The 105,763-nt window shown below is 45.1% G+C and overlaps 1 protein-coding gene across 1 annotated transcript; it reads right to left on the bottom strand.

Annotated features, from left to right (window-relative positions):
- Positions 1-224: 224 nt before the first annotated feature.
- On the bottom strand, positions 225-91,852 carry PPHLN1 (periphilin 1). The gene is made up of 9 exons (XM_068269488.1): positions 91,743-91,852; positions 60,618-60,696; positions 43,441-43,499; positions 39,495-39,817; positions 38,164-38,213; positions 37,593-38,042; positions 18,997-19,161; positions 3,505-3,654; positions 225-1,001 (listed from the first exon to the last, which is right to left on the bottom strand). Exons 2-9 carry the CDS (start codon positions 60,669-60,671, stop codon positions 792-794), a joined length of 1,461 nt encoding a protein of 486 aa, XP_068125589.1. The 5' UTR covers positions 60,672-60,696; positions 91,743-91,852; the 3' UTR covers positions 225-791.
- Between the last annotated feature and the right edge of the window lie 13,911 nt (positions 91,853-105,763).

Genomic DNA, 105,763 nt, shown 5'->3' with positions numbered 1-105,763 from the left:
TAATGAAAGATCTATGCATTCCTACTATTCTCATAGGCTTGCCCATACCCATGTCTGTACTAATCTCCCCCACTGTAACCCATCCTACAACCTGTGCAATGCCCAACAGGCATCATTTATCTAGTGATTACTCTAAGTATTATTTGGGCCTCTTGGTTAACATGTCATTATGCTGTACACTTTCAATTTTCAATACTAATAAAGAATTTGCAAAACAAATGTCCTTCAGTTCATGTTATTTAATAATTTCTACTTTATTGATCTGCGATTAGTACAGCTCCCCAGGGTATTGCATTAGGCTAGGGTACTCTATTTAAATCGCATTTCCTTTTCAGTAGTAAAAACATAGAAAACTCCATGCAGATAGTATTGGGGCCACAGCTGAGCCAGGGACTGTAATGCTGTAAGGAGAGGATGCTAAGCACTTTGCCACTGTGCTGCCCTGATTAGTTAGCCAAGAAATCAGTCCCACAGTATTTTGCTCTGCAGTAAATATGGCCATGGGTTCCATTGCATATATGTATTTATGAATACGTCAGATATAATTGGTATATGGCTTTTATTCTACTCTATGTACACTTATGAAAAAAATGTTTTTTTGATTTCATATTGAAATTATTACAATTTTGAAAAGAACAAGCTGTTGAATACAAAAAGTCTTCACTGTGGCAACATCAGGCACTTTGGTGAAGCTTGCAGGTAACATCCTAAAAGTCCCATAAAACGGTGTCATGTGACTGAAATGTGTCTACAAGGAGAGAGCGGCCATCCTCCGCATGTCTATCAGTTCCTCATGGGTCTGACTTGGGCCGTCTGTTTGTATTGGGGTTAAGAACATGATCATAGTGGTCTATGAAGCTGGTTAGTTCCTGCACACAATGACTGGCAACATCTTGCAAACAAGACCGGAGGGCATTTGTCACGGCTGCTTCCATGGACGGGTCTTTCTTCAGTAATGTGCTGGCAACAAAAGCAAAGGTCCTGCAATCTCTACTAAAGGCCTGCAAAACAGAAAGGAAATTTTTTTTTGCATGATACATTCATCTATCTAATGATATTATCCATGGAACACCCAAACCTGCAGTCAAACACATTAATGAATCTAGAGGTCAATAGACTGTCCTGTACAGCTGCAAATGTATTGACAATGTCATACACTGTCCCTCCCTCAGCATTCTTCAGATAACAAAAAAAAAAAAAACAACTAAACTATATTCTGGGGTTCCAAGACCACAGTCGGGTGATCTCAGTTCAGAAAACGTCTATGTAGTAGTGTTCTCTTAAAGGGAACCCAAAGCAGCATAGAATTAAGAGATAATAATAAGATACTTACCTAAGAGAGAGGCTTCTCATGTCCTCCAGACCACCAACGTCGCTGCCTGAGCCCCCCCCCCCCCCCTCATGAACATTGTGTCTGCGCTCCTCTTCATGCATGAGTGTGGCCTTACTGTGCCTAAGCAAAGATGGCTGCGCCTGCGCACTAAGTCGAAGTCTCTTATACATGGCCATATTGACACACACCAACATATACGATAAGCTCTTGTGTATATGATCCAGGGACCACGAGCGGCAGCAGTGGGGGACAGGACGACATGGGAAGCCTGTGTTGGCTCCAGAGGTTTCCCTCTTATAATTGTATTTTTTTTTATACCGCCTTGGGTTTACTTTGAGGAAAACAACGCTCTAAGCCTGCACTCAGCAGAGACAATATGGCAATCCGGATCTCTCAGTGAGAACCATCTACCATGTGTACAAAGCCTACATCCAGATCAGATTGGCCAATTTTACCACCTCCATGTAGTATGAGGTCAACAGATATTGAATACTATCAGCAGATTGTGTAGGCAAACTATTATACTACATGGAAGTGGTAAAATTGGTGAGTGATTGACCAATCAAAATTGCATGTGTGTATGCATCCTTACTCTTTCCACCTCTCAACTGACTTCTCTTTTTTGCAGAAGCATATCACACACCTAGGAGATAAGCGGCACAGAAAGCTGCATATAGAAGAACATTTTTAGAGGTGAATCTAGCTGAGCATTCCTCTGACCTGATATTTTATAAAGGACCAGATTTTTTCTATGTCCTTGTGCCGCTCTGACACAGCCACTGTCTCAAGACGCCACTAGATGGTATCAGACATATGAGACACAAGTGACTGAGTCAGAGCAGCAAGGGGATCCCCAAGCACTGCACTGGACTCTGCTGCTGTCTTGGCTCCATCACGGCCATCATTGCTGAGGGGGAAAAGGTCAGTGCACCGATTGCAGTGCTCTGATTGGTATATTGGAAAGGGAAGGGGGGGAGGACACGGCCGGAGTATGAATCTGCAGGGGAGACATCACATACCATTAACATTAGAATCCTGCAGGAGCTATACCGCTCCAATCCTCATATCCTCGAGACATAGACCGCATATACACTTTGTTAATGAGCAGTCTGTTACAATGTGCTGTGACTCACAAGCTGAGGGGGTGACTTTTCAGAACACTTTTTGTGCTTCAATTATATGTACATAATGTAGATCTTTGTAGCCCAAAACAATCTTCTGTTATTGCTATGGGCATCTCACTGAAAGGGATGCAATAGAAGTTTGCTGAATACATTCAATAAGATCAATTACAGAAAAGGCAACTTTGGATGCCAGTAGACGCCTGTAAGCAGTGGTGCTCAGCAAGATTTTGGATATTCGAACTACCCAGATAATCAGAACTTTTTCCACTATCTGAACTTTGAATACCAAGTCGGATTTTTTAAAATCCGAATAGGCTGTCCGAGAAAACTCGGATCTCCCATCTGAAATCTGGGTGGATAGTTTCTTCAGATATCCGAGCAGAAGCCAAAATCGCTTTGAATGGCTAAAAATCCCTTTCGGAGAGAGGGAGAGAGAGGGGGGGGGGGGGGGGGGGGGAGAGAGAGAGAGAGAGAGAGAGAGAGAGAGAGAGAGAGAGAGAGAGAGAGAAACACCACCGAAAGTGGTTTTTGACATTTGAAGAGACTTTTGGATGCATTTTAGGCCATTTTCAGGTCACTTCCGGTTTTCTATCCGGATATCTGAATCTGGCCGGATATCCAGGATATTGGGTTCGGATATCCGAGTTTACTTAGATACCAAACAGTTCGAGGTTGGATATCTGGGTATCCGGATCCGAATCAATTCGGATTTTAATAAGGGGTATCCGAGCACCCCTGCCTGTAAGGGATATTGCCCTTTACAATGGCAAACCCAGCAAAGTCATTCTAACTAGTAATATGGAAACGTCTCCAAACATAAAAATCTCCCCTGACCTAGGAAGGGAATGAAAATGAGCCAATCGAAGACAACAGCCCCCAATCAATCAAATGGTTAATTAAACTGTGTCAGGAAGCACCAGGGGGTACAATTTTAATTCCCTCCTTTGGTCAGTTAAGAATTGCTAGCAAGAAGGAATTTTGATCACCATTAATTGTCACATGGCTTTACTAAAGAGTTCTGTCTAAATTTAGTCAAGGCAAACTTACCAGCTCAATCTCATCTTTTCTAGCCAGTATGAATGCCTTTCGCAGCTGTTGTGCCGTGTCGGGTGTAGCACTGTTCTCAGCGGTGTCTGTCTGCACCTGTGTACTGGAGCCGGCTGTCTCTGCTTCTGAGGGCATATCTGTCCACCCATCCTGTGAGCAGAGAAGATAAAACTATTAGGCAAACTCATCCGCTGGTTATTTTATTATGTGAAAATAGTTTGTAGTGGCGCATAGAGGAAACAGTGAATCTATATGGGCACAGAGCCAGATTGCCTGATTTCATGCCTCACTACAGTCATTCATAGTAATACATAGGCAAGGGGATTAGTAGACAAAATCTACCTATGGCAAAATTATCTGAAAAATGTTTATTTCTAATAGAACATGGGTGGAAGTTGGAACGGAAATTCAAGATTAGGTATAGGTAAAGAAGAAAGCATTCAGAAGCTCCAAGGGGGTCTCAAAGACTTTCTCCATGCATCAGGCACACACACACCCCTATTATGAAGCTTGTGTTGCCATCAGTAAAGAGGCCTGCACACTGGAGATAAAACAGAATACAGATCTATGCTTAATATGTGTCAGGTTGATAAAAATATCCCAAACTGTCTCACTGCTGTAATCAAATGTGTTTCTGTTTCTTGCATACTTCATACACAGTCTCTCTCTTTCTTATGTGAGTTAGTACATTCCTTCCACTAAGCATCTGCTGTAAATTCACACAGATTTATAGCTATACGATCAGATACAGTATATCTATGCATCAGACAATTTACACACAGACGTGACTAAGGAAACCCATGAACAAACAGAGCAGAAACCCATGAACAAAGAGCAGATATGAGGCAGAAGAGCTTGGTCCAGGACTTTCATCGTGTAGAGCAGGGGTGCTCAAAGTCCAGCCAAACGGTACCCACTGAGTATTTTCCAGTGGCCCCCAAAGCTTGTGTGATTTTAATTGCATGTGGCACCATATGTATCAATGTTTAGGGCCAACCTCTGTCACCACTCTGCCTACCACTCCATTCTCCTAAAGGAATTAGTATAGAACTACAAACAAATGGCCGCCAGAATGTATACTCAATATATACTGTACTGGAAAATGTCAGCCATTTTTTGTAGTCCTACAGTGATTGCTATGGGACTAAGGAAAATGGCTGGAGAAGTCCTGTCGGGCAAGGAGGAAGAATAGAGACACGGGCCTGGACTTGAGCAAGGGGTAGCCAATCATTAGGTGCCACCGTTTAGCAGAGGTCACTGCACACTGAAGGGGACATGATGACGGAGGATATAATCGGTATTTGGTGTGACAGTGCTGCGTAATTTGTTGGCGCTTTATAAATACAAAAAATAAATAAAATTAGCCAATATGTGTGGAGAAACTATAGCCACATAAATTTTGCTGAGAACATACAGACAAAACATTAATATAAAATACAGACAAAAAATTGATGGAAAAATAGACGTTAGCTGAACATTATAGCAGTATAGATGAAATGTTAATAGAAAATACAGATGAGAAGTTGATGGGAAAACATAGCTAAAAATTATAGCAGCAAAATATAGCCGATATTTGTGTGGGGAAAATATAGCCGAAAAATTTGGATTAGAACACAGACGAAATGTTAATAGAAAATACAAACAAAAAGTTGATAGGAAAATACAGCTGAACATTTTGGTTGAAAAGGACTAGAGGACATGATCTGCGCATGGAGGAAAAACGTTTTAGCTATTTATTTAGGAAAGGGTCCTTTACAGTAAGAGTGATTAAGATGTGGAATGCATTGCCACAGGAAGCAAACTCTATACCTGCATTTAAAGGGGGCTTAGATGCTTTCCTTGGGTTGAATGACATCCATGGCTACAATTACTAGGTAATGCCTAATGATGTTGATCCAGGGATTTTATCTGATTGCCATCTGGAGTCAGGAAGGAATTTTTCCCTTTTGGGGCCAATTGGACCATGCCTTGTAAGGGTTTTTCGCCTTCCTCTGGATCAACAGGGATATGTGAGGGAGCAGGCTGGTGTTGTACTTTGTACTGGTTGAACTCGATGGACGCATGTCTTTTTTCAACCAAAATAACTACCGGTATGTAACTATGTAAAAATATATAGCTGCATGTGTCTATAGCGGGGAAAATAGTGGGCGCCTAAATACAGCCAATATAAAATAACGGGTGCGCTTTTCACCACTTATAGCCGCTAATCACAGTAAATAACATTGAAGTCTATGGCGGCACCATTTTTACAAAGGTGGCTCTGGTGCCCTTTTCAACTGATACCTTGAGTGAATGAGGTTAGGCACCCCTGGGGGGGTAGTGGAGGGGGGGTTGCGGCTGGTCTAGTGGTCTTAGGTTTAAGCACTGCAAGGGGGTGCTTAGGTATCCCCAGGAGGGTCTTAAGGTTAGGTACCACCAGGAGGGTCATAGACATAGGCACCTCCGGAGGTGTCTTGTGTGAGAGTAACTAGAAGTCATAGTAATCACTTTTCTCAGCTATATCCGGCGCCCTTTTATAGCTGAAATCACTTTTCTCTGCTATATCTGACACCCTTTTATAACCAAAATCGCTTTTCTTGGCTAGATCATACCCTTTGATAAACAAACTAAATTTATTTAGCCTATATCTGGCACCCCATCACTTTTCTCGGCTATATCCGGTGCCTTTATTATGACTGAAAGTACTTTTCTCCGCTATATCCAGTGGCTTTTTGCAACCAAATTTACGTTTCTTAGCTACATCAGGAGCCCCTTTCAAATGAATGCTCAATGAAGATGTGGCCACTAGGCCACATCCATGCTTTACCGTAGATAGTGTTCTGAATGGCAAGCTGCAATGCCTTTCTTGCAAATATGCCATATGCTGTTGAGGCAAAAAAAAAAAAAAACAACAACAAAACTTTAAACCCTTCAAGACCAGTGCTGCAATTGTAACGAGAGGGATATGGAGGTTGCCATATTTATTTTCTTTTAAACAATACCAGTTACATGGCTGTTGATTTTCTGCTTCTAATACTCTTAAGCCATAGACCCTGAAATAGCCTGCAGCATATCAGGTGTTTATGACACTATTGTCTGCATGCTTGTCTCAGGTGTGATTCAGACACTACTGCACCCAAATAGATCTGCAGGATAGCCAGACAACTGGTATTGTTTAAAAGGAAATAAATATGTCTGCCTTCACATCCCTCTTGTTACAGTTGTGATAAAAAAAAAAAAAAAAAAAAAAAAAAAAAATGTAGGCTACCTGATCCAGAGGGTGGAACAGATCAGGTAGCCCCAAAATCTGCTGCTCCCCGCTGCTCCTGTGGGCCACACTGATCTACTTTCTGGGTCACGACACTGGAATAAGCGACTGTCTCTCATTCACAGAGTGCAGGGAGGCGGGGGAGCGGCAGGGAGCGTGGCCAGGGAGAGAGAAACTGGAAACCCTGCAGGAAAGCCCCTGACAGGCAATTTAAACAGGGAATCCCCCTATGTTTACCTTCGAAAGAACAACAAATATTTGCTAATCTCGGGGGGCTATAGCGCAGTGGTGGGGGGCAGAGAGTGGCAGTGTGGAGACACAAAGGCATGTCATGAGGCAGAGAACAGGCCTCTGTGTCCCATCTGCCCCCCATGGAACTGCCTCGGGTTCTCTTTAAAGAGACTCTGAAGTCTCAAAAGTATTTTTAAAGGGACTCAGAGCTCAAATTAAAATAGAAAATGGTACTCACCTGGGGCTTTCTGCAGCCCAGTGTAGGTCGGGACATCCCACGCCGGCGTCCTGGCTCTTCTCCCATCACCTCCTCAGAAATGGCTGGGCGGCGGAAGCCGGGCGACACTGGCCCCAAGCGTCGGGCTCCTCTTCCTCAAACGTCATGGCTGACGTCACCACGCCGGCCGCCTCGCGTCATCATGGCAGCCGGCATTACAGTACGGAGCATGCGCATGATTAAATCGCGCATACGCCGTACTGTCACGCCGGCCACCGTGATGACGCAAGGCGGCCGGCGTGGTGACGTCAGCCATGACGTTTGAGGAAGAGGAGCCCGACACTCGGGGCCAGTGTCGCCCGGCTACTGCCGCCCAGCCATTTCTGAGGAGGTGATGGGAGAAGAGCCAGGACGCCGGCATGGGACGTCCCGACCTACACTGGGCTGCAGAAAGCCCCAGGTGAGTACCATTTTCTATTTTAATTTGAGCTCTGAGTCCCTTTAACAAATATGTTTAATACTTTAGCCCTAACTAAACCGCCGCATTCCCGCCGCTGTACGCTATCTAAATACCCCCTAACTCCCCGGTGTGCAATCCGGGCAGCGCTTCCGTGTGAGGCAGGGCTATGAGCAGCAGCTCTGCCTCACACGCGTCTGTCAGCCCGGATTGCCGCCTCTCCCCCGCCCCTCTCAGTCTTCCTTAACCACTTGCCGACCGCACGCTTATACCGTGCGTCGGCAAAGTGGCAGCTGCAGGACCAGCGACGCAGTACTGCGTCGCCAGCTGCAGGCTGATTAATCAGGAAGCTCGCGCGAGCGGCTGCTTCCTGTCAAATCACGGCGGGGGGCTCCGTGAATAGCCTGCGGGCCGCCGATGGCGGCTCGCAGGCTAAATGTAAACACAAGCGGAAATAATCCGCTTTGTTTACATTTGTATGGCGCTGCTGCGCAGCAGTGCCGTAAGGCAGATCGGCGATCCCCGGCCAATCAGCGGCCGGGGATCGCCGCCATGTGACAGGGGACGTCCTGTCACTGGCTGCACAGGACGGATAGCGTCCTGTGCAGCCCGGATCACCGGGGAGGGGACAGGTAGGAGAGGGAGGGGGGAATTTTGCCGCGGAGGGGGGCTTTGAGGTGCCCCCCCCCCGCCAGCCACACGCAGGCAGAAGAGATCAGACCCCCCCTGCACATCATCCCCATAGGGGGGAAAAAAGGGGGGCAATCTGATCTCTCTGCCTGCACCCTGATCTGTGCTGGGGGCTGTAGAGCCCACCCAGCACAGATCACTAATAACCACGCTGGTCCTTAAGGGGGGGTAAAGGGTGGGTCATCAAGTGGTTAACTGAGAGGGGCGGGGAGAGACGGAGATCCACCGCTGACAGACACGTAGACTAGAGGGCAGCAAAATCCACGACCAAGAAAGTCATGGATTTTGCAGGGGAGAGTGAGGGCGATTTAGGGGGGGGGGGGGATTTAGTTTATAGCAGCGGGAATGCGGCGGTTTAGTTAGGGCTAAAGTATTGAACATATTTGTTAAATAAAAAAGCCATTTTTTTTTTTGAGACTTCAGTTTCTCTAAGAGCCAGAGAATTTTTCCTATTTTTGCACAGTGTCTGTTTGACCATTCAGTTTGGGAGATTTGGTTGGTTTCATTAACCTTTTGGGGACCACGGACGTTAAATCAACTTCCAGCAGGTGGTGCTACCGTTCTGACCGGACGTTGATTCAAAGTCCGTGCTAAAGAACCGTCCCGACGCGATCGTGCGCACCCGAGAGGGGAGATTAAGCAGTCATATGACAGCTGACATCTCCCCTCAGTGATCAGCAGCCATCGCGTATGGCTGCTGATCACGTGATCACTTTGACAGCGGCAACGGCAGGAGGGAAAAGAAGAGGATCCACTCACCTCCCTGCTGTTTCAGCAACGATTGGTGCCCCCCTCTGCTCTGGCCGGCTTCTCTGCTCCGTCTGAGGCCAGCGCCGGGTCCCGGCTTGATGACGTAATCAAGCCGAGACCCAACCTGAGCGTCATTTGGAGCGGAGATGCCGGCTGGAGAAGAAGCGGGCTACTGCGGCTCATCGCTGGCGCCTGGAAGGTGAGTGATGGCTGCTGGCGTAAGGGGGGACACTTGCCACCATGGGGGTGGGGGGTGGTTACACACTGCCCAGCCAGCCACAGACGGGATCCGGCTGCCCGACCCCCCCCAAATGCGCGCACCCCCCTCCACCGCAAAATGCCTGGTCCTTAAGGGGGGGGGGGGGGGGGGGGTTAGGCGGCCGGTCCAGAAGTGGTTAAGAGCGCCAGAAGAAACAACTACCTTCCAACTCTAAGCTGTGCTGCTAGGGCTTGATTAGATCTTTAAATCATTCTTTATGAATTTCCTGCTTTGGGGGGCGTGGCTAGGCACGCAATGAGAATGGATGCCTGAGAGCTGAGCTCCGGACCCAGAGCTGCTCTAAACGACCGGGACGAACATCTAAAGCAACAAATCTTTACCCGGGCATGCAGACCCGCATCAAGACCAACAACAGGTCGCAGAGGGACAAGCATACCCCGGCAGGGAAAACGGTTCCTGAGCTTTATAAATCCCAACAAGCGCGGAGACAGAGCAACGCAGCAGACAAGATGGCGCAGACGCGAAGTGACACAGTGGCCTCTTCCCCTGCTCCCTCGGAAGACTCTCCGGATAAAAGTAAGAGACCCCCTACATCCAAGCCAAACCCTAAAGCAGACTATCCTACCATGGCGGATATGAGAGCTTTTGCGGACGACATCAAAACCTCCATAAAAGCAGACATAGCGGAGGTGAGGGAGGAGGTGGCGGCCATTAACAAGAGGATAACCGACATAGAGCAAGCGGGAAGGAAGAGAGACATAAAGCTAAAGTGGCTTCATAATGCAACGACAACACATAATCGCAGGCTGATAGACCACAACAGACACTTAGAGGACTTAAATAACAGGGGGAAAAGATCGAACATCAGGGTGAAGGGCCTACCGGAATCGGTTACATCAGACACCCTCACTGCAGCTCTTACAGCGATCTTTAATGAACTCCTTGAAAGACAAGACAAATAACATTTATTTTGCGCTTTTCTCCTTGCGGACTCAAAGCGCCAAAGCAGAGCAGCAGCCACTAGGGCGCGCTCTATTGGCAGTAGCAGTGTAAGGGAGACTTGCCAAAGGTCTCTTACTGAATTAGTGCTGGCTTACTGAACAGGCAGAGCCGAGATTCGAACCCTGGTCTCCTGTGTCAGAGGCAGAGCCCTTAACCATTACACCATCAGCCAACTGAAAGAGAGAAAGACACTCCAATAGAGCTCATCAGAGCACACAGAGCCCTTAAGCCACGAAGCTCAGAAGGAGATCCTCCGAGAGATGTAGTGTGCTGCCTAGCTTCTTTTCAGCTGAAGGAAGAAATAATGATAGCGGCCAGAGCCCAGGACGAAATCATCTTCAATGATACGGCAATATCTTTATACCAAGACCTCTCTATCATCACTCTTACTAACCGCAGGGCACTGAAACCCTTAACAAAAATATTAAAAGATAAAGGCTTCCAATACAGATGGCGCTTTCCCTTCGCGCTAACAGTGCTACATAAAGGGCGCACAGCGATCCTGAGGACACCGCAGGACCTGTCGGGATTCCTAAAGATGCTGGGCCTTCCTAAAGTCGCCCTCCCTGAATGGTATGAGGAATTCAGCCTGCAGGAATTCCAGGAATACAAATACTGGAGGCACTGAACCTAATGATAAAACACCCCTTCGCAGACAGCAAGACAGGGGATCGCCTCAAAGAAATGCTGCCAGTTCCTCAGGCTCTGAAGAAGAGGACACTATCTAGAAAGACTCCAGCCTCCACGACCTGCAACTTCACAGACCGCATAAGAGGCTTTCAGTTGTAAGCCTCCGAGGTAAAATAGACGGCTGCAGCTGTTGATGACTGTAATAAACTGCACACCAGCCATTAACATTACCGGCTACGGCTACATTAGAACTTGACCGCATGGGAGCCTGTTCCCCTGTGGGAACACGGTAACTCTTGCTTACTTTGTGCACACCCCTCGAGAACCCCAGGAGGGGGAAAAGTCTCGGTAGACATATCCTGTGGCGATGACGAGGGTCTTTCTACAACATGGTATGCAGAAACTTGGGATGTGACTTACGCAATTCTAGGAGGGGAGGGAGGGTGGAAATATAGCATACAAGATGGGGCTTATAACTTCAATTATAATGTTTCAATCTAGAAGCAGCAGAGCAATGCTTACGCAAGCCTGTTTATAAACCCGCCCACTAACACTCAGAGAGGATGGTGACGTCCATTACACATAAGAAGCCCGTTCCCCCGATACACCTGATAGGGTAGAACAGGCAAATAAGATAAGAAACGACTCCACATCTGGTAAGGGGGGGGAACAGGAGCCTGCTTTCTCCTTCGGCCTTACATAAGAATTGTTTAACCACTTGAGGACCCACCCTTTACTCCCCCTTAAGGACCAGCGCTGTTTTAGCTGATCTGTGCTGGGTGGGCTGTGCAGCCCCCAGCACAGATCAGGGTGCAGGCAGAGCGACCAGATCGCCCCCCTTTTTTCCCCACTAGGGGGATGATGTGCTGGGGGGGGTCTGATCGCTCCTGCCTGCCTGGGTGTTGCGGGGGGGGGGGGGGGAACCTTAAAGCCCCCCCTCCCTCTCCTCCCTCCCTTACCTGGAGATCCGAGGCTGCACAGGAACAGATCTGTCCTGTGCAGCCTCTAACAGGCTCCTGCCTGTCATGTGACAGCGATCCCCGGCCGCTGATTGGCCAGGGATCGCTGATCTGGTACAACGCTGCTACTGTTAGCAGCGTTGTACGAATGTAAACAAAGCGGATTATTTCCGCTTGTGTTTACATTTAGCCTGCGAGCCGCGATCGGCAGCCCGCAGGCTATTCACGGAGCCCCCCGCCGTGAATTGACAGGAAACAGCCGCTCGCGCGAGCGGCTGCTTCCTGATTAATTAGTCCTGCAGCTGCCACTTTGCCTCCCCGATGCCTCCCCCCTTTCCTTCCCACGCTCTGTAATCAACCTGGCAGCAATACACGCTCCCTCAAGGGATCTACGCCAGGGTAAAAGTCCATTAGACAACAGTCCCCACCATTCCTAATCCAAATGGGGTCCAATAGTTTAAGTTCTCATAGATAAAACATCGTTATTTGTTTGTATTGATAGAGCTAACCACCACTACCCCACATCAGAGACATTGAACTCAAGAATCTCTGACACTAACCCCATTTGATTTTGAGTGGGTACTTAGGGGTTGGTCTTAGAGACTTCCCCCGAACTACCTCTCAAAGGGGATCTAACTCTTTTATCCACCTCAGCGGCTCTAGGCTAGACGGTCATTCTCTGTGGCAGCGCATCCACATAGACAGGGGATATCACATTACTAAACACATAGACCCAGCTCACCAGGCCACGGGCAACAGACAGAATCACCCGCCCAGTCAGTTAAGGAGAAAATGAGAAACAAGGGGACAGAACGAACGGAGGAGAGAAAGGCGATATGGAAAGTGACCTCCTGGAATGTAAACGGCCTCAACACCCCAGAGAAAAGCTCCTCTATCCTTAGACTACTACAAAAACAAAAAACATCAATAGCTATTCTCCAAAAAAAACCCACTTTAAAGAAAACAGAATCCCCTTTTTAAGGGATAGAAATTTTACTAAATGCTATCATGCCCCTTCAAAAGAAGGCAAAAACAAAGGGGTCTCGATTTTAGTGCATAAAAACTGCACTCTCGCCATTACTGAGTGTAAAAAGGACCCAGAGGGAAGATATCTATTTATCAAGGGGAATTCAGGGAATAGGGTAATCACCATTGCTGCAATTTACGCCCCAAATGAAAAACAGGAAGCTTTCCTAAACAGAACTATTAATAGTTTACATGACTTTACATGACTTCGCACAGGGCATGATAGTGGTGGGGGGAGACCTGAACATCCCACTACATCCCAGCCTAGACGCCTCTACCGGCAAATCCTCAATACCTTTCAAATCCATCAAAAATATCAAACAGAATCTGTTGTCACTAAGACTAATGGATATTTGGAGACTCCAACACCCACAAACCAAAGACTACACACACTACCCGGACCCCCATTCCAAATACTCCAGAATAGACTACATATTCTTAACTCAAGCTGATTTGGAATGGGTGATCAAAACTGAAATTGGGCAGAGAGTCATTTCAGACCACGCACCAGTCCACCTGACTTTACAATTCCCATCAGTTAGATCAAACCAATTTATTTGGAGACTTAACCCAGATCTGATAGAGACCCAAACTACTATTGATCGCATAAACAACTCCATTCTGGACTACCTAAAAAACAATGCAACACCAAACACTTCCCCCCCCCCCCCCTCCTGATCTGGGAAGCCCACAAACCGGTAGTTAGGGGAGAGTTCATCAGGGTAGGAAAAGAACACAAGAGAGAGAGGGAGGCAAAACTAAACTCTTTGCTAGCAAGGCTCCAACAGCTAGAAAGGAAACACAAACAGATACACGCTAAAGAAATACTCACAGAGCTCAACAATACCAGAGATGAAATTAAAAATCTACTACACAACGCGGCAAAAAAACGTATTCTCAGAGCGGAAAAAGCGATCTATGAATGGTCAAATAAAGCTGGAGCCTTCCTGGCCAGGAGAATGAGAAAAAAAACAGGCCCATCAACAAATAGACTCAATCACAGATAAAGCAGGGAAAAAACATACCATCTCCAAACACATTCTAGAAACATTCAGGCAATATTTTGAAAGCTTATACATTATCGGAGATAAAAATTTAACACCTCAACAATTAAGCTCTAGACAAAACAGAATCCAAAGCTTTCTAGCCAAATTCGGTCCCAGCCCCTTAGATAAGCTTATCGCTAACCAACTAGATACTCCAATCTCCAAGGAAGAATTCTTCAACACCATCAACAAGCTTAAAGCAGGTAAAAGCCCAGGACGAGACGGCCTTACAGACATATACTACAAAACTTTTGCATCCACCCTAACTGATTCATTCCTGGCAGCCTTTAACACAATAGGACCCAACCCCAATCCATCTCCACAACTCCTAGAAGCCCACATTACAATCATCCATAAATCAGGCAAAGACCCATCCAATTGCGCCAGTTATAGACCTATTTCCCTACTCAACAATGATTTAAAAATTTTTACAAAAATATTAGCCAACAGAATATCCCCCTTACTCCCTAGCTTAATTGATCAGGATCAGGCTGGTTTCATTCCGGGAAGGGAGAACACCACTAAAGCAATCAACATCCATAACTGGCTTACTAAGCGTGCCGTGGAGGGCTGCTTTGTCTCCACGGATGCCGAAAAAGCTTTCGACAGAGTGGCATGGGACTATATCTCTGAAACAATTAAACACTTAAAATTCGGGCCTAATATGACTAACTGGATTAACCTCCTGTACTCCCAGCCCAAAGCACGCATCAAGGTGAATTTCTTGTTGTCCGACCCCTTCCCTCTCTCCAACGGAACGAGACAGTGCTGCCCTCTCTCCCCCATCATCTATATACTGACCCTGGAACCCTTACTTAACCAAATACGACAGAGCCACAACATAAAAGGGGTCACAATTCAACACAAGGAGCATAAAATCGCTGCTTTCGCAGACGATATGCTCTTTTTTATTACACAACCTCTAACATTCATCCCCAGCTTAATTAAATGCTTAGAAGACTTTGGGGGATTATCGAACCTGAAGATAAACTTCGCTAAATCTAGCGCTCTAAATGTCTCCTTATCCCAATCAACACTGCGGCAATGCCAAAGCACCTTCCCCCTGAGATGGGAAACATCAGATATTACATACCTAGGAATTAAAATCCCTACAGATCTGCAAAGAATATTCACGTTAAATTTTACCCCGTTAGAAACAAAAATAACATCTGACCTCACTGCATGGGGGAAAATACTAGGAATCTCTTGGTTTGGCAAGATGTCAATAGTGAAAATGAATATCCTACCTAGATTCCTATACTTATTTCAAAATCTCCCAATAGCATTCCCTAAGCATATCTAATGAGCATGCAAAGGAAAATAGCACAATTCATTTGGAACAGGCAAAGGCCTAGATTGAGGTTCAACTTACTCACAAGGTCCAAATTGACTGGAGGAATGGGTCTCCCAGACTTACAAAAATATTACTTGGCTGCACACCTAGTCAGGGTGCTGGGATGGGCAAACCCAAACTCAAAAAAGGACTGGGTACAAATAGAGAATGCCAGTGTTCAACCCTATTCGCTAACCACTCAAAACCTACTATGGGATCACTCGACACAACACTCCAAAACCATACACCACCATCCACTAATAGCCCCGACCCTGAAAGCGTTCCGAGCCTGTAACAAAAAACACAACATAATAAGAAAGGGAAACTTACTTACTCCCCTAATAAAGAATAAGGAATTTCTCCCAGGCTTGGAAAAAGACTTTCTCACGGGATGGGAAAAAAGCCCGACCCCTAGAATCATAGATTTCGTGAACAAAGGAGAGGTCCTAGCATACCTGCAAATTAAGGATTTTACGCAACCCCAAAACATTTCTAAATGGCAATATTTTCAATTAAGGCACTATATAAACTCACTAAAAGCTAAAAACATTAAATTACTCAACCTCGGTCTTTGAGGAAAAAATCCTTTGCAGAAAGCCACAAAGACACTTACTAGCATGGGCCTACTCCCTTTTAAACAACAGCAAACCAGATGAAATGCTACACTATCAGGAAAAATGGAACCTTACCCTGAAAAAAAAAACACCCCACCAGAACAATGGGAAAAGATTGCACTAAATACACACAAATCCTCTAGAAATGCCTGGGCACAGGAGCAGAGCTTTAAATTTCAATCCTTATGGTACAAAACCCCCGAGATTATTCATAGATTCGCCCCTGAATCCCCAAATAAATGCTGGAGATGTGAAACCAATGATGGTTCCTTTTTGCACATTACTTGGACATTCCCCCTCCTTAAATCCTACTGGACCACAGTACATGACCTCACACAAAAAATACTTGGCTCCCTCATTCCGTTTGAACCAGATTCGTCTTTCTGCTGCACAATTCCCCATCCAGCCATAAAGAGTACAAAAACTCAATTTTACCACATCTCATCAATGCAGCTAGGTCACAGATCCCAGCCCTTTGGAAACAAAAAACCATTCCCTCTATCCAAAGCTGGCTACAAAAAGTGAACAAAATCCAAAATCTGGAGGAGCCGATTCACAGCTCACAATACACCATGGACAAATACCATCTAATATTGGATGGATGGAGGGCTTTTAAAAGAGCCAATGTCGATTGGACGGCCAGCCCATTTACTGACTAAAAAGATACACAACCACTGAAAGGGTAGAGAGGGTCACAGCACCATCCTGTCGATACACCCCCTTACCTCGACAGCCCCTAGGAACCTCCAGCACGCGACTCGAAACCGATCCCCCTCCCTTGCCGCCCCCCCCCCCCCCCCCGAGAGGCAGCGGAGAGGCATCTGGCAAAAACAAGGAGTGGAATGGCCTGTGCTGACCGCCCCCATGAGGGGAACCAAAGATGGGAACGCTGACACAGAGAACCCATTACATCATAAATCCGTCTTTCCTATTCGAAATTGGTAACAGGTGGAAAGATGGCTAATGTAACACGCTGATGTGTGAAACACGTCTAACAGAAAGAAAGTAAATAAAGATTCATAAAATACGTTTAAACGCTGCTTTATGACTCTACGGAGTCAATTTACATTATAGATTCCACTAGTTATTCCACTAATTATTCAGTACACAAAGTTTGACAGTAGATTACACATACTGACAGCATTGCTTGAAAACAGAGGTGCTCATTCCAAAAAGGCATAACAACATTCTATAACCCGCAATTAGCTACCTTAATTAAAAATGCCATAGGAATTATCTGAAGATCACCAATCAACGGAATGAATCTGCAATCGAGCAAGGAATGTATCTGCAATCTAGTCAATTGTTATTATGCATGCTTTCAAGTTTCATGTTTTTCTTGTTTACATGCTGTTTCAAGGATATGTTTGCACTGATCCTTATGCTTAATAAACAATATTGAAACAGAATTTCCTGCTTTGTGCCAGTCCACTAGCTTGTCCTCAAGATCCTTTGAGGGCTAGTTCACACCTGCGCTAGTTTTGCGATTGCCCGCGATCGCATTCAGGTCCGCAATTGCGATTCACGGGCAAAATCTCGCAATTCACGTTGGCAATTCCCGTTCAATAGAATGAGAATCACAGCGCAATCGCCTCCAACGTTGCATGCAACGCAAATGTATTCATAGGGATAAATTGGCAGCAGCGCTTTGCTGATCGCCAGTGATCAGCAAAGCGGTGAAAGTGTGAACCAGCCCTGACAGTGCTTTTACCTATAACTGACTCTTTGCTTTTAGTTGCACTACCACTGCTGGAAAGCTTCAATAGGAGTTTCATGCTAAATTAATCAAAATGACACTGCACTGCATGTTGTGAATAGCAATCTTGCTATTAATATAATAATATTTGCATGGAGTTTCTATGTTCTTCTCATGTTTTGTGGGTTCCTGCAGATACTCTGGTTTGGCCCCACAACTCAGGTTCTTTGGTTCCTCCCGAAATTGGCCTCAGACTATCTGTTAGGGACATTAGACTAGGACTATGGTAGGGATTGTGAGGTCTTCTGAGGGACAGTTAGTGACAGGACTATTGACTCTGCAAAGCACTGCAGAAGGTTTCATATAAATATACTGGAATGGATTACAGATGGAAGACAGTTAGCTTGGTGTGCAACGCAGAAGGTGATTAGTTCCACCTGAGTTTAGGGCTGGTTCACACTAGGATTTAAAAAGCTCCTGCTAATGTAATGCTATGTGTGTGTTCTCACTTGAGTGATACGATTTAAAAAAAAATAAAAAAAATAAAAAAAAATCACACAACACTACATTAGCAAGCGCTTTTCAAGTCACTGGCACTTAGCAAATTACTCATAGTGTGAATCAACCCTTTAAAGTACTTTTTATCATGTGGTAATGCTTTATCCATCTTCATTTTTTCAGGCTGCAAAGCAACAACATTTGAAGATTCTGAAATGAGTTTTCTTACATGGTGTTAGGGCCTGGGGCCCACTGACAGTGCTTGCTGGCGCTGCAACAGTGGATCTTGTGGGTGGTTCCACTTGCAGCGCTGCAATCGTGGAGCAATTCGCACAGCACTGCATGCATATCTGTTATAGATTAATTATATACCTTCAAATTCACTAACTGTATTATTATTATTTAGTATTTGTATAGTGCTGTCATCTTCCACAGTGCTGTACAGATTGTATAACAAATGATTCTGTGAGAGTGCACATGACAGGCAAACAGATATTTTGGGTATAAGCATAGCATTATTGTCTTCTATAGGATGGACAAACAGCATGACCCAAGGGATGCATTACATGTGAGGTTTCACATGATAGAACCAACAGTATAGCGTCTGTTTATGGTGCTTCTTCAATGGTGTATTTGTAATTTGACGTCACATGAGGAAATGAACATCATAGAGCTACATTGTGTGTGAAGGGTATAAATGTGGTTGTGTTTCTGTGTTTAGCTAATAAAATCTTGGTTAACAATTCGGTTACCTGATGTTTTATTCTCAGCGCTGATTAGGGACCTCATATATGCACGACGATTATGGGATAGGTATGAATAGGGATAGACCCTTTTCAATATCTATGAAAAAGCTATAACGGAAGTGGTCATTACCAGCAGCGGGATCTCCACAGGTTTGTTGCTGTAGAAATGGTCATCATGGCTTTTGCGAGCTCTCTTTTCAAAAAACGTGTCTTCTGGTTCTGTCTTAATACAGAAATCTTCATTCTCCATTTGAATCCTTTTTCCTGTAACAAAGGCTGATGAGGTCTCCTCTTCCTTAAAATAATAATAAAAAAAGCTTTTAGTCCACGTCATTTACATACTTTTTTTTTAATTTTTAAAGTACAAACTGAAGTTTAAAAACTTTTTTTTAGTTGAGAGAAAAAAAAAACTGGTATGAACAGCTAAAGGGCCACCAAAAGCTGTAAAATGTAAAATACATGTGTATACATACATATATATTTTCCCAAAGCAAAATGCACTGTAAAAAACATATTTCCTATGCAGCAGTCACTCACAGTAAGGATTCATCCAATCAGCGACCAAGATTATGATTCCCTTTAAATAATAATAATAATAAAAAGGCGGGAAGCTTTTCAAATGGTAAATCGCATGGCAAATGGCATAGCATAACACTTACAGGCACTAAGTTTACAAACAGGTTCAAAACTTAAAGAGAAACTCCAACCAACTTTATCCCAATCAGTAGCTGATACCCCCTTTTACATGAGAAATCGATTGCTTTTCACAAACAGACAATCAGGGGGCTCTGTATGACTGATATTGTGGTGAAACCCCCCCCCCACAAGAAGCTCTGAGGACCACGGTACTTTTGACAGTTTGAAACTATGTAACAAGGTTCACAGACAGGAAATAGCTGTTTACAGCTGTCTCCAACGGCCAAAACAGCTAGCAGCAACTACATAACCTGCCCACAGTAAAACTGTCACCATGTAATAAATGTCAGAATGTAAATCGGGGAGACTAACATTTTTACAATGGGCAAACACTGACTAAATCATTTATACATAATTATTGTAAAAATGAAGCACTTTTTTAAATTACATTATTTTCACTGGAGTTCCTCTTTAACTATGTTAATAAAATCCTTTATTACTATGTTAATGAAAATCGGATAGAAATGCATGCAGTGTGGTAGGGCCCTTTTTGTATGTAGGGCAACATCTTTTCCATCATCTGCTCGGTTTACAAGTAACAGGAAAATGTGTTGCACTGTTTAATTTTACACTATAATTCTGTTACATTCCCTGCATTACAAAAGCATGTCTTGCCTAACAGAGCCCCTCCCTTTATACTGCATCCGTTGTTTTTCAGTTCTAACTGAAAGGACAAGTGATGAGCAAGTTAATGTCTATGTTACCCTAAGGCCTCTTTCACGCTGCACACTGAAAAACAAACTTTTTCACAGCCAGGAAAGCCCCTATTTTGAAAAAAATTGAGTGTGCAGACCACAACCGCACTGGTGGTGACATCGTTAGTTCTGCCAGTTGATCGGTACAAAATTTACGTAACAGTGTCTATTCACTGAAGGAAATATTGCTTTCTTAGCAGTTGGAAAAAGCTATTATTTACTTCAATGTAATGAGGTTCATAGACAGCAAACTATGCAGACCATGGCATCACACTGTGGGAGGAGTTACATCACAATATTAGCCACACAGACCCCCCTGATGATCTATTTGAGAAAAGGTAAAGATTTGTCGTGGGAAAGGGAGTATTCTGCTAAAACCAGCTCGCTCTTGTGTGCACCAGCGCATTGAAATACATTACCCAAGCCTTTCCTCATCTGCAAGCGTTCCTAAAAACGCAACCGAACTGCTCTGGTGTGCACTAGGCCTTTCTGACAATATTGTCAGAACTGACAAGAATAGCTGCATGCTTGTTTCTGGTGTAATTCAGTTCACTAATGCAGCCAAATAGATCAGTAGGACTGCCAGGCAACTAGTATTGTTTAAAAGGAAATAAATATGGCAGCCTCCATATCACTCTCACCTCGGGTTCACTTTATTGTGATGCTACTCAGGAAATACGTAGCATGCATTTACATGCAGTATGAAAGGACAACTCATACTGATGTCCTGCTTAGTAGAGGTTATGGATGCATATAGTAGAGATGCTTAGAGTAAAATACTGGACACCCAAACCATAAGCTTTAGGGCTCATTCACACTATGTGCTGCGCTGTCAGTTTTGACGCAACGCAGATTGTGTACCATCCATATGGCAAAATGAAAGTCCATAGACTTCCATGTTACCATTCACACTATAGGTGTGCGTTCCCATGCGATCTGGGAACATTTTATCGCACAACGCATGTTTCCCCGATGGGTACAGCTGCCCTAGTCTATGCTTTAGCACATCACAACGTGCATTCCGTGCAATGACTGTGTGAGTCCACTAACTCATTTGTGTCCGCTTTTCAGCATTTGTAACATTGGTGTGTTGCAGGAAAGCGGACATGCATGCTTTAGTGGGCTTAGGCCCTTAGTGTGGGCAGAGGCATGCTGCGGTGGTTGTAGTGTGCGCTATGCGTGCAATTCTTTTGAGAATTGGGAGTATCCAAGTTACATAATGGTATGAACCTGAGAAAAGTAAGTGAAAGAGTTGTTGCGAATTATTACAGCAGAAACGCGCCTTGCCTGACCAACAACAAACAAGCAAATGAGACATTTTTGTTTCATCAAAAATAAACAAAAACTGAGGAGCTACATGTGTGAGCTTTTCTTCATTGTATATATCTCCCTGCAGTTGTATCTGGAGCTCCCATGGATGCAAGTTCCATGTGTGACCATTTAGCACTTGTGATGTGTGCAAATTAATCATGCTGCTCCCTTTGGGGCCTCTCCTCTTAGTTTCTGTCTTTTCTCCTCAGCATGACATAATTACACAAGTCTGAATTCTGTGCTGGGCTCCCATCATGCAATTGGAGCATTCTTTTTTTCAGGGCTGTGGAGTCGGAGTCGGGCAATTTTGGGTGCCTGGAGTCGGAGTCGGGAAAAAATGCACCGACTCCGACTCCTAATGAATTTGTAACTAATTAAAATAGAAAATATAATAAAATGTTCTATTTCTCAGATAATAGTCATTAAAAAGAATGTATATATACACTATATATACAGTAATAGCTGTGCTTAGTCCACAAAAATGAAATAAACCAATCAAAATTAGTTACTTGTGCTGCTTCAATAAACCAGTCCCCGTATTTTTAGGGTCAGATATACATATCTGATTGTGACTGTATATATGACGTGTACACAGGAATCTCATATATACACTACATAACATCTATGCTGTAAGAATAAAGCCTGATGTGTAGCTGTGTCACTAATAGAGATGGTCAATGAGATGGAAATAATTCTGCACTGATGCTAATTTATGCAAATGTATGCACTCCCTTTGCTGATGAAATCAAATAATTTGATATGTTGTTAAAATTTGGTTTGGTGACTACAAATTAAAGGGTAACTGAGACGGATGAAAAGTAAAGTTTTATACATACCTGGGGCTTCCTCCAGCCCCCTTCAGGATAATCAGTCCCTCGCTGTCCTCCACCACCCGGATCTTCTGCTATGAGTCCTGGTAATTCAGCCAGTCAGCGCTGTCCGGCTGCATGCCGCTCCCACAGCCAGGAACATTCTGCACCTGCGCAATAGTGCTGCACAGGTGTAGTATGCTCCTGGCGGCGGAGTGTGTGCATGCGCACTACGCCCGACTGGCTCAAGTACCTGGACTCATAGCAGAAGATCCAGGTGGTGGAGGAGGACAACGAGGGACTGATTATCCTGAAGGCGGCTGGAGGAAGCCCCAGGTATGTATAAAACTTTAATTTCATCTGTCTCAGGTTTACTTTGTTACACAGTAGTACTATACTCTACATATGCACGCCCCACAGAGCTGCAGGGAATCCACTGAGAATGCTGTGCACATTGAACACAGAGGTGTTGTCTGTTTACAATCTCCTCATTCCCCTGCAGAGTACCTGCACATCATTCTTACATGTACCCCCACTTACATTGCCTAGGGCCTGATAGATGTTCTTTGTTCCGGTTTGTACCTTTTACAAGTACTCTTACCAAGGATTAGTTTTAGTCTAAAGGGAATAAATATAGTAGTCTACATATCCTTCTCACTTCAGTTGTCTTGTAAAATTCCTAAGCGTTGGCAGTTAAGAGACGAATTTCATGTTACATACTTTTAATCAACAGAATTGTAATATGCAAATTAGAGGAGTCGGCGGAAGTGACGTCAGCCACTAGAGCGAGAAGGCGGCGATGGAACGCAAGGAAGAAGGTATGTATCCTGCCGCCGCTGCTGCTCGCTGCCCACACAGGTTCACTAGCTGGAGGGGAGCGCAGAGGGGAGAGCCCCGAGGTGAGGGAGAGGGGGGGAACTTCCCCTCTCCCCGCCGACTGTGGGCAAGGCTTTCCCCTCATGCTGCCACCCCTCCAGCCCCCAAAAAACGGCCCCAAGCGGGCCCCAGGGGGGGGGGGGGGCCGGGCCCCCCGCGGGCGCAGGCGCTGCAGGGCCTATTGTTACGCCCCTGATACCCGGGACAAATGGGCAAATAAAATGTGTGGAATTTTTATGGTAACGTGGCATTTTAAACTATAATGGCCGAAAACTGAGAAATAATTATTTTTTTCAATTTTTTCTTAATTATTCCCATTAAAATGCATTTAGAAAAAATAATTCTTAACATAATGTACCACCCAAAGAAAGCCTAATTGGTGGTGGAAAAAACAAAATATAGATCATTTCTTTGTGATAAGTAGTGATAAAGTTATTGGGGAATAAACGGGAGGAGCGCTGAAATGGGAAAATTCCTCTCGTCCATAAGGTGAAAAATACCCGCGGGCTGAAATGGTTAATATATACTCCCAAGCAATTTCCCCATCATTTTTTTTCATTATGGGAAAAAAATTGAACACGTTTGTGGTACGTTGCTCACATTTTTTCAATGTTACAAAGAGAAAAAATTATTGTAATCCTTAAATTTAAAATAAATTTAAACAATTGTATAGTGTGTGGCCACCTTTAGGGGCCTTTCACACTGGTGCGGCATTTTATTGCAGCCTAACGGTAGGGCAATAATAGCCAATGGGTCATATCACATTACACTAATCTAACACGAGCGCATACCTACGTTAATGTGCGACTCCTGTGGCAGACCGAAAGTCGTGTAAGTCAATGGCAACTTCTTTTTTGGTTTTTAAATGACTGCTGCAGGTTTTGTGTCGCGCATGCGCAGAGCTGTATTTTAGCAATGCGCTACTGCGCACATCATCTATTTAGGCACAGGAAGTGAGCCTCTCTTGCTTGGCCTGCTGCCAGACTAGGATTACCGCGTACTAACGAAAAGGCCTGGTTTTGGCGGTGCGCCTGCTACCGCCAATATGCAGTGTGAAAACTGCTTTAGGGCCCGTTTCCACTACATGCGGTGCGATGCAGCTACACAGACGTATCACACCTGTAGTGAAATCAATGCACGGCAAGGAAACAGCTTCCATTGTGTGCTGGTTATGCGGAGCGATAAGAGAATCTGCAGCATGCCGCTGATTCTCGCACGGCCACATCCACCCGCCATCTCCTCCTATACACTTCCGCATCGCATCCCTTCTGCCAGTGGAAAAGGGCCCTAAGGCTCTGTACACACATCAAATTTTCTACAGATGACTGGACAATTTTATCACTGCTATGCAGTATGAAGGCCAACAGATATTGAACACTATGAACAGACTGTGAAGGTATGTTGTCATACTACATGAAAGTAGTAATATTGGCCAATGGCCAGTCATCTGCAGATGTGTGTAGGGACCTTGCCACATGGGGGACTAATTAAGCAGTCTGCAGATGTGGGAGGAAACGAGCCCCTGGAGGAAACCCATGCAGACATAGGGAGAACATACAAACTCCACGCTTACAGACACCCAAAAAAAAAAAAAAGTTTATGTAAGTTTGGCAAGTCTGCCTCCATATTTATATTATGCAAGGTCAGTCCTTCTTTGAACATTATTATGTATTTATATAGCACCGATATATTCCGCAGCACTTTACAAAGTGTGTTATTTATCCTATTCTAGAAATAAGGCCCCTGCCCCACATTTGCAGCTGTGGGAAATGCTAGTGTCACAACACAATAGCTTACTGTCTGGCTGTGAGTCTGTGACAAATAAACTGCTCACCCTCAGCCACTCCATTCCTCCTCATTCAGGAAAGCAGTGCCACCACCTCCCTTCTGCTGTGCAAGTCAAATGAAACGCTGCTACTCTCTTGCCTCTTCCCTCCTCACTCACTGTCAGACTCCTCTCACAGCACAAGCTGCTTTTCCCCAATGATGACCTCTTCATCTCGTTCTCCTCTCGCTTCCCCTCCTACGCTGACTGCATGCTGTTAGTGTAAACACAGTACAAACATAGTGTGAACACAGTACAAACATACTGCCCCTGTAATCCCTCCGCCTGATGAAAATGTTTCACCTTGCTTCATGAGACAACCTGCCCTGCGTGATTGCATGTAATTTACTGCTCAATCTTTTGGATTAAGGGCAACTGAAGTGAGAAGAATATGCAGGCTGCCATGTTTATTTCCTTTTAAACTATACCAGGTGTCTGGCAGTCCTGCTGACCTATTTGGCTGCAGTAGTGCCTAAATCACACCAGAAACAAGCAGACAGCTAATTTTGTCAGATTTGACCATGTCAGAAACAACTGATCTGCATATGTATGTTCAGGATCTATGGCTAAAAGTATAAGAGGCGGAGTATCAGCAGGACTGGTAGGCAACTGGTATTGCTTAAAAAGAAATACTGGTAAATATGGCAGCCTCCATATCCCTCTTGCTTCTGTCTTGCATTTATTTTAAAGGACAACTGAAGTCAATGACTGTCCTTTCTTCTTACTCGTCATTTGCAAGTCTTGCCCTGTAGGCCTCAGCAAACCTCTGCTAATCCAAATAGACAGGGCCGGTTTAACCACCAATGGGGCCTCGGGGCAAAGGTAAGCTGGGGCCTCCATCCCCCCAGAAATATTTTACCTAGCTGGCTGCCGCCCCCCACGGGAACCCCAACCTCCCCCCTAATTGATCTGTTTTGTCATCCAATATACCTGCTAGCGGGACCCAGCACGATAACAGTATTTGTATTTTACCTGGCTGTCCCGGCTGCTGTGCTGGAGCTGCTTGCTACCCGTCTTCATTCCACTTCCTGTGTGATCCGATGCCTCACATCATGTGTAACATGCGCCGGGTCACACAGGAAGTGGAATAAAGACGGGCGGCAAGCAACTCCAGCACAGCCAGATAAAACACAAATGCTGCTGTTGCGCTGCGGCCCTGCTAGCAGGTGTATTGGTCTAACAAAATGGATCAATCAGGGTTTTGGCAGCAAGGGGGGGGCGGGCGGGCCCCACCACCATAAACCGTGATGTTGAGGTGGAGGTTGGGGGCCCTATCAGTGCTCAGGGCCCTGGGGCAATGGCCCCCTTTGCCTTGGTGAGAGGAAGTCATTGTTACAGCCACCTTTGCCTCACCCACGCTGACTGACTTGTAGGAATTGTATGGTGGTGCCGTTTATTTCTACTGCCACGGACTTTAACCAATTAATCTGTAGGTTTTTGGGCTATGGGGGGAAACCAGAGAATCCATAGAGAATCCACACAAACAGAGAAAATACAATGTCCATGCAAATAGGGTCCATGGTTTACAAAGAAAGGTTGATGACTTTATACGCTTGTTGACTTGACTTTTTTGTATTTATTAAATTGATCATATTGTATAATTGAGTTAACTGTTTTGGCGATATCTATATTTTCTTTAGTTTTGGGGGCGTTTTGATTTGTAAATCCCCCCTGGGCAAGCACACCATTTACATTTAAACTTGCTCTCCCTGCCTTGTGATTATTGCAGAGTTCCTTGAAAAAAAAAATTAGACTTTTGGCTAAAGTCAAATTTTCAGAGAGGAAGAGGCAGGCTTGCTGTGATGTTCTCTATTCTCCTCGCCCCATTCACATGGAGGAGATGGGAGGGTGATAAGAGGGAACATCACAGCAACCTGCCTCTTCCTATCCGAAAATCTGACTTCAGCTATAAGTCATATTCATTGTAAAGGAATGATTACAGGAGCCAGGGGGCATGAGGAGACTGCAACAACTGGCTCAGCCGATAAGGCATGCAACAACAGGCTCAGCTGATAATTCACCTGGAGGATTGACTCGCCCCCCTGTGGCGACCAACTTCATTGTTCACGCTGATCCCCCACCCGCTGCATGACATTAAGCACACGCCACTCCTGTCATCCCTCAGCACACTTGCATAGCAATACTGTGCGTCGTCCACTACACAGAGGCGCTCAAACCTTTTGCTTGACCCAGAGTTGTGCTCCCATTTTTGCCTGAAGAAGCGGGGTCATGCCCACGAAACGCGTCGCATTTGTGGAGTTGAATAAATTATGTGTCAATTCTGTTTTATCGAGACTCAAGTGAGCTTTTTGTAAGAGGGAGGTATGTCCAAAGAGGGAGGTACGTCCACCCTAACATCCCCCTCTGCTTTTAAGCGTTTTTTAAAACGTTTTACTCTACTCTGGCACCTCTGTATACCGAGCTTTTGCTGATCTTCTAGTCCACCCTGGGTAGAGGGGTGCATCCCCATCTACTATCTACAGAGAGCGGCTTCTTAACCTGATTGGGGTCAGGTCCTAATGCTCCCCACCTTCATTTAAAGTGGTTGGCTATGGGTAACCCGTGTTTGTGAGTATATACACATAAAATTGCATTGAACTCTTCATTTTACCTGACAATACTGCACCATATTGAGCTCTCTATTCTCTTCTTGTTTTTAAGCGCTACACAGCAGACACGCGTCTGTACATCTGAGCCCAGCGATGTCGCCCCAGGGGATTGGGCTCTGATCCTCGATGGGCGACATCAGTAGTTTGGTGTGTATGCACCTTTACAGCTAAAATAAATGACAATAATAGAACAAACACAAGTCTATCAAAAGTAGATGCTGTTCTACTTGAAGTGTTTTTTTGTCTCCTCTTATACAATTTTGGAAGCATATACAGTTTCTGGTTCTTTTTCCAATGTTCAGAGGGGCAGTTTCGGGTTTCCACACTCTGTTTTGTGGACTTTACCAGTGATGACTTATTTACAAAGTTAAAGATTGACCAAACAGCCTCTTACACATGAATAAACAGATACACTGCTCTTATGCTTGAGCAAACTGCTCTGGCTCTGAACAAACATTGTTCTCTGCTAGAAAGGGCACAGTGACCAGTTTAAAGAGTAACTGTCAGGCTGCAAAAGCTAATTTAAACCTCTATTCTCTTGTGTTAAACAGTTTAGAAGGAAGCCAAAAAGGCAATACTATAGTTAAAAATCTCTCGTACTATGATGTTTGCTGAACAGCAAGCCTCTATATTCCCAAGCTCCTAAGGAGGCCGTCAGGCCGCATAACAGATACTGCAAAGCATTCTGGGGCTGCTTCTTCTCCCCACTGCACTCCCTTGGTCCTCCCCTTCATTTCCCTATCCCGCCCTAAGCCTGCTTTCACAGTGAGAAGTTACAGGCTCATGTTACAGAAGCTTGTATCTTGCAGTCCAGCTCACAACACTGAAAAAGCAATGTGCTGTTCACAAGGCACATGTTCAGTTAGAGTATACTGCATGAGTCCGCTATTGTTCCTAGCCACATGGCTAATTAATATTCACTGCACAGTAGTGTTGTCCAGATCATGAACCATTAGGATCTTTGATCCTGATCTTTTTTGTGAGTCGAATCATCAGGAAGCAGGGTAAGGGAGGATATTACATCACAATTGGCTTCATACAAGACAGACAAACATGGAACCTGCCATGAGCTGTCAAGAGCATCAATCTCTGCAAATACTATATACAAATTCTGTGAAATCCAAATGTGGACAGTGAAATGCATATGTAATGTAAGTACAGCCAATATTTAGCTACTGATATACAGGTCCTTCTAAAAAAATTAGCATATTGTGATAAAGTTCATTATTTTCTGTAATGTACTGATAAACATTAGACTTTCATATATTTTAGATTCATTACACACAACTGAAGTAGTTCAAGCCTTTTATTGTTTTAATATTGATAATTTTGGCATATAGCTCATGGAAATCCAAAAATTCCTATCTCAAAAAATTAGCATATTTCATCCAACCAATAAAAGAAAAGTGTTTTTAAAACAAAAAAAGTCAACCTTCAAATAATTATGTTCAGTTATGCACTCAATACTTGGTCGGGAATCCTTTTGCAGAAATTACTGCTTCAATGCGGCGTGGCATGGAGGCAATCAGCCTGTGGCACTGCTCAGGTGTTATAGAGGCCCAGGATGCTTTGATAGTGGCCTTAAGCTCATCCAGAGCACTGGATCTTGCGTCTCTCAACTTTCTCTTCACAATATCCCACAGATTCTCTATGGGGTTCAGGTCAGGAGAGTTGGCAGGCCAATAGCTAGCTGCATTGACCCTGCCCCTGATAAAACACAGTGGACCAACACCAGCAGGTAACATGGCACCCCAGACCATCACTGACTGTGGGTACTTGACACTGTACTTCAGGCATTTTGGCATTTCCCTCTCCCTAGTCTTCCTCCAGACTCTGGTATCTTGATTTCCGAATGACATGCAAAAGTTGCTTTCATCCGAAAAAAAGTACTTTGGACCACTGAGCAACAGTCCAGTGCTGCTTCTCTGTAGCCCAGGTCAAGTGCTTCTGCCGCTGTTTCAAAAGTGGCTTGACCTGGGGAATGGGGCACCTGTAGCCCATTTCCTGCACACGGTGGCTCTGGATGTTTCTACTCCAGACTTAGTCCACTGCTTCCGCAGGTCCCCCAAGGTCTGGAATCGGTCCTTCTCCACAATCTTCCTCAGGGTCCGGTCACCTCTTCTCGTTGTGCAGCGTTTTCTGCCACACTTTTTCCTTCCCACAGACTTCCCACTGAGGTGCCTTGATACAGCACTCTGGGAACAGCCTATTCGTTCAGAAACCCTCTTGCTTGAGGGTGTCAATGATGACCTTCTGGACAGCAGTCAGGTCGGCAGTCTTACCCATGATTGCGGTTTTGATTAATGAACCAGGCTGGGAGTTTTTAAAAGCCTCAGGAATCTTTTGCAGGTGTTTAGAGTTAATTCAGATGATTAGGTTAATAGCTCGTTTAGAGAACCTTTTCATGATATGCTAATTTTTTGATGTAATTGCCTTCTTAAAACAGAAGGAAATTTGCAATAATTCAGTAATAAATGAACATTTGTGGTTACCCACAATGCACTACTACTAAATATGCAAATTATCCCTTTTCGCCCTTGTTAAGCCAAGCAAGCATCCAGAACCGCTGGTATATAACAAGCCTATAGCTTTAAAGTTTTACACAGCCATATCAAACCCACATGTAGACAGCCTGTTTCGGACTTTTGGTCCTCATCAGTACATGGCAGGGATTGAGAAGGCTGTATGAAATAGGGCTTGGACGAGTACAACAGAGTAACCAAGCAGCTCAGGGTGACCCAAACTACTAGGAATGTGTAGGGGGATAAAAGGGACCAAAAAGCCCTCTTACTAAAAAAAGCAAAGCTTGGTGTAATTGCCTTCTTAAAACAGAAGGAAATTTGCAAATTTCCTTCTGTTTTAAAGAGGATCTGTATCAAAAGATCCCCTGGGGGGTACTCACCTCGGGTGGGGGAAGCCTCCGGATCCTAATGAGGCTTCCCACGCCGTCCTCTGTCCCACGGGGGTCTCGCTGCAGCCCTCCGTACAAGATGACGTCATTATTTACCTTCCCGGCTCCTGCGCAGGCGCTCTGACGGCTGTCGGCTCAGAACTACACGGAAATACCCGATCGCCGTCGGGTCTGCTCTACTGCGCAGGCGCAAGTTTCCGGCGCCTGCGCAGTAGAGCGGACCCGACTGAGATCGGGTATTTCCGTGTAGTTCGGAGCGGAAAGCATCCACAGCGCCCCCGCTGGAGCCTGCAAAGGTAAATATTGAACTGACAGTCGGCTCTGTCGCCGGCTGTTCGGAGGGATGCAGCGAGACCCCCGTGGGACAGAGGATGGCGTGGGAAGCCTCATTAGGATCCGGAGGCTTCCCCCACCCGAGGTGAGTACCCCCCAGGGGATCTTTTTGACGTTACAGAGTCTCTTTAAGAAGGCAATTACACCAAGCTTTGCTTTTTTAGTAAGAGGGCTTTTTGGTCCCTTTTATCCCCTACACATTCCTAGTAGTTTGGGTCACACTGAGCTGCTTGGTTACTGTAATTTTTTGAGATAGGAATTTGGGGTTTTCATGAGCTGTATACCAAAATCATCAATATTAAAACAATAAAAGGCTTGAACTACTTCAGTTGTGTGTAATGAATCTAAAATATATAGAAGTCTAATGTTTATCAGTACATTACAGAAAATAATGAACTTTATCACAATATGCTAATTTTTTTAGAAGGACCTGTATGTTTTTTTTCTCTGAGACCCTATACCTAACAGCTCCTCTTTAAGGAGGATACAATATACTGTAGTTTTGAAGAAAATGTCAATTTTTCATTCTCAAGTGAACACACCAGCAATGTCAGTTACAATTCACAAAACTGTCTGCAATCATTGCCACTTTACTATATGCCTCAGTGATGGGTTCAAGCTTATCACGCCTAATACCATGCACGTGCAGGGGAGGGGGGCTCTCGGTGCCCAAGCACCCCCATTTTTAAATTCCCATAAAGAGGCCCCTTTGGCTGCGAAAAGGAAGCCCCGCCCCCAGACACAATAAGCTCCACCCATTACTAGCAGGAAGCCTCATCCACCCCTGCAGGCAGCTCCTCCCCATCTGGGACACTTTGGATTAAAGAGGTGCCAAAAAGGAAACCTAGTGTAACCATCCCTGCAGCTGTGTGGAAGCAGGTAAGATGGTGTCTCCCTAACAGCAGTAACCTCTCCCTTCCCCAGCATCCACAGTGACCTCTGCCTCCACCTTGCACCCACAGTGACCTCTGCCTCCAACTAGGACCCATACTGACCTCTCCCTCCCTAGCATTAGCACTGCAGTGATCTTAAAATAAAATCAAAAAAAGAAAAGATGTTGCTCTCCTCCTCACAGTATATGAAAAAGTCTTTAACCACCCTGGCGTTCTGATTAAATCGCCAGGGTGGCTGCGGGAGGGTTTTTTTTAAATAAAAAAAAAACTATTTCATGCAGCCAACTGAAAGTTGGCTGCATGAAAGCCCACTAGAGGGCGCTCCGGAGGCGATCTTCCGATCGCCTCCGGCGCCCAGAATAAACAAGGAAGGCCGCAATGAGCGGCCTTCCTTGTTTTGCTTATATCGTCGCCATAGCGACGAGCGGAGTGACGTCATCGACGTCAGCCGACGTCCTGACGTCAGCCGCCTCCGATCCAGCCCTTAGCGCTGGCCGGAACTTTTTGTTCCGGCTACGCTGGGCTCAGGCGGCTGGGGGGACCCTCTTTCGCCGCTGCTCGCGGCGAATCGCCGCAGAGCGGCGGCGATCAGGCAGCACACGCGGCTGGCAAAGTGCCGGCTGCGTGTGCTGCTTTTTATTTCATTAAAATCGGCCCAGCAGGGCCTGAGCGGCAGCCGCTGGCGGTGTTGGACGAGCTGAGCTCGTCCAGACCGCTCAGCTGGTTAAAGAGACTCCGTAACAAAAATTGCATCCTGTTTTTTATCATCCTACAAGTTCCAAAAGCTATTCTAATGTGTTCTGGCTTACTGCAGCACTTTCCACTATCACAGTCTCTGTAATAAATCAATGTATCTTTCCCCTGTCAGACTTGTCAGCCTGTGTCTGGGAGGCTGCCAAGTTTTTCAGTGTTGTGGTTCTGCTATGAACTCCCCCTTCCAGGCCCCTCTATGCACACTGCCTGTGTATTATTTAGATTAGGGCAGCTTCTCTCTTCTCTTTTACAAGCTGGATAATTCGTCCTCTGAGCTGGCTGGGCTTTCACATACTGAGGAATTACAGACAAGGGCAAAGCTGTTTGCAGGAAGAAACGAGCAGCCTGAAACTTCAGTGCATGAGAGCTGAAGGGGGAAAGAAACACACAAATGATCTTTTGAGATTCAAAAGGAAGGGTGTATACAGCCTGCTTGTGTATGGATGTATTTTCTATGTGTGGACATACTGTACATCAACCTACTTCCTGTTTTGGTGGCCATTTTGTTTGTTTATAAACAATCTTTTTAAAACTGTTTTTAACCACTTTTAATGCGGCGGGGAGCGGCGAAATTGTGTCAGAGGGTAATAGGAGATGTCCCCTAACGCACTGGTATGTTTACTTTTGTGCGATTTTAACAATACAGATTCTCTTTAATACCGGTTCGCAGACACCAAACAGTCTCCTCATATAATACTTCCCAAGGTGTATGCGCTCTTAACAGTATCCTCAGGCAATGCCCGATATAATGCAAATCCAGTTCAGTCCTCAATCAGATAATCCACACTGGTTTGAAGTGCTCTTCAGGGAAGACATGTAAAGGATTAATAATAATAATAGTGTTGTATCTCTCAACTAGATTGTACCTCCACCTTCAAGTGCAAACATATGCATTAGGTAAGCACCCACAGGCTTGTTGTACAATGTGCTCACCAGAACAAAATGCTGCTCAATGACAAAACGGCATAAAGGCATAAGTCGTCCACCAAAACGATCAATGTCCAGAGATATTCATCTAACCTCTCCTCAGTGCTGGGTCACACAGAGTGCAGGTGTCTTCACGGTGAGGTGGAACGTCCAACCGGGATTGGAAAATACTACACTATTATCACCTTTGCTTGTTTTTTTTGAGGAAAGCGGATACCCTTGACTAAGGAGAGGTTGGATGAATATCTCTGGACATTGATCGTTTTGGTGGACGACTTATGCCTTTATGCCGTTTGTCATTGAGCAGCATTTTGTTCTGGTGAGCGCATTGTACAACAAGCCTGTGGGTGCTAACCTAATGCATATGTTTGCACTTGAAGGTGGAGGTACAATATAGTTGAGAGATACTACACTTATTTTTCCTTTACATACCTTCCCTGAGGAGCAGTTCAAACCAGTGTGGCTTATCCGATTGAGGACTGAACTGGATTTGCATTATATAGGACATTGCCTCAGGACACTGTTAAGAGCGCATACACCTTGGGAATGATTACTGCAGTGATCTTGCCTCCCCCAACGCCTACACTGACCTCTCACTCCCCCAGGACCCACATTGAGCTTTCCCTCCCCCAGTGGTACCCTTCATGTGTCTAGAAGCACCCACCACCGCACCCCCAGTGACCTCTTCCAGAACTCCCAATGACATCCCCTTCCTGCAGCACCCACACTGACCTCTACTTCTCCCAGCATCCACCCACACCCCTTCCCCCCCATAGCGGGCACCCAATACTCACACGACATCAAGTACCTGCACCCAGGCCTAACATTGCAACCTGTACTCACACCTGCACACAGCCTCCACATAGTAACCGCTATCTGCACCAAGCACCCACTTAACCAGTACCCACACCCAAAGTACCTGCATTTAAAAATCCACGTGACACCTGACACCCAATGCCCACCCACAGCCAGCACAGGCATGGCAACAAGTATTCATATTCATGTCACATCCAGTACATGCAACCAGATCTCACATGGCACTAAGTACCTGCAATCAATACCCACCATAGCCAGAACCCACATGACACCCTGCACATGCACCCACATGACAACCAATACACCCCTAGCCATAAAAAAAGGGGGGGGGGCGGGACTGCGCAGCCCCCAGTGACCGGTCCTACTGACTCCACACCATTGAATCTGGAGCGGAGGGGCTCAGGGGGATGGTTTGGTACAGTTGGTGAGGCGGGGAGGGGGGGGGGGGGGGAATTCACATGTTTCTGCAGGGCAAGGGGGTTTGGGGGAAGGACCCCACCACTTGTAGGTACTACTGTACATTTTGGGGGGCTTTTTAAAATTGGAGCAACCTCCACTTAAGGACCCTCTGCACGGTTTGCAGTACCTAATTATCTCCAGCCCAGGAAAACCTCCGTAAATGAATGCTGACCAATTATTCTTACTATTATCTTCATGGAGGAACTGTAGGTACATTTTACCATGAACTAACCAATTGCATGGGTATATATTATGCCATAAAATGTTACTGCAACCAGGCATACTCAGGACTAGGGGTGGTGTCAATGAGCTGCTAGGAATTCAAAGTTGATGGCAATTGTATGTAAATTAGTGCATCCATCCATACTCTGGACATTTTGCTACGAAACGTGATATGAACATGTTTTCCTTTTCTCAAACGAATCATCAGGGAGCACTGTGTGGCTGATATTGTGGTGAAATCCCTCCCACAGTGTGATGTCAGGACCATGGTGCTGTCATCACACTGTGGGAGCCTTGTTGCCTTGTGGGAAATAACAGCTGTTTCCAACTGCCAAAAAAGCAAGTAGCAGCTATTTCCACTGACATCACCTGCCAGCAGTAAAAATGTCGCCATATGATAAATGTCAGACTGTAAATCCGGGAGAGGAAAACATTTTACAATGGGCAAACACTGACTAAATCATTTATACATAATTGTCAAAATTAAGCATTCATTACGTTATTTTCACCGGAGTTCCTCTTTTAATATACCACCTGAAACACTTAGTAAGCAGAGACCTGAGATATTTCCTTTTTGTGCCAAACTAGGCTTGTGAAGCTAAACGTTTGGTCATGTGACCATCAGGGCACTGGTTAAGCTTTGGGAAGAATGCTGCTATAAAGGCCTGTGCTACAGGAATAGGTGGATGTAGGTGCTCCTGACCAAGAGCTTTATAAGGGATTTATTTATTTGGCATTAGCTTAGCATAGAACTAATAGTGAGAGCTCTGAAGAAGAAAGCCGTCAGCTTTAGAAACATGTTAGTACTGGAGGAATAGAGGTGAGGTCACCACCTATTATGTATCAGAGGCCGGATTTCCTGTCCCATGGAATACAGTGTCTTACTAACAAGAAGGACTAGAAGCCGGGTCAGCTGGCCCAGCCTCTGGAACTTTACCAACTCAGTACATCAAGTCTCTCCTGGTCTAAGCTTCCGGCCGGGGCTTCTTACTGCATACCCAGGACGAAGTCATCAGCGCGGTGTGGTCAGCCCTGCATGGACGATATACCTCAGCACAGCTTGTGCACGGCTGTCATTTGCTGAACTTTCAACCTGTGTTATCAGCTCCACTGAGAGCAGATTGTGAGTTGAATCATTGCTTCATTGGAACCCAGCCTATTGAACACCACTCTGTAGTGCCTCATTAACTATTGAGCGACTTGATACATGTCATGGGATAAGTGCAATAGTATTTTTTCCTGTTATAGTTTTGATCCATTAAGGATACAGTTCACCCCTTGTTGCACTGTATTGACTCCAATGCAATACATACAGATCTCAGCTCCCATCTTTTTGCAAGTGTACACCCATTTTTTTCTCTCACTACAGGGGAGTGATTGTATTATTTAGTGTGTATGTTCTATTAAACAGGTTTTACATATTCTATCAATTCTCATTTTTAGTAATAATTGCAATACTTCATAAACATGTTCACATTTTTGAATAGCACATTCCAGATTATCCTGTAATTGCATTTGTATTTATGTAGTGTGGGGATTAACTACACTCTGCTTTGCTGCTGAAACCATTCACACTACACCAATTCCTTGTGCAACACTGTACTTTAAAGTTTACCTTAGTCCTGAAAATCATGCGGACGCGCTTTACGGCTCTTTACGACGGGGAATACGTAAGAAGAGGACGCTTTGCCCGAGGACGACTGGCAGTCGTCCGAAAACGAAACTTAGCCGCGGAGGGAGACCGGAGGGCACAGGACGGCTGCAGGAGGCTTGGGAAAGCCCCCAGGTAAGTGAATTTTTTTTCCCCGCCAGTTAAGGTTCCCTTTAAGCTTGTTTAATAGACCTAGTGCCTATGCAAAACAAAAAAATTATTTTTACTTCGTGTTAGGGCTCGTCTCCACTAGTGCGGCGTGCGTCTCGCAGACGCACGCCGGCACTGAGCGGGTGGGCGGGATCGCAGGCGAATCCCATGAGCCGTGCCATGCACGGCTATGGGATTCGCAGCCTCTGCTGCAAATTCTGCGGGGGTGGGGGTTCCGGCCGAAACGCTCCTGCAAGCGGTTCCGCCGTGGCCCCCTATGGCAGAGTTTCCTCGTGCGAATCATGTGCGGGGAAATTCTGCAGAATTGCCCGCGGAATCGCCGTAGTGGAAACGGGCCCTTAGACTTAAAGTGACCCCAGGTTTACACTTACACATTATAATCTGATCACAAGGTTATATGATAATAAATAAGATGATCAGAGGCAGTCCACAGTGAAAGCTGCATGCCAACATTTGTATTACCTTCAAGAACTGGACCTGGAAAAGAGGAGCTAAAAATAAAAGAGGGCTGATGCTCTTCTGCTTCCCTATTGGTCAGCGGGATCAATCAACATAAAGGGGCCAAAAACTCCGCCCGACACAGCAGCAGTAATCATAGTCTTAGTTATAGCTCTGCATCAGAGGAAAAATAATTTTGTAATACAGTATTGATTTCAATACAGGTCATCTCTGATCATGTACAATATCATCATATGTTCAGTTTACATTGCTCAGGTCACTTTAGGCATTTACATGGATTCACATCTTTTCTGTAACACAAACATGTTACCTGTTTGATATCTGCAATGGCCATTCTGTTGCCAGAAGGCTGTGCTTTCTTCCGCTCTGTTGTGTCTTGATCTGGGGCACATATTGAATGCACACGGTCTTTAATAAAGTCTATCTTTACTTCTTCTTGTTCAGTTTTCACTTCCTTTGTGGCAATTTTTGCCTCTTCACCTGAGGTCTTCATACCTCCTAGAAGTTGTTCACTCTCCTCTAGACCTTCTGTGTCCTCCTCTGAAGGCTGTGCACTCTCCGGATCATAGTTTACTTTGTCCTTTGATGGAATTTCACTATTCTCTACAGGCCTTGTGTCATCTTGTTTAAGCTGTTTGTTATCCTCTTCAGGTTTTGTACTATCATGCATAGTATGCTTTGCACTGTCCTGTGTACGGTTTGCAACATTCCGTTCAAGACTCTTGTCCTTTAAAGGTATGCTCTTCGTTTCATTCCGATGCTGTTGAAAAATTAAACAAACACACATAACAACATCACAATCAATACAACATCGGACATCACATGGTATAACATAGTAAAACACATCATAGTATATTATACCAGGAACTGAAAAGTCTCACCTCGGGGCTGCCACATACAGTTACAATACTGCGACCCGGATTATGGATTACTAGGGGAAGAGAAAAAACAAACATACATAAAAATGCAAAGCAGAAAAGGCTTTTATTTATTTATTTATTTTTATAAAACGTATAGCAACTGATTTAGTGGAACTTATTTCAATCTATTTCTTCAGTGGATGGATTAATCGGTGTCTAAGCTGTCTATGTACATTATTCCACATTATTTTGGCAAACTATGAATCTTCAGCATTATTGCAATGGCACACCAATAAGAGTTCTGGTAACCTGACATAGCCGTTAACAACTGCACTGAATAACATTGCCGTCACAAACAGGCTTTGTGAATTGAATTTGTTAACTGGGCCCCTGCAATTCACTAAGGTTTAAAAGAAATCAAGCTGAAGTATTCTTTCACTGTACCGGCCCATGCAATCGTTCAGCATTTGTGCAGACACCTGACAATTACATCACGTTGGAAGACGCATGACAGCGGTGAGAAACGGAGTGGCTCTGTTTCCAAACCAGGAAGTCCACAAAAACTCCCAGGATTCACCATGGAATTATTTCCATCTCATTAACCAACTCTATTCAAAACACGACAAAGCAAAGGAATTCAGCACTTTCCAATTCTACTTCTCTTCTGCACTGCCTAGTCCTGGATACATGGTAAATGGAACTCTATTTATGTGGTTCAAGGGCTACCTTGACTAGAAACTAGCATGTACAGGTGTCCAGCATGGTCATATAAATATCTGACACACCAGTAAAACCGATGAACATTGTTCCCCTCTTTACTACGCCCGCCAAAACTACTCCGTTTTACACTTCACCATGCTGTTATCGCTCCTTCCCTCAACAGAACAACAACGTGTCAGTACATGCTCATACCCAAATATATGGCCGATAGGTATGGGCGATAGTGGCTGACAACGTATTTGCGAATATCCATTAAAGAGCAATTTATTATTTATTAAATGTAACATTCTATGGATCCTCTTCTAATGTAAAGTTATAATTACCTGCCAGGTCTTTTACATCTGAAACACTCCTGCAGTCCTGTGTCAGCTGTTTTCTGGGAGTAGCCCCACCTCCTTCCAAATACAAAAAATGCCCTGTGTCACTTTTCTGCAAGGAGTGGGGCCACGGGCTGGAAGCCGCCGGATACCAGGCTGCAGGAGTGATACAGAAGAAAAACACCCCGTCGGTGATTATAACTTTATATAAGAAGAGGATCCATAGAATGTTAAATGAAGACTGAATTTGTTCTTTAATAATTCTGCTGTAATTTTTTTAACTTATGCCATCTACCAATCCCTGGAGGTCCTTACCTGTATGTACAGGTTTTGGTGAACTATCCTTAATTTTCACATCAGTTTCTTTCCTGAAGGATTTGGGATGTTTATAAGGATATTGCTTAGGTTGAGGTTCTATAGGTTTGTTATATTTGCCTATTTTGCCACGTCCTTGCCAGTATCCACCTCGGTAGTCCTGATAGCCACTGTCATGGTGTCCTCCCCTATGATAACCTTGTTCTCTGTATTCATGGTATGGTGAGTGTTCTTCATGGTAAGAAGACGCTTCATAATGTTCGTCGTAGTTTCTGTCCTCACGTGGATTATGGTCATAATATTGGCCATAACCATCATGCTCTCTGTAAAAATTAAGAATGACAATGTGAAAACCTGAATGCACGTCCAGATTGATTGACCAAAGTGAACTTGATTCTTAAGAAAAATAAATAGCATCTCAATATGCTTGGTAAGACCAGCAACCTAATAGTTATGGTCTCTAAAGTTATGACCCTGTACAGGCTATACATAATATCATAGCTTGACAAAAGTGGTTATAAAAAAAAAACAAAAAAAAAAAAAGTCTAACAGTGATTTTATAATTGCAGACGGCTAGGCACCAGGAAACATTCATTACACAGATGGAAGATCATTAGATAGAAGTAAATGCACATGGCCTGCAGCTGGATATCACAGTGTAATAACTATGGACTTTGGCCTCGATTCATCAACACTTAGCAAATTTGTTAACAACAGTTTGGTAAAATACCGAATTTGTTAACTTCATTTCAGGATTCATCAAAGTTATCTACAGCTGTTAGCGAACATTCGGTAACGATTCGCTAAAACGGAAGAAAGTGCAATTCATGAAAAAGAAAGTGGGCGTGGTTTAGCGTTACATTTAGGATTAGTTATCTCCTTCACTGCTCTGTCGTTATTCCTGTCAGATCATTGCTGACAGAGAAGATGGAGCCATTTGAAGTGGTTATGTATCAGCTGAGAGTGATTCAAAGGCGCAGAAGGGCAAGAATAAGGTCTGCAACCATATAAATTTGTAAGAGAATAGATTTATTTGCTATAACACGACATCTGCATTTCTCTTGAATCATCTTGTAAGAGAACACAGGCAGTGTCAGGGTTAACTAATTTGCTAGCTGCACTATAATTTTTTAGAAAAGGCTCCTATCAAATTGTGGGATTGTCCCAAGCCACTTACAGAATCCTGGTCCAGGTGTAAAGCCCTATTCAGAATGTTGCTACGTAGTGCTCAAAGGACTGCCTTTTACCCACAATTCCATGGGAATCTTATGGCCTTGTGTTAAAGTACCACTGTAAAATGGAAATATCGACACGTTACCGAATTGTTATCGAATTCACACCGAATGAGAAAAAACCTTGATGAATACAACTAGAAATCGCTAAACTTCGAATTCGGTAATTTAACAAACTGGAAAAAGTTATCTCAAAGAGAATGATGAATCAAGGCCTATATGGACTAAATTGAGAGGTGGCGTTCAAAGGAAAGAGAAAAAGCCCCTGTAGGCAAATAATGCCCATCACTCCAACCCCCACCCTTCCCAATGGCACACTCTGGCACAAACTTCCCCGTGGGGTGGTTAATTTTATATTTTTTAATGTACAGATGCTTAGGTCTTTTTAATAAGTTAACCATTAAGTATGATGTTTAAATAAACTTGTATTTTCAAAAACAAGGGAATCCATTAAGGAACATAATATACCCCACATTTAAATGCACAACAGTATACTTAATTACATCAATGTATTTCAACTTGCTGTAAGGCTAACAAAAAAACAAAAAACACAGCACATGCACACATGGCATTAGCTTTGAATAAAAGTGGTTGTATTTCCTCCGCCAGCATACTGCATGGTTAATCATGTATGTAGAATCAACTACTCAAAAAGTACTCGGGGAAATATATCATAAACACTTGTTCCAAAAAGGAAAGGCCCCTAACGCACTATTAAAACATAAGTTTTAATGTTATCATATAAATGTGAAATTGACTGGGGGGGGGGGGGGGGGAGACGACAAAAGACGTCTTTTACATATAGTAGCAAAGAAATGTGGATGCCAGAAACAACAGCGTTTGGTCACAACCATACCTAAGACACCCGAGGTCTGACTTGGGCTACATATGCTGACAGTTTGTGCAGAAGAGCCGACTGGCGCGACTGAGCCAGATTACCGAGACCGATGCAAGGAGAACAGAGGCACTCTGGAGGATAGCAAGAAACGCATCGGTGCTGATGGGGCTGGAGGAAGCCCTAAGTAGCAAATCTCTTAGTAAGCCCATCTCAGCTACACTTTAAACAAAACAAAAAAATTATATGTGCATGCGTGTCCATCCAATAACGTATCTACGTGTGACAAAAATACATTAATTCCTAGGATTATCACACAATTAGAAGTTGAAATCCAAATCTGGAGCTTTCAATATGTGGGATGGTAAACAACTGTAAGTGAAAGACCCAGTATATAAAAAAATACTGGATTCAGCAAAGCCTGATCACACATACAATACATCTGTAGATGAGTATCATAGCTGAAGTAAAGGAGGCGTCTGAGGACCTCAGAAAAAAAGATGATGTCCATCAAGCTTTATTCAGCAAAACAAATTGAAGAAGTAGGCTTTGGTAAACGCATATGGATAAATAAAATCACTAGGCTAATTCTAACAGGAGAGCACGAAGTGGGAACTGCAAGGGATTGCACTGCATGCTCCGTCTGTAGATAGCAGGAAAAAGTAACATTTGGCCCATTAAATCATCAAAGGTATAAAAAAAAAAATGTATTATCAGGCATGATATGGGGCAAAGTTTTAGTGGTTTCAGCAACCTTTCTAGCTCACAGAACTGGACATAGGACAGTAGAAATCTGGCCAGCATTCCCTACAGCAGTCTATATGAAGGCCATTGGTTAAGCCTAATATCAGATGCTCTAGCTGCATTCCAGACTGTAATCAAGGTCCTCATTAATGAAGTGATTTCAGATGGAGATAGGACCCCTAAAACCTAAACTTTTAGGGCCCGTTTCCACTAGACGCGTTGCGATGTGGAGCGGGTTCCGCATTGCAACGAAAGGAATTTGCAACCAATTCACGTCAATGGAGTAGTTTCCATTGAAGCTAATTTACCTACGCGATCCGGCGCGATGCGACGCGGGGGAAAATTATGGATAGCATGCTGCAGTTTTCCGCAGCACGCATCCGATCTCCATAGCCGGCGACGGGAAGCCGCATAACGCAGCATCCGGTTGTCCGGAAGACAACCGGAAGTACCTGTGAAGGGATGCGAGGCGATGTGGCGATCGCCTCTCATCCTAATTGCCAGTGGAAACTAGGCCCTTAAGTTGCTCAAGCCTAGCAGCTTCCAGATCCACAGCCAGATTTTAAGTATTCTCTGTGAACCATCACCAAATGGTGACCATAAAATATGGTCTCCACTGAAAATATTTTGAAATGAGCAGTATAAACGTTATCAGAAGTATAAGGTACTTAGCATTATATGGGGAGTCCAGCTTTTCCAAATGAAACTGAGGATTAAGTCCACTTTGGCACTATTTTTTTTGAAGGAAGCCACACAAGAGAGGGCTAAAAGACCTAAAAAGAATTTGGAAGGAGTCCCATTTTAATAAGGTTTGCCCTACTAACTGTGGTTATTGTAACTGGTCCTTTGCATGTGCCGTCACATTCCTCTTCAGGATAACCAACATCCACTGCCTGGTGCCCAAACATACTCTTCGCTAAGCTACACTCTACCCACTCACTGGGTGCACTACTACCCACCTTTTATGAAACTGGAAAAAAAAATTAAACAATGAAGACAGAATCAATTTTGTATATCTGTTGTTACGGGAACAGTTAGCATTTATTTTTCCTTCATCTCTAGCAAGTGCAGTTATACAAAATAATCAAGCACTTTATACATTTGAACATAAAGAAAATGCAAAGGAATTTGTTACCTAGCGTTATGGTAGCCGCCCCTGTACATCCGGGAGTCATGGTTTCTTGGTGGCTGAACCTAAGGGGGGGGGGGGGGGGGGAAGGAAAATCATGGGTTTAAATGCTAAAGTGTACTTGCCAATAACACCACTATGAAAACTGAAAATTATTTCATTAATACAGGCATATATTCTATAGTGTTCTGTAAATATGGCGAGCAAACCAGGCTGATTGGAAAGCCTGTCAGTCACTCTCTCAGGCAGTAAAATGACAAAGTAATTTCAGCCATCAGAAGGAAAATAACTATGACCATAATGCACCACAGCAAAAGTTGCTGAAAAGTGAGGCTGACAAGAAAATGCTCAGCAGATTAGTTATACAGTGGGATGCGAAAGTTTGGGCAACCTTGTTAATCGTCATGATTTTCCAGTATAAATCGTTGGTTGTTACAATAAAAAAATGTCAGTTAACCTCCCTGGCGGTTAATTTTTTTTGCCAAATTGGCAAAAATCCTTTTTTTTTAATTTATTTATTTTTTTGTTTCATGTAAAGCTACCAGAGTGGTAGCTACATGAAACACCACTAGAGGGCGCATGTGTCCCTCTAGTGCGATCGTCGCCGGCATCTATAGCAAACAGGGGAACGCGTATATAACGCGTTCCCGTTTGGCTTCTCCTGTCGCCATGGCGACGATCGGGATGACGTCATGGACGTCAGCCGACGTCAGACACCTCCGATCCAGCCCATAGCGCTGCCCGGAACTCATTGGTCCGGGCAGCGCAGGGCTCTGGCGGGGGGGGGCCTCTTTCGCCGCTGCGTGCGGGCGATCGCCGCAGAGCGGCGGCGATCAAGCTGTGCGCGCGGCTAGCAAAGTGCTGGCTGCGCGCACAGCAATTTATAGTGTAAAAATCGCCCCACCAGGGGCTGAGATCTCCCCCTGCGCGGCATAGCCCGAGCTCAGCTCGGGCTTACCGCCAGGGAGGTTAAATATATTGTATCAAAGACGCACACAGTGATATTTGAAAAGTGAAATGAAGTTTATTCGATTTACAGAAAGTGCGCAATAATGGTTTAAACAAAATTAAGCAGGTGCATAAATTTGGGCATTTTATTGATTCCAAAACCTTTAGAACTAATTATTGGATCTCAATCTTGCTTGGTAAGCTCAGTGATCCCCTGACCTACATACACAGGTGAATCCAATTATGAGAAAAAGAGTATTTAAGGGGGTCAATTGTAAATTCCCTTCCTCTTAATTTTCTCAAAACAACTCTCAAATGACCTGAAGACAAAGATTGTTCACCATCAAGGTTTAGGGGAACAATACAGAAAGCTGTCTCAGAGATTTCAGCTGTCCGTTTCCACAGTTAGGAACATATTGAGGAAATGGAAGACCACAGGCTCAGTTCAAGTTAAGGCTTAAAGTGGCAGACCAAGAAAAATCTCAGACAGAAGCGATGAATAGTGAGGAAAACAGAGGCGCCAACAGAATAAAATATATCTAAAAACTTTAAAATTCCTCGGGAGGTGGTGGTGGACTCATCTCCCCGAAGCAGACATGATACTGCCGGTTTTAGTACAAACAAATTTATTTATATACTCCAACATACAGCGCAACGCGTTTCACGGGTATATTCCCGCTTCTTCAGGCAATAACGAACAGGAGTACACACAATGCAGTCTTAAGGTCACGATAAGCGCTTGAGATATGCTAAAACACATTTGGACAAGCCAACTTGAAGCGGATCCAAGATGAAAAACTAACTATAGCAAGTAACTTGTCTATATATCATATATAAAGTTTAGGTTTACACAGCAAATCTAGCTGCAAACATCTTTAACCTTCCTGGCGGTAAGCCCGAGCTGAGCTCGGGCTATGCCGCGCAGGATTTTTCAGGCCCTGCTGGGCCGATTTGGATACTTTTTTTTTTTTGCAACACGCAGCTAGCACTGAAGGGAAGCCCTTCAGGAAATCCCGATCAAAGATCGCCGGAGGCGATCGAAGCGGGCGGGGGGATGCCGCTGTACAGCGGCCATCATGTAGCGAGCCCTAGGCTCGCTACATGATTTAAAAAAACAAATTAAAAAATAGTGCTGCGCTGCCCCCTGGCGGTTTCTAATAGACCGCCAAGGAAGGTTAATAGAAAATTATTATTTCTTCCTGCGATACAATGACAGTGACATGTTGTTTGTAAACATTACACAGAGGCAGGCTTATCTGCACCATCAGCACTCAGACTGTGAAAAAAACCTAATTCCCCCCTCCTCCCCTCTGCCTCTGAAATCAATGGCTAGTAACACCTCCTCCTTCTCCTCCTCCTGCCCAGACTGAGCTCCCATGAGCCCTTGCTACTGCCAAGGCTCTCTGAAAACCTGTGGGCGTGGTTTATTTAGTTTATAGGGAATCATGCAATGAGTAAAAGTTGACCTCGGATCCACTTTAATTTTGGAATACAGTGCTGTGGAGTGATGAAACTAAAATTGAGTTATTTGGGCATAACAAGGGGAGGCATGCATGGAGGAAAAAGAACAAAGCATTCCAAGTAAAACACCTGCTACCTACAGTAAAATATGGTGGTGGTTCCATCATGCTGTGGGGCTGTGTGGCCAGTGCAGGGACTGGGAATCTTGTCAAAATTGAGGGAAGCATGGATTCCACTCAGTATCAGCAGACTCTGGAGACCAATGTCCAGGAATCAGTGACAAAGCTGAAGCTGTACCTGGGCTGGATCTTTCAACAAGACAACAACCCTAAACACTGCTCAACACATACTAAGGCATTCATGCAGAGGAACAAGTACAACATTCTGGAATTGCCATTTCAGTCCCCAGACCTGAATATAATTGAAAATCTGTGGTGTGAGTTAAAGAGAGCTGTCCATGCTCGGAAGCCATCAATCCTGATTGAACTAGAGATGTTTTGTAAAGAGGAATGGTCAAAAATACCTTCAAGCAGAACCCAGACTCATTGGAATCTACAGAAAGCGTTTAGTGGCTGTAATTTCTGCAAAAGGAGGATCTACTAAATATTGATTTAATTTCTTTTTTGTGGTGCCCAAATTTATGCACCTGCCCAATTTTGTTTAAACAGTTATTGCACACTTTCTGTAAATCCAATAAACTTCATTTCACTTCTCAAATATCACTGTGTGCGCCTCCTATATGATATATTTAACTGACATTTTTCATCGTAACAATCAACGATTTATACAGGAAAATCACGACGATTAACAAGGTTGCCCAAACTTTCGCATCCCACTGTATATTGGAGCTAGTAAGGTAATGTCCTGCAGTAAGGTAATGTCCTGCAGTAACTTCCCGGCAGTGTATACAAAATACAGTGTTTCCCACAGTGCGCACTTTTCAGGGTTATTACCTGAAACTTCATTTCCTAGTTGATGTAGGTTTCTCGCTAAACCAATGACAAAGAAATGAGCATTCTGAGTAGAGTGTACATAAAATAATGGGGGCTGATTCACAAAAAGAACCTTTTTTCATGAATAAGCTTGCCTTATATATTTTTTTCATGTTATCTATATAAATCCTTTTATACATCCAACAAGCAAAAAAAAATAATAAAAAAAAAAATAGTTAACATGAACAGCTTCCTTCTAGAGATTTTTTTTTCCCTTGGAATCTGCTGAAATGAAAAAACGCACCAAAAGGTAAGGAGAGATATCTAAATAAAGGCTGATACACAAGCGATGTGTCTGTACAGCACTCGGCCCTTAACTGTCCCATCAAGGGACCAGGTCCCAATGCCTGCAGGCGTCAACTGGTCCAACAAGTTTTAGGATATATGGAGGTCATGGAAATCTCCATTACAACCATACAATGAGACATTTTTCCATAAGATATAAAGGGCCTGATGCACAAAGGTTTGGTACATTTTACTTGTACTAAAGCTATAGGAGCAACACCCATTACGCTATCAGCGCCGTGTGCATTACCCTAGCAACATGCATGTTACCACAGTAACACATGAGGGGCTTATAGGGATACGAGTAGTAAGTAAAAGGACATGCTCACCTTGTATATTCAGATGCAAAAAAGTCTGTATTAAAAGTGCTGACAAGACATACAAAAAAAGACATGTAAAGTCCATGAAAATCAGTGTAAAGAACGAACACCGCTGTATTTGGGTAATACAGCGGTGTTCGTTCTTTACACTGTGATTTTCATGGACTTTTGTTGCGTCACATGTTCCTGTATATTACTTCAGTGTTGTTCAGCCAGTGCATGGTGCTGTTTTCATTCCTTTGATGCACCAGTTAGTAGCATGGTGCTATAGCACAGAGGTTCTCAACGTGTGGTACGCGTACCCCAGGGGGTACTTCTGATGGTTTCAGGGGGTACTCGGGCTTCATATACTTAACCAAGAATAACCTATTTAGAGTTTTAGAAAATTATACATCTTATTTAAACAACACCAAATTAGTATTTAAGTTAATTAAAAGCATTAGTAAATGCTTGGAAATTGTTTCAAACCAATTATCATGTACTACGATTAAATATATATTTGTCAAGGGGTACTTGTGATAATTTCTACTATACTAGGGGGTACTTGGTGAGTACAGGGTTACAAAAGGGGTACTTACCAATGAAATGTTGAGAAACACTGCTATAGCATATATGTTGCATTACTGTACTTGGATGTATATCATGCATTTGGCTGTGCACTAATGTTACTATAGCTTGCACAGATCACTTTACATGTCTTTTTGTATGTCTTGTCAGCACTTTCAATACAGACTTTTTTGCCTCTGAATATACAAGGTGTGCATGTCCTTTTACTTACTACTAGTATTGTCTTTTAGACATAGCACCCAAATGAATTACAATTTAAGTTGAATTTTGTCTATTCTTAGGTGTGCATCCTCAAATTGTCTTTTTATGCTTATAGGGATACGGGCACTGCTAACCTAACTTTAGTACTTGTTTAAATTGCTGTGCGCTGCCTGTGCATTCCTGCATTAGGCCCAATGTCTTAGAACCAAGGAATTTCTAACAGCCAAATTTAACCATACCTTGGTATTTGGTACTGTTTGGGAGGGCCTTTTCCAGCTATAGTGCCCCAGTCTTGCTTTAATACACATTGATTGGTCAAGCTAGTAGACCTTTACTCCCCTCTTGCCTTTTATTCTCCCTTTTCTTTCCTTTATTTCTTTTCTTCACCAGTTTTACTTTTTGTTATTTCTCACTGCTTTAGCTCTCATCTATCCAACACTCAAAGGCCCCACCTGACACCACCCAACAAGGCCAAAAAGATTTTTTTTTTCTTTTAGGCCTCTTTCACAGTGGGACGTTGCGTTTGATGCGACGTTAAAGTCGCACAACGTGCACCTAAAGCAGCACATGTAGTTTATAAAATTGGACGTTATTTTGCATAGCGTTGTGTCTCTTGGTGCGCCGTTTTCGGCGCATACTCAGAATGAAAAAGGTGCATGCGTTACATTAAAAAAATAAATAAAAATTACTGAGCATGTGCAACACATAACGCAGCAAATGTATTGCTAAAGGCACAGCATGCAGCACTCTCTAAATATTGCTACACGTTACACACAACGCAACGTGTGCACTGTAAATGTCGCACAGACTTTGTATTGCTGTGCGTTAGTCTGCGTTGGAACATTTTCTAACGTGCGACTTTAACGTCGCACTGTGAAAGAGGCCTAAAGATAATAAGAGCATGCCGTACTTGATAACTGAGAAGAGAGCCTCTTACACTCATGATTGGTATGTATTTTTTGCTCATAAAGTTGCATATTCGGTGGGCAGATGACAGAGTGAAAATTACCGTACTTTCCCCATGTCTTCATTTAGTGAAAGCAGTTATTTTCTTTGTATTAATATAGTAGTAATAATAAGATTAATGTAATTACAGCTTTTACCATTATTCTTTTGTTTTGTATATTTAACCACTTGAGGACCCACCCTTTACCCCCCCTTAAGGACCAGCGTTGAATTCTGTGATCTGTGCTGGGTGGGCTCTACAGCCCCCAGCACAGATCAAACACCAGGCAGAAAGATCAGATCACCCCCCTTTTTTCCCCACTAGGGGGATGATGTGCTGGGGGGGTCCGATCTCTCCTGCCTGCGTGTGGCTGGCGGGGGGCACCTCAAACCCCCCTCCGCGGCGAAATTCCGCTTCCCCCTCTCCTACCTGGCCCCCTGGTGATCGGGGCTGCAGAGGACGCTATCCGTCCTGTGCAGCCTGTGACAGGACGTCCCCTGTCACATGGCGGCGATCCCGGCCGCTGATCGCCGATCGCAGCAGCGCCGTACAATGTAAACAAAGCGGATTATTTCCGCTTGTGTTTACATTTAGCCTGAGAGCCGCGATCGGCGGCCCGCCGTGAATTGACAGGCAGCAGCAGCTGCTCGCGCGAGCGGCTGCTTCCTGATTAATTAGCCTGCAGCCGGCGACGCAGAACTGCGTCGCTGGTCCTGCAGCTGCCACTTTGCCGGCGCGCGGTAGGAGTGCGCGGTCGGCAAGTGGTTAAGGTTTTTATCTATCACTCTCTGATGTTATTTCCATCAGATAAAATGGTGTGCAGATGTATGAAAACTGGGAGAAGTGAATTATGAAAAAAAAATGAAAAAAAAATGTTAACTCACACTTTTATACTATATTGGTTGAAGCTGAAAACGAAGCTTGTATAAGAAAAGACTCCTATTAGACCTACCGGTAATGGAGTTTCTGATTGTCATCCGGGACAACCTGAGATCCGGCCCCGCCCAGGATCTGTGGAAAACACAATCCAAGAAGATTAAAAGCCCCCGCCCACCCTCCATCCTCAGTGCGTCTGAAAGTATATAAGACTAGAAACACCAAGATGAAGGAAAACATTAAACACCAAAAGGTGAATGTACTAGATCCCTGTGATCTTAACTGAAAAAAAGAAAGGTGCGCAGTCGAGATAGGGAAAGGGTTATAATGTTTGTCCCGGATGACAATCAAACTCCATTACCGGTAGGTCTAATAGGAGTCTTTCTCTAATTGTCATCCGGGACAACCTGAGAGATAAACAAGAAAGTCTTTATAACCAGAAAAGACTAACCTAGGGAGGGACCACCGCCTGGAGCACCTTTCTGCCAAACGATTGATCTTGCTGAGACAGTACATCCACTCTGTAGTGCTTGATAAAAGTTGATGCACTTGCCCATGTTGCCGCTTGACAAATCTGTTGAATGGTGGCTCCTGCTCTTTCCGCCCAGGATGTTGACAGAGAACGGGTTGAATGAGCCTTATTATTATTAGGTGGTAAGGGACAATTACTACCTTCATATGATATAGATATGGTCTGCCTAATCCATCTAGCAATAGTTTGTCTGGATGCCTGCTGCCCCTTATTTTTACCCGAAAATAAGACAAATAGGCTGCTTGACTTCCTAAATTCTCTTGATCTCGAAAGATATACTAGCAGAGATCTCCTTACATCCAAACAGTGGAACTCTTCCTCCCTACGTCCAGAAGGGTTAACACAAAAAGAAGGAAGAATAATCTCCTGAGACCTATGAAACTCAGAGACTACTTTAGGAAGATAGGTTGGATCTATTCTGAGCCTGACACTATCAGGGCAAATGATTAGAAAAGGATCTTTGATAGATAATGCCTGTAAATCACTTATACGTCTAGCTGATGTAATTGCGATAAGAAATGACAATTTCAAGGTAAGAAATTTCATCTCAATCTCCTCAATGGGTTCAAAGGGCGCCTTTGTTAGACTCTTGAGAACCAAGGACAAATCCCACTGCGGAAATACTTTCTGTCTTACTGGTGTAGACCTCTGTAATGCTTTGAAGAAATTTTTTACCAACTCTTCCTGCGCTAGATGCCTATCCAATAGTATCGAAAGTGCTGAACATTGAACCTTAAGGGTACTAAGTGCCAACTTCATGTCTGACCCTTCCTGAAGAAACTCTAAAACTGAACTAGTCAGATTCTGATTTCTAGTTCTAGTTCCACACCAGGCTAGATAAACTTTCCAAACCTTTCGGTATATCTTCTGAGTTACCGGCTTTCTACATTTCATTACAGTGTCAATTACCTTCTCTGAAAGACCCTTATTCCTCAAGATTACCCTTTCAGGATCCAGGCGGCCAGTTTGAATAACTGTGGCCTGGGGTGGATGAGAGGACCCTGGATTAGCAGATCCGGCCGAGCTGGCAGAAGAAAAGGTGGACCCACTGACCACCTCCGCAGGGTCGCATACCATGGCCGTTTTGGCAATAGTGGAGCTATCAGGATCATGTTCCCCCCCTCCCTTTGAAATTTCCCCAACACCTGAGGCAGCAGCACTGTTGGAGGAAATGCATAGGAAAGGTTGAAGTCCCAAGGGAGGCTGAGGGCGTCCAACCCCAGAGATCTCTGGCACTTGTGCAGGGAGAAAAATTGTTCCGCCTTTGCATTCGTTGGGGATGCAAAGAGATCTACCTCTGGGATACTGAATTTGTCTGTCACCATCTGGAAAACCTCCGGATGAAGTTCCCATTCTGACTGATTCACCTGATGACGACTTAAAAAAATCTGCCTCTACATTGAGAGTCCCCTTTATGTGGATAGCAGACAAAGATAGAACCTGAGGTTCTATCCAGTCCAGAGTCTCCGAGCATAGGCGCCTGAGTTCGACTGATCTCGTGCCTCCCTGCTTCGAAAGATAAGCCACCGTCGTGATGTTGTCGGAAAAAACTAACACGTGCTTTCCTTCTATCAGGGATTGAAAAGATAGAAGTGCTTCCTGCACTGCCAGTAACTCTCTGAAGTTGGACGATTTATTTGCAATTTGCTGTGTCCAATGCCCCTGAGCATGATGGCCCAACACTGTTGCGCCCCATCCCCAAGAGCTTGCGTCTGTAAAAAATTTTATTGGTTCTTCCTGTCTCCAAAGACGTCCCTTGGTTAGATTCTGAGAGTCCAACCACCAGACCAGCCTGGACCTCACTTCCTCTGGGATAGATATCTGTAAGTCCAGGGAATGTTTGGACCTGTCCCAATTCGCTAAAAGCAGAGACTGGAGATCTCTGCCGTGGTGTTGGGCCCAGGTGACTGCCGGAATGGATGCAGAGAACAACCCTAGAACTCGCATGATCTGGCGGAGGGAACGCCTCTGCTGACTGCATAACAGATCTACTTCCCTTTGGATCTTTACAATTTTCTCGGGTGGTAAGTAGATCTTCCTCTCTATAGAATTTATCCTGTACCCCAAAAATACAATCTCCTATACTGGGTTCAAGGCTGATTTCTCGTAATTTATTATCCATCCCACCTGGGATAAAAGAGAAATCACTGTATCTCTGTGAGCTCTGGTCAGAGCCTCTGTTTCTGCAAACACCAGGAGATCGTCCAGGTACGGGACGATCGCTATTCCCTGCAATCTCAAAATCTTCATGACCTCCGCTAATACCTTTGTGAATATTCGGGGTGCTGAAACTATCCCAAAGGGAAGGGCCTGAAATTGAAAATGTCGAATCTGGCAATGAGACCTGATTGCGAACCTCAAAAATCTTTGATGGCTGGAAAAAATGGGAATGTGCAGATATGCGTCGCAAAGATCTATTGACACAAAATATTCCATGCCCTGTAATAGAGCTCTCACTGAATAAATGCTTTCCATCCTGAACCTCTTGTATGTCAGGAATGGGTTGAGAGACTTCAGATTCAGAATGAATCTGAATTCTCCATTCGCTTTCTTTACTAGAAAGACATGGGAATAGTAACCCTGGAATACTTCTTCCTGGGGTACTGGAATTATAACTTTCTTCTCTAAAAGTTTCAGAATTTCTATCTCCAGACCTCTGGCCTTTTCTGGGTCTTTTGGAATAGGATTCACAAATTTTCTTTGTGGAGGGGGGCTTGAAAACTGAAGACGATAACCTATCTTGATAATCTGAAAAACAAAAGGATCGGGATCTAACTTTTCCCATTCGGCCCGAAAATAAAATTAGCCTCCCTCCTACCAGTAAATCGTCATTTACTCGGTTTGGTGGGCTCCGTCTTCCCGAGTGTGAACCCCCCTTTACCTTTCCCCCTGGGAAAGGACCATTTCCTCTGCACATTCCTATTTTTTGGAAGGTTAGAGTCCTGTTTCTTGGGGACAAAGGGTCTTTTCCCCTTAAAACTCTTCTTTTTGTTAGGAAATTGTTTCCCTTTTTCCGCTGAACGGGATAACACTTCCTCCAGACCAGACCCAAACAAGAGATTACCCTCAAAAGGAATAGAACATAATCTGTTCTTTGAGGTCTGGTCCCCTTCCCAGGTCTTCAGCCACACTGCCCTCCTAGCCGAGTTAACGAGAGCCGTAGTACGCGCCGACACCCGAATCAGTTCCGTAACTGCATCTGCTAAAAAAGCGACGGCTTTAAGAACCACCGGCAAGGAAGCCGCATAATCCTTAATTGGAACACCCTTAGAAATCTGATCAATAAGATTATCCATCCAAATTCTAAGGTTTCGGGAAATGCAGGTGGCTGAAATACCTGGGATGAAACCAAAGGCAGCCGATTCCCAAGCTTTTTTGAGAAGCGCATCAATTTTCTTATCCATAACATCCTTGAGGACACCTGCGTCCTCAAAGGATAGATCCGAGTCCTTCGAATATTGAGACAGGGATGCGTCTAGTTTAGGACATTTAGTCCATTTGTCTATTTCTGACTGAGAAAAGGGATACTTTCTTTTTGCTGACTTGGGAATAAACAGCTGCCTTTCAGGACTTTGCCACTGGGAAGTAATAATATCCTGTAAAGTCTTGTGGATAGGAAAAACTCTGCCCGAGGACTGACCCAATCCAAGATACACCTGATCCTGAGGGGTAATTTCCGGAACCGATTCTTTGATCTGTTCCGTGGTATATACTGCCTTAAGTAACTCCGAAGATTCATCGGGGGAAAACAAAAATCTAGGAGTTCTTATCTTATCCTCCCCCTCTGAACCCCCTGACTGAGGCTGCTCTCCCTCCTCCTGGGATACTGACACCTCCTCCCCTTCCTCTTCTCCCTCCTCCTCCTCGTCAGCTCCAAAAATATCAGAAAAGGAGTGATGTGAAGGAGCACCGGAAGAGGGTCCTGGCAGAGAATCATTAATTGGCTGCACAAAGGACTCCTTAAATTTCTCTAACGTTTCCTGCATATTCTTGTTAACCGTGTCCATGACTTCCTTTAGGATATTGGGAGTCTGGGAGGCCACAATAGCATCTATACAAGCCTGACATAAATTTCTTGGAGCTTCTAAGGCTATTTTACTATTTCATAAGCTACATCTTTTGTATTTAGGCTGGTTGGATGTAGTAGTAGTAGTTTTAGGCTCAGATCTTGTCTGTAAATACAAAAGGAACAAAAGACAGGGTACTGAGATGCCATCCTATACATTCAATGCCAAATGTGGTAGTAGGAAAAAACCGTATCCTCCAACTGGAGGCTTACCCCACTGGCCCCTGATGGCAGGACCTGCGAAGAGGATCTGGGAGCAGAGCCCGCCGCCTCCGCTTCACGCTGCTGCTGAGGCTGCTCTCCCCTCTGAGACTGCGACATCTCACCGCCGTGCCGCTTGCAGGTCTGATCGGAGATGCCAGGAGCACGCTGTTTTACTTCCTGGCTCTCCAAAGTTCCTCCTCCACGCCCACGTCAGACGCCACGCGACGTCTGACCTCACGCCGGCGTCTAATCAGCTGCTCGGATGCGCCTTGCAGAGCCGGCGTCTGATGGAGGAGGCGCGGCGTAACGGCTATACACCACACGGAAGCCGAACACCGCTCCAGGAGGTCTGCAGTCCGCGTTGCCTCCTGCTGTCCGCTAAGAGCTGCCCAAACCTCCTGCGTAATCACGCTCACCCTCCGGTGAGTCCACAGAAAAACGGGAGCTTTGCTTCCTAGGTGTTTCCGTGGCGGAAACACAGATGAACTGAGGATGGAGGGTGGGCGGGGGCTTTTAATCTTCTTGGATTTGTGTTTCCACAGATCCTGGGCGGGGCCAGATCTCAGGTTGTCCCGGATGACAATTAGAGAAAACAATATTACGTTACGTAACATCTTAAACTTTATGCCGTTTCTGAAGACCTCCAATGTCTTCCCTTATCACAAGAAAAGGGACTATCAGGTCCGTTGCAGTCAGATCATTACAGAAGTCATTTAAACATATTGGGCTCTATTCACAAAAATTCTCATAAATGACTTATTTATCACCTAATTGATAAAAATACCGTTTCAGCACATTTACAAGCAAAACAATTACTCTTATTAAGTTGTTCCTGATAAACTTCTGTAACGATTGGTGTCAGCACACAAAGAGAATCTGATTATTGGTGATCTGCAGTATCACCAACAATACAGATATATACCCGATTATTGATGATCTGCAGAATCATCAATAATGCAAGTATGACTAACCTCTGGACACCTGATAAAGTATAAGTGTTTTGGTGCAACAGTAGGCCATCTCCCGTGGGGCGGGAGACGCCGATAACAATGAGTATGGACCACCTGAGGAGCAGGTGGCCCTTGGCGGTGTGAACTATCTCCTAGGAAAGGGGATAAAGATAACCTGCGAGCCAGTGATTCCCTGCAATACTGGGAATCAGACTACACTGCAGCCAAAGGACTCCTAAGGGATAGAGCCCCTGACTGGACTGCAGAGAGGCCTCTCTGAGGAACAGGAGGTCTCTGCAGCTACCTGACACTTGGCGGGGTAGTGTCACAGGTAGTACAGACAGACTGAACACTCAAGGTATGAGTGACAGCCAGAAGGGTCGGCAACACACGAGCAAATAAGGTACAGAGACAGAAGGCTGATTCGATAACCAGGTACAGGCAGGGATTGGCAACAGGTAGACAGATATGCGTAGGTACCGAATCAGAAAGCAGGAGAGAGGTCGAGAGAGCAATTGGTCATAACAGATAAAGCAGAGGCCTAGTCTAGAATGTGAGGTCCGTGGTCTCAACAACCAGGAACTAGTCTAAAGTATAACACAGCAATGACACAGTATTCCTAAGCTTAGGTGTGAGGTCCTTGGTCACAACACCCTGGAACTGGTCTAAAGTATAACACAGTAATAACATAAGCGTAATCTGGCTAAGTGTGAATTCCCAGGTCCACCTGGTTCTAACACACTGTGGGATCTGACTATGGTCTGAGTGCTCACACGTATGTATTCGCAACGGCAGACAACCTAAGACTGACCAGCGAGATCTATATATAGTGCAGCGCCACCCAGCGCTACTCAGCCAATGACAGTCAGCGCTGGGATCAGCTGACGAACCTGATCAGCTGATCCCTCTCCTCCTGGCATAAAGGTCCTGCCTCCCCGCGCGCGCGTAGCTCTCCAACGCATGCTGCTGTGTGGAAACCGCCGGTCTGAACGCGGAGACAGCCGCCCCCGCCGCCAGACCGCGCGGCGGCATCTCCGCAATCCTTTACAACTTCATTTCAATATTACTTTTCTTACCTGAATTATATAAATATTTTTGCTATTTGTGAGCTTAAAATGTAACAAAGATAAGGTGAAAACTGAGGAAAACAGGTGAAAAAGCTTTGTGAATTATGCCCATTGCATTTAATGATGGCTCCTTCAGAAATGATTCATGTTATACGTTGACCTTGAAGTGTATTCAAAGGAAAATCTTCGGGACCATAAGCTTTTTGGCATTTACCACTGTTACAGTGGTTTGCAAAAGTATTCGGCCCCTTTAAAGTTTTCCACATTTTGTCATATTACTGCCACAAACATCAATCAATTTTATTGGAATTCCATGTGATAGACCAATACAAAGTGGTGTACATGTGAGAAGTGGAACGAAAATCATACATGATTCCAAACAGTTTTTTACAAATAACTGCAAAGTGGGGTTTGCATAATTATTCAGCCCCCTTTGGTCTGAGTGCAGTCAGTTGCCCATACACATTGCCTGATAAGTGCTAATGACTAAATAGAGTGCACCTGTGTGTAATCTCATGTCAGTACAAATACAGCTGCTCTGTGACGGCCTCAGACATTGTCTAAGAGAATATTGGGAGCAACAACACCATGAAGTTCAAAGAACACACCAGACAGGTCAGGGATAAAGTTATTAAGAAATTTAAAGCAGGCTTAGGCTACAAAAAGATTTCCAAAGCCTTGAACATCCCACGGAGCACTGTTCAAGTGATCATTCAGAAATGGAAGGAGTATGGCACAACTGTAAACCTACCAAGACAAGGCCGTCCACCTAAACTCACAGGCCGAACAAGGAGAGCGCTGATCAGAAATGCAGTCAAGAGGCCCATGGTGACTCTGGACGAACTGCAGAGATCTACAGCTCAGGTGGCGGATTCTGTCCATAAGACAACTATTAGTCGTGCACTGCACAAAGTTGGCTTTTATGGAAAAGTGGCAAGAAGAAAGCCATTGTTAACAGAAAAGCATAAGAAGTCCTGTTTGCAAGTGGCAAGGATTTCAGTCTCTAGATGGGCAAAACGGTAGAGACATACCCTAAAAGACTGGCAGCTGTAATTGTAGCAAAAGGTGGTTCTAAAAAGTATTGACTCAGGGGGCTGAATAATTACGCACACCCCACTTTGCAGTTTTTTTGTTTTTTTAAATGTTTGGAATCATGTAAGATTTTCGTTGCACTTCTCACGTGTACACCACTTTGTATTGGTCTGGAATTCCAATAATATTGATTCATGGTTGTGTTAGTAACATGACAAAATGTGGAAAACTTCAAGAGGGCCAAATACTTTTGCAAACCACTGTAGATGTAAAACTGGTTGAAAGACTCACACTATCAAAGTTCATGGCAAATAGATTAAAGAAAATTCATATAAGCCGACACCCCAACTTTTACCCCCAAAACTGGGAAAAATAATTGACCCAAATATAAGCTGAGGGTACAAAATGCAGTGGCCTCATGGCATAGAACAAAGTCAAACACTAATAGAATGCATTATGATGACAGTAGTAAATTCACCTAATGCTCCATAAACAAATAAACAGCAGCTCAAACGTGTACCTAGGAGCACAACTTAATATATGAGTAATGCATTTGTAAACCTTCCCTATAAAGTGCAATGTGCTTTAGCAGCATACATGTAGATGCATAAGATGAGAGGCCGATCTCAAACAACAAACAACACATAAGAGGCAGTGATAGAAAACAAGGTTAAAATGCCAGACCAGAAAAAAAACCCAGTGGTGAAGTTATAGTATAGTTAAGTGCAGCCATACCTTTAATGTGCCCTCTGTGTCCATAAGAAGAGAGTCCAAGTGTAAGTAAGGAGGCAGCGTGAGCTTCCAAAGCAGGGGGGGGGGGGGGGGGCGCGCGACTCCATCACCATGGTGACTCACCGCTAAGGAACGGCTTCTTCCCTGCCAGTATATGCAGAGCGAGCGTCCGAAGGAGAGAGTGGGGGGAAGCGCGACTCCTCCATAACCATGGTAACTTGCAGCTAACGAGCGGCTTCTTCCCCGCCGGTATATGCAGAGCGAAGGTGCGCGCGTATAACTTGCCGGTCTACTTCCTACTTCCTGTCTATGACACAGTCCAGTGCGCCACTAGAGAGCGTAATTACAAGGAGCGTGCAACTGGCCAACAGAGACATCAATACGCAGACCGGCAAGTGATATGCGCACACCCTCGCTCTGCATATCCCAAAGGGGAAGAAGCCACTCGTTAGCACCGAGTCACCCTGGTAACAGAGGAGTTGCGGGTTGCGAGTAACGTAGGTACCTTTATAATGACTCGCATACAAGCCGAGACCCCCACTTTTTGGGGGTCAAAAATTCGGCTTGTATGCGAGTATATACGGTAATTACTCTTTGCATTTCAGATCAACTCTATATTTTTATTAGATCCAAGGGTGAACAATCTATTCGACTGCTTGGACTGCATTCTGACATAACCAAGAGACTTAGCTCTAAGGGCCTGTTGCCACTACGCGCAGAATGGATGAAGAAAAACTGAATCCAATGAATGCCTTCATTCATTGGAGTCAGTTTTTCTGCATCCAATCTGCATGTAGTGGAAATAGGCCCTTACTGTTTAGCGAGTCTGGGTGGATTTACTTGGGTAGTGTTTTTCTGGTTAATTGTTGTCAGATTGTGCTCTTGCATACTTTCAGAACAAAACTGTTCCCCCATTTGTGAAGGCCTGAGGAGGCAGATTAGGGAACTTGGGTGCCGGCTACACCAGGCATCCACATAGACCATAAAGTAAGTTAACAATTATAGGGGGACAGGTACTTCATTTGCATGCTGGTAATCAGCTATACCAGGCACTGCCATAAACCGCAATATACATTTGTGGCTATGGTGTGCCAGCATTATTTAAACATTAGCAAGGAAGCGATTGAAAGCAGGATTCAACTATATGTAGCCAAGCTCAAACCTTGGTGGAAGTAAGCAGCTGATGGCAGCAGGGTTCGGCCATCAGTAGCCGAGCATCGGAGATTGCTGGAAGCAAGAGGCGAACGGCAGCATTCTTCAGGAATCCGTAGCCAGCGCTCAAATCATAAGTGGAAGCAGGCAGCGGGGCTCAGCTATTACTAGCTGAGCTCTGGATATTGGTAAAAGTGAGCAGCAAGCAACAGCAGGGTTCGGCTCTCAGAAGCAGAATGCCAAACATTAGCAGAAGCAAGTGGCTGGGCTCTGAACTCCGACACATATGGTTAGAGTTAAGGGATATTTTAGGAGTAGGTTAGAAGTAGAAGAGATAGCTAGGGAGAGGATTTTATTTTTAGGTGTATGTAGGAAGGTTAGTGAAGGTAGAGAGATTAGTGCTATGCATTAGTAGGGGAAGGGGTTAGTGTTAGGCATTAGTAGGGGTTAGTTTTAGTCGCCGGTAGTTAGGAAGCCAACAGCAGAAGATTAGTAATAAAATATTACCAATATTTTGACTATCTGCATCACCCGATGCCCCAACTTAACAAGTGATGTCTCAATAAGTATTTTGATGAGACACTTGAACAGTGCCATATTGTTCCTTTTCACCTGACGATTGTTAATGTAAAAAATGCAGCAAATATACAAGGTACATTTCTGATGCTTTTTAGACTGGGTGGCAGCATCTGTATGATCACTTCTACATTCTTCACAGCAGGAAATCTCTTACATTCTCTACTCCTTCCCTGTCCTCAGTACAGTCCACAGTAATAGATACTATTATTTCTTTCCACATGCACAAAATATTTGTTTCTGACGTCAACAGCCATGTAGTAGTAGAGTACTCACATCTCTCTCATGGTGTCCACGATGCCACCCTGGGTCTCCTCCACGGTGATACATTTCTTACTAACCAGGCCAGCTTGTCCTGAAATTCAAGAGTAGTAAGATGACCTATTTATTATGGTTTAAAACAACTAATTCATGTATGGCACACCGGTGCATCTCGATGAATTACAATCTCATCAAAAAGTTGATTTAATACAGTAATTAAATCCCCTTGATATATTTCCTAGCAGCACAGTTGCAACACCTGGTGTGCTGGAAGCAAGAAGCACTAGTGATGAGCAACGGATGAATGTCTGTTTACATAGTGATGAGCAACGGATGAATTCCGAATGGGTTTTATTTGGCAGTCATCCATGTAATTAGCACACCTGAGCGGAAGGGGGGGGGGGGGGGGGGTACTTAGGATAAAGCTTACCCAGGAGCCATCTGCTTAATCCATCCCACACTGCATTCCAATTCAAGTTTCGGGTTGAAGGATGTGCTAATTACCTGGATGAAGTCCGAATAAAACCTATTCGGAATACATCCATTACTGATCACTAGAAAGCACTACTGGAATCCTCCCGTAGTTTACTTAAAGAGTAACTGTCAGGCTGCAGAAGCTAATTTAAACCTCTATTCTCCTGTGTTAAACAGTTTAGAAGGAAGCCCAAAAGCAATTAGTGAAGATAAAAATCTCAGTTACCTTTGATGTGTGCTTATCAGCAAGTCTGTTATTCTTAAGAAGACGCAAGCCGCATACCATACTGCAAAGCATTCTGGGGCTCTCCCCTCGGCTGCTAATGAGACGTTACAGCAGCTTGTAATCGCGTAGCACTGATAAATCTCGGGCAGAGTACACTGCAGGAGTCAGCTATTGTTCCTAGCCACATGGCTCATTAATATTCACTGCACACTGTGTTATTCAAGTACAAGCTTATCTGTGATCAGGAAGCAGGCAGGACATGACGACACATTTGACAGAAAAACATGGAGCCTGCCATGAGCTGTCAGGAGCATCATTCTCTGCATATACTATATACAAATTCTGTGAAATCCAAACGTGGACAGTGAAATGCATATGTAATGTAAGTACAGCCAATCTTTAGCTACTGATATATGTGTTTATTTTCTCTGAGACCTTATACCTAACAGCTCCTCTTTAAAGGAATTATCAGGCCGAAAAAACTGGCTTCTGCCAGCCCCATGCAGCCACCCTGTGCCCTCGTAGTCACGCACTGCTGCTGCAGTGCCCCTCCGCCAGCTAGTTTTGTTTTTGCCGACCTTGGGGTCGGCGGGCTGCATTGCGTACATTTTTACCCATTCCCGCTGGTACAGGAACATTAACACATATGGTTTTACGCGTTACTGGTTCAACACGTAAATTTTTACGCGTTGAACCAGTAACGCATGAAAACGTATGTGTTAATGTTAATGTTCCTGCACCTGCGGGAATGCGTAAAAAGTCTTCTCAGTCTGCCGACAGCCTGTACTCACGTGCAACTGTCAGCAGAACCAACCCGCGGAAGGGTCTGACGGACCCGTCGTTTGCAAAAGTACAGCGTGTGTACGCACCAACTATCTGCCAAACTTGTCTGTAATGCTAGGAATAGACGTGCGTTTCTGCGGCTGAATCAAGCCATTAGATCGCTCGATTGATAATTTCCGACGTGTCCGGTCACCCGCCGGATCGATACCGTGCTCGATACCGCGGGTGGGACAATGGAAAAAACGAGCAGAAGATAAGAAAAGCACCCGCAGGAATCGATCCAGACGCCCGCAGGGATGAGCGGGAATCGGGACGAGCGGGGACGCGCGGGAATCGATCTGGCGGCATAATCGAGCCGCAGAAAGGCAACGTCTATTCCCAGCATTAAGCCCCATTCACACGCTCAACAGCGGTCTTTTATGCAGCACAATTGTCAAACAGCTTTCGTTGTGAAACAAGTTGAAACAACTAAAAAAAAAAAAAAAAAAAAAAAAAAAAAAAGGATTTTGCTTATTGTTCAAAATGCTGATTAGACCGATAAGAAGTCAAGCCAACAGTTGGATTGACTTCTTATCAGCTTATTATTATTATTAATGGGACTTATAGCTAATGAAAACCAACAATTCAGTATCTCAGAAAATTAGAGCATGGTGAAAAAGATCAATACTGTAGACTGGCATCTCACGCCACTAAGCTTTTTAACCCAAAACACCGGCAAAGGTGTTTTTGACTATAAGATGGTCCCTTATGGCTCACACCACAAGGCCACAAAATTATGGGGAAGGCATTTGATAGCTGTCCAGAAGACAGTCATTGACACCCTCCATAAGGAGAGTAAGTCATCCCTGAAAAAGCAGTCTGTTCAGAGTGCTTTATCCAGGCATATTAATGGAAGATTGAGAGGAAGGTAAAAATGTGGCAGAAAGAGGTGCTAAGCAAAAGGGATAACCACAGCCTTGAAAGGATTGGGAAACACGGCCCATTCCTGAATTCGGGGGGAAATTCAAAAGGAATGGACTGGGAGTCAGTGCTACAAGAGCCAACACACAAGCGAATCCAGGACACGGGTTATAACATTCCTTGTGTCAAGACACCATTGGAAGCGTGCTTCCCTGTTACTCATTGGCCTGTGTTTTATCCAGGGCTATGGAGTCGGTACAAAAATCATCTGACTCCTCAGTTAATGAAACCACCGACTCCAGGTACCGTAAAATTGTTCGGACTCCACAGCCCTGGTTCCATCAAGTCTGAAGTCAGTGCAGCTGTCTCCCAGTAAACTCTAAAGCACTTCCTATTGCAGACAAGCTTTATTGAGATGCGGATTTAATTGTACATGACTGCCCAGCAAACTTGCTTGACCTAAGCCCCATAGAACATCGATGACGTATTGTAGATAGACGAGACACAAAATATTTATATTGTGCTTTTCTCCTGGCAGACTCAAAGTGCCAGAGCTGCAGCCACTAGGGAATGCTCAGTAGGCAGTAGCATTGTTAGGGAGTCTTGCCCAAGGTCTCCTTCCCAAATGTAAAGAAATAAAATGAGATATGCCAGACCCAAAAATGCTGACCAGCTGAAAGCAGCTGTTCAAGCATCCTATTGGACCAACTGAAGCCTGCCAAGGTGGAATCAAATTAAATTGGCCCTTTTTCAAGCTTCATACAGTTGCATACAACTTTTGCATAATCATGGATCAACTCTGAAATATTTGCATGTCACTGACGTTATCTAGTCCCAACATCAAAACAATTCTGGAGCCTCCCATGCTGACAGTGCAGTTTGGGGGCATGTGTTAAAACTCCTGGACAAGAAAGTTTTGGGAACTTTTGTATAAGATGGAGTAAAATGTTCTCATCAAAGGAGCATTGTACTTACACTGCTCAACGCGTACGTGCAATAAGTATGCCAAGGAAAATTGGACGCAGGGAAACTGCTGATATTCTACTATTTAAAGTGTTCATTTTCGATAGTAAAATACAGTGGTGTGAAAAACTATTTGCCCCTTCCTGATTTCTTATTCTTTTGCACGTTTGTCACACTTAAATGTTTCTGCTCATCCAAAACCGTTAACTATTAGTCAAAGATAACATAATTGAACACAAAATGCAGTTTTAAATGATGGTTTTTATTATTTAGTGAGAAAAAAAACCTCAAAACCTACATGGCCCTGTGTGAAAAAGAAATTGCCCCCTGAACCTAATAACTGGTTGGGCCACCCTTAGCAGCAATAACTGCAATCAAGCGTTTGCGATAACTTGCAATGAGTCTTTTACAGCGCTCTGGAGGAATTTTGGCCCACTCATCTTTGCAGAATTGTTGTAATTCAGCTTTATTTGAGGGTTTTCTAGCATGAACCGCCTTTTTAAGGTCATGCCACAACATCTCAATAGGATTCAGGTCAGGACTTTGACTAGGCCACTCCAAAGTCTTCATTTTGTTTTTCTTCAGCCATTCAGAGGTGGATTTGCTGGTGTGTTTTGGGTCATTGTCCTGCTGCAGCACCCAAGATCGCTTCAGCTTGAGTTGACGAACAGATGGCCGGACATTCTCCTTCAGGATTATTTGGTAGACAGAAGAATTCATGGTTCCATCTATCACAGCAAGCCTTCCAGGTCCTGAAGCAGCAAAACAACCCCAGACCATCACACTACCACTTCCATATTTTACTGTTGGTATGATGTTCTTTTGCTGAAATGCTGTGTTACTTCTACGCCAGATGTAACTGGACACGCACCTTCCAAAAAGTTCAACTTTTGTTTCGTCGGTCCACAAGGTATTTTCCTAAAAGTCTTGGCAATCATTGAGATTTTTTTTTTAGCAAAATTGAGACGAGCCTTTATGTTCTTTTTGCTTAAAAGAGGTTTGCGCCTTGGATATCTGCCACGCAGGCCGTTTTTTCCCAGTCTCTTTCTTATGGTGGAGTCGTGAACACTGACCTTAATTGAGGCAAGTGAGGCCTGCAGTTCTTTAGATGTTGTCCTGGGGTCTTTTGTGGCCTCTCGGATGAGTTTTCTCTGCACTCTTGGGGTAATTTTGGTCGGCCGGCCACTCCTGGGAAGGTTCATTACTGTTCCATGTTTTTGCCATTTGTGGATAATGGCTCTCACTGTGGTTCGTTGGAGTCCCAAAGCTTTAGAAATGACTTTATAACCTTTCCCAGACTGATAGATCTCAATTACGTTTGTTCTCGTTTGTTCCTGAATTTCTTTGGATCTTGGCATGATGTCTAGCTTTTGAGGTGCTTTTGGTCTACTTCTCTGTGTCAGATAGCTCCTATTTAAGTGATTTCTTGATTGAAACAGCTGTGGCAGTAATCAGGCCTGGGAGTGACGACAGAAATTGAACTCAGGTGTGATGAACCACAGTTAAGTTATTTTTTAACAAGGGGGCAATCACTTTTTCACACAGGGCCATGTAGATTTGGAGTTTTTTTGGTACTTATCCGTTAGCCGGGCGCATCCGGCAGGTGGCGCTGTTGATCTTAATTCCAATCATAATTACTTCACGTAACCCTGTGAATGTAAACGCCGGATGCGCCCGGCTTAACAGATCAAGCCGCCGGCTTGCTTCGTGTCTCGCTCTTCTCCCCCTCTTGCCCTCTCTCCTATAGAACACTGGGGAGAGGACATGCGTGTCCCCCCAGAGACGTTCGTCGCAATGCCACGACGAACGACTCTGGGGGGGACACGCATGTCCCCTCCCCAAGGCTCATACGAGAGAGGGCAAGAGGGGGAGGAGAGCGAGACACTCACGAAGCAAGCCGGCGGCTTGATCTGTTTAAGCCGGGCGCATCCAGCGTTTACATTCACAGGGTTACGTGAAGTAATTATGATTGGAATTAACATCAACAGCGCCACCATTTTTTTTCCTCACTAAATAATAAAAACCATCATTTAAAACTGCATTTTGTGTTCAATTATGTTATCTTTGACTAATAGTTAACGGTTTGTGTGACAAACATGCAAAAGAATAAAATTGGGAAGGGGGCAAATAGTTTTTCACATCACTGTATTGGTAAAGGTTACCAATATTTTAGTATAGCTAAACCTAACCCTACTCTCACATAAAACACTCCCCCATTGCCTACCACTAACTGCCCCCCCCTCCCTACCCCCCCCCCCCACAAACACCCTGATGTCTAACCCTAACCACCCCCACACCAACACCCTTCTTGATGCCTCATCCTCGCAAAAAAAGATAATTATTGTGCGTTGCCAGAACTCTGCCTCAAAAAATAGACCCCACTCTCAAAAAAAAAAAAAAATACCCCCTATAATTTCCCGTTTACTGCGGGCTTGATGATATTTTCAATGAGCGTCACTGACGGCATCCGATTTGTCCAGGAGCCACATGCGCCTGAATTCTCTGATATCCTGAAATGCTGGGCATTGTGAGCGACAGCGACATAGGAAAGAGGGAATTTATAATGTATTATATATTAGGAGAAAAGTATGTTTTCTAGAGTCATTGTGTAACACAACAAAATTATTTTTCATGACAGCCGCACGGTGCATACAGAGAATATAGTGTAGTAACAAAGGTAGAGATAGAGGTATTATACAAGTATGCCAGGTATTACAAATAGTATAGATGTCTGTTAACATTTAACATTTTTTTCATGATAGTTATCCTTCAAGTTTGGCAAGAATGACGGTGTTCCCACAGCAGCATTGCAATTTGTTTAAAAATCGCAAACACTGCATTTTCACTTCGAAAGAATGTGCAAAAAACAGGGCTGCAGAGTCGGTACAAAAAAAAAAAAATCATCTGACTTCTCAGTTTATGAGTAAGTCGACGCAGACTCCTCTACTTTGCATATCCTAGTCTTCCTTTGAAATAAGAAGACACCGTGACCGCTTGTGTGCCATACTAGGCTCCAGTCTAGGAATCCGGTAGCCACACGAGGCAAACAGAGCACGGTGCTGCTCCAGCACAATGTCTTCAATAGCCCGCATGTCCCCACTGTGTGCCGGAATCCACCATACAGCTTCCCCCGATCAGGTAACACGCTGGGCCCTTACTTACCCAGGTCATTCCCAATCTGGGGAATAACAAAGGTAACATTTCTGTGACCAGTCCCTAAAAAGGGACAGGAAAGCACTAAGGGTTCATGCATGGGAGGGGTCTTTTTAAACATTTGGAAGGAGGATCTTCTCTCTGGTATCTCCGTTGTGGAGAATGAATGGAAATAGAACATTATCATATTTTCTATTTTAATTACAGTTTTAATTTATTAGGAGTCGTAATTGGTGCATTTCTTCCCTACTCTGACTCTAGATACCCAAAGATTACTCCAAATCCACAGCCCTGGCAAAAATAGATATTCCTTCGTAAGCACTTGGAAACCCCCTTTGCAAAATATCAATTGCTTAGGGCTCATTCACACTGTGCGAGTTGCAGTGAGTTTTGACTCACTGACCATGTGCATTTAACATCAGAACATGAAAATCTATTGACTTTCATTTTATCCTCATATACAAGAGTGAGTTGCTGTGTAGTGCATTTCAACTCATCCCGAGTTAAAACTCATGGAAATGCATGGAGATCCATGGAAATGCACAGCAACTCATAAACCCATTCATGAGTTTTAATTCATGCATTTCAACTCACTCACTAGTGTGAATGAGCCCTAAGCAGTTGTGATTAGCATGTGTGAACCAGACTTGTTATTAAGCAGCTGTTCAGCTATTTTCATGAGAGAAACAGGTGACTTACTAAAAAGGTAAGCAAGCAAACATTTAACTTACAGATTATATAGAAAAAAACTCAGATGAGAGACAAGCTGATTGTTCAGGAGTAGATTCTTCACCTTTATAATAAAGTGCATGGATAGTTGTCAGGTTTTTTTTTTTTTTGCACACTTCTCCCGCTGCCATACCGAAATAATGTAAACAGACCATATTTTAGAAAAGGAAAAATTAAGTAGAAAAATCTTGCATGATCTCACCACACATCTCAGCTAAAAGTAGGGGTGGCCAGAATTATACAATTCTGCACAACAAAGCCCTAGTGACTGCTAAATTATACTGAGGAGTAATCAAACGCAGGTGAGGAGGAAAAAATACACTGGCTAAATAAGAAGACAATCTAAAAATGTATTCTCATGGCTTGCTGCAAAAATAAGCTACAGAGAACAAGAATCATCCTCACCAAGCAGGAGGACAGAATTGTGTTTATCACTGCTCCATCTACTGACAATTATACATCAGTACTGAAAGACTTATCAGACAACAGTGATGAGAACAACACGAACTATTCAGACAAGAGGCAGCACAGGGTGAATCTATAACTGTAGTTCTGTGACCATGTCCAAAATGAGGCAAGAAAAATCACAAGACGACAGAGTGTTTATACAGCAGTCTGCATTAAAAATTCAGGACGTTAGAAATACTGCTCCTAATAACAATAAGGCTATCCAGATTGCAGCTAGGCATATGAAAAGAAATACTGGGTTATTATGTCTGGAGATACACTGCAGATGATCAGTTTTAAAGCAGCATGCCCCCTCCCCCCCTTTCCCAACAGACACTGATTTACCAACAGGTACAGACTAACCAGCAAGTTCATGGTGACCCAGAACTCATTGGAGTGTGTAAGGGACTACAATGGTCCTAAAAGCCCCCTTACTAAGATGTTAAGAAAAACAAAAAAAATTAAAAAAAAAATTAAAAAAATAAAAATAATAAAAAAAATTAATAAAAATTAATACCTCTCGGTTTACAAGCCCTACTCCATAGAGCCAAATTAATCCATGCCATGCACTGATGAGGATCAAACAATCCGAAACAGTCTGTATGCATGTTGGATTATTATGGCTCTGTACACATTAACAAGCTGACACATCATTGCATTCCAGCGGTTCTGGAGGTGTGTTTAGCTTCTAAGGGTACAATGGTTAATTTGCATATATTCAGCAGTGGTGCCTGGGAGACATCTCAAGCTCACTCCAACCTGAATTATCGCAAATTCTTTCTGTTTTAAGAAAGCAATTTTTTTTTTTTTTTTTTTTTTTTTTTTTTTTTGATTTACCAACAGACACTGCAGTTGTGTGCCTAGAGGCTACTGATACTAAGATAAGAGTGACTATGACCAGATCCCTTCAACTGCTTTCTGGCCTCCTAATTGATAATTTTTATAAATGAAGCATATAATGATTCTCTCCTGTTACTGCATATGTGATCGCTTTAGTATAGCACTGTTATCACTTATTTCAGCACAGTTTTTTCAGTGTTCAGCAGAATAAAGAGGGCACATCTGGGGATTGAAGGTGTTAGGTCTTTGTCTATAAGCTATTGTACATCCTTTCAAGTTACTCAATTGGTTTTAGGAAATCTGTTGATCAAACGCGAGGTCAGATATGTCAGAAAACTTCCATGCGAGCGGGCGGAGGGAGTGATTAGCAGAGATGTGTGGGATATTGATGGCCTCATAGCATTGCACTGAGCATCATAATTACAGCACCCAGAGCAATACCATTATCCGTAAAGGGAACCTAAACTGAGAGGGATATTGAGGTTTCCTTTTAAACAATACCAGTTGCTTGTCAGCCCTGCTGATCTCTTTAGCTACAGAAGTGGGTGAATTACACACCTGAAACAAGCATGCAGCTATTCCAGTATGACTTCAGTCAGAGCACCTGATCTGCATGCTTGTTCAGGGGTTGTGGCTGAAAGCAATAGAGACACAGGATCAGCAGGAGAGTCAGGCAACTGGTATTATTTTATAAGGAAAAATCCATATTCTTCTCAATTTAGGTTCCCTTTAAAAATATTAGATTGACTGGGGCTGCCTAGCATATGGTACTGTTAATACACAAGCAGGAAAGTTAAACTCAAGATTCTCTTTATACAAGTCTGTCTGTTCTGTGTTTTGGATTGGGCGGGGAACCCAAGCTTTGCTGCTGATCCAAAGCAGTACAGGTACAGTGACTTGCAAAAGTATTCAGCCCCCTTGAAGTTTTCCACATTTTGTCACATTACTGCCACAAACATGAATCAATTTTATTGGAATTCCATGTGATAGACCAATACAAAGTGGTGTACATGTGAGAAGTGGAACGGAAATCATACACGATTCCAAACATTTTTTACAAATAAATAACTACAAAGTGGTGTGTGCATAATTATTCAGCCCCCTTTGGTCTGAGTGCAGTCAGTTGCCCATAGACATTGCCTGATAAGTGCTAATGACTAAATAGAGTGCACCTGTGTGTAATCTAATGTCAGTACAAATACAGCTGCTCTGACGGCCTCAGAGGTTGTCTAAGAGAATATTGGGAGCAACACCACCATGAAGTCCAAAAAACACACCAGACAGGTCAGAAATAAAGTTATTGAGAAATATAAAAGCAGGCTTAGGCTACAAAAAGATTCCAAAAACCCTTAACATCCCACGGAGCACTGTTCAAGTGATCATTCAGAAATGGAAGGAGTATGGCACAACTGTAAACCTACCAAGACAAGGCTGTCCACCTAAACTCACAGACCGAACAAGGAGAGCGCTGATCAGAAATGCAGTCAAGAGGCCCATGGTGACTCTGGATGAGCTGCAGAGATCTACAGCTCAGGTGGGGGAATCTGTCCATAGGACAACTATTAGTCGTGCACTGTACAAAGTTGGCCTTTATGGAAGGGTGGCAAGAAGAAAGCCATTGTTAACAGAAAAGCATAAGAAGTCCTGTTTGCAGTTTGCCACAAGCCATGTGGGGACACAGCAAACATGTGGAAGAAGGTGCTCTGGTCAGATGAGACTAAAATTGAACTTTTTGGCCAAAATGCAAAACTATGTGTGGCGGAAAACTAACACTACACATCACTCACCATCACACACCATCCCCACTGTCAAATATGGTGGTGGCAGCAACATGCTCTGGGGGTGCTTCTCTTCAGCACGGACAGGGAAGCTGGTCAGAGTTGATGGGAAGATGGATGGAGCCAAATACAGGACAAGCATGGAAGAAAACCTCTTGGAGACTGCAAAAGACTTGAGACTGGGGCGGAGGTTCACCTTCCAGCAGGACAACGACCCTAAACATAAAGCCAGGGCAACAATGGAATGGTGTAAAACAAAACATATCCATGTTTTAGAATGGCCCAGTCAAAGTCCAGATCTAAATCCATTCGAGAATCTGTGGCAAGATTGAAAACTGCTGGTCACAAATGCTGTCCATCTAATCTGACTGAGCTTGAGCTGTTTTGAAAAGAAGAATGGGCAAGGATTTCAGTCTCTAGATGTGCAAAGCTGGTAGAGACATACCCTAAGACTGGCAACTGTAATTGCAGCAAAAGGTGGTTCTACAAAGTACTGACTCAGTGGCCTGAATAATTATGCACACCCTACTTTGCAGTTATTTGTAAAAAAAATGATTGGAATCATGTATGATTTTTGTTCCACTTCTCACGTGTACACCACTTTGTATTGGTCTTTCACGTGGAATTCCAATAAAATTAATTCATGTTTGTGGCAGTAATGTGACAAAATGTGGAAAACTTCAAGGGGCCCGAATACTTTTGCAAGCCACTGTATATGTGCACTTACCACCATAGGCGTCAAATGGGTCACACCTGGCTAAGGAGACAAATATAGAAAGAAGCAAATATGGGTAAAATAACGGTCTGACAACACGTGATCCCTTACTACCTGGAAAGATATCCAGTATTCTGGGGGTCTGCCGTCCCAGATGCACATCTGGGCGGAATCACAAACAGCCAATCAGATATCATCCATTCACATCATTGGAAAAAAACAAAAACAAAAACAAAAAAAAAATGTAAAAGGCTGCCATTCTCACAGTCATAAAGCCAGAGTTCCCAAACTTGGCACAGTTGCTCATTTGGGGACAGGGGTGAAACATTCAGGGAAAGTGGGCGTGCATTAAAAAAGTTAATCAAATTTCAGCAACTCATTATCAATGACATAATGACAATGACAAACTTGGCACAGTTGGTTACTGGGGGACTGGGATTAATATTCAGGAAAGTGGGTGGAGCCTGCAAAAGCCAATCCAAATTAAACTATTGATTTTCAAGTGGAATATTTAAACTTCTGCCATTTTTACACTTAATGGCAGAGGCCTCAAACCTGCTACAGTCGGTCATTTGGTGACTGGGATTCAAATTCAGAAAATGGGACAAAGCCACAAACAGCCAATCAAATTTGATTGATTTCAATGAGAACATTTAAACCAGAGCTGTGGAGTCGGTACAAAAATCCACCGACTCAGACTCCTCAGGTTAGGATTCCACAGACTCCGACTCCTCTAATTTGCATATTACAATTTTGTTGATTGAAAGTATGTTACATGAAATGCATCTCTTTACTGCCAACGCTTAGAAATTTTAAAAAACAACTGAAGTGGGAGGGATATGGAGGCTGCCATATTTATTCCCTTTTAAACAATACCAGTTACCTGGCTAGCCGGGTGATCTTCTGCCTCTAAGGCTGTATTCACAGTGGGACGTTGAGCTTTAATGCGACGTTAAAGTTGCAACGTGTCTGTGTTAAGAGGTAACTCACTGCAAGCAGTGAGTTCCCACAACGCAACATTTTTTTAATGTGACTAACGTCACACTGTGAACGGCCCCTAGGATTAGCATTGCAGTGCGGTAAGCTGTGTTATAAGACTTTATAATGTGCGACCATAACGTCCCACTGTGAATGCGACCTAATACTTTTAGTCATAGACTTAAACTAGTCCTTGTTAAGAGTACTTGTAGAAGATACAGTCAGGAACAAAGAACATTTATCAGGCCCTAGGGCCTAGGCAATGTAACTGTGGGCACATGTAAGAGTGATGTGCAGGTACTCTGCAGGAGAACGAGGGGATTCTACCTCTATTACACATTCTTCATGCTCAATCTGAACCAGGTTTATGGATGATAGACAACACCTCTGTGTTCAATGTGCACAGCATTCTCAGTGGATTCCCTGCAGCTCTGTGGGGAGTGCATATGTAGAGTATAGTACTACTGTGTAACAAAGTAAACCTGCGACAGATGAAATTAAAGTTTAATACATACATGGGGCTTCCTCCAGCACAAATAACTATTTTAGATTGTTTATTTCATTTTTGTGGACTAAGCAAAGCTATTACTTACTGTATACATAATTTATGATGACAATTATCTGAGAAATAAAACATTTTATCATATTTTCTATTTTAATTACAGTTTAAATTCATTAGGAGTAAGAGTCTGTGCATTTTTTCTTGACTCCGACTCCAGGTACCCAAAAATTGCTCCAACTCCACAGCCCTGATTTAAAGTGCTTCATTCTCACATTATTGATGCCAAAGACTCCAAAGCTGACAAATTTGGTCATTGACTGACTGGTGTGTCGAAGTTAGAAAAAGTGGCCAGAACCAACAACATCCAAATACATACCCGAGCAATGACAGGTCTTAACCTGCTGAGCGGTCTGGACGAGCTCAGCTCGTCCAACACCGCCAGAGGCTGCAGCTCAGGCCCTGCTGGGCCGATTTGCACCAAATAAAAAGCAGCACACGCAGCCGGCACTTTGCCAGCCGCGTGTGCTGCCTGATCGCCGCTGCAGCGCGGCGATCCGCCGCGTGCAGCGGCGAAAGAGGGTCCCCCCAGCCGCCCGAGCCCAGCGTAGCCGGAACAAACAGTTCCGGCCAGCGCTAAGGGCTGGATCGGAGGCGGCTGACGTCAAGACGTCGGCTGACGTCAATGACGTCACTCCGCTCGTCGCCATGGCGACGAGGGAAGCGAAACACGGAGGGCCGCTCATTGCGGCCTTCCGTGTTATCTCTTGCCGCCGGAGGCGATCGGAAGATCGCCTCCGGAGCGCCCTCTAGTGGGCTTTCATGCAGCCAACTTTCAGTTGGCTGCATGAAATAGTTTTTTTTTTATCTAAAAAAAACCCTCCCGCAGCCACCCTGGCGATTTAATCAGAACGCCAGGGTGGTTAAGGCTCATACACACATCAGACCAGGGCTGTGGAGTCGGTCCAAAAATCCACCGACTCCGACTCCTCAGTTTAGGATTCCACCGACTCCGACTCCTCTAATTTGCATATTACAATTTTGTTGATTAAAAGTATGTAACATGAAATTCGTCTCTTAACTGCCAACGCTTAGGAATTTTACAAGACAACTGAAGTGAGAAGGATATGTAGACTACTATATTTATTCCCTTTAGACTAAAACTAGTCCTTGGTAAGAGTACTTGTATAAGGTACAAACCGGAACAAAGAACATCTATCAGGCCCTAGGCAATGTAACTGAGGGTACATGTAAGAATGATGTGCAGGTACTCTGCAGGGGAATGAGGAGATTCTTCCTCTATTACACATTCTTCATGCACAATCTGAACAAGGTTTATGGGTGACAGACAACACCTCTGTGTTCAATGTGCACAACATTCTCAGTGGATTCCCTGCAGCTCTGTGTGGAGTGCATATGTAGAGTATAGTACTACTGTGTAACAAAGTAAACCTGAGACAGATGAAATTAAAGTTTTATACATACCTGGGGCTTCCTCCAGCCCCCTTAAGGATAATCAGTCCCTCGTTGTCCTCCTCCACCACCTGGATCTTCTGCTATGAGTCCAGGTACTTGAGTCAGTCGGGCGTAGTGCGCATGAACACACTCCGCCGCCAGAAGCGTACTACACCTGTGCAGCACTATTGCGCAGGTGCAGAATGTTCCTGGCTGTGGGAGTGGCATGCGGCCGGACAGCGCTGACTGGCTGAAGTACCAGGACTCATAGCAGAAGATCCGGGTGGTGGAGGACAGCGAGGGACTGATTAGCCTGAAGGGGGCTGGAGGAAGCCCCAGGTATGTATAAAACTTTTCATCCGTCTCAGGTACCCTTTAATTTGTAGTCACTAAACCAAATTTTAACAACATATCAAATTATTTGATTTCATCAGCAAAGGGAGTGCATACATTTGCATAAATCAGCATCAGTGCAGAATTATTTCCATCTCATTGACCATCTCTATTAGTGACACAGCTACACATCAGGCTTTATTCTTACAGCATAGATGTTATTTCGTATATATAAGAGATTCCGGTGTACACATTATATATACAGTCACAATCACATATGTATATCTGACCTTAAAAATACGGGGACTGCTTTATTGAAGCAGCACAAGTAACTAATTTTAATTGGTTTATTTCATTTTTGTGGACTAAGCACAGCTATTACTGTATATATACTGTATATACACATTATTTTTTAATGACTATTATCTGAGAAATAGAACATTATCATATTTTCTATTTTAATTACAGTTACAAATTCATTAGGAGTCAGAGTCGGAGTCGGTGCATTTTTTCCCGACTCCGACTCCAGGCACCCAAAATTGCCCGACTCCACAGCCCTGCATCAGACCATAGTCTTTGGAAAAAGAAAGATCACAGACCAATTTTACCCCCTTCCATGTAGTATGAGAGCCATACCTACACAGTCTATTCTATGGAGCTGAACTCCCCATCAGACAGAAATCTTTGCAAGATGCTGCACACACAGATGCTGTAGACATTCAAAAGATCAGTATCTGCAAAAGATCCGTTCCTGCAAAAGATCCGTTCCTGCAAAAGATCCGTTCCTGCAAAATGCATGCAGATCCTCATACACACCTTGTTTAACAGACATTCATCTGCAGATCAGATCCACCAGGATGGATTTTCAGATCTGCAGATGATTGTCTGTTAAACAAGGTGTGTATGATGATTTGCAGATCTCATAGACTATGAATGCAATTTGCAGGAACGGATCTTTGGCAGGAACAGATCTTTTGCAGATACTGATCTTTTGTGTCTGTACAGCATCTGTGTGTGCAGCATCTTGTAAAGATTTTTTTCTGATGGGGAGTTCAGCTCCATAGAATAGACTGTGTAGAGTATGGCTCTTATACTACATTGAAGGGGGTAAAATTGGTCTGTGGTCTTTCATTTTCCAAAGACTATAGTCTGATGTGTGTATGAGCCTTTAGTCTTTTATAAATAAGGACAGAATCTCCATGCCAAGTCCAATATTCATAACTTAGAGAAAGCTCTAGTCTTAAGCTGGCCACTAACGGTCCAATTTCTAGCGAAAAATCGTTCGAGCGATCACTACACCATCAACTAACCAATCATTGCTTCCTATCACGACCACCAAGAAAATCCAAATTTTCGTTCGACGAAAATTCATTCGGGCGACATTTTTTTCACTCATTCATAATCGATTGTGTCCACCAATGGAGATTATTTACAACCAATCCGATCAGAATTTCTGATCGCTCTAACGATTTTTCGCTACAAATTGGACAGTTAGTGGCCAGCTTTAGGCCCAGTGCACACCCAAACCGCTAGCAGATCTGCAAAACGCTAGCTGTTTTGGGAGCAGATTTCAGACCGATTCTAGGCATGTTTAGAGCGGATTTCTAAACATGCCTATCGGTTTTGGCTGCGTTTTTTGTGTAGCAGATTACACAAATGGTTACAGTAAAAGTTGTACTGAACAGCTTCTGTAACAAAAACGCCTGGCAAACCGCTCTGAAGTAGTGTTTTTCAGAGCAGTTTGCGTTTTTCCTATCCTTTACATTGAGGCATCAACGCTTCTGCAAACCGCAAACGTGCAGCAGGAGGCACGTTTGCGGTTTGCTACAATCCTCAAACCGCCGGTGTGCACCATCTCATTGAGATACATTAACCGAGCGGTTTGACAGGTGGATGCGGCTGGCGGATCGCATCAAAAACCGCTTGGTGTGCACTGGGCCTAAGGCCCAGTTCACATTAGCGTTGGGCAGAACGGAAGCGGAATGTACTGTATGCTGTACAAACGGTCTAGTATGCGATATGGATCCAATGTTAACCAATGGATCCATTCACATCCATCCGCTTGTACGGATCCATTGTCCATTCAACGGACCAAAAAAATGCTGCAGGACCTATTTTTCTGGACCGGTCTTGCCGAGCGGAACGGAAATGGAAGGTTTTGCAGCTGCATAGGAACAAATAGAAAACTGACAGTTTACAGCACACTGGCTGTAAAAACTGACAGTTTTTACCTGATCCTGATGGCCAGATCCATATGTCCGGCTCCGCAAAAAAACGCCAATGTGAACCTAACAGTTGTAGAAATACAGCAGAAAAAAACAATTCCACCCAAAAAAACTATATGAAAAGATACTCAACAACATAAAAGGTTTTAGACGGTTAGTGGAGTATTTATTTATTTTTTTAAATGAAGCAGCTGTAATATGAGAAGGACGACATAGTACGTAGTATCCTTGCCAAACTGCTCAAGGGCACCAGATTCCATTGAACAATCTGCTTGATGAGATAAACAAGGGACAAATTCAACTCATCTCATTGAATAGCTGTTACAGTATTTTCAGAGATTATTAATATAGACTCTACAAGTTTAATGAAGCCTCATGACCTTTGTCTGGACAAGATCAGTGTTTGTTTTTCTATTCCTCCTTTCCGCCTAAAATAAGTTGGATGTGAAAAGTATTCATGAGAACACTCAGTAGGAGAATTTCACACTGGGGAAAGAAGGGGACCAATGAAGAGTCCTAGCAGGACATTCAAATGTGCTTTTATTGGGGCTCCCTTTTAGATCATTATAGCAGCAGGATGGATGGTCACTGGCAGGGCTGTGGAGTCGGAGTCGGGGCAATTTTAGGTGCCTGGAGTCGGGAAAAAATGCACTGACTCCGACTCCTAATGAATTTAAACTGTAATTAAAATAGAAAAAATATGATAAAATGTTCTATTTCTCAGATAATAGTCATCATAAATAATTTATACACACAGTAATAGCTGTGCTTAGTCCACAAAAATGAAATAAACCAATCAAAATCAGTTACTTGTGCTGCTTCAATAAAGCAGTCCCCGTATTTTGAAAGTCAGATATACACATCTGATTGTGACGGTATATATGATATGTACACAGGAATCTCTTATATATGTTACGGCCAGAACCCGAAGTGTGGCCACTTCTAGTTCTGGCCGGCCAATATGCGAAGTGGCCGCAGCGCTGCGGCCAATGTGAGAAATGGAATGTTTACAGCCGTCTCGCCCGGCCAAATTGATGACAAACTTGCTTAATTTAATGAAATGTAGCCGGCGGCAATGTCATAGAATAGATGAAGCCGCCGGCTTTCGCGCACTGCCTCTCCCCGATCCCCCCTCCCTCCTCTCGCCGCCTCCCATTACAATACGTAGCAGCCGGGCGGGGACATGCAGCCGGAGAGTCGTTCGTCGCAGCAGGGGCAGCAGAGCGGGGGAGGCTGCAGACATCGCTTCTGCCAGCACCCGCTCTGCATTCCCCTGCCGCGACGAACGACTCTCCGGCTGCATGTCCCCGCCCGGCTGCTATGTATTGTAATGGGAGGCGGGGAGAGGAGGGAGGGTGGATCGGGGAGAGGCAGTGCGCGAAAGCCGGCGGCTTCATCTATGACATTGCCGCCGGCTACATTTCATTAAAATTAAGCAAGTTTGTCATCAATTTGGCCGCGGCGAGACGGCGTCAACAAAACATTTCTCACATTGGCCGCAGCACTGCGGCCACTTCGCGCATTGGCCGGCCAGAACCCGAAGTGGCCGGCCAGAACTAGAAGTGGCCACACTTCGGGTTCTGGCCGTAACATATATACGAAATAACATCTATGCTGTAAGTATAAAGCCTTTGGTTTGGTGACTACGAATTAAATGGTACCTGAGAAGGATGAAAAGAAAAGTTTTATACATACCTGGGGCTTCCTCCAGCCCCCTTCAGGCTAATCAGTCCCTCGCTGTCCACCTCCACCACCTGGATCTTCTGCTATGAGTCCTGGTAATTCAGCCAGCCAGCGCTGTCCGGCCGTATGCCACTTCCACATCCAGGAGCGTTCTGCACCTGCGCAACAGTGCTGTGCAGGTGTAGTACGCTCCCGGCGGCGGAATGTGTGCATGCGCACTACGCCAAACTGGCTCAAGTACCTGGACTCATAGCAGAAGATCCAGGTGGCGGAGGACAGCGAGGGACTGATTAGCCTGAAGGGAGCTGGAGGAAGCCCCAGGTATGTATAAAACTTTAATTTCATCTGTCTCAGGTTTACTTTGTTACACAGTAGTACTATACTCTACATATGCACTCTCCACAGAGCTGCAGGGAATCCACGGAGAATGTTGTGCACATTGAACACAGAGGTGTTGTCTATCACCCATAAACCTGGTTCAGATTGTGCATGAAGAATGTAAATTAGAGGAAGAATCCCCTCATTCCCCTGCAGAGTACCTGCACATCACTCTTACATGTACCCACAGTCACATTGCCTAGGGCCTGATAGATGTTCTTTGTTCCGGTCTGTACCTTTTACACGTACTTTTACCAAGGACTAGTTTTAGTCTATGACTAAAGGGAATAAATATGGCAGTCTAAATATCCTTCTCACTTCAGTTGTCTTTTAAAATTCCTAAGCATTGGCAGTTAAGAGACGAATTACATGTTACATACTTTCAAATCAACAAGATTGCAATATGAAAATTAGAGGAGTCGGAGGAATCCTAAACTGAGGAGTCGGAGGATTTTTGTACCGACTCCACAGCCCTGGCCACTGGAGGTCTTTATTAAAGACAATCAAGAGGCTCTGTGACTCTTACAGACCAATCTCCCTTCTACCCACCGACATCAAAATTCTAGCTAAAGTCCTGGCAATGCGTCTAAATGAAGTCATTCTAACCCTAATTCATTCGGACCAGACAGCATTTATGCCTGGGAAAAACACGGCAATAAATATCAGGAGGCTATTTACTAATATTCAGGCCCCTCATTTAAACTGTGGATCCCGTGCTATTGCATCACTGGACATGGCCAAGGCATTTGATACGGTTGAATGGCCCTTCTTATACGCAGTCCTTTCCAGGTTCGGTATAGGAGAAAACTTTCAAAGATGGGTACGCATATTATACTCGCAGCCTACGGCCAGGGTTAGTACCAACTCATGGATTTCTCCCTCCTTTCCTTTGGGTAGGGGCACGAGACAGGGATGCCCACGATCTCCATTGCTATATGCCTTAGTTGCAGAACCCCTGGCCTCCCATATTCGTAGCTCACCTGAAATTATAGGATTTAAAACTAAATCATCTGAAGATAAAATCAGTCTCTATGCAGACGACACGATCTATCTTGCAGATTCTGGCCCATCCCTATCTCGTGCCCTTGAAATTATAGAAGAATCCGGCTTCTATTCTGGACTGCAAGTAAACCGATCCAAGTCAGTTCTTCTCCCTTTAGACCCCCTGCCCACTACATCAGTTGATAATCCCCCTCCGCTAGAAATTGTCAATGCCTTCAAATATCTTGGGAGTCCTGATACAGGTCGATCCCTCTCAATACTTAATACAGGAAGTATATCCCCTACTCTCTTTAGCACACTCACGGTGCAATGCTTGGGCAAAGCTACCCCTAACGATAATCGGCAGGAATAGTCTAATTAAAATGATACTCCTCCCCAAAATTTTATACATCATTCACCATTCCCCGATATATATTCCATGCGCCTTTTTTATTAAACTGAAGTCAGCACTTCTAAGCTTTCTCTGGGGTATGGCCCCGTTCACATCACAAACGCGGATGGCCATGCGTGCAGAACGCGTGCGGACCGCAACGCGTACGAACGCACGCCATCCGCGTTTGTGTGCGTTGCGTGGCTGATCCCATCACTGAAAAGTGAATGGGACAGCCATGCGTTTTTACAAAAAATGCATGCAGCATGCATTCCCGGACCGCACAGGTCCGGAACGCATGCAGTGTGAACATCAGACATTGCACTCTATGCAATGTCTGATGTCGTGCGTGTCGGCCACCTGCACGCGTTTCCAAAACGCGGCTGGAAACGCGTGCAGTGTGAACGGGGCCTAAAGGCAGGGCTAAGCTAAAACACTCACTTCTACAAAACCCGACCAACTTAGGTGGCATTGCTTTCCCCATGTTCCAGAAATATTATTTGGCGACACAACTACAGCACATCTCAGCCTGGTTCCTGGTCCCTCCCTCCACAAACGTTGAGTCCCTGGGTTATCCATCTGATCCTACAATTGAAAGCCCAGCTTTAGATACTCTCAATTGATTTATTCCTAGCGAGAAAAAACACAATACTATTCTGTTACAGGCCGCACAAGTATGGAAATGTGTTAATAAAATATATAGTGACAAAGGCACTGGTTATCATATCCCCCTCTGGAATAACCCTCACCTGCTAGAATTTAGATCAGTTCCTGATCCCTCCTTTTGGATAAACAGGGGAGTGATTTTCCTTGGGCATATTGCCTCAAAAGGACAGATCCTTCCTTTCTCCGCTATTGCAGCTGCCTATTCCATCCCCCTAAATCAAGAATTCAGATATTGGCAAATTGACACGCCTTCCAGAAACAATTCCGCACAACCCCAGTTCAGATATACAACTCCCCTATTATAGAGATGATTAAAAATGGGCCCATCAGACACATGGTTGGTGAAATATATAAGACACTCCTAGAATACGGCGCAGAGGATCTTACTACACCCTCACGGAATAAATGGGAAGCTTGTGGTTTAGACATTCAAGACGATGACTGGGACGAGGCACTCTCTGTTCCTAAAAGGGTCTCTCCTTGTATCCGTGAACGCACTTCGCAAATTTATACACTACATCAAACCTACTTGATTCCCAAGCAAATAACTAAATACAACCCACAACAATCTGGCCTATGTCCCAAATGCCAAGCCACCTCACCTACTTTTTTCCACTTGATATGGGAATGCCCATCCATTCTGCCCTTCTGGGCTCAAATTACTAAGTTTCTACATGATAAGATGGTCTGCCCCTTTAATTCTGACCCTATTCTCTGTCTCCTTGGTGTAATACAAGATGAGGCCCTTGATAACTCGCTAAAAACCTTTTTATCTGAAGTCCTCTTCATGGCTAGACAGGAAGTGGCACTCAGATGGTTATCCCCAATAGCACCCTCTTTCGAAAACTGGGTCAAAAGAGTAAACAACGCCATTCCATACAAAAAGCTTGTGTATTTGCACAGAGGTTCAAGCAAGAAATTTCACCTGGTTTGGGATAGGTGGAAGAATCGGTAATGCATGTGCTCTCAATACTAAGGCTTGTAATCAGGGACACGGGTTAAATCTCTGTTTACTCTAAAATACTTGTTGACTTTTATTTGCAGATCCTGGCTTGTTATCCCTTATAAAGATTATATCTCCCACTGCTCTCTTACATACAATTGCAATTTCTTCAAGTATTATTCACCCTATACCTGTAATACAGCCATGCATGTATCTTTAAGATCTATGTACATATACATATGCCTTGTAAAATGCTAAATTCTGTTCAATAAACTTTGTTTAAAAAAAAAAAAAAACAAGACAATCAAGAGGAAATCTTCAAGGATTATTAAGATTTATTTTTATTTACATTCATCTATTTGCATAAATGAGTAAGGGGAACAATTGTACCCTTATACATGTGTGTGTGTGTGTTAACTTAACCCCCTCCCGACTGCCTAACACCGATAGGCGTTGGAAAGGTGGCAGCCCCAGGACCGCCAAACGCCGAAAGGCATCAAGAGCGGTGGGTGGGGATCGCACGCGCATCCCCGCTTGAGTGACGGAACGGAGCCCCGTCAACAGTCTACCAGCGGCGATCACCGCTAGCAAACTGAAAAACGTCAGTTTCTTTTGTTTGTACAGCACAGCGATTTAATGCAGCACTGTACTGGGGACAGCCTTGTGACCAGGCTGTCCCCTGAAGCGGCTCCGATCGCGATCCCCTCTCATAGCCTGATGCCTAAAGGTGGCCACACACCATGCATTTTTTTAAATATCTGTTCAATTTAACAATTGCAATCAATTTTTCTGACTGATTGTAACATTTCAAAAATATGACCAATGTACCACACACCTATGTTCAATGTGTCCCCAATTATGATAAAAATTATTGGAAACTGCGAAAAATACTAGGGTGTGTATATTAATAAATTGACAAGCTAACACACACCATATAATCTTTAGAAAAATTGAAGAAAAATTTCCAGCATTCCGGATTGATAAAAAAAAAGGGAAATCCGATCAGATTTTTCAGTCGAAAGGAAAAAAAAAAAAGCTTTCGATTTTTTGGGGAGATACGATCATATTTATCGAATTGCTGTAAAATCGGATCATTTTATTGTATCGTGTGTGGCCACCTTAACCTCTTTAGCGTTCTGGACGGAGGGTGCCGCTCAGGCCCTGCTGGGCGGATTTTAATATTTTTTTTTTTAAAACACGCAGCAAGCACTTTGCTCGCTGCGTGTTGTAGACGATCGCCGCTGCTGCGCCTCTAGCCGCCGCGCAACGAGCGTCTCCCCCCCCCCCCAGACTGGCCAATCAGTGCCAGGCAGCGCTGAGGGGTGGATCGGGACTCCTTATGACGTCACGACGTCATTCCGGCCATCGCTATGGTGACGGGGGAAGCCCTGACGGAGATCCCGTTCAGAACGGGATCTCCTGAAGGCCATCATCACCGGCGGCAATTGGAAAGGGTGGGTGGGATTCCGCTGGGAGGGGGGTATCAAGTAGCTAGCGCTAGGCTAGCTACATGATTAAAAAAATAATAAGTTTAAAAAACCATGTGCAGCCGTGCGGCTGCGCATTATCAGAACGCCAGGGAGGTTAAGGGAGGATCGCCCTGATTAGCTGTCGGGGGTTGGAGAAATAAATACATTTTAAAAAAAAGTTATTTTTAATAAAACATTTTTTTTTTACAAATAAATTAATAAAAGAACAGAGCCCACCAACAGAAATCTATGTTGGTGGTCAGAAAAGGGGTGGGGGAAATCCATTAGTGTGCAACATCGTATGACTCTTCAGAACACAGTTAAAGGGATACTGTAGGGGGGGGGGTCGGGGGAAAATGAGCTGAACTTACCTGGGGCTTCTAATGGTCCCCCGCAGACATCCTGTTTTGGCGCAGCCACTCACCGATGCTCCGGCCCCGCCTCCAGGTCACTTCTGGAATTTCTGACTTTAAAGTCAGAAAACCACTGTGCCTGCACGCCCGTGTCCTCGCTCCCGCTGATGTCACCAGGAGTGTACTGCGCAGACACAGACCATACTGGGCCTGCGCTGTGCGCTCTTGATGACATCAGCGGGATCGAGGACACGGCAACGCAGGCGCAGTGGTTTTCAGACTTTAAAGTCTGAAATTCCAGAAGTGTACCGGGGGCGGGGCCGGAGCATCGGTGAGTGGTTGCGCCAACACAGGATGTCTGCGGGGGACCGTTAGAAGCCCCGGGTAAGTTCATCTCATTTTCCCCTGACCCTCCTACAGTATCCCTTTAAAGCTGCAGAGCACCTAATTGTAAAAGACAGCCTGGTCGCTGGGAGAGGGGGGGGAGCTGTGGTCCTGAACTGGTTAAAGTAAACCTGAGCAGTCACAAAAAGAAGATTTGATAATCACCCACAGCTTCCTCCAGCAGCATAAACACGTAAGAGTCCCTCGCCATTCCGCCGCAGTCTTCCATTCAGCCGTGATCAGCTCCGGTAACTGGCTCAGTCGGGTCCAGTCCGGGTCTGCCGTGTATGCACCACTTTAAAGGCCCATTCACACTTTTAAGTCGCAAAACGGTAGCACTTAGCGCTACCGGTTTGCACGGGTTATTTTACCATGATTAGTGCAGTAAAATCACTGTACACTCGCTATTTAGTGCTAGCATCGCTGTTATAAGCACTGTATCGAGGAAATACTGCAGGTAACACATTTTGTGATTGCCGTAAATTGCGAAACACCCGTGATCAGCGGCAATGAGATAATTTTCATAGGGTTACAGCTCGGCGATTAGCAGGATTCACCCGCTAATGCCCTAATGTAAATGGGCCCCAAGTCACCCCCAGGAACCAACCTTATGCATCCTATCTCATTCTGTGAACCCTTTTTCCTATTTTTCCTAGGCATCGGTGCTTTGCGAGCAATTTAACAATAGCAATAACATTTCTATAGCGCTTTTTTCCCATAGAACTCAAAGCGCTTAGGCTATTTCAGATTCAGAAATTGGTAGTAGTCTCTGTTGCTATACCAATCCCCCCTAAGTTCCTCCTTCGCTCTGCTATGCCCCCATAAATCACCCAGCCGTGCTGTCGACACGCAGCGTGTCGCAGCCGGCTGTTCACCTCTGTAAGTGTCAGTCTCTGCCGCTCTCCCGCCTCCTCCATAGCTCCGGTCCCCGCCCGCATCCCTTCCCTCCCCGCTGATTGGCGGGAAGGGACACGGGTGGGGACCGGAGCTATGGAGGAGGCGGGGGAGGGGTGAGACTGACGAGAGGGTAAACAGCCGGCTGCGACATGCTGTGTGTCGACAGCACAGCTGGGTGATTTATGGGGGCATAGCAGAGCGCAGGAGGAGCTTAGGAGGGGATGGGTATAGCAACAGAGGCTGGGCAGTATAGGCAGACCCAGCCTCTGTGTGCTGATAACATTCTTAGAACCCACCTCGGGTTCTCTTTAATGTGCCCATAAGCTGAGGGAAATATGGAAGCTGCTATATTTATTTCCTTTTAAACAATATTTATTTCCATTTAAAGAGACACTGAAGCGAGAATAATTCTCGCTTCAGAGCTCATAGTTAGCAGGGGCCCCTGCTAAAACGCAGCTATCCCGCGACTAAACGGGGGTCCCTTCACCCCCAACCCTCCCCCCCCCCCCGCGCAAAATCAACGACCAAATTGGCCGTAGATTTTGCTGCTCCTAGAGGCAGGGCTAACGGCTGCAGCCCTGCCTCCAGTCGCGTCTATCAGCGGCGCATCGCCGCCTCTCCCCCGCCCCTCTCAGTGAAGGAAGACTGAGAGGGGCGGGGGAGAGGCGGAGATACGCGCTGACAGACGCACGTGGGGCATGGCTGCGGCAGTTAGCCCTGCCTCAAACCCGGAAGAGATCCCCCGCTGCTCGGAGGGGATTTCGGGGGGTCAGGGACCCTCGTTTAGCCGCGGGATAGCGGCGATTTAGCAGGGGCACACATGCCCCTGCTAACTATGAGCTCTGAAGCGAGATTTATTCTCTCTTCAGAGTCTCTAAACAATACCAGCCGCTTGGCAATCTCTTTACCAACAGCAGCATTCTCTGAATCACACATCTGAAACAAGCATGTGGCTAATCCAGTCAAACACCTAATATGCATTCATGTTTAGGGTCTCTGGTTAAAAGCATTGGGGCCACAGGATAAGCAGGATAGCTAGCCAATTTGCATTGTTTAATTTGTGATGTGTCCAGGTTTCCCCATGGCTCAAATGGGTGATATTACAGGTTAACCTTCCTGGCGGTAAGCCCGAGCTGAGCTCGGGGTAAGCCGCCGGAAGGCACTGCTCAGGCCCCGCTGGGCCGATTTGCATAATTTTTTTTTTGCTGCACGCAGCTAGCACTTTGCTAGCTGCGTGCAGTGCCCGATCGCCGCCGCTACCCGCCGATTCGCCGCTATCCGTCGCGCCGCAGCCGCCCCCCCCCCCCCCCAGACCCCGTGCGCTGCCTGGCCAATCAGTGCCAGGCAGCTCTATGGGGTGGATCGGAATCCCCTTTGACGTCACGACGTCGATGACGTCGGTGACGTCATCCCGCCCCGTCGCCATGGCGACGGGGGAAGCCCTCCGGGAGATCCCGTTCTTTGAACGGGATCTCCGGATCTCCGATCGCCGGCGGCGATCGGAGGGGCTGGGGGGATGCCGCTGAGCAGCGGCTATTATGTAGCGAGACTTTGTCTCGCTACATGAAAAAAAAAAAAAAAAAAAATTAAAAAAAAAAAAGATTTGCTGCCCCCTGGCGATTTTTTTGCAAACCGCCAGGAGGGTTAAAGCGGCATTGTCACCATAAAAATCAAATTTCAACAGCAACTGGTCTGAGTGTATTAAAGGGATACTGTAGGGGGGGGGTCGGGGGGAAAATGAGCTGAACTTACCCGGGGCTTCTAATGGTCCCCCGCAGACATCCTGTGTTGGCGCAGCCACTCCCCAATGCTCCGGCCCCGCCTCCGGTTCACTTCTGGAATTTCTGACTTTAAAGTCAGAAAACCACTGCGCCTGCGTTGCCGTGTCCTCGCTCCCGCTGATGTCACCAGGAGTGTACTGCGCAGACACAGACCATACTGGGCCTGCGCTGTGCGCTCTTGATGACATCAGCGGGATCCTGGACACGGCAACACAGGCGCAGTGGTTTTCTGACTTTAACCACTTCACAACTGAGGGGTTTTCCCCTTAAAAACCAGAGCATTTTTCACTCCTCCCAGGCAGTCTTCATTCATTTATTTATTAGGCAATATGATTGGTTATTGGGGACTGGGGTCCCCAAAACCAATCATTGGACTGTGGAGCTGGTGTGCACGTGCGCGCGCGCGGCGCGGGGGGCGCGCGATCGCGCGCTGCACCTTTGTTTACAACTGTTGTTATGAATGAAGACTGCCTCAAGCAGAGGCAGTCTCCATTCATTTATTTGTCATGTGGTATAATTGGTTATTGGGGACTGCGGTCCCCAATAACCAATCATTGGACTGCAGGGGCTGTGCGGGTGGGTGTGTGATCGCGCGCACACGGACACAATAACAATGTGCCGGCGGTTTGTTATGAAGACTGCTTCTCTTTGAAGCAGCCTTCATACATCAATCGGGGACTCTAATTGGATTTAGGAACACTTGTTCCTAATGTCCAATTAGTCAACTGCTGTGCGGGCTGGCTAGAGTGTGCAAGCGTGTTGCCCCGCCCACTCCCGGCATGTAAACAGAAACATACGCCTTTCTCCGTCCCTGGGGGTGAAGCAGTGCGCAGAGGGACGGAGAAATTTAGCACTGCGGAGGTAAAGTGGTTAAAGTCAGAAATTCCAGAAGTGAACCGGAGGCGGGGCTGGAGCATCGGTGAGCGGCTGCGCCAACACAGGATGTCTGCGGGGGACCATTAGAAGCCCCGGGTAAGTTCAGCTCATTTTCCCCCGACCCCCTACAGTATCCCTTTAAGTGATAAAGATGCTAATCCTGCATTCAAAACTTTTTCTGCTGTTATGGTTAGGAGTTATCACATACTTTAGGAGCACTGGCCCTAGTGCCAAAAAGTTGAATGCTGGGAATTCTTTTTATCTATAATATATTCCTCCTCTTCCATTTATTTCCCTGCCTAGCTGATCACGTGTGTTTACAAGCAAGGCTGAGGTGACTCAGTGATTGGATGTGTAAAAAAAAAAAAAAAAAAAAAAAAAAAAAAAAAAAAAAAAAAAAAAAGGACTCTGGGAGGAGGGCAGCTAATGAATACACAATGAGCAAGAGAAAGGAGGGAGGAAAACAAGAGTCAGGGAGGATATGATGTCAGCATTAGCTTGGCAAAATGGCCACTGCCTAGAATAGGATTTTCTGCTTTTCCTTTATAAAAATTCACAGGAATCATTACGTGGATAGCACAATACATCTGTTATGTAAGTAGAAGTAGTATTTATCTACTTATGTGTTTTTTATTTCTAGGGTAGCATGGGTGTCGCTTGTTCTTTAACGGAGTGCTGACCGGGAAGCTGTTACAGGGTCATCGCCATTTTTAGATTGGAGAATTCCATAGATCACAGTGGACAAACAGGATACGCAGGAGGCAAGTATGACATGTGCATGTTTATATAATTTTTCTGTTCAGGTTTGCTTGAAGCAGGGTACACACAGTACAATTTTCCGTCAGATCAATGGATTAGTTAGATAATTTCTGAAAGGTTTGATAAATTTTGAGTACTTAACGCAAAATCGATTGGAAACAATTTGAACATCTACACACAATGCAATTTCTCATCAGATCACTGGTCGATCTGATGGAAAATTGTACCGTGTGTATGAGGCTTTAAAGTGGACCTGAACTCTGGCACAAGGCAGAAGGAAACCAGGGAAATGCACCCTGTATGTATTTAGAGAGTTTTGCCTGTGAAATTCCCCCTCATCTGTGTCTAATCACAAGTTGTAATTTGATATCTCTCCTGTGTCACATGACTGCCATGGCAGAGATGACAGATAAGCTTATTTGACAGCACAGCAGAAGTAAAAACAGTGTAGATTTATTGAAGGATTTGTATTAGCTGTAACAAGGAGATGTTTTTTCTTTAAAGGTTATTGTGCTGTTGTGTATCTTAGAGCAGAGAGGACGTTCTGAGTTCAGTTCCACTTTAAGTATAAATGATTTTGTTACAATACAACCCAAGATTTTTAGGCCCAAAAATGGACTGGTTTCAAATATTGTTTTTCTACCAGGTCAATTCTAAGGCCTCGTTTAAATTATCACACGCAGATGGCTGCCCGATCAGAGCGCAACGCGTATGATCGCACGCCATCCGCGTTTGCATGTGTTGCGTGGGCTGATCCCTTTGTAGTGAATGGGTCAGCCGCGCATTTTGATAAAAAATGCGTGCAGCATGCGTTCGCGCACTGCACTGGTACGGAACGCATGCAGTGTGAACATCAGACAGTGCAGTCTATGCACTTCTGATGTTAGTGGGTGTCTGCCTCCCGCACGCGTTGCCGAAATACAAACGGCAACACGTGTATTGTGAACGAGGCCCAATAATGTATAGGGGGTGGGAGGCTAGGAAGTTACTGCATGGTTACTCAGATGTGGCTGAATGAAGTAGCTGCCTCCCCAGGCATGCCATGCCTACTAAGCACTCAGACAGTTCAAAGGAGCAGCTGACAGGTGCTGATTTCACCACCTTCAGCTTCTGGTGTGAAAATGTCCTGAATCTCTCTACAGCATAGAAGGGGGTTTTCTCTCTCAGCACATGACTTCCTCTTGTGGGTAATGACTGGATAGGGGGAGAAGTTCGGAATTTTCACAGACTACTATTCAGTCAAATCAAGCAGCATATGACATTCACACAAGACATTAGCATTGAAAACCCAACAAGCCAGGTAATACAAAAAAAATGTATTATACAAAAGAGGTTTATGTGAGTAGTGCAAAACTTTGTGTATTGGAATTTATCATATATTCCATACAATTAGAGGCTTTAGGAGTGGGGCCCACTAAAAAAAAATAAAAAAATGCAACGGCTAGTTCTTTTTGTGGCAATTGTAGCATGTCTTTGTGGTTCTAGGTACTAAAATTACACCAAAATTGCATTGTACAGCGAACGGGCTTCAGGAGTCGACAGGGATTCCAAAACAAAGCTGAAACAGCTGCCATGGGTCCCAGCTGGCAATCAGCAAAGCGCTGTAAGGCCTGGTGCACACCAGAGGAGTTTTTCTGAGCATTTTGAGTTTTTGAAACCTCCTGCTAATGTTATCCTATGTGTCTATGCACACTGGAGCGATGAGGTTTTGTAAAAAAAAAAAAAACAAACAAACAAAAAAAAAAACACCATAGCATTACATTGGGAAGAGCTTTTAAAACTACAGTGTGCATTTACATGCGCTGCTGCGTTATAACGTGGCTGCCTAGCACACGACAAATGCATTTTGTCAATGAAATGGAACCTGTGATGTATGCGATTTAGTGCGCTGTGACACGCACTTCCATGCATTACAACGCATGCATGAAATCGCGTTCATACATGCGTTGCCTAGTGTGAATGAGCCCTTAGGTTCTTTTCACACAGCATCAATTGCATAACAGAATAATTCTGCATGTCAACTCACTGCCCATACAAGTCTATGAGGATTTTTACACTGCTGCTTTTTACCAGATCACATTATTCTCGCTACATGCAGGCTTTGAATTCTATACAGAGTCTCCATTGTAGTTCACACACAAAGTTTGTACACACTTCAGACTGTCATCATCCAAAACAAAAATTTGTTACTGTTTAGGGTGATGACTCAATGTGTGTATAGATGTCACCAGATTGGTCATATTGTAATATTCTGCTGCAGGCAGGGATGTGGAGTCGGTACAGTAATCATCCGACTCCTCAGTTTATGAAACCGACGACTCCAGGTACCCAAAATTGCTCTGGTCCAATTTATATCAAAAAATCGTTTGAGAGATCAGAAATTCTGATAGGAAGAAAAATCATTCACTGCACCATCAACGAACAAATCTTTCCTCCCTATCAATCACAACCAACAAGGAAATCCAAATTTTGGTTTGACAAAAATCCTATCAACTATTTTTATAACCATTTGCAATCAATTGTGCCCATCAAGTGAGATTATTTACGACCAATCCGATCAGTTAGTGGCCACCTCACATCAATTCAGAGCTGTAGAATTGGAACAAAAATCATCCGATTTCTCAGTGTATTGAAACCACCGACTCCAGGTACCCAAAATTTTACTCCGACTTTTGGACTCTGACTGCACAGCCCTGGCTTCAGATTGCTCCTGCACCTCCTCCATCCTCCTGTCTCTGTAAAGCAGCAGTGTTTCGGAATACAGATGATTTTTCTAACACACTAAATAAATAAATAAATGGCTTGGGATGCTGGGAACGACCCATGAGACTGATTATATACTTTAGAGCAATGATAGCTTTATGGATTCTTGAAATCCATACATAACAAGCGATCCTCCTAGTGTATGGATGATCATGTAAACAAATGTGTGTGGAGCATAGGATGGTGTGATCTGGATGAGTCTTAGGAGTTGGCGGTAAACAGTCTGATCTCCCCCGTGTCCCACAGATATTGCACAAGATTCACAGTAAGGTTATGTAGGAGAAAAACAACACAGCTACAGATAGACTGGCAACTTACAGGAGAATTTCAGTCCATTCAAAGCCACTTGGGAAGGGCCAACGCGCTCCGCAGCATGCAACCCCTCGGCGTGCAGAGAAATACCTCCTATTTTCCGTACAGTGCCGAAACTCCTCCTCCTCCTGTTCTGTCCCCTCCCCAGTTCCCCCACCATGCCAGCATTGTACTGACCCTTCCCTCTCCGCGGAGCATGCTCTTTGACTGCTGCAGGAAGACTGGCACTGCTGGCCAGTATAATATGTATTCACTTTGATGAGTTCTGTTATCTGAAACTGAGGGGGGTGATGGGTGTGTAATCAGCAAAGCAGAAAAGACAAATGACCCCACCTGTTACAAACCATCCTACAGTGACATAGTGCACAGCTCTCTGGATGTGACAAGAGACACACAACAGTTGGACACACAACGCCCATATTCTGCCCTGCGTAGGTTCATATTTATGCTCTTCCACACTAACAGCTCGTTCCTGGCCAGGGGCGGACTGACAACTCATGGGGCCCCCGGGCAATAGGAGATTTTGGGGCCCGTACCAGTGTCCTTTACATTTTTAATGTTATTTTTTTACAGAGTAAGATCTAATAATTTACTGACAACAGATATTTCATACTGATAAAAAAAAACTTCTGCGCCGTGCGTTGCGCCGAAAAATGGGTGTAGTCACGCAACAGAATTTGGGCGTGGTCATGGGTGGGGCAAAATATACATGACCTTAGCAGTGGTGTAAAAGGTCTGCCGGGGAAGTTTGAGCTCTGCCTTAGTGTTTTACCCCCAAAAGCATGCAATCTGATAGCATTTCACCAAAAATCCATGCCATTTGGCACAGGTTTCTCCAAAATACAGATAATATGGCAATCGTTCCCCCAAAATAGACGTAATCTGGCAGCAGCAGTTTCCCTAACATACGCATAATTTGGTTTGGCAGCGGTTGCCCAAAATATGCATAATCTGGCAGCGGATCACCCAAAATACATGTAATCTTGCAGCAGTGGTTCCCCCAAAATACACATAATCTGGAAGCAGCAGTTCCCCCAACATACACAATCTGGCAGCGGTTCCCCAAAAATACACATAATCTGGCAGCAGAGGTTCCCCAAAAATAGTTAATCTGGCAGCAGTTCCCCCAAAATAGGTGCCCTCAGTATAGGTAACAACAGGTCTAAGGCTACTTACACACCAAGACGTTGCGTTGTAGGGGACGTTATGGTCGCATAACGTGCCCCTAACGCAACGCATGGTGGTGCGGGAGAGGACGTTAGAGTGAGCCGCGTTAGGCGGCTCTATCCGCATAAGGTCTCCCAGAGTGGCGTTGATTGGCCGGCGGGACCACATGATGCGGAGCGAGACACTCCGCATCACGTGGTCCTGCCGGCCAATCAGCGGCCGCCAGTGCAGTGCATATTAAGTAGCCATGTGCGCGGCTACTGTAGCGGCATCTCCCCGCCTCCTCTCCGCCCCCCACTGAGCATGTGCAAACAGTCTAACGTGAAACGCACAGCATGCTGCACTTTCACTACAACATGCAGCGTTACATGTAACGCAACGTGGGCAGTGTGAACAGCCCACTTGTGTTACATTGCTGTGTGTTGGGGGAGCGTTACAGGCTGCACTAACGTGCGCCTGTAACGTTCCTGTGTGGAAGCAGCCTAAAGGTATCCCCAGTGGAAGTAACCAGGTGTACTGGTGTTCCCAGCACAGGTATCCAAGTCTATAGGTGTCACCAGTATAAGTAGCCAGGTCAATTAGTGCCCCCAGAATAGATAACCAGGTCTATAGGTGTCCCCAGAATAGGTAGCCAAGACTATAGGTGTCCCCAGAATAGGTAGCCAGGTCTATGGGTGTCTCCAGTATAGATAGCCAGGTCTATAGGTGTCTCCAGTATAGATAGCCAGGTCTATAGGTGTTCCCAGAATATGTAGCCAGGTGTATGTGTTCCCAGTATATGTAGCAAGGTGTATAGGTGTCTCCAGTATAGCCAGGTCTATAGGTGTCCCCAGTATATGCAGCCAAGTCTATAGGTTTTCCCAGCATATGTAGCCAGGTGTGTAGGTGTTCCCAGTATATGTAGCAAGATGTATAGGTGTCTCCAGTATAGCCAGGTCTATAGGTGTCCCCAGTATATGCAGCCAAGTCTATAGGTGTTCCCGCATATGTAGCCAGGTGTGTAGGTGTTCCCAGCATATGTAGCCAGGTGTATAGGTGTTCCAAGTATATGTAGCCAGGTGTATAGGTGTCCCCAGTATAGCCAGGTCTATAGGTGTCCCCAGTATATGTAGCAAAGATCTTTAGGTGTCCCCAGTATGTAGCTAGGTCTATAGGTGTACCCCATGAGGGGAGGAGCGCAGTGAAGGGGGCGGTGTGCACAGCGTGGGGAAGTCCCCCCCCCTTCCCTCACCTTGGGGCCCCCCTCCTGGCTCTCCCCTCCGGTATTTTTAAATCTCGGCGGCTAACAGTGGGCGGAGACTTACCGCTGTTCTTCCAGCCGCAAGGGACGCTTTCGCTCTGCACACCGCCCCTTTCACTGCGCTTCTCCCCTCCTGCTTAGGGTGCTCTGGCGGGCCCCCCCCCCCCCCCCCGACCACAGGCCCTTGGTCCGTGCCCGAGTGCCCGAATGTTCAGTCCGCCCCTGTTCCTGGCGTTTTCTTCCTCATCTTTTCATACAAGGTCTGCCTTGTCGCAATGCTGCTACAGAATTTGTGTGTGGTTTCTGTTTTTGTGAACGCATTTAGGCTTTGTTCACATCTAAAATCGAAATCGCAGATGGTCGCGTTTTGCGATTTTGTGAGTGATTTTTTTTTCCCGTCGCTTACCTGCGCACAACGATTTTGTGTACAGCGCTTTTCAAAGCACTTTTGCAGAGCGATTCTAATTTTTCACTTCTTGACACAAGTCAGGAAGTGAACTCTTTGACCCAGAAAATAATAAATACATTGGCTATCATTCATAAAGCATTCCCGCATGTGGAAATGCTGAAAACAGCTTACTTTACCGACCACTTAGCAAAATCTCCATTCATAAAAGCTGTTACCGCATGAAAAGCTGACATTCCCGAGCAGAGCGATAAATTACCGCCTTGTGCGGTTATTATCTTAACAAATGTTACTTAATGTCAATTCATAAAGATTAGAGCAAGCGGATTGAGGACAGGGATTACCGCTCCCTTGGAAGTAGCGATAAGCATGCGGATTAAAGCTAAGTCAATGGAGACAGACCTCCCAAGCAGCACCAGTGAGAGCAGTGCACGGAGGGACTCAGGCAGCTTCTCCTGTTACGCCAGCCTACTGACAGCCTAGAGCATGGGTCTCAAACTCGCGGCCCGCGGGCCATCTGCGGCCCTCGATACAATATTTTGTGGCCCTCGCCGGCAAAAGCTTCCTTATAGTTCACTTCAGTGCTCCCAAGTAATCCGCCGCATCCCCGCCGCTAAACGAGCGCTGCAGAGCCCCCAAATCGCCCGGGGGGCAATCCGCCGGCATTTCCTGGAAGGGGCAGAGCTTTCAGCTTCAGCTCTGCCCCTCCTGACATCAATCACTGCACGGATCGCCTCCTCGCCCCGCCCCTCTCTGTGAAGGAAGAAAGAGAGGGGCAGGCAGAGGCGGCGATCCATGCGGCGACTGATGTCAGGAGGGGCAGAGCTGAAGCTGAAAGAGATGGGTGGCCGGGGCGGGAGCTGCTGATTGTGAAATCCCTTATGCGGCCCAGCCTCATTCTGACTTTGCCTCCTGCGGCCCCCAGGTAAATTGAGTTTGAGACCCCTGGCCTAGAGTCAGCCTAGTTCGGGAAAACACCGCACTGCAATTGCAACTGTCAACATTTTTATGAATACGGTATTTTCCCGCATGGATTTTTTTTACCAACCACACTTTTATGAATGATAGCCAATATATTTATTCTTAAGGCTGGTTTCACACCAGGACGTTGCGTTTTAGGGGACGTTATGGTTGCATAACGTGCACCTAACGCAACGCCTGGTGCTCTCTGCTGTGGACGTCAGAGTGAGCCGCGTTGTGCAGCTCACTCTGGCGTCCGTGATGCCGTGATGCGTGCTCTTGGACGCATGCGGCATCACGTGGTCCCGCCCGGCCAATCGCCGCACAGAGCGGCCGCTCCAGGAAGTAAACACTGCACGTCACTGAGTGCAGTGAATATTAATTAGCCATATGCCTGGCCGCTCTCCGCTCCTCCCCTACGTTACTGAGCATGTGCAAGCAGTCTAACGCGGCTCTGCCGCTTATAAAGTACTGCATGCAGTACGTTGTCTTATGGCGCAGCGTTACAATGTAACGCAACGTGGACACTGTGAACAGCCTATTGATTTTTCATTGCTGTGTGGTGGGGTGTGTTACAGGCTGCTCTAACGTGCGCCCGTAACGTCCCACTGTGAAACCAGCCTAAAAGCAGGAATGCTGTCACCGCACAAAGCAATTTTGTGAGAGTTTTGCGCTTTTCCTATACTTTCCATTGTAGCACAATCACCCTAAAAATGGTACAGGCAGTACTTTGCTGAGCGGAAAGCTGACGAAACTCTCAGATATGAACTATCCCATAAGGATTCATTGCACAAGCGCTTTTAGGGCGATTTTACCAGTGCTTAAAAAAAAAACGCAAAATGCCCTAGGTGTGAACAAGCCCTTACTGCAAATTTAATGCAAGTCAATGTCATTGTGTTTGACTTGTATTGTTGTGTGATATTTTGAAAGCGATTTTTCTGCAGAAAAATGGCTTGTATGCTTTTTTTTCAGATGTGCGTACAATGTAAGTGAGGAAATGCAGCAAAATCATATATGTTACTCGAAAACCGCATCCTATTTTGAAGTTAATTAGATAAACTGTCATATAAATTAACTGAGGCTTATTTTACACTGCAAATCACAATTTTGATTTCTGATTCCATTTTGCGATTTTAACTAGATGCTAGCAACACAAGAATAAAAAACGCAGCATGCAGGTTTTTTTTCAATCACATGAAAAATCAGATTCGCAAGTAAAATCGTATCGGAATTGTATGTAGTGTAAAAGAGCTCTGATACGCACTGGCAAATCGCATTTTAAAAAGTAACGTAAAAAGGTATACAAAAGAAGAATCGCATCCAAAACACTGCAAAACGCAGAACTGCTAATCTGAAAAAGAAGCAACAGAAAAAAGCCAGGGATACATGCCTGAACTCAATCTTCGGGGTTTGTTCCATGATTTTTGGATGCACTAGAATACATTGTAACTGTGAAAGTGTGCGCTGTGCAGATGAATGCAAACGTACATGCGATTCCTGAGCTGACCATTGACTGTGGCAGTGTGCGTTTTACCATGCATTGCAAAACACGCATAAATCTACAAGTGTGTTCCCTGGCGCATAACACATGCGATTCCTTATTCAGTGGCTGTTGTAAAGAAAATGTTCATGTTCAATCGCAGACAAAAGCACATATCGTTCGGTAATCCGCTTGCGAGATACTATCTGCATTTCCCACAAACACAAGTGTTGAACAGTAGCTAGCGCGCTTGCTCCTAATGAGAGAACGGGCACTATGACACTTCCAAAAAAAGTGGTTACGTTTCTTGCTGTGAGCTGCATGGGGTCGAAAATTCATCATTATTTTTAGCAGCATTAATTAGCTAAGACAAAATGGAACACTAAGAGCCACCAATAGTGTAGTAAGTTAGAATAATCTTCAATACTATTGAATATAAAATGATACAAACAAGGGTCACCGCTAAAGGTGGCCATACATCAGGCAACTTGGCGGCCAATCGACCATTCTATAACCATTATATTATATACTTATATACCATTGATTATTATAATCAAATTGGATTAAAATCGGTGCCGCCAAGTGCATGCCCGACCAACTTCAGGACGATAATTGGTGGCATTCTCAATCGTGCATGTTGCAAGTTGTTGGGCCGACCTGCTTGATCGGGTGCGCGGCGGGAAAGGCGTGTAATTTCTCGACGATCAAGGAACGCGATGAAACCCCCGACGCTGTGCCCCCCAATATAATAATTGTCCTCCTGTGTTTCGTTTAAAGTATAAATTACCTGTCCGCGGCCTCCGTTTGTCCCCTGCTGGCGTCCGGGTGCATTCTCCTGTTCATACACACACACCCCAAGTGGGGTGCGCATGTATACAGTGGAGGAATCCCAGAAGCCACTGGGGGACAAGCAGAGTCGGCGGCCACGGACAGGTAATGTTAATTTACACGGGTGGACATTTACATTAGAGGGGCACAGTGTTGGGGCGGCGGATGTGGCGCACAAGGCTGATTCCGGATCGATTTTAGCATGAAATTGGCCTGTGGTGTATGGGCAGTTGACAGATCTCTCTCTTATCAGATTCGATAAGAGAGAGATTTGTTTCTTGGTCAATGTATGGCTGCCTTAAAGAGAACCCGAGGTGGGGTTCTGACAATGCTATCCGCATACAGAGGCTGGGGCTGCCTATACTGCCCAGCCTCTGTTGCTATCCAGATCCCCCCTAAGCCCCCCCTGCGCTCTGCTATACCCCATAAATCACAGCCGCGCTGGAGGCGGGGAAGCAGCCGAGACTGACACTGTATTCCTACTTTTTATTATTCATACAGTTATCAGATCTGCTTTTGTGCACACGTAATATTGTCTGTTTACAGATTTCAAGTTTCCAAACTGTAGTTTTTCTTTCCCTGAAAGCTGATGTTGCATTTTATTCATTTTTTATTATAACTGCTTTTTATTATATATTAAAATCTTCTAATGAGCTATTCTAGACACTGTGTGTGCCTGAAGCAGAGACAGTTTCTCAGAGAGTGTTTGTTTACATTCCAGTGTTGATACATTTGTGTTTAACAAGTAAAAAAGATACTGTTATCTCCAGTTTGGATGCGGATTTGAAGCTGAATAGCAGGAGAGAGTGCTTTGTTTAACCATTACAGTGATGTTCTGCTAGAATTTTTTTCTGGGATAGTAGCTTTCAAGCTGAGAGGAATCTTTTAGAGCAAAGTAGAAATGCTGGCTTTCAGACCACTTTAAAAGGAAGGTTCAGGGAGGGCTATAAAAAAATAAAAATCAATATCCACTTACCTGGGGCTTCCTCCAGCCCGTGGCAGGCAGGAGGTGCCCTCGCCGCCGCTCCGCAGGCTCCCGGTGGTCTCCGGTACCCGACCTGGCCAGGCCGGCTGCCAGGTCGGGCTCTTCTGCGCTCCAAGGCCTGGCACTTCTGCAACCCACGCGGGCGCGCTGACGTCATCGGACGTCCGCCGGGCTGTACTGCGCAGGCGCAGTAGTTCTGCGCCTGCGCAGTACAGCCCGGCGGACGTCCGATGACGTCAGCGTGCCCGCGTGGGACGCAGAAGTGCCAGGCCTTGGAGCGCAGAAGAGCCCGACCTGGCAGCCGGCCTGGCCAGGTCGGGTCGGCCACCGGAGACCACCGGGAGCCTGCGGAGCGGCGGCGAGGGCACCTCCCGCCTGCCACGGGCTGGAGGAAGCCCCAGGTAAGTGGATATTGATTTTTATTTTTTGACAGCCCTCCCTGAACCTTCACTTTAAGGCAACCACTAATTAAATGGATGGGGAGATTAGACCTGACCCCACTCAGGTTAACACCCCTGGCGGTATGAAACATTCCGCCAGGGGGGCAGCGCAGCAGTTTTTTTAAAAAAAAAATTTTTAAATCATGTAGCGAGCCTAGAGCCATTGTCATTGGGACTCCAGATCTACCCCTCGGCGCTGCCTGGCACTGATTGGCCAGGCAGCGCACGGGTCTGGGGGGGGGGGCGCGCGCCGCAACGAATAGCGGCGATCGGGCGCGCGGCGGCGGCGATCGGGGTGCTGGCGCAGCTAGCAAAGTGCTAGCTGCGTCCAGCAAAAAAAAAATTATTTAAATCGGCTTAGCAGGGCCTGAGCGGCACCCTCCGGCGGCTTACCCCATGTCACACACGGGGTTACCGCTAAGGAGGTTAAGAAGTTGCTCTGTATAGAGAGTAGTAGAATTACACCCCTGCACCAGGGGTGGACTAAAATTTTGCAGGAAATACTTAAACAGAGGAACCAACAATACGATAAAATATATTAAAAACTGTTTAAAAAGGTATGTAGTGGTGGACTTACTTCCCCAAATTTTGTCGAATTCGGGTAAAAATTAGCTTTATTTGACTAGTGCTAAAAGAGGTCCTGGAGACATAGTCATGGACAGCCGAGGCAGCACTTGTCTTCTTTAGGAAATTCTGCTAATTTAATTCGCACCCTCTTGAACTGCCAGGTTTCAGATAGGTTGTAGTAAATTACGCCCACACTATTTGGCCAATCACAATGCTTCATAGTGTAGAGGGTGCTGTGAATGGAGATCTGTTCAATATGAGGTTTCTTGCTGGGTACCCTAAAGTAGACTAGAGCCACCAAGGCTTATTGAAGAATGTATTGATCGAAGGTCAGCTTGACTGGTTTAGTCCCACAGAAGAACTACTGTGGCACACACTGCTGAAAATCTGTGAAGAAGCACAGCACCTCACAGCCTGCTGCAGGTGGGGTTGTGTAGTCGAGCACTTGCAGAGTGCTCAAGTTGACTCCTTTCCACCACCCCAAACTACTAATAATGAGAACCTGCGTCAGAACTGGACCATGAAAGAATGGAAGAAGGTGGCTTTCAAACAACTCACGGGGCAGCATGGTATATCGGTTAGCATGCTCATCTTGCAGCGCTGGGTCCTCGGTTCGTACCCCAGCCAGGGCACTATCTACACTGAGTTTGTATGTTCTCCCCGTGTCTGTGTGGGTTTCCTCTGGGCACTCAGGTTTTCTCCCACATTCCAAGAACATGCAGATAAGTTAATTGGCTTCCCCCTAAAATTGGCCCTAGACTATAGCCCCGTCTACACCATAAGAGATTGCAGCGATCCGGCGGCTCGATTAGCCACCGGATTGCCTCTTCCGCGTGCCCGCCGCATCCCCGCTCGCCGCGCGTGCGGCGCATTCGATTCCCCGCTCGTGCCCGCTCGTCCCCGCCGGCGCCGCTTATCTTCCGCTCGATTCCCTGCCATTGTTCCCTCGCGGGGAGCGAGCAGGGAATCGTCGGTGTGGAGATCCGTCCTGCCGGATCTTATCAATCGAGCCGCATCAGCGGCTCGATTGATAAGGAGCATCGCGGCCGCATCTACTCGTGTAGATGCGGCTTAAGATACATATACTATACAATACACACATAAACATATGACTATGGTAGGGATTAGATTGTGAGCTCCTCTCAGGGACAATTAAGTGACAAGACAATATACTCTATTTTTTTCACCAGCCCACCCTCCCTTCCCCGGCCAGCCAATGACGGCGATCGGCTGTCATAGGCTGTAGATCGCAGCTGTAGATCGCAGCGCTGTACACTGTAAATAGACGGCGGTTTCACTGTCTAACAGTCTCCGAGCGGCGATCGCCACTGGGAGACTGAAGGCAGGGCGGATATCCTGCAAAAACCAGCCCCAGGACTTGACGCCAACTGGCGTTAGGCGGTCCGGGGGCTGCCGCCGTGGTCACACCCATTGGCGTGACGCGGTCTTTAGGTAGTTAAAAACACTAGCAATTGCGCTAGCGATTTGTAGTGGGTTTCGGGCCTCATTGAGGTGCCTCATGCCCCTGTGGTCGAAACATGTAACGATCATATGCTTGGACAAAACTGAGGCTAAGTTCACAGTGGGACGGTAAAGTTGCGCGTTAAAACAGCATTTAACGCAGAATAACTCACTGCAATGAAAAATCAATGCTCTGTTCACAGTGCACACATTGCGTTGGTGTCTAACACTGCACGTTAAAGAGACTCTGTAACAACAAAAACCTCCCCTGGGGGGTACTCACCTCGGGTGGGGGAAGCCTCCGGATCCTAATGAGGCTTCCCACGCCATCCTCTGTCCCACGGGGGTCTCGCTGCAGCCCTCCGAACAGCCGGCGACAGAGCCGACTGTAGCTTCAATATTTACCTTTGCTGGCTCCAGCGGGGGCGCTGTGGCGGCTTTCGGCACGGAAATAGTCGGAAATACCCGATCTCCGTCGGGTCCGCTCTACTGCGCAGGCGCCGGAAACTTGCGCCTGCGCAGTAGAGCAGACCCGACGGCGATCGGGTATTTTCGCCTACTTCGGAGCCGACAGCCGTCAGAGCGCCTGCGCAGGAGCCAGGAAGGTAAATATTACGTCACCGCTGCACGGAGGGCTGCAGCGAGACCCCTGACGGATGGAGGACGGCGTGGGAAGCCTCATTAGGATCCGGAGGCTTCCCCCACCCGAGGTGAGTACCCCCCAGGGGACGTTTTGACGTTACAGTTCCTCTTTAAGTAAAAGTACTGCATGCAGTGCGTTATACACGTTATTAGCTGCGTTGGACTGTTTGCACATGCTCAGTAATTACTTGGAAGCATACTTTTCATTGCCTGTATTTTTTACTGTATCTGCTGTATGCGACGGTAACGCTGCGTTGCCACTTTTTGGGCGCGTTGCATTGTAAGCTTGCGGTGCGACTTTAAAGTGGCATCAAAACGCAACGTCCCACTGTGAATCTAGCCTCACCCCGAGTCTATAGCTGACTTAGCAGTTTCAAAGTTGAATAAATCCACTGCAATGTTTAAATCTGAGAGATTATAACGTAAAAATGTAGATACTGCCTGCGCAGTGTGAGCGAGCTCCATTGACAAGGCCTTGTCGACAAGCTTGTGGAGGTCTCAGCGCTGGAACAAGCTAAGTACCCAAATTTTTCTTCCTTTCAGGTTTACTTTACAGTGCATCTGTAGTAAAAAAAACAAATAACATACGTACCTACGGAGAGGAAAGGCTCTGGGGCTTATATAGAGCCTTCCCGTTCCTCTCACAGTCGCTGGGCTCCCATGGCGGCAAATTTGAATGTCAATGACAGTGCTGGGATGCAGGGACTGTGGCAGGAATGGGAAGGCTCTAGGACTCAAACCCATATGTTAGTATCTGATTTTTTTTGTTTACTTCAGCAAGCAGAAACTCTGGTTCCTGTCAAACAAATTTGCATATTCAACAAATTTCTACGTTATCACAATAGATTTGTCAGTGAGATGCAAATGATTCTGGCTTGTATCATTCCATATTGTCCTTCACTTGAAATATACATACTGTCTGGCCATGTATTGCTTTTGTTTGTGTTTGTTTTGCACATCATTACGCATGACGTCAATTAACGCGCCAAACGGCCTATTTTAGCTTGCCGAGGGATTAGCTCAGTGCTGTAGTATTGCAGCTAGTTTCCTCCCGTGACCTGACGTTTGTCTGCCTGTTCCTTGCTCTGTTGATGCTGACCCTGGCCCGTCTGATTACCCGCTCTGGCTTTGACCCCTGCTACGTCCGACTACCCGCTCTGTTGCCGACCTCTGCCTGTCTGACTATCCGCTCTGTTGCCGACCTCTGCCTGTCCGAGAACCCGCTCAGTTATCGACTTCTGCCTGTCCGAGAACCCGCTCTGTTGCCGACCTCCTGCTATCCAAGTGTACCAATAGATCAACCAGTTAACCATCTGTCATCCTGCCTGGTTAACGGGTCATTGCAGTACCAGACCCGTTTCGCGGGAGTCTCCAGCTCCTCCCAGACCACACTGTTGGACCTGCGAGCACTCCTGCCCCTTTTTCACCGGAGATTCCTGTTCCCAGTCCAGGGACTCTGGTTGATAAGCCACAAGAGCTGCTGCCCTCAGCAAATCGGTATCCATACAACCAGGTGCGTTACAAAATACTACAGCCGCCGCACTCGCTCAGGTAACTGACCGTGACAGGATCAAATGAACGATTCGTTCATGATCCGGACAACACTACAGTCCTACCATGAGTCTCTGCAATGCAGTGAATATTAATTAGCCATGTGGCTGGCTGAGGAGGAGGAGGAGAGACCTCCTCCTCCAACATTACTGAGCATGTGCAAGCAGTCTAACGCTGCTTAGCCCAGTATAACGTACAGCATGCAGCACTTTGTTTAACCTGACTGGCGGTAATCCCGAGCTGAGGTCGGGCTATGCCGCCGGTAGGCACCACTCAGGCCCCGCTGGGCCGATTTGCACAATTTTTTTTTGTTACACGCAGCTAGCACTTTGCTAGCTGCGTGTAACCTCCGATCGCTGCCGCTACCCGCCGATCGGATTCCCCTTTGACGTCACGACGTCGATGACGTCATCCCGCCCCGTCGCCATGGCGACGAGGGAAGCCCTCCAAGAGATCCCGTTCTTTAAACGGGATCTCTTGATCTCCGTTCGCCTAAGGCGATCGGAGGAGCTGGGGGGATGCCGCTCAGCAGCGGCTATCATGTAGCGAGACATTGTCTCGCTACATGAAAAAAAAAAAAAAGGTATTTGCTGCCCCCTGGCGGATTTTAACAAACCGCCAGGGAGGTTAAACGTGCTGCGTTACCATGTAACGCAACGTGGGCACTGAACAGCACAATTGATTTTACAGTGCTGTGAGTTAGGCTGCGTTACTGGCTGCTGTAACGTGGGACTTTAATGTCCCACTGTGAAACCAGCCTAAAACTAGCCATACGCATACACACGCCGTACTTTTTCAAACGATGGGTCCGTCAGACCCTCCTGTGGTGTGGTCGCCAAGCAGATCAGTCAAAAACAGTCTTATCAGTCTACCTACAGCTTGTGCTCACATGCAACTGTCGGCAAAACGACCGCACCGCGGGAGGGTCTGATGGGCTCGTCTTATGAAAAAGTACGGCGTGTGTATGCGCCTTTATAGAGTGTCACTAGATGGGGCAAATCAATAGATTCTACTTTGATAGGAATTGATTCCTACCACACACAGCACATCCATTTTCAATAGATTACAGCAGGGAATCTATTGATTATCGATCAAACGTTAATGCTGCATTGTTCGATGCAGTGCAACGTTGTGGTTGAACAATTACCTAACGCTCCTGCCCCGCTTTGGTAGAATCATTGGAGCTAGTCTAGCTTAGGGGACCCAGCTGGAAACCTCAGAGGGAACAGCTCTCCAATCACAGCACCCTCTACAGCAGAAAGCATTGCGATTGGCCAAATAGTTTAGGTGTAGTTTACTAAAGCCTATCTGAAACCTATGAGTTTGAGAGGGTGCTGTCCGCCCAGTGATGTTAGTGGAATTTCCCTATTAGTTTTCCTGCTGACTCCCATAAACTAGACTAACGCTGAATCATTTCCCAACAGGTTAATTAAAAACTACTGGACTGCCAGTAGTATTAAAATGTCCTGTTGGTCCCTCTTAATGGACCAAGAGATGTTTTAAAATGTCCGCCGCTTCTGACGCACACGCGCGCACCCAACGACATGCGTATCTGCATGTGCACACGCATGTGCACTTTAAAGGGAACCTGAGACAAGAAGCGTCTCAGGTTCCATACTTACCTCGGGCTCCTCTCTAGCCATCTCCATGGGTGGCTCCGGTTCCCATCAATTAAGCCAGAAAGCCTGGCCGAGTTGCGCATCATCCCAGAGACGGGAGCACGACGGGGGAGCGTGCCTGGCCAGGCCGCGCATTCGCAATGAAGCGCCACTCAGCCAGGCTTTCGTGCTTACTTTCCTGGGACTGGAGCCACCTGGGGAGACAGCAAGGAAGGAGCGATCCTAAGGGGGCTTAAGGAAGCCCCAGTAAGTATAGTACCTGAGACGCTTCTCGTCTCAGGTACACTTTAAGGCAGGGAACAAACTTGCAGGGCCGTTTCCCCCTGCGATTCTCGAATCTCCGTTGGCTTTTGCACTCGCATTTAACACAAATGTATTTTCTGCTAACATTTCTGCGTTGCCAGTGGCATGTACAGTATGCCGTGCGGAAAAAAGCAGAAAGATGTGCAATTTAAAAATGCATGGAAAAACGTAAATGCAAAATGTGAATCAACAGTCGCGATGCGCGTTTCCCTCACAGGGCTATTGACTTCAATAGCCTGTAGAATCGCGCGTGTTTTGCTGTCCGTGGTAAAATACGCACAGACGCGTCTAGTGTGTTCCCTGCCTAAAGCTTTCTGCTTTTTTCCACATGACACACGTTTGCATACTGTACATGCGGACATGGTTTCGGAAAAACCG

The sequence above is a fragment of the Hyperolius riggenbachi genome, chromosome 2, assembly GCF_040937935.1.
Source record: "Hyperolius riggenbachi isolate aHypRig1 chromosome 2, aHypRig1.pri, whole genome shotgun sequence".
Classification (NCBI taxonomy): Eukaryota; Metazoa; Chordata; class Amphibia; order Anura; family Hyperoliidae; genus Hyperolius; species Hyperolius riggenbachi.
Note: the sequence above shows the minus strand (reverse complement) of the source record. Positions and strands in the feature narration are given on the sequence as shown.

What these genes read in the sequence shown, in the direction of transcription:
- PPHLN1 (XM_068269488.1), bottom strand. Translation starts at nt 60,671, where the DNA reads ATGTATCACCGTGGAGGAGACCCAGGGTGGCATCGTGGACACCATGAG. An exon ending in CCATTGCAGATATCAAACAG is followed by an intron (nt 19,162 to 37,592) that starts GTAACATGTTTG and finishes TATTATTTTAAG; the next exon opens with GAAGAGGAGACCTCATCAGC. An exon ending in GAAAAGATGAGATTGAGCTG is followed by an intron (nt 1,002 to 3,504) that starts GTAAGTTTGCCT and finishes TCTGTTTTGCAG; the next exon opens with GCCTTTAGTAGAGATTGCAG.